The sequence below is a fragment of the Halichoerus grypus genome, chromosome 11 (assembly GCF_964656455.1).
Source record: "Halichoerus grypus chromosome 11, mHalGry1.hap1.1, whole genome shotgun sequence".
Classification (NCBI taxonomy): Eukaryota; Metazoa; Chordata; class Mammalia; order Carnivora; family Phocidae; genus Halichoerus; species Halichoerus grypus.
The window spans coordinates 75,155,077-75,299,255 of record NC_135722.1 but is presented as its reverse complement, the minus strand read 5'-3'; the positions used below and the strand labels follow the sequence as shown (position 1 = coordinate 75,299,255).

Below are 144,179 nucleotides of genomic sequence, written 5' to 3'. Positions count from 1 at the left end.
CGTATGTTTCAGAAATATTTTTAACGGCCAAAAGAGAAGTAAGTGAGATTTTTGTGGCTGACCCTCAGTTATAGCCAGAATAGGCAATTAATCACAACTTCTCAATCTTTAGAATTCAAGGTAATCAGGTAGTCTCTCCTGTCCCAAACTGGCTGTCCCTTCACGTTCTGTGGAGAGTCAGACTTAGGAGTTGATACATTAAGAAGTCCTTCGGTATTTGATTGCATCAGACTTCCAAGTAAATTCCCAACACCTGGGGAAGGCAGGCATCTGTTGATGAGGGCCACATAATACATCTTCATCAGAACGAAGCATTTCAAATTCCTGACCCATGCTTCAGACTTTCAAATTGTTATCTTGTACGGATCCACAGCTTTCGTCATTACTGGGTGAGATGAATCCCTGATAGAAACCTTATTTTGACTCTTGTCTGATTCTGCTGGTCAAGAATAGGGTAGAAATATGTATATGTGAAGAGTGATCATCTTTGTTTGCAGCTTCATAGACCAGATTAAAACGGAATTTGGGGTTGGGGCGTCTGGGTGGCTCGGTCGGTTAAACGTCAGATTCTTGGTTTCTGCTCTGGTCATGATCTCATGGGTCATGCGATGGAGGCCCGAGTGGGGCTCTGCACTTGGCAGAGTCTGCTCAAAGATTCTCTCCCTTTGTTCCTCTCCCAACTCATTTTCTCTCTCTCAAATAAATAAATAAATCTTTTTTAAAAATGGAATTTGGGGCAGATGATATATAGAATTAAAATCTTTAAAGTAGTTAAAATTAGGAGAAATGGACCATTCAGACATTTATTTTCTATTTGAGATACTTGGACTGCTTTGCTTCTGGAGCCCATCTCTTTGGAGGTGTATTGTATTTTTAGAAAGGAGATTTTGAACTTCAAAACACTTTTAAAAACTTTTTTGCTAGTCTAAGAAAGGATAAACAGTAAGTAGATATATTGCAGGCCAAATGTGGGTTAGAATGATAAAATATAAACATAATATCCATAGAAAGGGAAATTATATTGAAATTGTGGCTCATAGATATTTCTGATCCTTTCCATGGAATGAAGAAAAAGAATGTAAGTTATTATGGATTTCCATATTCTTTCTATCACTGGTATTCTTTGTTTCTACCAAAACAATGCTCTAGATTTTCAGACCCTATCTTGACTTGATTTGCACTTGGCAACAATAGACTTCATATCAAAGAAGAAATTACAAAAAGGAGATTTCAAATAGGTCTCTAGTATAAAAAAAGAAGAATTGCAATGTGATCCTGGTATATAAAAAACAAAATTTGTAACTATGTCCTATTAATAGGCATGGTTGTTTTTGTTGTTTTGAACAATTCCATTCTCTAAAGCTGCATCTCCCAAAACAAAGATTCTTCAAACACATATTTTTGTTTTAATGAAGGACATTTGGCTACCAATATCTCAAATAATGATTATAATGTGAAACTCAAAGATAGTGTTATAGAGTGGAAGGCTCAGTACCCCTGACTTGCAGGATGTGGCTTCCAGCCCAACACAAACTAATTTTGTGATATTTGGCATTTTACTTATTCTTTCTTGGTTTCAGTTTCTTCAACTGCATTTTGAGAGGACTGAGCCAGACAATCCCTAGGGCCTCTTCCAGCTCTGTCTTTATGTGAATTCACATGTATGAAATTAGTTTAAGTACATCGGAGAAAGATGTCACAACCTCTGTAATAATTTGTCCAAATTAAGTGGATTATATTTCTCAGAGCATTTCTTTTTAGGCTATGGCGATATGGTAAAGCATAACTTTCCCCCCCAGAAATCATCATGCTGAGGTCTGCTCACAGGAAATATATTGGTATTGGTATTGAAAGCATCTTGAGGCCAGATATGTGAAGAAGGAAAATATGATGGACAGAATGAAAGGAAATTATATAAGAGCACAGATCTGGGTAGTGACTCTGGAGAATTACTCAAGACTAAAAAGGCTGCACAGACAACATAAATCTGAAGAAGTCGGAAGTCAGGTCCAAACCAATCAGCCAATGCAGGAAGTGTAGAGGAAAAGCTGCTGGTCAGAGTAGACAGAGTCCAGAGTCTGAGATCAGAGAATGGTTATTAATAGCACTGAAAAACAGAAAACATAAAAGAGAGATCAGATTTTAGGGCTTATTTAGTTATAGTTTATTTCCTCTCTAGGCTGCTTATATTTATAGGTAGCTACGTCCTTATGGTTCTCATTGTAGTCAGAATAATGTAAAAAATATACTGATTAAGGTACTGCCTCAAGTAAGATACTGACAAAGATTTTGAAGACTTGCTTTCCATCAAAGAGCATCAGAAGAGTAAGCTGATTTAGAGATACTGGAAGTTGGGGTGCCTCGGTGGCTCAGTTGTTAGGCGTCTGCCTTCGGCTCAGGTCGTGATCCCAGGGTCCTGGGATTGAGCCCCGCATCGGGCTCCCAGCTCTGCGGGAAGCCTGCTTCTCCCTCTCCTGTTCCTCCGCTTGTGTTCCCTCTCTCTGTGTCAAATAAATAAATAAAATCTTAAAAAAAAGAAAGAAAGAAAGAAAGAAAGAAAGAAAGAAAGAAAGAAAGAAAGAAAGAAAGAAAGAAAGAAAGGAGAAAGCAATATGTCATTCTTAGACACTTATTTTGTTCTGGTCCTGTATGGAAGGAAAGCAAGCCACTCCCTACTGCCCTTCCACTCTCATACAAAGCTGAACCAGTTGAGCTAGCACCAGGGGACATGATCTGGGTCATGAAGGTCAGGTCACAATCCCTATCCTTGTGGAGGACTCCACACAGTAGTGGCAGATTCTTCACCTCTTTTACAGACCTCTTGGACTGTCCACCAGAGTGGACAGAAGGCCACCTTATATAAGGACTTTCTCTTACCATCTGCATCTGGCTCTGTTTGAAAATGCCCTGACCTATTCCTTACTCAAAAAGAAAGGCTTAAGAGAGCAGTTGTTACAAGAAGTCACGGCAGCATAGAAGGCACTGTGGACACAACTGAAGTTCCTTTTCTGGAAGAGAATGCTTCTTCTGTGCCGATTGACTACTTGGAGATTGGAGAGGGATGTTCTCATTTATATTTTAAATAAATCTTCTAGTTGCCCTAGGAAGAGTGTACTTCAGGGGGCAAGAACAGAAGCAGAGAAACTAGTTAGGGTGCTTTTTTAAGAATCCAAGTGAGGGACAGTAGTGACTTAGAATTCTAATGTTCGCCTACATCTGTTTTCCTGGCCTTCCACACACATGGAAGAATTATACTTCCTTGTCCCATTTGCAGTTGGCTGGTACCACGTGACTAGTTCTGGCCAATGGATTTGTGGGAGAAATGGTGTGTATTGCTTCCAGACTGGAGCTGTTGATTGCTGGCTGAGAACTTCCTGTGCTCTCTTAGCCTCTCTAACTGTGGCTGGTAACATTCTAGATTGCGTATCCTTTTCAGTGAGGGGCCTGGAGTGAGGAAGAAGTGAAGCAGATCTCCCTGCTGATATGCAATGGATGTGTGCCCAAGTGAGAAGGAGACATTTGTTGTTTAAAACCACAGAGATTTGGGGGTTATTTGTCACTGCAGCATAACGTAACATATCCTAACCATTATAGGTACCAACAGTAGAAATGGTGAAAAGTAATCAGATTCAGGAAACCGTCCAGAGTTTTGACTGATAGGACTTCCTGACAGAGTAGAGATAAGTGACAAAAGAAAGGAAAACTGAGGATGAGCACAGCACAACCGTGAGCCCATAGCTGGTATTGTGAATCAGTTAGAGCTCTCATTCCCACCGAGCTCAGCACAGTCTCACAATCCTTGTGAACACAGTGCCAAAGAAATGTACTAGAGTAAGAAGACAGGGATGGTATGGTTTGCCATAGCTGGAATTTTATGGTCTCTTGCACCTTCTAGTTCTAACAGTTTTTGACTCTATGAGGGACTTAGAGGCAGATGATTAGAAATTTTTTATCATTGGGTTGGGACAAAGCAAACGCAACATTCACTTCAACCTCCCCAAAGGTAAAACTGAGGACATTTATGTACTATCACCATCTATAAAGTAAGTCGAGAAATAACTGAAGCACTAGAAGAAATCTGTCTCGATAAATATTTTATGATAACCAGAAATCAGAAAGAAAGGGCTAACTATTCTTGCATAATAGCTGTTGGTAGATTTAGGTGCTCAACATACTTTACCCTAAAACCAGTATTTGATTGGATTCGATTTAAAAGGGAATTTCCAAAGTCCTTTGCTGAAAACTCTTGCTTTCAAACTGGACTGCAGCTCTGACACCAATCGTGTGACTTTGGACAAGTCACTCTAACCTCTCTGAGCTTTAATTTTGTCATTTAGAAACCGAGAGTAACCCTGAGGGTTATTTTGAGAATTAAATTAAATAATGTGTATCAAACTCTTTGTAAACTATACGGTATGAGTCTAATATGCAAAATTATTAATATTCTTAAAGAGTGGACTGCAGAGGGGTTTTCCTTCTTTTATTTCTGAGCCCACATATAATCGTGTTGAGGCTACAGAGGAAACATGAAAGATTTAAATCACCATAAATTCGAATCATGACACAATGGCATTCCCAATATATCACAGGCCCTCTGATCCCACATATCAACTCATGTGGGAGAAATTAAATCACTATTCACTGTGTGCATTATTAGAACTAATGAAATCAGTAGAGCATGCTCTCATTAATTCAAGTATTTGTTAAGCAGTTTATAGTAATAATCACATAGACTAATCTTAGCTGCATTCTCCCCACCCCCCAACAAGCCCTACTTCTAAGAGGCTGAGAGAAGAAATATATCTGAACCTGGTTCCCAAACTCACTCCAACACCAATTTCTCAATTCCCTAGATTTTAACAATGAACGACAGCTGAACAGCAAAGATCAAAGGTATTAAAGGAAGAAGAGGAGCCGACCAAACAGAATCTCTGAGTGGCTTTTCAGGCTAACCCAAGTACACCATAGCAACTGAGTCATAGGGTTTGATTAGACATGCTACAGCTCTGTTACAAGGCTGCAGTGAAAAATAGTACACACTAGTGTCGGTAACAATTTAGGAATGTGTTTAAATTCAATAATGGGTTTGATATGATTTTAAAGAGTTTCTCTAATTAGATTCTGGACAAATTTGGCCACATCTGACTTCCGTCTCTTTGGGATGGTCAAGAACTTAGTTAGATAAGATGTGTAATGTCTAAATCTCTAAGTCATTTGTTCTAGTTAACAGCTAATTGAGTCCCGGGTTTTTACATCAAATTTCCTCTTGGCATCTATCTCCAGGTTGACACAGCACAAAGCAATTAAAAAAGCAGAAAAATGATATAGCCAATACAGGAAAGTTAATGGATGGGGCACATCAGACTCTGGATCTGCTTCACTGAAAATCAACTGAGTTCCTGTTGGTAGTATGAATTCACATGATAGTTTCTGGTTCTCCATTATGACAATAATTTTAAGAAATAGTTATTGGGCACTTATAGTGTGCCAGACTCTTGTGTTAGGTACCAGGAATGTGACAATGGTTTAAACTTCCCTGCTCTTAAAGTGCTTAGAGTCTAATGAGAAAGATAGACATAAACACCAAATTGACACAAGGTAGTCAATGGTTAGAGATCTACAGGTGACACAGAACTTCCAGCACACTTTGGCTTCCTCAAAGAGATGTCACCTGAGCTGACTTTCCAAGACACATGAAAATTAGCCAGGTGAATAAGGCAGGGAAGAACATTTCAGACACAGGGAACAGCCTGATTGAAAGAAAAGTAGGAGCCGGCAGACTTAAAGGCAATGACAAGCTCAACTTGGGGTGTGTGGTGGGAGAATGGAGTGAACCTAGCAGACATCTTGATAAAAAAACAAAAACAAATTTCAGAGGAGAGTTATGGGCCAGGCATATAGAGTTGGGGATCATCAACTGATGGGGAGAAGAGGAGACCAGAAAAACATATGAAGGGAAAACATTGGAAAGTGAATTGGCAACTTGAGGAACACCCAAGCTTAAGGGGCAGGAAAAGGAGGAAGAATTCTCAAAGGGGCAGCAGAGAAATGATCGGAATGGCAGAAGAATGGTGGGAAAAGAAATCTACCATGTTGAAAGTATCAACTAGTCTCAGCCTAAAATAATACTCATGCCGTTAGCAACATAAAGAGCATTTACAGTATCTTAAAAAGCAGTTTCAATGGTGTGGGGTTTGGAAGAAAAGGAAGAGGAGTGAGTTTAGATTGTGTTTCTTGACTAAGAAGAGGAGCGAGATAAAGGAACGCTAGGTCAAAGAAGAATATAGTTTTAAGCTGGAGAAATTAGAGGGTATTACAAGATAAAGGTTAAGAATTACTAGAAAATAAGAGGTTGGATATGTAGAGAAGATAACAGATGGCAGAAGGAATGGGAACTCTTGTGGAAATGTGAAAGGGTGGGGAGCGTGGCCTTGAATAGGATGATGCTCTTGATAAGCATGACGCACTATAAGAAATGCTTCTTACCCAAGACCCAGTGCACACACAAAGACATACACACAATCATAGATGTGAAACAAAGTTTCAGAGACAATATTTGTCCTTACCATGTGTCACATACCCTGAAATTGTCTTTTCTTCTCTAGTTTACTTCATTAACAATTGCAGGTCATAATCCACCAAGTTGCCCATCATGCCCTACTAACTGATCAGGGCCTAATGTTTGAAAGGATACCAGAATGAAAGAAGTAGCTTTCAATCTCAAAAACGTGAAGCTCTAAATCTCTAAATCTTCCAAAGTTAGAAGAAAATAACCTTGGGAAGAAATGAGGATAAATACATAGTCATACAGAGGACGCTGAGGCCTTTCAGGCCTTAAGTCCTCACCTTTCTTCAAGTAGGAGCTGATGTCATCTGTTGAAGACGGGGAGAATGGAGTCAGAGCAGAGGGTTACCCCCTCCAGTGGTAGAGGGTTTGAGGAGAAGGGCGAAGATTTGGAAAAGTCGCAGAGGAGAATGAAAGGGAATGTTCTGCCAACAGAAGGGAAAGGCTGCCCAGCAGCACTGGGAGCCCGCAGCGTGAGCTTTGGTGGTTTTACCCATCAGCTTCTCCGCGCCACCGGACTTGCCTCATTTACTCCTCTTTCACAAGACAATCTAGTAAATTCTCAGCAAATTGTTACTGAATGAATGTTGGCTCAGAAATACTCAATTTAGCCAAGCTAGTTCACTGCCTGAGTTAAAAATGTCACACTGACCATTTCAATTCCTGTCTCGTGGGCAGAAACGATACAGGGCCCTTTCCTTAGATTCTCCTCCCCACCAGCACCCCCATTAAGGCTGTTCTCAGAAGCTTTTGCGTTCAGAGAATTGTTCAACTGTCAAGTTGACAGCACTAAACATGGCACTTGGCACCCTGTAGGTGCAAATTGTTTATTGATTGGCATCTAGTTTGCAATATATTGTGGGAGTATGCTATATCACCAGCCTCTGTGTTTCTACTGTTTGTCCAACAGAACAATACTTTGCGATGAAACTGTGACTGTTTGAAACAATCTGGCTCCGTTCATTCATTCAAATATTTATTGAGCACTGACTACGTGCCAGGCACTATTCTAGGCATGAGGATGGAGTGTGGAAAAAGAACGACATGGTCCCTGCACTCTCAAGGAGCTGGCCGTTCTCTTCTAGTCTCTTCTAGTGAGGAGAGGAGATGTGTTTTATTTTGCTTTGCATTGTGTGGTGTTGTTTTTGGCTGGGGTGGGGTCAGGATGGGGTGGACAACAAACATGCAGGAAGAGAGAGCAGCGTGTGCAAGCTTAAGGCTGGGTATAACGTGGAGCCTGGTGCTGGCATGTTCCCGGAACTGAGATAAAGCCAACGTGGCTACAACCCAGTGAAGGAGAGGACAGGCCCAGATTGCGGGCCTTGTAGGCACATCAAAGATATTCATCTCTCTTCTAAGAGCAAAGGGAAGCCATTTTAGACAGGGGAATGATGAACAGATTGCCATTCCTGGATGCACCTCAGAGTCTGAGCCCTTATCCAATTGTTTATCCCAGTGAGGCATCTCTCAGCTGGCAGATTAGTCCAAGATCTGGTTTCTGCTTCACTTCATTTTGCTTTTGCCCCAAATGCAAGTGTGGCTGAGCAGGTTCTGCATTTTGAGACACGTCCGTTCCACCCTCACGGTTCACTTTAGCTGTCTGGGGCCCCTTCTGCTTCTACCCACTCCAAATGGAGACAGTCTCCAGGGGGAATTTACATCACCAAGAGCCTGGCGTGTGCGGAGCAGATACCACAGAGCACTCGGGAAGAGTTTTAGAGGCCAGCTTAAATTTCCAGCATCACAACATAAGACGGGACGGATACATTTCCCTTTGTCAGAGTGGAGGGTTTTGCCTCCACTCCACTCCACAAGGCGGACTTCATTCCAGAGGGGAAATCTTGGCACCAACTCCATTGTGCCTTCTCAGTTTCCTTCTGGATTTCCTGTTGCCTGGGAGCCTCGGAATCCACGGGAGCGGCTCGCTTCCCTTCCCCGGGCTCCAGGGGTGCCTGCAGAGCTGAGCTGGGATGCAGGACCGACACCGAGAAAGTGTACCAGGCTGGGTGTGGCAAGGGAAATGTAAGCTCCTGTGTCCTGCACTGGGGGGGGGGGGGGGGGGGATTGGGTCTGGTAACTGCAAATCCTCAGGCTTAATGATTAATTAGAATGAGAACAGAGTCCTGCTCAAGGTGGCTGCCCAGGATTCTAGCCCTGCTTGGACTCAGGACGGCCTCACAGCCTTGCTCCTATGACCACAGACAAGGGACGGATGCACTGTGGGGATTTTATTTAAAATGTCTGCCCCTTGCCAGGGAGGCCATGAAGCTAGTCTGGAGCGACCACTTCCAACTGACTGTGGGGGGAGGAAGCTGTTGTCACCTTAGGAGAAAAAGCAGAAGCTGGTACTTCTGTATTTACCTCCACTCCATTTGTTAACTTTATTTATTTATTTTAGAGAAAAAGAAAGAGAGAGAGAGAGCCCAAGCAGGAGGGGCAGAGAGAGAGGGAGAGAGAGAATCCCAAGCAGACTCCCAGCTGAGCGCAGAGCCCGATGCAGGGCTTGACGCGGGACCCGATTCCTCGACCCTGAGATCATGACCTGAGCCAAAACCAAGAGCCAGACACTTAACTGACTGTACCACCCAGGCGCCCCTCTGCTGGCTGACTTTTGATCTCTGCCCCGATACATCCTGAGACTATCCCTAAATTCTAGGAAGTTTTGATTTTCTCTCAATTCTTTGTACCTATGAAACCAAATTTCCTTTAATCTTTTGAAAAAAGTTTTTTCTGTGATTGTATCACAATGCAATTAACTTAGCAAATGGACCTGGCTTTGAGCCCAAGCTCTGTTTTTATGACTCCGGCAATCTAAACCTCACAGAACTTTATTTTCTCAATTATAAAATGGTGGGGATAATAGAAGTCACCTCATTGGGTTGTTTTGAAGATTCAGTTAAGTGAAATAATGTAGGGTGTCTGGCAGTCTCAGTCGGTAGAGCACGTGACTCTTGATTTCAGGGTTGTAAGTTTGAGCCCCATGTTGGGTGTAGAGATTACTTAAAAAAATAAAATCTTAGGAAAGAAAAAGAAAAAAACCAGATAAAGCACTGTCTGGCACACATGTGTGCTTAATAAAGATTAACTGTTATTATTGCCCTCCACTAATCCAGGCAGGAAGGAATTATCTGGAGGTTGATCTTCTATAGAAATCTCAGACACTTTGGGTGTGTGGGTGGTTCAATCAGTTAAGTGTCTGGCTCTTGGTTTTGGCTAGGTCATGATCTCAGGGTCCAGGGATCAAGCCCTGCATCAGGCTCTGCACTCGGCAGGGAGTCTCCTTGAGGACTGTCTCTCCTCTCCCTCTGCCCTTCCTGCTGTGTGCTCTCTCTCTTTCTCAAATAAATAAATAAATCTTAAAAAAAAAAATCTCAGACACTTGAAAAAGATCCAAAGTTTGTACACTACAGCTCAGTTCTGTGTATTCTTTGGTGGTGCAGAACTGAGGCAGGATTTCCATCAGTTCTAACAGCCAAAATTAGGAGGTATGGATGGGGCCGAATGCCACCTGCTAGATCCTACTCTGTGTTATGCAGATGTTCATCAGGAGTGTGCACTCTTCCAAATAAATGGATTCATGTAATGGAAACACCAATATCCTTTATTTAGAGTCAAAGTGCAGGGACAGGCTAGTCCCAAGCCAAAAAACCCAGGGTTCCAAATTTCTAATCCTCCCAGACACTGCTGGTGGGTAGGTTTGCAAACAACACTCTAATCAATCCCATGCTTCATCCTTGTCTGTAGCTAATTCCACAGCCGAGTCCTCTCCTTCCTGTGGCTAAAAATCTTCTCACTGGGCCTTCTGGATGCTCATTTCCCACCCTCCATTGCGGTGACTCACAGCTTGTTTACTGAACCTTGGATGGGCTTCTGAGTTCTCTGCAAAGTGTTCCAGAAACATAATGCCTGTCCTTAAGTTCCCTTCAAGTCTATTTATTAGTAAAATTGTACTTCCCCTGTCCCCAAACATACCTGGCCTCCAGACCTTTGCTTGTGATGTTTCCCTCCCAGGAATACTATCTCCATTCCCTACTCTCCCCCCCAATGCCCATTCTCTCTCCTTGTCAAAATTCCCCCTATCGATTTAAGCTCAGTTCAAATACAACTCCTCCTGGCAGCATTTCTCTTATCCTCCCATATCCCTCTTCCTCCTCTGAATTCTCAGCTTGGAGTCCTTACTTTGTTCAGAGAACTACCTGCAATACCATTTTCTGTGGATACATTTCTCTCCCCTGATTCAGTACGATATACTCGGGAGAGAAACCTGTGCTGTCTTTGTGACTCTCACAACGTTTACAGAACTTAACAGTGGACACTAAAGGGTGAGTGAATTCATTCATTCCACAAATATTTATCAACTGCCCACTATGGGCCAGATACTGTTCTAGGTACAGGGGACAGAGAGGTGATTAGACAAAGTCCCTGTCCTTGTGGAGCTCACATTCTATATGAATAATTTCCAGATTTGTTTAAAAGGAAGGACACAGGATATGTACATATGTTTTCATCCATTGTTAGCACAAGACAAGAAAGTATTGCACCTCTTCATTATTCCGATACCAAATTCCCCATTAGCTAATACTTATTTTAAATGAGTGCCATTTATTATTTACTATTTGTTGGACACTCTGCTAAGTGTTTAACAGAAAACATTTCATTTTATCCTCACAACAATGCTAGGAAGTAGGGACTATTATTACATTTGAAGAAACCATGACTCACAAAGGCTAAGTAACCTACACGAGCACAAGAGCATCAGTTAATGAGAAAGCTGGAATTTGAACCCCACTCTACCTGTCTCCAAAAACATGCTATCTACCAACCACTCTGTTATACCACCATAAACTTTGGTGCAAGAGTCTCAGTACCAACAGAGTAAACCACGTAACCCAGAGTTTGCATTTGTTGGTCTTCAACCAGGTACAGTATCCCTGAAACCACACTTCATTGCCAAAACTTCGCACACCTCTTTTGATATACATTATCAACATTTTCTCCATGAATTTCAACAAGTTCCATTGCTACATTTAGAAAAACACGATTCCAGCAGTTCCATTCTCCTAAGGTCATGTTATTAGGAGAGCAGCCATCTTGGGGTTCACGATGTCACACGGAGAGACAACTTAACCTCCTGGCAAGATTGCCACACCCCTCATACCTAACAGTGCTAACTACTTACAATGTTTCCATTCTCCACACACTGAGTCAATGATTAACATGTAAATTACATTCTAAAAATTCTCACTACTTCAGCATAGTTGTCGCTACTGAGATTTGGTGTGATTTATTCAGTATCATCCCTTTGTTAACCAGATTGAAAGAGAATCAGTTGATCTCAGAGACAGATTCACACAGTCCTTAAAATAAGGCGCTGTAGAGTGAACCTCCTGAGAAAAAAGGCCGTCTTTCAAATGTATATCTCTACTGACTACTCCATGTCTAGAACCACTCCTTGTTCAACAATGTCTGTTGAATGAACTTAATAAATAAGTTGTTTACTTTGTTAAATCACTCTGAAGATAATTGAATATGAGATGGATAGTGTGCCCAAAAGAACATTGACCCTGCAGATTTAAAAAAAAAAAAAAAAGTTTGATTCCTTCCTACTTAAGACCTGTGTTGCATGGGGCATCTTGCCCATAAACAAACTGCTTTACATTTGCTTTATAATAGGAATGATGTTATTTGGTTTGACTCTGTGAAGGAAAACTAGGATAACCTGGCAGAGCACCCAACACAGTGTTGATACATGGTAGGTCCTCACTAATACTTCTTTCCTCCAAAAAGGAAAATCCACTTGTTGGGTTGTACTTTTTTGTAAAACATAGATCAAAAGAGTTAGATTATATCTGAGATGCATTGTTTTTACTCTTGCTTAAAAATTCTTGTCTTTTAGAGGCAGGGTTTGTCTATAATTTTTTTTAACATTTTATTTATTTATTTGAGAGAGAGCACGAGAGGAGGGAGGGTCAGAGGAAGAAGCAGAGCCCCCCACCCCGAGCGGGGAGCCTGATGACGTGGGGCTCGATCCCAGGACCCCGAGATCATGACCTGAGCCAAAGGCAGATACTTAACCGACTGAGCCACCCAGGTGCCCCAGGGGTTGTCTGTAATTGTTAAAAGCCATTGATGGGCCAGTGGTGAGTGCTTGCCAGGTAGTGGGCTGTGGTACATTATCTAGCACTATAGGTGATTATGCTGCTTGAAACATTTGCAGGACTCACAGTAGGACTGTGAGCAACTCAGTTTAGCCTTTTAGCTCTGCAAACTTCATAATGGAGGGTGTTTCAAGTAACCAGAAGTCCCAATCATCCCACATGGGTGAATGTTACTCTCACTTCCCAGAGCTTCCAGATCCAGTGATTTGATCTGCTATCTCCAGATATCTTGGGGGAATAAAGTAAGCAAGGTTTCAAGAAAACACTCAAGAATGCCTGAAACATAAGAATATAAAGTCCACTCATTTGACTTTTCAACCCATTTCCATGGGCCTTGCCATCAGGAGTAGCTTGAAAGGCTGTAGGTGAATCTCTGGGTGGAGTTGTCCGGTATGTAGCTGACTCTCAACAAATCTTACTTCCTCTCCTTACTCTCCCCCTATAAGAGATCCTCACAGACAACCACAGTATGTGGGCAAGCCCAACAGTTGGTCAAAGAAAGGGAAACAAGAGGGTACAGTGCAGTGGCTCCAGCAGCTGCCAAGCTATGTGGCTTTGAGCAACGTTTTCACTCATGTTATTGAGTGACAACCACTTGCAAGTTAATTATGTCTCTGTATCCAATTTTCAGTTCCATGAGATGGGGCTTGTTATCCTCATAGTTACAAATAAGGACAATGATTATCAGAAAGGTTAGAAAGTTCCCAAGATCGTACAACTTAGGAGTGTTAAAGCTTGATTAAAACCCAAGGTCTTTACAAATTATGGTTCTTCTCTCCATACCTCTGGATCTTTGGCTCTAAAAGTGGCATCTTTCAGATCTTGAGCTGGCTCTAAATATCTATGTGATTTATTACTTAATTCATTCAAAAAAAAAAATGAGGTTCTACTATGTCAGGTGTAGCTGAAAAATCAACATGAAATTTAAGATCTATGTTGACACACAGAAGCAATAACCATAAGGCAAGAGAGAAGCAGGAAGTCACCAAGGGGCTCTAGCAAAAGGGCTCAGGGACTTCCGTAGACGGAGGAATTGGTCTTGCTGAGCAGACCCAGAGAGACTTCCTGGTGGAGGAACAACAGGATCTAGACCTCAAATGTCTGTTCAGTGTTCAAAGCAAGAGACCCTTCTATTTCCCAGGGGCCGAAGCTCCCAAACTTTCTCAGTTCCTCCATTAAGGTTGAGAGAATTCCTCTGTGAATGGAGAGCTTAAGATTATTTTGGACAATTCAAAGGCAAGAGAACTCCCCACGTGCCCATAATAAAGTACATTTCCAAGTGCTTGCTTTCAAAGGCCATGACATTTAAGATTCGGTTCATCTAAATTCTTTCAATTCATCATCTGTGTCATTTCTTCTATAAATCACGCATACATAGATATCCAAATAATACCAAAGCTTACTGTCGAGATGCTCCTCTTGGTTTATGAAGAGAAGGGAGAGAGTTTAGATTCCAAACCTTTGAAAATAAACAGAACTCTACTTGGTTAGAAATCACACAACGACAATAGCAAACACGAGTACCACTCACCACATCCCAGGCATGGTTTTAAGTGCTTTCCATATATTATTCTCACTTAATACATGCAATCATCCTATGAGATAGATACTATTAATATTTACATTTTACAGATGAAGAAACTGAGACTCCACAAGGTTAAATAATTTGCCAAAGCTCACTCAGCTATCACATGTCAGAGCCTGGGTGTAAACTAGCAAAGCCTGGTTCTAGAGAATATGCTCAGCACCATTCTTCCACATGGTAGGCTTACCCAAATTGATTTACCTGGTTTAAAAGCAATAAAAGGAGAAAAAATAGCATGGTTCTAAATATTTGGGGAAAACCAGAAGTGTTGTTAACTTGCTTGTTTTACTGGAAACTTTTGGTTTGATATATACTCATAGTTTAGTGGTCTAAGTTTTGTAGGCTTAGATCTGAAAAATTATTGTTAAAATATTTGTACTGTTATTTTCCTAACTCTAAATGTAAATCAAGTTCATCATAGAAAAATTTTTTTACTACAGAATCAATAAAGAGGGAAACAAGTCACTTATGAGACAACCACTATTTACATTTTGAAGTATTTCTTGTCAATGATTTTTTCGTATGCATAGCTAGGTCTTTGCCTTCTTAATAGGCAGATTGAAGATCACGGTATACGCAGCCCAGTATCTCAATCTTTGTCCATGTTGTGCTTTGTGACTAAAATTTCTTCTGAAGTCTCATCTTTTTTTTTCAAAAAAGGTCGTATTTATTTATTTGACACACACACAGACTGAGAGATTGGGGGAGGCCGGTGTGGGAGACACTCCCAGGGAGATTGGAAACTTGGAGCCTACTAGCAAGTGGAGGGGAGGAGAGAGGAATCAGATGGGTGAGAAAGGGATTACTGGGCAAAAAGCATAGCATTGACTTAGATAAGGAGATTTGGAAGAAGAGGAGGAACAGATTTGACATTTAAAAATGAATTCTTATTTTTATTTTTATTTATTTTTTTATTAAAGATTTTTATTTATTTATTTTGACAGAGAGAGAGACAGTGAGAGAGGGAACACAAGCAGGGGGAGTGGGAGAGGGAGAAGCAGGCTTCCCGCCGAGCAGGGAGCCCGATGTGGGGCTGGGATCACGACCTGAGCCGAAGGCAGACACTTAACGACTGAGCCACCCAGGCACCCCTGAATTCTCTTTTTTTTTTTAAGATTTTATTTATTTATTTGACAGAGAGAGAGAGCACAGGCAGGTGGAGGGGCAGAGGCAGAGGGAGAAGCAGACTCCCTGCGGAACAGGAAGCCTGATTCAAGACTCAATCCCACCTGGGATCATGACCTGAGCCGAAGGCAGACGCTTAAGGGACTGAGCCACCCAGGCGCCCCCTAAAGTATCATCTTAAGAGCAGACAAATATTTCACCGAATGGATATTCTTTAATTTGTTTAATTAAACCTCTATTTTAGGCATTCAGGCTGTCTCCATTTCCCTTGTTAAAGTAAATGCTTCCATAAACATCTTTATACATTTAACAGTATGACTTTTTAGGCTCTGTTAGGATTGGATCCGATTTAATTAATAATTAGTCCCACCAATACTAAATCTCCACGATGCACCAGCTGCAGCTGAGGGGCTCCTGTCCTGTGATGTTACTGGGTCAACAGGGTGGAATATGGTTAAGAATCTTAACACATGTGGGCAACTGGTTCACTTGAAAGGTTGTTCCAGTAATTTCTCCTATGTAAGCTGCCTGAGACTGCATTTTGCTGAATCCTATATGGATGAAGGATCATATTTTCCAATTTGAAAGGTGAAAAATTCTATTTCATTGTCTCCTTTATACGTATTTTTTGACTTTTAGTGAGGTTATACCTCTTTTGTATATTTATTATTCATAAATGTTTAATTTTTAAACTCTTGTTCAGGCCTGTTCTAATTGAAGAAATTTCTTATCTCATATTTCTTTATAGCTTGAGAAAATGCAAAAATACTCCCGGAAAGCCTTAATGTTGCCTTTTAGTACCCATAAAAGTCAAGGTCAGGCTTTTAATACATCTAGCTCTCAGAAGTCTGGGTTATTGGAGAACCTCAAAATGAGCCCAACTGAGGGCTTGGGATGACCTGGACAGGGACATTAAACAAAATTGGGCAGAAGGTATAAAATCTGTTGGTCTCTCGGAAGCTAAACACATGCAGTATCAACAGTTGGTGTTCTTCTTTTTACAAAATATTTTTAAAATCCCAGGTTTGTCTCTAGGGCTAATTGCTGGTTAACATAACTGAATGTAAATTACCTTAGTAATGTTACTTAAGTAACATGGGTATCTCACTGAATCCCATATGCATAAAGTACTTCAAAGTACTTTAAAAAACATTTTTGTAACCTATTCTCAGAAATGACATCCCTTCCTCTCTGCCATATTCTATTAGTTAGAAGTGAGTCGCTGGGTCCAGCGCTCACTCAAGTGATCACAGGAGGACGTGACTACCAGGAGGTGGAGGTCGTTAGGGGCGGTCTCTGAGGCTGCCAATTACACTCTAGCCTTCACTGTCTTGTTCGCCACGTCACCCCTAGAACCTCAACTGGAACTGGCATACAGTAGGCGTTAAATAAATGTTGTTTATTTAATTAACTTATTAACCTGATAGCTTACAATGGACTGGGAAGGAGCAAAGTCTGGGAGTCAAACAGACGGGACTTAAATTCCTGTCTTTGCCACTCACTCGCTGTGTGACCTGAACATATGACCTCAATGTCCGTATCTGGAAAACCGCGATAATATCTACCCTGCAGAGTTGTTACAATTCACTTTAATCATGTACACATATAGGTATACATCAGACACATTCACTTTATATCATCTCTGTCTGTCTATTTTTCTGTCTAGCATCACAATCCAAAAGATGCTTCTCCCAGCCCGTGGGTATAACTAAGCCTCGCAGTGATGCCTTGCACTGAGACCCCGTTGCTGTAAGACCAGCCAGGAAAGGAGAGGAGTCTGTGCGTCACTTCCCAGGAGGCTTCGCTTCCTCCACACCCACCCAGGCCCTTGTTTGGCCAAACTTAGGCACGGAGAAGAAGGACAGGGGGCATACCAAAGCAGAGACACATCCCAAAGGAGGGGCGCACATCGCATGGAGCTCATTTCTAGTCACCATCCAGCCCCAGCTGCTGACTCTCATGGTGAGTCTGTGCCGACCCCTCGCACTCGTTCACTCTGTCCCCTTGTCATGCGGGGGCGGGGGCTGCCCTGCTCTACTTCCCAGGGCCGTCTGGGGTTTGGGAGCTGGCTGTGCCTGACCCCAAAAAAGGGCAGGACTCTATAGGAAGCCAATCACTGGCACAGGTTTCTGCCCACAGAACTAAACCGCTATGGCCGCAATCCGCTGAAATAAGAAAAGTTGATCAAATTGGGGCTAAACCTTTCCACTTCCTGCAGATGATTCAGAGTTTCACACTAATTAAACAAAAACGGCACACAAACACTTAGAGTAATAATAAATAAATCCATTATTTATCTGTCCCTTTACTGCACAAGGATTTTTTCAGTACTCGTGTGCGAAGCGCCACGAATGGAGCGGAGAAGATTCATAGAGAAGTGACATAGAGTGGCCCCCCCCTTAGTGGCAGGGGCTGCGCCCCGAGACCCCCCACCGTGGATGCCTGAAACCACGGAGACTAATGAAACCTACGTACACTGCGCTCTCTCCTGTCCACACAGAACCTGCGAGAAAGCTGACTTTATAAAGTAGGCACAGTACAAGAGTAACAGCAAACACTCATAATAAAATAGGACAACTGTAACAATGTACTGTAATAAAAGTTATGTGACTGTGGCCCGCCCGAAAGTAGCCTACTGTGCTATACTCTCCCTCCTTCTCGAGATGACGGGAGATGCTAGGACGCCTGCGTGAGGAGAGGAAGTGAGTGACGCCGGTATTGAGACAGAGCTTTAGGCTACTGCTGGTGGCCGGTCGGGAGGATCATCAGCTTCTAGGGGGCTGTGTGACCATGGATAACTGAGACTGTGGGAGAAACTGCAGATAAGCGGGGACCAGTGTAACATATTGGTGGGACACAATGGGGCTCTGAGGGAGCTCCTAATTCAGGTATTCACATAGCTTAAAAAATCCTTTGAAATGGGTCACAAAGAATAAAAGATTCCTTCCTTCAGTTCATACTCATCAAGCTCTTACTCCATGCTAAGGAAAGTGCTAGGTGGTGGAGAAAAAACGGTGAAAAAGCCACGTAGTCTTGTGGGAAATAAAACAGTAGCGGGAATCGATGGGTGTACCATTTTAGAAGAGGGAAGTTCAAGGCTTGGTTAGGAGACAGTAGTGTGGCTAGAATATATGAAGTGTGGGGATGAGGGGAACTTGCAGGGGGTGGGCAGAGGCCGGCCTGAAGCAGGGGGCTCGGTCCCGATGTGAAGAGCCTCACGCCAAGCTGAAAAGTTTCCACAGTATTCTGTGGGCAGCATCAGGCTGTAGAAGCAGGATGTAGGGGGTTGATGTTTTCAGATCTGTGTCTACAAAGATCCCTCAGGCACTCGTGTTATATATATATATAGGTTGTAGGGGAGCCCAGTTTTGCAAGTTTCCAGTCAAGAAGTAACTGGGTCCTGAACCTCAAGGGCAAGTACAGATGGAGAGCTGGGGAAGGATTCAAGAACTAGATGGGAGGAAGAAAAGCTATAAAATATCGGGAGAAAACTGCATCATCTCGAAGGATTTTTAGATTCTCTGGAGTCACCTGCTCTAGCCCTATTTCACAGATAAGAAAACCTTCTACCAGAGAGGTCAGGTCACCTGTCCAAGATCACATCACTGCCAACTTTACCTGCTCTGAAGAGACACCAGGGATTTTGGTAATTGCCATACACACTAGTTTCTCCGGGCCACTATAACAAAATATCACAAATTAGGCGGCTGCTTAAAACAACAGAAATGCCTTGCCTCACAGTCTTGGAGACTCACGTCTAACATCCAGGTGCCAGCAGGATGATGCTTCCTCTCAAACCTCTGGGGGAACCCTTCCTTGCCTCCTCCTAGCTGCTGGCAGTTTGCTGCCAATCTTTGGCGTTTCTTGGCTTGTGGATCGTCTTCACATGGCATTCTCCCAATCTGTGTCTGTCCTCACGCTGTCATCTTCTTAGAAGACTACCAGTTGTATTTGGTAAGCGACCCACACTACTCCAGTAGGAGCTCATCTTACTAATTACACCTGCAACCAATCTATTCTCAAAGAAGTTCACATTCTGAGGTACTTGGGGGTCCTTAGGTATTTAGGGTTCCATTCAATCTTTCTTTGTTTTCAGTGGGGATTGGGGTGGAGGGCAGGGGAGGACACAATTCAATTCAACCCATAACACCGTATCAAGTTGTTCTGACACGAAACAGCATTCTCTTGGAATAAATTGGTTTCCCTTGTCTAAATACAGGTAAAGATCTATTAGGACCTATACACCTATTTGTGGAGGTCTCGTCATTCAAAAACAGGCGGGTCTTGACTCTAGTCAAGGTAAATCCGCTCGGATTCAAAGTGACTGGATTAACGGAGGAAGCGGGAGGGGATCTCAGACTCCCTTTCGGGGTCTCCCCACTCAGCATCTGCATCCTGCTGTCCTAGTGCGGAGTGATCTCTCACAGGTCCCTGAGCCTGGTCACAAGCTATCAGTTTATCTGTCTGTAAAGTGGGAAGAAGGCAGCTCCTCAACTCCTTCTCCATGGTGCAAAGCCTTGGATGGACAGAGAATTTATGACATTTTATCTTCCATAGCAAATGCATTTTTCAGGAGAAAGACCCCGTGGAAAGAATAGAATGTTACCATCCTGTAGTCTTCTCGACTGCTGACTAATGAGGAACAAGCGTCCAAAATAGCAGATTTGGTCTCGCCCGGGAAATGCACTCCCCCCACTTCCTCCCGCCTCCTCTGGGCACCACAGCTGCTCTGACCTCTAACCTGCCCTGGGGCTTTCACATCCCCACAGACTCCCAGTCTGCCCAGTCTGCAGAAAGTCTTTCTCAACCCCTCTGGGCACCAGAAGCACGGCCCCTTGAAGGATGTTCAGATGAAGAAGGGGAAGGATGAGAACAGATGAGTCCAGATACTTCTGAGTTACATCTTTCTTGTAAAGAGTGCCAGGGCTTTACAGAAGAATTCGAAGGCCCACTGCATTCCTCCCAAGGCTCCCAGAAAAGTGAAACCTTCATGTGGAGCTTGGGGTCATTCAAACAGAGCCTGAACAAAATTTAATTTTGCCCTGGCAGTAAGGATTTGCTGAGCAAATTAATGCTAGAGTGTAAACAAGGCTTCTCAAGTCGGCCTAAGAGACTGTAAAGGACAACCTGCTTTCAAGGCTTGGAAGCAATCCTTTTACATGCTAATTACAAACCCTTCGGTGGTGGTGAAAGCAGGTCCCTCTGGGATTTCTATTTGCCAACAAGTTGTTTATTTCCAGTTTAAAGGGAGTGAAGGGTCTATGAATTATTGAGGGGCGACGCTGTGTTTTGCCCGTACCGGATGAGAGATTGCTTCTCTTCATCTTCACAGGCATCCTTGGAGCTAAGCATTGCCCCGGTCTGCACCTGGGGAACGGAGATCTGGCTCAAGGGGCAGAGCCGGTAGGTCGTGGGGCTGAGATTCAAACCCGGGGCGAGCCTGCACGCCCTCCTCCAGCACGTTATCAGCCTTCGAACGTATTAATTCTGCTTCCTCTTACAGTATATTCCCAAATTCAGTCCCCTCGGCATTTCAGAACGGCCTGTCTCTAGCGCAGATTAGCTAGCTCTTGTAAACTCTGTCTTCACTTCAGGAACAAGAAGAAGGGGGCATTGAGCCAAGAGGCAAGCTGTCAGAGACGGAGGTTGCAGGTCCGGGCTAATACATCCTGGTCTGTGGTGTTTCCTGAGCTCTACCAACCGCTCTGCAAGAAGACGCGATGGAAAATCACTCCCTCTTTGTTATATCTTTTTGTTCTTTGGGGAAGATGTTTTCAGCACTCGCTCGCAGGAGAGACCGACTGTCTGTGGCCCCCTGGTGCAGGCCAGATAGGCGAGGATCCCGCCTGGGGAAGGGTAATGGAGTGGATGCCAATGCCGGGTAGGGAGGTTTAACCCTTTGTGCCCTTTTCCAGTACGGCTGCCACTGTCTACTAAGGTCCGAAAACCCGGCAACATGTCAGAAGATTACAGCGTGGTTTTAGAACTACTACAGAGGTCTACCCTCCCCCAGCATGAAGCAATATCTACAAGTCACATCAGAACCTTCCCACTTAGACTTATTTTTAAAGCATTCACAAAACACATTTTAGTGAAATTGGAGAACTGGAGCCTTTGACCCAGAAATGAAACAGCTGTTGGCTTCCAGACTGCTCGTCACAAGAGAGAAGACTTGAAACACCAGAAGCAAGTTCAAACCCTTTAAGGTGCAGTATGGCTCTTTATGTAAGTGCCAAGAGCTGCACAGCAGCATATAATGCACAAAACAGGTTTCAGACGATCATAAGGCACAACGTATGAATCAAGCATTTAAAATATTTATTGATGCTGAAATTTTTGAGGCAAAAAAAAAAAAAAAAACCTGCCTCGATAGCACTCATTACCAATAGGACTGACTGTTTGGATGCAAATAATCTTAACTGCTTGCACACCCATTGGTACCCTTTCAGCTAAGGAGGCATTCAGCCTCAGCTTCAAGTGCAGAGGAAGTGCAAATAGCCTCTGCACTTCAGAGCTGAGTTTGCTTTGCTAGGAAACCGTTGAGCGAAATCCCAGCACGCTCTGATGCATTCTGCCTGCTGATTGGCTGCTCTCCTGGCCGCTGACATCATCCTGTTGCTGGGTGGAAAACTGCTACCCCGCCGTCCACCCTGACTTCAGATTCTGGTGAAGGGGACATTGTACTCAACAGCGAAATCAGATTGTAGCTCAAACGGAACGCTCTCCTTCCTGTGTGATCCTTTCCATCATCCTACCCCTCTTAAACGAGAGGGTGCCTGCCCGCCCCCCCCCCCGACCCCATAACGGAGCAAAAGCTTTTGTGTGGCACCTTCTCCTCCAAGCTACCCAAACCCAACCCCCTCTAGAATACCTGTCTTCTTTGAGTGTAGATGGTCGATGTTGTCTACATTTCCCAGATGAGGCTGGCTTTCCGATTAGTTTATGTTTGCCTGTATCAACAGAATTGAAGTATGTTCTTACTTGCTACTGCGAATTGTGAAGTAGTACTTCGGACTTTCTGTAATAAATGCCTTCCCGGCTCTCATTATTCTCCCGGTGTTGTGTGGGGCGTTGATAAAGGGGGGAAGGGATGGCAAAGGCCAACTGGGCTATGGCCCTTTGCAGTTTGCAGAGCGCTTTTTACGTTCGTCCTCATTGGTCCCTCACAACAATCCTATGAACTAAGTATATTGTTTCCTCCATTTTATAGATAAGGAAACAAGCCCCCCAATATTAAATTCTTTTCCAGCCACATAGTCAAAAATGACAAAGCTGTGACTCAAACCCAGGCTTTCCGACTCTCGGTTCTGAACTTTGCCCACTTGGACACTGCATCTTGCAGCCCAGGGAGACTTAAGTGACTTGCAAGGGTCAGTCCAAAGTGGCTAAACCAGTGCCAGGACGGACCCAGCAACCCTCGTTCTCTGTACAAGACCTTTTCTTCTAAACCTCTTGGGAGCTCTCAAGACACCATACTTCAGGTTTTCTTTAGGGATGTTCTTAGATACGCATTTATTTTAAAAATCCCTAGGCTTTCACAAGCTTTTACTTATTAAGTGAAGCTTTAAGGGAAAAAAATAGAAGGCTAATAATTCAGATGCACATTTGCATGCATTACATAAGGCTTCTATAAGGGGTAAGGTTCTCTAGTTGCAGGCTTATTTTAAGTTTTAATGGAATGACTTTGACAGAGCAGAAATAGCAGGCTTCCTACCAGCTCAGTGACTTAGGTGGCAGAGGCATTTCTGAGGTGGAAAATGGCGATCCTTCTCATCTCATCTCGGAGGAAACACTGGATTTCTCTTGTTGATTTCCGGCTGGGATGATTAACCACCATTTGCTTGGCTTTCATCTTGCCTGGCTGGGGCTTTGCTTTCATCTCATTCATTGCTCCAAACCCTTCCTCTCTTCAACTTTTTTTTTTTTTTTTTGAGATTTTATTTATCTGAGAGAGAGTGTGAGCAGGAGCGGGGGGGGGGGGGGGGGGGGAGGGGCAGAGGGGAAAGGAGAAGCAGATCCCCACTGAGCGCAGATCCTGACTCTGTGGGCTGGATCCAGGGGACCCTGAGATCATGACCTGAGCAGAAGTCAGATGCTTAACCGACTGGGCCACCCAGGCGCCCCCTCTCTTCAACTTTTAATACACATTTGAAATATGTCAGCCTCCCTAAGTTATTTTTACAGAAGCAGAGCAAGAAACCACGGAGTTACTCCTTGGAGCCCACTACATCTGGTTTGCTTAGGCAAAAACAATACTCCCTCAGCCATCCTTATTTTTAAAGGAGACAGACTCCTTCCACAAGGACTTGGGAGACTAAAATGTTGGAGGAGGGGATGAGGGGGTGAGGGGCGCAGATGACTCAGACGTGGAACCGTAGATGTTTATTTTCTTTCTCCATCTTCGTGAATGCAGCCCCGAGACATAGCACTGTGACTTATGCTTTACAATTTACATAGCTGATCTCAGGTACTTTGCGTGTTTCCATCATCCTCTCAATAGTTACCTTTTCCCTCTTTGGGGACATTGTGGGGCTGTGTGTCCCTCTAAATCCTCATGTTTCTTGACTCCTGTGACTTACGTATACATGGGTCACTCTCGATTTCAGCAAAATCTCTCTCTGAAACTGCTTCATTTTACACTGCTCAGATGTTCATGTTTTCACTGCCTGTGGAAGTACAAACTTACTGATGCTTGTCTTTCGGTGTTATTTTAAGGTAACAAATAATTTCTCATATTGAAAACTAGAATCTTGGTCTCATGAACTCTCCGGAGTGAACCTAGTCAGTCTCTGCATCCAATTCTCCCCACTCTGTTGAGCGAATGCACCACCCCTTTGCTCCTTCTGTCCCTTTGCAAGAAATGTTTGTCTTAAAAAAAAGCTACAGAGTTAGCTCTCAGTAAATGTTCAAGGAAAAAAAAAAAAAATCCTAAGGCCACATAGCTAGTTGGTGGTGGTTAAAACTAAAATTAGATCCCAACTGGGCGCCTGGGTGGCTCAGTCGGTTAAGCGACTGCCTTCGGCTCAGGTCATGATCCCAGGGTCCTGGGATCGAGTCCCACATCAGGCTCCCTGCTCTGCTTCTCCCTCTCCCACTCCCCCTGCTTGTGTTCCCTCTCTCGCTGTATCTCTCTCTGTCAAATAAATAAATAAAATCTTAAAAAAATAAAAATAAAATAAAATAAAATAAAATAAAATAAAATTAGATCCCAACCTCACTTAAACAAATATTTTTTGATGAAGAAATGCATTAATGTAGGTTAAGACATTTGTACAATATCCAGCCCATTCCAAAGCTCCAGGCATGAAAGCTCTCTCCTGGGATCCCAGGAGCTGGATCACCCCTTTCTCTTAATCCATCCAACTGCCCCTCCATGCTTTTTGATCTCCACTGGGAGATTCATTTTGCCTGGAAAGTGACAGATAAAATCAGGTCAATGAGCATCCATCATGTTCTGAACTAGATGATCTCAAAGGGCACTTCCAGCCTGGCCTCCTAGGTCTTCCGGCCCTTTGCAAAATTATGCGTACTAGGTTAAGAGCTCAGGCTCTGGAATCAGGCCTCATTCACACCTCAGCTCTGCAACACACCAGCAGACTGAGAGGAGGGACAGAAACCAATATAAACTTGCAGATAATTTAACCTCCCCCATCTGTTTCATTTTTTTAATAAATCAAGGGCAGTCATAGATGCACTTCTTATAGGTGAGGATTAAAGAGGATGAGGCCTGTGAAGTCCAGATCACAGAACCAGGATGTGGGGTGTGGAAGAATCCCCAGGATATGCTACTGTGTATTTTTGTCAAACGGACAAAAATTCAGATGCCATAAGGGAAAAAAAAAATCAAGGTAATGAGAAATGAGTGAAAGCAAATTTCAAGAATGAGTATCTGTGGCACTCATGGTTCCGTTAAAGAAAAAAAAAGTGAAATATGCAGGCATAGTATGAAAGACTATAGATATATCTAGATGATTAACTTCAAAAAGAAGGATTTTTGTTGCTGTCGTTGTTAATGAGCTTTGCCAAATAAAACTGTGGCTTTTATTACATTTGGTGAGCCTGTTAATTAGAGTCCTATTGGCAAAATCCAGCCCTTTTGATATCCTTGGTGGATGAAATTGGGGATCAGCGACGCATAGAAGGAGTTACATATCCCTTTTCTCCTGATTTTACTGCATCACTTTCAGAATCTCTAGGATAAACTACAGAGACTAAAAACTTTCACAAAATAGCAGAAAATGTTTCTGGAGAGCAAAGCATACGACGCGGTGGCACTGGCTCTGGGGAAGGGACAGGAGCCTTTGTTACTAACTCGGGCAGATCTGGGGAACGTCTGAAGGGCTCAACTTTGTATTTCAGTCCTGGAAATGTATCAAATAGACTGGCTGTTTTGTACAGTTTCTGCAAGTCCATAAAAAAGGACGCAGGCTACGTTCCCGAACAGATGCGTACTGCGTGTCCACCACACACAACACACTGCACTCAGTGGTGGGAAAATGAGTTTTACTCATCCCCATCCCCACTGACAGAAGTAAGACACAATGTCGCAAGCACTGTGATCCACGGGGGCCGTGGTTCCCATCGGCAGTGCACTTCTCTCTGGCTACCAGATAGGGAGACTCTTCCCAGGATAAAAATACCCTATGGCATACAACATGTATTGACTGATCAATCAATAATCACCCAGAAGGAAATCTCTAATACTGCCAGGCTAGGGGGTTGAAAGTCCCTCCGAGACCTGTCACCAATTTTAAAAGTAGGGTCTTAAATTAGCAAAAAGAAGACATGTTTATCCGATCTGCATATGGCATAAAGTTGGGAGAGAGCTAGCGAATTGACGACGAAAGCAAGATTCAGAAAGATCTAGCAGGCTGGGAGGATGGCCTGAAACCAAGAAAAATGTAAAAATTTGTATTAAAAAACCAAATATATAAAAACAGGAGGAGAGCGAGCTGGCTGGGAAGCAGCCCATGTGAGAAGACACAGGGAATGATTAACTGGAAGTTCTTGGTTTGACTACAAGCTTCTTTAACAAAACCAAATGTCATCATTAAACCGTAGTTTCCTTCAGGGCAAGGATCACATCTTAAATATTTTAACATCCCTCCTTTGCCTACCATAGGGCCAAATACAGAGTTTGAGCTCTACAGAACTTTCTTAAACGGGGTCAAAAGTGAAAAAGCTTAAAGCAATAGGGCTCTACTAATGAAGGAGTCGTGGTCAGAAGCACCAGGAAAGGTTGTCCACTCTCCTCTCCTGTAGGAGCCTTCCCGAGACTGCTTGGGCTTTCTCCTCCTGTCTCCTTAAGTTGATGACCAAAATCAGAATCCTCTGCATGACTTAGAGGGCTGACTAGATGCCTGCCTGACCTCCAGTCCCACTTGGCGGGACTCTGCTTGCTCACACAGCTCCAGCTCTTTCGGTGCCTCCAAGGCCCCTGAAGGAGTTGGGGACTCCACAGGGAAGACTCCTCCCTCCAACCCCACCTCACACACACCTGTTCTGCGTGCTTCTCCTGCCTCAGTCTGGCATGTTGCTTTAACTATTTCGGGGAACCCTCCCCTGAACCACCGCAGCCCAGACCTGAGCCCTCTATTGCACGCTCTCCTGCTTCCCGACGCTGTGTCCCCTTTCTAGCACTTACTGCAGTCCTCATTCAATGTCAGCCTCAGCCGTGGCACTGTTGTTTACCATCGGCCTCCCTGCCACAGCGTGAGCTCCGTGAGGGCAGGGGCATTGGCCGTCCTGCGTCTTCACCACTGTATCCTGAGTCCCCAGGCCAGCGTTTCTCAAACTTCGGTGCCCATGAATGACCTGGGGGACGCTGGTAAGCTGCAGATTCTGATTCAGTAGGTCTGGGGTGGTGCCTGACACCCTGCATTTGTCCCAGATGATGCTATTACTGGTCCTCTGATCGACTTCGAGGAGCCAAGTCCTGCAACTCATGTGTGCTCCCTGCCTTTAAACCACCCCCTTCTTTCTATCCCCCCCCCCAAGGCCTTCATGGGATCCCCTTGAATCTCTCACTCAGATGACCGGGTCCCCCAGCTGGTCTTCCTGCCTCTGTTTCCCAGAGGTTCAGCCCCTGGGCCACACACCTTCCAAGTGTCTTTCTTCAGTGTAAGACTAATCATGTTTCCCCCTTTCTTTTAAAAACTTTAGAGACTCCTTGTCACCTTGTAGGAAAAACAACAAACAAATGAAAACGAAGTTTCTCAGTCTGGCATTCAAGGCTTACCCCTGCCTACTTTTCTGGTCCTGCCTCTTCTGCGTCACCATCTTACACCCACACTCTTGCCCTCTCAAAGCCTTTGTGCATCCTTGAACTCACAAGGCTATTCCATTCCTCCCTACCTTTGCTTAGGCCGTTGACTTTCCTGGGAATACCCTCTCCAGCTCCATCTGCCTGATGGAGCTGACATCCACACTCTGCTACTGTACAAGAAGCATTTCTAGGATTCCTCCCTCATGGAGAATTGGCCGCTCCTTCATTGGGGTTCTGCTGCAGCAACTTATGCTCAACTAGCTTATTTACAGGGCAGCCTTCTCCTTCCTGCACTGAGTCCTCTGAGCACCAAACGGCGTCTCACTCATCCCTGTAACCTTCGCGCCTGGCCCATGGCTGGTACATAGGGCATGTGTAACATGAATGAGTGAGTGGTACCATGCTCTGCTCTCAATGCCATATTTTAAGGGGGGTTCTTGGACACAGTGGAGCCCTTCTAAGGAAGGATCATCAGCATTGGTCCAAAATCCCCATGAGAAACAGTTCAAAAAATGGTCTAAACATGAAGCCTGGAGAAAAAGATGTGTCTGCACATAGTAGGTACGCAATAAACATTTATGGAATGAATGAACAAATGAGTCATAAGAGCTCTCTTCGGTTGGAACTGTCAAGTAAAAGAGAGATTGCATGCATTCTGAATTATCTGTAGTTCCAGGAGCTCAAACATTATATCAAAGGCAGAGATCTCAGCCCGATAAAATGATAATTTTCCAACAAGACCAAGATGTACCACATTTCACTTTCTCTAGGAGCCACCTAAATGATCTCCTTCTTTTACAAATATAAAAACTAAGTGATACGACTTAAGTCTCTGGACCAGTGAGAGTTATTTTTGTGGCAAATGAAAGAAAAAAAATTAAGTTGTGGGTGATTTATTGCCTCGGATGGAGTCATTAGGTGCCCCTCTTTCTCCTCCCAGCCCCGGCCTTCCCCTGTGCTGACTTCAGTGTAAAGACCCTCCTCCCCCCACTCCCACTGTAGCTCCCAGCTCACTTCTCCCAGAGCAAAGGGAGGACATCCCCCCCCATTTCAGTGCTCCTCTAATGGAACCATCTGGAACTGTGGCCGAGCGAAGCCCATGGCCCCAGGAAAGTGGTTCTCTGGTGGAACAGAGGATCACATAGCAATGCTGGACCCAGTGCACCTGAGGGAGGGGGACAGGGACAGGGCTGAGAATGGAGGAGAGGGCAATTTCCCAGACTAAGACGGGCTAAGGGTTACCCAAAGGAAAAATAAGAGCAGGAGGATAAAAATCACAGTTAGCCACCACAGCCTAAATCCTTGCTCCTACAATAAAACGTGTAACTGCATTCAAGATTCCATTTTTTGCACATAATATAAATTCGGTTGACAACCACTGGTTATTAAAAACTCCCAAGCAGGGGCACCTGGGTGGCTCAGTTAGTTGAGCGACTGCCCTCGGCTCAGGTCATGGTCCCAGGGTCCTAGGATCGAGCCCCGCATCGGGCTCCCCCTGCTCTGTGGGGAGCCTGTTTCTCCCTCTCTCTCTGCTCTCACTGCTTGTGCATGCTCTCTCTCTCTCTCTCTCTCTGTCAAATAAATAAATAAAATCTTTAAAAAAAAAAAACCTTCCAAGCAATTCAACTTACATTTTACTAACCTGGTAAGAATTCACTAGACCAGTTGTGCATTGACCTTCTTTATTCATTTCTTCAAAAAAATTTTATTGTATTGAGGATGTAATGATGAGAAAAAACTGTCCTCATGAAGCTTACGATCTCACAGAGCAGGCAAATAAGTACAAAAACAATTGCAGAGCAGGTGCCAAGTAGTGTGAGGAAATAACCTATTTCCATATGACCGTATCAAGATATAAAAAGATAAAGCAAAATTTTAACCAAGCTTCTTCAGGACTAAATATCTGTTTTCTTTGTTAACTTGACCGGCTGCATCTCTGAGTGATGATACATATTGGCCAAAAAGTTATTTTTTGCTGAAGTAATCTCAATGTTTCCCTGGCCTACCAGGAGAAGAAATGCTATCCACCGGCTTGGAGCACTCAGTCTCAAAACCTAGCAAACACTCACGGACGTCCCATTGTGGACACTGAGGTCACCACCTTCAGAGCACAGAAAACAACAGATTACTTTAGATGAAATGAGCAGCTCTATCAGTGGCTGGGTCTGTAAAGAATAAAAAAGGAGAAAGTGAGGAGAAAAGCAATGTCTCGATTTCCACACCATTTAATTGCTTGTGTCATCCATACTTCCAACTCTGGTCCTGTTTCACTTATTTCTCTCAGGTGGATGTTTTGAACTTCTACCATGATCCCACAAGGGGTATGACCTCTCAGATGTCCCCTTTGTTGTGGACATTCTTTTCTCCATCTGTAGTGACATGGCATACTACTCGTCCTTCCGAATCTGTGCATGAGGAGGTTTGGGTGATACTCTTCTCTCGGGCGGAGAACACCGATGCTCTATTTTACTTGTCTCTCCAGCCTCGATCGTATATTTCAAGTTAGTTAGGTCCCGTGATGGCAGGGGTAGTTGGGTTACAAAGTTTACCAGGCTTCTGTTGTCTGCCTTTCACCTGATTTTTAAAATTTTTCCTGTTGCTTATTGAAATCTTAGCCGCTCTTAAGAAGCACACTGTACTTACACTGAGTCAGGGAACATCTAGAAAACTACTCTGGATTATGTCGTTATCCCTCTTACAGGAAGCCCAAATGTGCTGCACTCAGGTGACCTAAGAGGCAAGGGGTTCCATTGTAATTGCTGGCCCACAACGTGGGCCCAGCCGGGCTGACATTTTAATTTGTCTCTTTTGTGGCTTCCATTATCCTGGGGACCAAGGTATAAACGTGTCTGGAATCACAATTTGTGGAAAGTTAGTAAAATTTTGGAACAGTGCCAAGACCATTCAGTGCTTGGGATGGATTTCTTGGAGTCTCTCCAATTGTATGGGTTGTCCATTGTGCCATGTGGCCAGACTTGAGTCTAGAGTAGACAATTAAGATGAAATTATGTTTACTGCAGCCTAGTTGCACAATGGAAAAAAACTAAGGTGATCGGTCTGGAGAGGGTTGCTTCTGTGTTTTAGACTTTTGAAGGTTCCACAGAGGAATGCTGCTTGCGTGTGGTGAAGCTTGGGGGTGCTTAGAAAGCAATTACTATACAAATATAAAAGATGATTTAAAACGGAAATGATGGCTGAGGCTGGAAAGGCTCTGGGTTTTGGCAAATGTGCTGTCCACTGAGAACGAAGGTAGCTTGATGCGATAAACAAAAGCATGGCATTCTGGTTCGGCCTCGGTTGGTAACCCAGCTTCACCACTTTTTGGCTGGAAGACTCTGAAAAATTTCGCTGCTTCTCAGAAAAGCAACAGTATCGTGAAGTTAGGGTTAAATTAGGTAATAAATACAAAACGTTCAGCATAATGACTGATGCTACAAAGTGTTCTGCCAAGCCTTGTAAGTAGACAATTTAAAACGTTATATAAATCCAGTGGCTTTATAAGGCTTTTAGGGTCTCAAACCTCCCTGGGAACTTGATGAAAACTATGGGTCCTTGTCCCTCAGGGGGGAAATGCGCATATACAAAATTTTTGTGCACAGTTTTAGGGAATTCAAAGACACGAGGCTGTACAACCATAGACTTTAGGGGAAGATCCTTTGTTCTAGGGCTAGGTCCATTCCAAAGAGAGAGAGAAAGTCCTCAGTTTTATTTATTTTGTACAATTTTTGATCATTTATAATCATAGTTACATAGCTTTTTAGATGAGGAAGGGATTTTTTTTAAGATTTTATTTATTTCAGAGAGAGCGAGAGAACACAAGCAGGGGGAGCGGCAGGCAGAGGGAGAAGCAGGCTCCCTGCTGAGCAGGGCTCGAACCCAGCACCCTGAGATCATGACCTGAGCTGAAGGCAGATGCTTAACTGAGCCACCCAGGCACCCCTGAGGAAGGGATTTTAGCTAGTCTAAATCCCCTCCGTCTTTTTTGGAATAACAACATTAAAATCCTAAGAAAATATCTGGTGTTTCAGATAAACAGGGAACTCGATCAATTTCACATTTCTGTAATTTAAAAAATAAGTTCTTTTTATCACCTACCCTTCATTTTGAGGTATTCCTTAAGATGTCTCATATTTCCCCTCTGTTCCTAATCCTGTGCTCTGAGATACATTCCCCTCAGAAGCTCACGTCCATTCAAAGCCCCATGATGAATACAATGAGCATTTTCTCTGTGTATTTTATTTTTTGTTTTGTTTTTAAGATTTTATTTATTTATTTGACAGAGAGAGACAGTGAGAGAGGGAACACAAGCAGGGGGAGTGGGAGAGGGAGAAGCAGGCTTCCCGCTGAGCAGGGAGCCCGATGCGGGGCTCGATCCCAGGACCCTGGGATCATGACCTGAGCCGAAGGCAGCCGCTTAGTGACTGAGCCACCCAGGCGCCCCTTCTCTGTGTATTTTAATTAGCATATCAAAACCTACTCTGCTGTACCCATTTGATATTGTGCTATTTGCTGAACTATACTGCTAGAGTATAACTTCATCAGGTAGGGATTTGTATTCACAGAGTTATCGAGCACCTATAATGGGATAGGCTCCGTTCCTTCCTCCTAGGATACACGAATGAATAGAACCCAGACAGAGATGTGTGCCTCATACACCTTACAGTCTAACGATGAAAATGATCTTTTCTTTCGGACAAATGTGACCGGGGTTGAGATTGTATTCGTGGACAGGAACAGAGGTAACCCGCAAGTTTTCAACCAAGTGAACATCACCAAAGCCTCCACTGCCATTCCTCAAGGACACCTGCCTTCATTTGCTTAAACAAGAGTCGGCCACGTGGGCAGCACTAAACACAGACCAGCCGAAGTGTGTCTGGGCAAAATCCCATCCATAACTTCCCTCTGGCAGGAGCAAGAATCGGCCATGTTAGGGAGGTCATCCCTTGGTTTTCCACCGCAAAATGTTTTTAAGCACTTCTGCTTTGTTTCCGGGATACTTTGGGTGACTTTTGAGGAGAAGGTGAGCAAGAGAGCGACGGTCCTGGGGTTTAGCAGTTTGCTGTAGTTAGAGCGGAGCAGGGAATCTGGCTGACAATGTGGGGAAGCAGCAGATTAATTCAAGGGATAGGAGACTGGAGCGTGAAAAACTGGAAGGAGCTCGGATAAGTGACAGGGCCAAAGGCAAGAGACGTTAAAAGGCTTCAAAATCCTGTGCTCCCGTTCAGTCTGCGTCGCAGTGATGACACAAAGCCAGGGTCACTAACATGTCGCTGGGATCCACAGGCTCTGAGCAACTCGCCTGACCTCACTCGGAATAGGGGTAGGATGACGTTGCTGCAGCCCCGAGGACAAAGGACACAGACAACAGAGTTGAGGTGGTGCAGGCAGGTTGGGGCTAGAGGCTCCAGTCACCTCAGCCTCTTGTCCTGTCTGCGGGCTCCGTTCTGAAGCTCCTCTGGTTGGCCACGGTCACAGGAACTATGGCGCCGACACACCCACGTGGCTGCCTTCCCTGCTTTGCTTTTCCTACCTAGAAAACATCTTACCCATTTTTGTTACCCTCCACATCCGGAACTTTATCCTTGTCTGGTTAAGTATACTCCCTAGTTCTTGGGAAAAGGGGAGACACTCTTCTTGGTGTTATCAGGAGGATCCAACTCAGACTTCGCTTCAGCCCTTTCTTACCCGAGATGTCACCGCGCAATGGGCTAAGGCCTATAGTGGGAAAGCAAAACTTATGCTCATGACATCGAAGAAGGTGAAATCAACCTACATGAGCGGCATCATTTGCTTAAGAGAACAAAAGCATTTGCTTATGACTGGGTACGTCTTACGTGCACCCATAATTTGCAAGCCACAATATTTTTGGCAGATGACTTGCTTATCTCCTCTCCCAGTGAAGCTTTGACAGACAACAGTATAAATATCCGGCAGCCTGGGTCCTTGGTTTTGTAAACAACCAGGAAAGAAATAAGGCATTTTGCCTGATGACCAAGGCAGACTCACAAATAGGCTTCTATAAACAGAGGGCAATTGTAAAAGGCAAAGATGACAGAACCGATGGCTTGATCCATGCTTTATATACCTTGCCCATTACACCACCTGGAGGACCCTCTCAGCCCAGACCCATATTTTAAAAAAACAGATCTATTAATACAGTTGGGCTCTTGCTTGAGTCATACAGAATACATCAGGCATATTATCTTTCATAATTTTGTTCATGACACAAAAGGTAGTTGCCTCCCACAGACTGAAACTGGAGATCCTCAGCTGCGGGCTAGTAGGCAAAACGCTTCAAATATTTCAAGGCACTCTATCTCAGAATTCCAGCTCTTCAGTGGAAATCATATGAGCTGGCCAACTGCAGTTCTTCAGTTAAAACCTTAAATAATAATGATGACTGGCTATCTCTAGCTTAGAAAAAAGAATTTATTCAGCACGAGATACATAAAGGTATATATACACATATATGCATGTGTGCACACACTCACCTATAAACACGTTCAAGCCCAAGTTCCAAAGAAGATCATCTTTCTTCACCTAGAGAGAGGTTAGAATGAGGAATACATTGCTGTCATCTCATTTCTGCAAGTACTTAGGTTCTTCTTTAGCGGACGTTATCTCTGACAGGGAGTTCTCTATCTTGGAATGTGATTGGATAGGCTAATGGAAAACAAAAACGTTCTTTGCAAACACAAGTGCAATAAAGATGCTTAATGATAAACCTTGCATGTTATCAAGTACTCGAGGCCCTTTTAAATCAAAACAAGCAACGGTAAATGGTATCAGGGAACCCAGAACATTAAAAGTCAAGTAAATTTCAATTCCTCTTGGAAAACAGTATGATTGTTGTATGAAACGTTTTTAAAAATAATGATAGATAACATTTGTTCAGTGGTCAGAACCAGAGGATGCATTGTTCTATGCACTTTACATATATTTTTTCACTTACTCCTCAAAAAACCCTAAGGTTAAGTACTAAAAAATGAAATTTGAAGAATTTTTTTTAACAGTGACTAGATTACACAATATTGTGATAGAACAAAAAGTTTTCAGTTTCACCCTTACAGAGCTCTTAGACAATATATTCCAGGTCACAGCTAAAGTTATCCTTGTATAATAGGTGAATGTTTCCATGTCTTTCCATTCCTCAGCATTCTAGCTCCTGACAGACATGTGCATCTCTGGATGTTCATGCTTTCTCAGAGAAACAGAAAATGCAAAGCGACCGGTCTTGTCTATACAGAAATTAACAGGAGAGTTACCTCATCCACAGCAAGTCCAACACAACCAAAGCCTTCCAGTATTGCCCAGGGAGAAGCACTCTTTCCTTTCGCTCCCCATCCACAACATTTTCAAAGGTGGGGCAAAGCACACCCGCAAAGATGATCCTCGTTGATAAGATGAAGTACCTCCTTCATTTTCTAAGGGCTTAACTAGCCTCAGAACTATTTACCTAGGAGATAAAGGGTCAAGGGTTGCTGAGCTGCAAATGAGCCCAATATAAAGGAGAGAAAGAGAGAAGGGGGAGGAGAAAGGATAGAGAGAGAATGAGAAGGAGAGAAACTGATTTTAGGAAGGGAAAGCAGCAGACAAGACATCTGAGGTATAGGAATGAAAACCAAGAAAAGCCCAGATCTATTAAGGCTAGTGATGAAACAGCTCGGTCACTGAGGCACTTTTCCACATCTGTCAAGTTGAAGCAAATTAAAACACTTACATGTGGGGGACGCCTGGGTGGCTCAGTCGGTTAAGCGGCTGCCTTTGGTTCAGGTCATGCTCCTGGGGTGCTGGGATCCAGCCCCATGTCAGGCTCTCTGCTCAGCGGGGAGTCTGCTTCTCCCTCTTCCTCTGCCCCTCCCCCTGCTTGTGCTCTCACTCTCTCCCTCTCTCTCTCTCAAAATAAATAAAATCTTTAGAGAAAAAAAAACACACTTACATGTGTTTATATTTCCAAAACAAAATGACCTCCTAGTATATGCCTGGTCCCCTTAATGCCCCATAAAGACCACCACAGTGATATTTAACCTGCAAATTGACACAAAGTCACCTTCATTCACTTTATCTTTTTTCTTGACTACTTCGTTCTTGGAAACTTTTGAGGAAATTGAACTTTTTCTAAGGGCTTAACATAGCCTCAGAACTATTTACCTAGGAGATAAAGGGTCAAGGGTTGCTGAGCTGCAAATGAGTCCAATATAAAGGAGAGAAAGAGAGAAGGGGGTCTTTTGAACTTTGATTTCTGTTTCTTTTTACTTTTTAAGAACTCTTTTTGGTTCAGAAATCCTAGACCATCATTAAACTGGGCGAGCAGGCATTAAGTCTGAATGAAGGATAAAGAGTGGGAAGGGAGAACGCTTTTTGCCTCTCTTTATATAGACACATTAGAATCATTTGGGCATTAAACCCAGTTTGGGTAATAGATGACTGATCCCCACTATCCAACTAAGAATGCAAAAAGTTTCTAAAAAGTTTGAGGTTTATGCAGAGCAGACTTTCTTAATGAAATGTGGGCTGTAAGAATTTTTTATGTGCAAAAACTGAAATGGGGTTTTCTGGGCCAGTGAGTTCTAGTTCTTTCTTTGGGAATGTCTGACTTTCACATCCATTTACTAATGAGAACTAAAAGTAATATTTCATATTTGTAAGTGCTTGACATGAAAATGAAGGAAGACTGTTTCAGTCAGTCTTGTTTGGTTGAAAGAAACAGAGGTGCACTCAAGTTACTTCACAGAGTTGGCAGTGGGAGGAGATGAGATGGGGGAAGGGAATTGTTACAAGAATACCCAGCAGGGACTGGACCGGAAACCCACCAGGACTGGAGGCATCTCTAAGGACTCGTGTCTTACTGCCTTCACTTTCTTTCTGTGTGTTACTCCGGCTTCCTCAACCTTCACTCTCTATCTGTTCTGATCTTTAAAGTTTGAGCCTGCATATGGTTCACGATCCTCCCACAATCTGACTCGGCTGCCAACTGGCTGAGTGTCTTAGCTTCCCATTGCCAAGTCTCCGAGAGAGGCATCTGATTGGCCCCACTTATCGTTTTAAGCTAGTCTACACAGATGGCTGGCCGGGTGACAGAATGGCTGCCTTCAAATCAAGTGTCTACCCTTTGGTCCACTCATTTGAGACAAGGGACAAACACATAGCATGGAGCATGACTATTTAGAAGGAGGCCACCAGCAGAAAGATTTCCTTAGAGGAGGATTTGGATGGGACCGGTTGAGACAAAGATACCTAGTTGGCCAGCAGATTACGTGGAAACCAGTGTATTCATCTTCCTTCTGAGAGGAGCTCATCTCAACTAATCACGACGGACCTGGACTATGTGTGACCCGGCACATGAGAGTGACAGCACCACCTTCTTTCCTCTCCCCGTTCCCTCAGCTTTATCACCTTTATCACCACTCCATCTACCACTATCCCCACAACTGACCAAGTGCCTAGGAATCTTCAGACTTCTGTATCAAAACACTAGGAAATTCAACGTAGAGTACCAACAACAGTATTTTTCATATTCCAGGACCACTCAGTCGTTTTGTTTTAGAGTCACATGCCAGTAGGCAATAAAATATTAGAATAGGGATAATAGATACTACTCTGCCTACTCCAATGGCATTTATATTAATAGGAATCCAGTTAATACAGGTGCCCAAACTATATTTGGTGAGTGTTGGGAGATCTAAGTTAGCTGACTTCACCATTTGGTTAACCTAATACAGAGAATTAGTTCAAAGAATATTTACAATAGGGACGCCTGGGTAGTTCAGTCAGTTAAGCTTCTGCCTTCGGCTCGGGTCAGGATCCTGGGGTCCTGGGATCAAGTCCTGCAACGGGCTCCTGGCTCAGTGGGGAGACTGCTTCTCCCTCTGCTTGCTGCTCCCCCTGCTTGTGCTCTCTTTCTCTCTCTGACAAATAAATAAAATCTTTAAAAAGAGAGAATATTTACAATAATGACTGATTGTATAATGCCAAGGCAGGGTTGCAAAAGACTATAAACCCTGGCATCAAGCAAATATGGATTCAAATCACAGCTGTCTTATAATAACTGTGGGACTTTGGCAAAACTGCCAGCCCCCATAAATCATTTGTAAAGTAGATATAATAATAACCACTTCATAAGGGTTTTGTATATAGTTAGGCAAGATAATGTTTATAATATTATTTTAAAAAATAAATATTTGGACAAGATAATTTAGGCATAAGTTATTGCAAAATGACTGGCACAGAGTAAGCACTCAATATGTGGTAGTAATGGTTTCTATTACTATCACTATTTTGATTATAATATCATTACCATGGGTGTTATGGGGATTGCAGAATAGAGATGAGAGATATGAAGATTATCTTCAAACACTATACAGTCTTAAGAGAGATGATATAGACGTACATATTAGAAGTGGGGCATACATAGAATTTGCACATACACAAGAGGAACTCAGCACAATGGTGGACTAAGTGGGAAAATGTTGCATGTGAAATAATGTTTAGTGATAGTCTTTAATCCGGAAAAGGAGGTTCAAACTCTGGTGAATTTTTAATGGGGATCATGCCTCTTCGAAAAGAAAGGAGGGATTGCTCCCAGTGTAAAAGTTTATCTGTTGTAATGTAAAAAGTCAGGATGCCTAGGATAGGCATAACTGGAACATGAACTCGATGGAAAGCATCGAATTGCAAATGGAAAGGACCTACTGGATGGAATACATGGAAGTCACTGTCAGAAACTAGGAGACAGCCCACTGCTTGGGTGTACATTTCACTTCCCCGGGGAAGCCTAAACCAGGCTAGAGCTCCCTGCTGTGTATTCTCTTCCTGTGTTTTCCCTACTAAAATACTCACTACATAGTGGCATTACTTGTTTAAAGTCAATCTTCTGTGCTCGGTTGTAAGTTCTGTAAGACCCTGATTCACTATTCATCACTTTATTTGCACGACTAGCCAAGTTCCTGGTACATGGTAGGTACACCACAAACATATGGGGAGTGAATGAATGCATGAATGCAAGAATGAATCAAGTAATGAACATGGAATTCAGAGGTGATTTCATCATATACTGTTCTGCATTGTTCTCTAATATTTATAAGGGTTAGTCCTGACTTCCTGTTGACATTATAAATTGCATTGAGACACAGCAAGAATTCTGCATCATATGTCTCTACAACTACGAGACATCCAATTACAGGCATAAATCCTCAAAGGGCCTTTCCAAGCTCTTTACTAATAATTCCTTTTTTTTTTTTTTAAGATTTTTTATTCATTTGACAGAGAGAGACACAATGAGAGAGGGAACACAAGCAGGGGGAGTGGGAGAGGGAGACACAGGCTTCCCGCTGAGCAGGGAGCCCGATGTGGGGCTCGATCCCAGGACCCTGGGATCATGACCTGAGCTGAAGGCAGACGCTTAACGACTGAGCCACCCAGGCGCTCCTACTAATTCTTTTTACCCTCTACTCTCCATATTCCATCTTCTATTTTCTATACCAATGCAGAGATTATACCTCAGTCTCACTATTAGATTATAAAGAGGTCTTTTTGCTATTTTTATCACCAGGACTTACTACTTGGTAAAGGTCCCATAAATAAACGAGTGAATAAGGGAATATTTGGACAGCATATATTTCAAAGCATACTATCAAAACTTGCAGCCTTCTAGAACCTCACAAATTGCTGTTGTGATTCCAAGCTTACCGTTCATGTAGAAATATATCATCTCAAGCCAACATTTTATCTTTGAAATTGCTGTCTTTGTTGTTACCATTCACACAAATGTTGAAAGTTTTTTCTTGTTAACGAGGCAAATTTTACCTTTGCATGAAAATATTTTTTAAAGATTTATTTATTTATTTGAGAGAGAAAGAGAGTGTGTGTGTGCATGCGCGTGAGCACAAGGCGGGGAAGGGGCAGAGGGAAAGAGAGAGAGAGAATCTCCAGCAGACTCCGGCTGAGTGCAAAGCCCAATGTGGGGCTTGATCCCAGGACCCTGAGATCATGACCTGAGCCGAAACCAAGAGTTGGATGCTCAACCGACTGAGCCACCCAGGCGTCCCTGCATGAGAATATTTTTACAATTTTAGGATAACTTGAGAACTTTTGTTGGTAAAAATAACATGCTCACTTGCTCTCTAGTTAACAAACTCTAATACGTCCAATCATTTCATCCAATAAGCTTTTTTGAGCACCTCTTAAGTTCCAAGCACTTGAATTACTCAGATGCAAAAGACTCGTCCCTGAAGAAGGTCAAAGTCTTCATGTACCACAGTCACATTCAGAGGGTCTGAAAGTTGAAGTGTAGACTGTTCCTTTCCAAGGGCCCCTTCAGTCTCACTTCGGTCCTGCATGTTGACTCCTGCAAATCCTTCACAGTCCTGTATTGAAGACTTCTGAGTCTGCAAATTATAATTCTTCTGTACTCCCATTAATTAGATCCTGCTCCCAAACTTCCTTACTGTCATGTGGATTTTTTCTATTTTATCCATCCATTTTCCTTTTTAACGCCAAGACAGCATATTTCACAACAATCTTTCTTTAAAATATACAAAATATCTCTCTGTCTGAGTTTCCTCATCTCTAAAAGAAGGATATTGAGAATTTGGGACAATGAATTTGGAATACCAAGGAGACAAACAGGCTAACAAGGAGAAATAATCCCTGAGCGAACAAAGGGAAAACCAACACAACTCTGATAATTTTGAGAACAGAACTACTTTTACTTTCTCCCTGACTACTTGAAGAAATGCTCCTACTTCTCCTATATCCTGATTACACCAGATTCTCATGGAAATACTAAGACAAAACAGATCCACAGAATTTTAGAGCTTGAAAAGGTCTTTGCAATTCTCTACTCCAACATGGATTAGCCACAAATATAATGAAGTTTCAGCTTTAGGGTCCATCGCTAGCGTTGGCCCCTTCCAAGGCCCTGGGAGAGGTCCAAGCAATGTGTTCACATGGTCATATTTTTAATTAAATATCAAAAGTAAGCTATTTTAGGGGCGCCTGTGTGGCTCAGTCGGTTAAGCGTCTGCCTTCGGCTCAGGTCATGATCCCAGGGTCCTGGGATGAAGCCCCGCATAGGGCTCCCTGCCCAGCAGGAAGCCTGCTTCTCCCTTTCCCACTCTCCCTGCTTGTGTTCCCTCTCTCGCTGTGTCTCTCTCTGTCAAATAAATAAACAAAATCTTAAAAAAAAAAGTAAGCTATTTTAACCGTTATTGGTAAAGACCACAGTTCCTGCAGCCCAACAACATACCACCTTCAAACTCCCCCTTGTGCTGGAGGAACTGGGAAAGCTGTGGGTATTTTTGTTGCTCTGGCTAAGGAGCAGCTGAGACGGAGACGCTACTGGCCTGAGTTTACCGGGTTATATACACATATATGTGGATCACAGCCATTTCAGTATGTGGTTGTTCCTTTGAGTTGTTCCAGTGTGAGGATGAATTCTAAATAGTCCACTGTCCATTGGGCCAATTTACTGGCATCATGTCACAAAGATGGAGGGCTACAGGCTGTTTCACGATGCATATATGTCTTAGGGCACTCAGCCCTGGAAATGTATGGCAGGGAAAAGATAAAATTATCTTTCTATTCTCTCTGGAGAAGATAATATTGCAGGGGAACCAGGGTGGCTCAGTCGGTTAAGCGTCTGCCTTCGGCTCAGGTCATGATCCCGGAGTCCCAGGATCGAGCCCCGCATCGGGCTCCCTCCTCGGCCAGAAGCCCGCTTCTCCCTCCCCCACTCCTCCTGCTTGTGTTCCCTCTCTCGCTGTCTCTCTCTGTGTGTCAAATAAATAAATAAAATCTTTAAAAAAATAAAAGATAATATTGCAAAAATCATTGTCATATGAAGAAGGAATCAGCTCCCCAAATGTAGGAAAAACGTAATAAAGGGTTGTATCAGATAGTTAATTAATAAACATTTATTTGAATTTTGTGATGTTTATGGTATTTTCACCCTTTTAAAGTTTGTTGTGATTTTGTTACTGGTTTTAAGTATTCACTTTCATAACTAATTTTGAACCTATAATTTTATATTCTTTTCTTAAAAAGAATTATATAAGCTTTAGTCTCCCTAAAACCTGGATTTGGCCCTGGCCCTACTTAATCACCTGTCCACATTTAACAGGGGAGGCCCAACCATACCACATGGTTCATAGCCGTACTGAACTAAACCCTAGGTGTTCCGACTTTCTGTCCATTGCTATTTTAACCCACATTATCTTACTTTTGAGAAGTACCCCAATGATCAAAGATCTCCACTTAAAAAAAAAAAAAAAGGAGCAAATAAAAAAAATCCCCTGACCACAATATGTAATAATAGTAAACACTTATATAGCATTTCTTATATGTTAGGCATTGTTTGAAAATGTTTTACATATAGCTCATTTAATCCTCACAATAACTCTGTGACTAAGCTAATATTAATATCCTCATTTTCAGAACAAAAATTTGTCCATAGATTGGTCAAGTAAGTAGAGCAAGGTCACAGTGTGTTATGCAGAGAGCATAACATCCTCTGTATTGTGGAGCGAGCAGCAAACATTTTCTGTGGCACTTTATTGTTCTTACAAATGTTCTAGGCACTTTGTTGAACACTCTAGTGCATTATCTCATTCAATCTTTACGATCACCTTGTAAGATATGCAGCATTATGAGTCCATCTTAGAGACGAGAAACAGAAGTGTAGAGAAATTAAATGACTTGCCCAAGGTCACGTGTCTCATAAGGGGCAAAGTAAGTACTCAAATCCAAGCCCGACTCTAGGGCCACGGGTTTTAGTCTCTCCATGATCATGCCCATCAAAGAAAACACCCTCAGTGTCCTTCTACTATTGCCACACTCCCTGGGCTCCCATTCTCCTAAAGTTACAATTACAATGGGTATGTGGACAGAATTAGATTAAAGACTGGCGTTAGGGGCGCCTGGGTGGCTCAGTTGTTAAGCATCTGCCTTCGGCTCAGGTCATGATCCCAGGGTCCTGGAGCCGAGCCCCGCATTGGGCTTCCTGTTCAGCAGGAAGCCTGCTTCTCCCTCTTCCTCTGCCTCTCCCCCTGCTTGTGAACTCTCTCTCTCTCTCTCTGTCAAATAAATAAATAAAATCTTTAAAAAAAAAAAAAAAGACTGGGGTTAGCAGCATAAAGGACATGGTAACCCCCTTAGATATCCGTCCTCCACCTTGTGGGATGCACACATGCACACACACACACATATATACACACATATATACATATAATCCCATTGTACACACACATACATTTGGATCTTAGTGGAATATTTCTTCTTTGGAAAATGAGCTTTGGTAAGAATTTTCTTGGTGGAGATGAGGGTGTGTGTGTGGGGGGGGGTGGATGTGTGAGGGCATGTACCTATATATCATGATATTCCTTGCATCTGATCCCTGTCCTCAACTTTTGCTGTCCCTTAGAGAGGGCAAATTTATTTTTCATTCATATTCTGTGATAAAGTTAAGAATGGCAATCGGCAGATCAGTGATTGAGAAGCTGAAGAAAGTTTATAGAGGTCGCAAATCCCTACAAATGGCAAGAAGATAACATAAATATAATGGCAAAATGTAACCGCCAGGGAGTGACAGAGACCTGGGTAGAGAGTCCTCATCCAGACCCAATAGCAGGTGCTGGGCTCCAGCAAGAGGTCGCCATGCGGCAATAGGAGCTTGGTGTGACCGGATCTGACAATTTTTCAAGAGAAACGGGAAATCTAGATTTGGGGTGTAAAATCTCCTAACTTGTAAAAATTTTAAAGTAATTCCATTTTTTTTTTTTAAGAGCACTGTGCTGACTCACATTGTGCAGGCCAAACAAACGAAAACAAACCCCACATCTGTAGGCCTCTCCCTGGAAGTCTGCTTTGTATGGAGTTAAATGCAGGGAACTCTGAAATGGGAAATTACAAGAAACAACCTACAGAAATTTGGATCTTGGTGGAATATTTGTTCTTTGAAAAATGAGCTTTGGTAAGAATTTTCTTGGTGGGGGTGGGTGATTCAGGGTGTGGGATGGAAATGGGCACTAAAACCATAGCCCTTTTGGATCAGATCCTCTTAATTTCTCCTTCGGAGTGGTATTGGTCTTGGGCCTTGGGAAAAAAAAAAATAGCAGGAATCTAATTAACAGCTCAAAGGGAGCAATCAATTTACAATTGTGTGAAGTGCAAATTCCTTTGTGCACGAAACAAATTACAGTATTTGCAAATTTGTAAATAATGCAGCACTTTCTACTATCCAAATGCTTTGGGTGCCCCCGGGGAGAAGGAAAAAGAAGTCTGAGAAGGCAAAATGTTAGAAAATGACCTATTGTCTCAAGAAATGGAATTTAAAAAATAATTAATTTTTTTCAATTGAATCCTTATTTAGGAGCTATAAAGGGGCCCAGTTCTTAGATCAGTAGGAGAATATCTAAAGAAGTAAACAATTTCAAGTCCAAAAGTCACAGCATGTTATTAACAGGGTAACTTCTTTCAAAATTACTGAACAGTAAACGTTGCCCCCAACCTTCCCTACACCCTTAGTTTCTGGCAAGAACTTCCATTTTATAAAGGCAATAGCAAGGCCCAGGCATAATAATCATTATGTTCAATGTCAGAGAAGGAATCGGTGACAGATAAGGACATGAATCGAGCCAATCTGCTCCAAAGCAATGGTTTTGTGAACTGCTCAATTCACAAGTATTTATTGGGGCCCTTTTATAAGATGCTATCACTGTTATTCAAGATTCAAAAGACACCCTGGAAGAATGTATGGTGTATTTTGGTAAGTAAGGAGTGAAAACTCATTATTTTTTTCCCAAGATTTTTAAAGCACACTCAACTTCCTGTTGAGCTAGGAATAGAGAATACAAAGTAGGGGTGCCTGGGTGGCTCAGTCGGTTAAGCGTCTGTCTTCAGCTCAGGTCATGATCCTGGGGTCCTGGGATCAGCCCCGGCTGGTTCCCTGCTCTGCTGCTCCCCCCACCCTCAAATAAATAAATAAAATCTTAAAAAAAAAGAGAGAGAGAGAGAATACAAAGTAAATGTAACTTCATCCCCACCCTCAAGGTGTTCACAATCTAATGAGAAAACAGAATTTAAGCCAATCATTTCAATACTGAGATTGTGCTAAAGAAGAGATAAGAGGGGGACACCATAGACACTTGGACAAGTGCTTGACTCCACCAGGAGATCTTTCAACAGGAGATGACAATCACCAGGCGGAAGGGCGAGGAAAGCATTAGAAGTGGAGGTAAGTGGACTATTTATGGGCCTGAAGCAGGAGAATGACAGTGCAGATGTGTGCTTTCCAAATGATTCTCTCCCCTGTGTTCTCATTCACTGTGGGATGAGTGCAAATTGGTTAAACCTTTCCACAAAATATTTTAGCAAATTGTAACAAGAGCCTTAAAACATATTCACATCCTTTCAGTTTGAAATTCCATATCTAGGAATCAGAGGGGCTGCCAGAAATTTATGTATGAGGAAGCTTATCATAGCATTATTTATAACCATAAAGAACTGGAAACAGCCTCCATGTTCAGTAATGGGGTAATGGCTAAAGAAGTTATGGAACATCCAAGCCATATGATTTTAGACATTATGTGGGACAAAAAAAAAAAAAATCACATTTTAAGAGAATATTTCAAAACAAGCAAAAATTATTTCTGAAAACAATGTCAAACAGTTAATAAAGTATCATCCTAATTTTGTAATAAGAAAGTTAAAAAGTACTTCTCAATGTTGGTTGTATTTTCACCCATATCTTACTTTTCTGAAAGTCTTTCTTATTTTATACATACCCGACAACAAAAGGGAAGGAGTTTCTCCTTGTCCTGTGTGAAACCAAAAGAACTGCCTTTTGTTTTCTTCCCTCCTAAGAGTGTGAGCCAGGATTCACAAGTCACTCTCTTAAGTCACATTCTCTTTATGACATCCAGGCTGGTTAGAAAAGGAAGGGAGACTAGGTAAGGAATGGAAGAGAAAGGAAGAATCCAGAAGTTGAACACGGACATGAGCACAGAGAAGAAGGATGATGGGAGTGGGGGTTGTGAGGACCTGAAGAGAGGGTGGAGGTTGTGTGCTGAGAATGAGTTACTGGACTGAAGATTTTAGGGGTGAACATAGACACATATATAAGTGTTCAATATAAGAGATGTCACAATGCAGCACACTCTTAAATGTCAAATAAATGGCCCTCTGGATAATTAATGTTACAAAAGTCTGGAGGAGTTTGGTGGAGAGATCCATCCTTTGGTCACGTACACGTATCAGTGAATCAATGAAGCTGTTCCTCTAAAACCTCCCTTTCGCAATCTTTGTAAGAGTGGGTAATGGTGTAGATTACACTCTCTTGGCCATCCCTTCTAGGGAATTGAGCTCACTGAAGAGCTTAAAGAACTTCATTGTGAAAGGATTTTAACTACTAAGTAAGAGGAAAGGTTATACGAAGAATATGATAGAAAACAATTTGAATCTAAAATACTATTTGAGAACGTTCAATCTCTGCACAAAAATTCACTTCATCCTTCAATATCTCCTATCCTTTAAAATGTATTCACATAAAATCTGCTTTACAAGAACCAGCCAGGAATATAGACCAAGAAATTTACCACTAAATGGGGACACATATGTGTTTCAGTTCTTAGGAAAACTGTGCCTTGCTAACTTTCTCCCTGGATTTCTTGGTTCTCTGCATCGAAGAGCAGGTGGTGATTTCTCTCCTTACCTAATTTTCTTGCTTTTACAGTTTCTAACTGATTGTTAAGCACCTTCCCCACACCACTGCTATTCTAGGTTATATATGTCTACAACAGCAAGTGACCTTTAGCTATCACTAGTTAAATGGATCAACACGTTTACCCAACCACATAACTCAGACCCTTCAGGGGTTTTCCAGTCAATTTTAATCTATTTAAACCTGACACTGGCAGATTTCCACTTCCTTTGTTCCTTGTGTAGACTTGGTGTATATGTGTTGGTCTCTAAAAGGGACAGAGGAGGCAGCTGTTGAAAAATGAGATTGACAGTTTTAACCACACAATTTGGTCTAACAGCTTTGATATGCTAAACTTGCTAGCACCTCCAAGTGTACCTTTCTGATTTTGCATTACAACACCACACTGAATCCCTAAGGAAACCAGGGTTTTTTTGTTTGTTTGTGTGTGTGTGTGTGTATGCGTGTGTGTGTGTGTTTTAATTAAAAAGAAAAGAAAGAAATGCAAACCAGCGAAACCGTTCTTTTACATCATCTCCAGATTCATTCTGCGAACTGCAGGCCTGCACAAATCCCGGTCCACTAGAGACCTTTAAAAAAAGGAGAAGCTGAGAATACAGATCGTGTTCTAAAGAGCGAAAACAGGTGATGTCATAACGCACAGTCCTGTGTGGTCACAGCCAAGGCCGGGTGGGGAGCTGGGGCTCCAGTGAGCACGGAGCTCCGCGCCAGTGGGCGAAGCAAGTTGTCTCCGGGGCCAGGAGGACACCGGTGGGGACCCGGCACCAATCAGGTTCTCGCTCGGTGCCTGCCTTTGTTCTCACTGGGGACCAGGTTTCCGGGCGTCTCGCGTCGGGAACCCGCATTGGACCCGCACGCGCGTTGCTGGCCTCCTCGAGAGACCTGGCTCCCCCTTTCGCCGGTCCCCCCACACTCTGCCAGCCAGAGCTTTCCCCAGTTTCATGTGCCCTCTCTCGCTAGAGCGTGGACGCCAAAATCCTGACTCACCATTTTTAGCTTTGGAAGAGGCAAGTCCTGCCCAATAGTTTACAGACGATTTGTTCTCTGAACAGTCCTTCCCGAGCAAGGCTCTGTGTTCTCCATGTTTCTGATGAACAGTCTCAGAAAAGGATCGTTGGGTGAGAGGATAAACCTGTCTCTTTGGCCCTTTCGTGCTGGATAAATAAAGGAACTTTCATTGCGGAAAGGACTGCGAGAAGGTGCTTCAGATGGAGGAGGAAACCGCTAAACCAGAGGTTTTGTGTCTCCCCCCCCCCCCCCCCGCCAACTCGATTAAGGGTGTAAATATATCTCAAACGTCTACCCCCACCCCCCGCCCAAGCCTCAGGTAATTGGTCTTTTGCAAAACAAGGCTCAAGATAAATGATGCATAAAGTTCTTTGAGATCCCTGGTTGCCAAGTACTACGTGACTGCAGTCTTCTTTACAGCTAAGCTAAGATTCTGGCTGAGAGAAAGCCTAATCACTGCCCTGAGAGTGTGAACGTTTTAGCTACCGCCCCTCTCCCGTCCCCAACCTTTCTCAAGAAACCAGGAAATATTTAGCTCAGTTTTAGACCCTCTAGCGAGGCTCTAGCTCCCAGTTTTTTTATCTCACTCTCCTTACCATTTTTGCAGGGACCTAGAGAAGGGGGCGTGGCTTGTCTTCGGGGAGGGGCTGGGCTTCCAGGGATAATTTGCATACGACACACCCTCTTCCTCCTATTGGCGGAGCAGCACAAACTGTATTCCCTTCCACCCCACACTACCTAACTAACCCGCCATCTCTCTCCAGTTCCGAGCCTCGGAGATAAACTTAACTTGCCCGGAGATTCAAGGCGTCCTCGGCCTCTGTGATTGGCCTGCGCAGCTCCCAACCGGGCTCTGGCTGCTCATTGGCTGCGGGCTAGCGGCCCAGGGGCGTGGCCGGGGCTGTCCGAATGGCGGGAGGGGGCGGTACCGGAGCGTGGAGGTGGTGAAGGTGGTGGGGAGGCGGGGGCGGGGCCGCACTGAGGCGCTGCGGCGGCGGCGGAGGCGGCGGTAGCGGTGGCGGCTGCTCGTCCTAGCCTGGCGGGGGCGGGGGTCTGGAGGATGGGGGCGGGAGGAACAACGGGCCGGTGAGGAGCAGCCGCCGCCGTCTCCGCCGGCGCTTCGGCAGCCGCCGCGGTGGTCGCCTGGGGCAGCGCCGCTCGCTCTCCGGGCCATCGCCTCCCATCCCGACATCCCGCCCGGGGGAGGCTGAGGCTGAAGCGCGGCCGGCGGCAGGGGGACGGTCCGGCCCCGCAGCGGCGCGGGCGGCCGCAGTGATACCCGGCCCGGGCCCCGCCGTCCGTCTTCGCCCTCGGCGCCCGCAGCCAAGATGAACCGGGGCGGCAGCAGCCCGTCGGCCGCCGCCAACTACCTGCTCTGTACCAACTGCCGGAAAGTGCTGCGGAAGGTACGGGCTCGGCCTGGGGTCCAGCCCGAGAGGGGCGCTTCCTGCCGGCGGGGCTCGGGCTGCTCGGCCCCGGGGCGCACTGTTGGGGCGAGGCTCAAAGGGATCCCGGGGCACCTTCCCCACGCCGAGACCGAAGGAAGGGGGCGTGGGTTGAGGGTGGAGGTTTGCACTGCTGCTTTTTATCTCCGCCGGGACAGATGCTAGTCCCGAGGGGTTGGGGATTTTTTTTTTTTCCGATTTTCTTTTTGCTGCCAGTAGTCTGTTTTTCGGCTCACCTCCCTGCCTTACCACCTCCGGCCTGCTCCGCGGGCGGAAGGAGGGAGCGACCGGCTCGATCCTCCTCCCGGTCCTGTGGATGGAGGTCGGTGCGAAATCTGAACAGCCTGGTCTGGTCTTCAGGAACCTGGCTCCCTCTTTGCTGTGTGGCTAACTCTTGGCGGGGGTTGTTTTTGTTTATTCGGTCGCTTCTGCCTTCTTTGCGCGCTCTCCCTTAACACCCCTTTTTACATTCTTTTGACGGCAGTCTTGTGTCTATAGTTCAGTCTTGAAAGGAACTGGGAAAGCAGCTTGAACTTTATGCCCATGGGAAATGCTATTCGACCTTACAGTTCCTCTGGGGTTGGGGGAGGAGGAGACGGAGGTGGACGTGGGTTATTACTCCTCAGCACCCCCCCGCCCCGTGCAGGTCCAGAAAAATCAGACGTACAATCAGCTTATTGCTTCCCCGAGTGACTGATAGAAAGTTTACTCCAGAATTGTTTAGCTTACTTGGCTTAATCACTCCGTTAAGGGGTGGGGGAGGGGAATGAAAAGATGTCGCTTTAGACCGAGAAAAGCTTTTAATCAGACTTTAACAGCCTCCACTGGGTAATATTATAATCAGTTTCTTTTCCTTCAAACTGCATTTTTACATTTCATTAAGTGGAAACAGTAGTTGAGGTGCTTCTGTTTGGCCAGTACAAATGAATTAAAATTGCTGAGCTGTGCAAATGCATCGGGACTGGAAGACTTAAGATGAATACGGCTCCGTTTTTAGTCAATTTCTCTAAATACAGTGCAATTGGGATTGTTATTTATATATTAAAAATAGAAAGAAAGCATGTAAGTCAGCAAGCTCAAATATTTGCGCTCTTTGTCCAAAAACTGTTTTTCTTCCTCTGTGGGTCAGGCCAAGTGCCAATCAAAGTTGTTTTTCAAGCCTCTTTCCCCTGCAGTAGGGCTGCTGCTTTTTCCCCCCCACTATTTTATTTGAGAGCATGAAGAAAGAAAAGGGATTGCAGATTTGAAGTTAATCGAACAGTTAAATGTGCCTTAAATTGTGTTTAGTGGATATGTTTCTCTTGAAACAGATTTTTATTAAATGTGCATGTTGAGTATGTGCAGTTATTTTTTTCCATAAACTCTGGGATCAAATTACAGTTGATACTTGCTCAGCTCATTGTAGGGCAGCTTGTGAGAAATGTAATGGATCAGAAGTGCAGATCAGCTTAGTTGAATGTTAACTCTTTCACTTCAGGGTCAGATGTCATCGAACCTAGCTTTTAAAAAAATTATTATTATTATTTCCTGACTTCAAAAGTGGTAAGTTATGTCTTTAACATGAAAAAAATTGTTGCTTGAGACACATTTGATTAAACTCAAGCCTGGTTAAAATAACAGCTAGTTGTTTGTTGTTGTTGTTTTGTTGTTTTAATTGAATAAGGAACAAAAGAACTATATTGACTGACTTTTTTTTTTTTTTAATGGCTCTGGCCATTTGGTAGGCTAATAAGATGTTTGGAGGTGATACTAGGCTTCAAAATCTAGTTTTTCTTTTAAGAGAACCATGGCTATGGATCCATCACTGTTTGCTGGCATTCTTTATATCTTTCTCTTAGCTTTTAAGAAACTATTTCTATTTACCTAGAAAGAACATCTTCTTTTCTAGTCATTCTTAAAAGAAAGAGGTATATGGAAAATGGAAATTCACCATTTTCATATTTTGTAATTGCTATGTACCTCTGCCAATATTCCAGTTTTTAGTAACTCCAAGGTATTTAATATTGATTCATGCAGTAGCATGAAATAACTTTAGATGGAAATGGGCTTGTTTGAGCCAGTTATGACATGACTTGGCAACATTTGTAGCTTTTAAAGAGTGCTATTCTTAAGTGCTTTTAAAAGATATCAAGTGTTTAGCATTTTAAATTCTTCATCATTCTAAAAATAGCATGTAAGAGTGTATTTCTAATAAAGATGATTTTCTTTTTGATAGAAAGTATATAACTTTAAAATTCATCTGTAACTCTGAAAATGTGATTCTTTGAATTTATCTTGTGTTTTCCACTTAATAAAGTGTTCAGTAAGAACCAAGTGAGTCATAGCATTTTGAATTTTAGTTCAGTTCATAATGAAGAATGAAACGCATGCACACCCAGTGTGAATTACTCTTTGCTGTTACAGTCCTCATTAATGATGGGGAAGGAGTCACCTTTTATGTGGCATGAAGGCTTTTTCTTTAAGTAGCTTAATTTGTTGCAATGTGTTAAATTTGGGGCGGGGGGGGATCTTCAAAAGGAACTGGATTCACCTTCAAATGAAATAACTTGGTTTAACCCAATGTCTGAAAATTGAGTTATGTATTGTATGAGAGTCACATTCATTATTAGACGTGCCTTTACAATTTTGATTCAGTGTCTTTTAAAATAGAAGGACTTCTTAAAATATTGAATATACCTAATTTGGTATCCTAGGTTAGTAAAAAGAATATATTTCCCATACAGGGAAACAAATGAATGAACAAACAAAAACTATCTTCACATCTATAACTCCTAACTTGTTCCGTTATCAATGAAATAAATCAATAAAGTTTTTAATAAAAGAGGAAATGCTTCCACTTACTTTGGAAAAGTTAATGAGTTTTGAAGTAAAATGCATGTTACTTGAAGAAATTCCTGTGACAACTAGATAAATTTCAAAGTGGAGTACCAAACTGCATTAAGAAAGGTAGGTAACTATTAGTCCACTTATCTTCTGATGAATGAAAAGGGGCATATTGCAATATTCTTTGAGTATGGAGCAGCCAGTCCTACTGAAGTGAATAAAACTGCACTGTAAGTTAGAACATTTAACATTTAAAAATTCTTAATGTGTTTAGGTAGTTCTAGTAGTGATAGATCTTTGTTGGTATTTTATCTTTCCACTTTGTTTATATAATCACTTATTTTGGCAACTTTTTGGTGCGTTTTTAAGTGAAAAGACTGCAAAAATAAAATAGGAAATATTAAATTGAACCATATGAGCCTCACTTTTATAATTAAAGTTGTCAATTAATAGCAGTTTTATAAGGTTCAACCAATAGGATGTAATTGCGTTGACTGATTTCCATAGCTATACTCCTAATTAGGTTTCTTATATGTATTTTTTTGATTGTCAAAACCGGTTTTTTACTTACTTTATCTTAAGTGAACTAGGCAGAGATCAAGCAATGAATTTATGATAGCAAACAATTATACAAAGGTTTTCAAACTGCTTTTTAGGGAGCCCTAAGATGCTTCAGTGTTAAATGCATGAGTTGGATTACATTTTTAAGTACAATTAAAATTATTCTTAAGTTATAACAAAAACACAGCTACTTAAAATTTTTATCAAATTTTAACAGATTGTTTTAAAAGTTATCTTTTGTTACAGGATTATTCTTGTGCAGGCCGTGAATTAAAACTTGTTCTGCTACCTTCGTACATGTATTTGAACTTTTTTGTTAATATGATATTGATAAGAAAGATGGTCATTGATTATGAAGGCTTTGGCCTTCAAAAAAAAAATTCCACACGTATGTACTCATGTTATATTTCTACTGTTATATTATTATTTGTTAACAAACTTATTGTTAACAGTAATTGTTACTTTATAGCTAAAACACATTAAAATCATTGTTTTGTATTTTTATATGTTGCATAGTTCGGGTCCAACTAAAATTTCATTTGTAAAATGGATTCTGTTGCTTCTCCCACCTTCCCACGACCAAATAAGTAAACTGCCAAAACGTAACTGCTAATGTAGTGATGCTGGAAGCCACTAGATGTGCTCATGGTCTCTGATAGGCCTTTTAATTTGGTAGGTCTCGGGTAGGTCTTTTAATTTGAGGCAAATTAGTTAATTTCCTTGAAGCCTAGTTTTCTCTGTAAAATGTAGATAATTTCTGTTTGACTTAGAGGTTGCTGCATAGCTCGAGAGAGGTGATGTGTGTTAAAGTGCTTTGTAAACCATAAAGTATAACTTATAAATATGAGAAAAACATGAGCCTATTTATTTTCCCAGGTTACTGTAGTTCTTTGTGAGTTGTAGCAATATATTTCAGTACATACTGAGTAATTTGGTTAGTCTTCACTTTTCTTTCCTTTTTAGTTATTGTCTGTAAATGAGAGGTAAAGATACTATGCTTTGGTTAGAATGATCAACATACTGATTTTTGATTTGCATATTTCTATTTATACCTACTCCTCCCCCTCTTATGTAGTAATCCAGTGCATTGCTTTCATTTTTCCCAATAATTAAATAAAATGAAATTGCCTTTTCAACACTTCAGCAGATGAGGGAAATTAGTATTTAGTTTGAAAAGACTAAGATGACTATATTTAATAGAAGTTGGGGAAATCTAGGGCAAAGCAAAAAATTAATACTTCTGATTTAGGAGAAGAGTTATGGGAGTAAAAGTGTCTTAATCTTTTCTCCCCATCTCTGTCCCTTTCTTCCCTTTTGAAAGTATTGGGTTATAACTTAAGTTTGTCTAGACTTTCACAGTTTTTAGGGTGTTTTCACATTATCTCAGTTGATTCTCACAGAAAATTTAAGTGCCCTGACCTCTATCATACAACTAGTAAAAAGTCCATTTAATTCTTAGGACTGCCTCTATAATAAAACTGTATTCTTATGGTCCCCTGCAGTATTGAAGCTGCCAGGGAAAATATCCTCATTTCCAACTTCAGCAACTATGAACGGCTGTAGGTCCCCAAAGCTCTCCGTCTGACCATTCTTTCTCCTACTGGCAATGAATGTTGTCAGTGGTCCTTCAATTTACAGGATCGCTTGTCTCATTTTTGAGCAAGTGTTTATCAAAATCCTGCATGGGTAAAAGATCCATTAAAAGTGCAAACTGGGCAAATAGATTTTAATATAGTAGGGTACAGAAAGTTCAGTTTCCTGATAGGGTTTCAGATTCCACATTGTAAGGAACCATTAGGAAGCTCTGCTTGTGGAGTTTTGGTGTGCTATCAAAGAAGAATATTCACAATTAACTCTTTCATTTCCCAACTTATGTGTATGAGGCCAGATTTTCCTCACATACTTCAATCAAAACATTGCAACAGATTGAATACAGAATCAGATATGAAATTCAGCTGTCTTCTATTAAACAGACACTAAAGAGATTTGCAAAACGTAAATGTCACTCTGCTCACTTTTTTTGTTTTGGAAAATAAAGTTATTTTCATAAAAATATGTGCCTTATGTTAACATGTAATGGTTTATTATTTTAAGTGAATTAACATTTAACATTTTCTCAGTTTTAATTTCTAATACAGTAAATATTGACAGCTATAACCCATACAGAAACAAAAGCTCTTCGGGTTCCTCCGTAATTTTTAAGGGTGTGAAGGAGTTCCAAAACCAGAACATTTAAGAACTGTTGAGCCAGAGTTCATATAAATGTATGGTACATATAAATGTAATTCTCAGGAGTCTATGGGGAAAACAAAAGGCAAGCACCACTCAAAGAAAATGTAGATAAGGCCAACCCAGTCACCTCTATTCTGTATGAGGATCACTTGCAGGTGCTGCCTAGCACCTTTTCAGTGACATCCTAGAAGCTTCTCTGCTATCACATTAAGAGTTAGGCTAACTAGAAATGATCTTTACTTTTTGTGAGCATCCCCTTACCTGGTAGAAACCAAGGAGGGGAAAAACACATCTCTCTGGCTCCGAGGGAATATTCTCCTAAGTACTATGCAATGAAGAATGGTCAGATCCAAAGATTATGTCTATTGTGCTCCAATTGGTTGGTTCTTGGCTGAAAAGGAAAGGCTCTGAGTAGCCAGATTAGCCTTTTTTCTTGAAAGCGGAGACATGTGGGAGAAGCAACAGAAGAAGAAGAGACAAGAAAGAATCCGAGAGAAGTATCACTGTAGACTGCTGATAACAACCATTGTTAGAATAAAGAAAAAGAAAACCACCACTGTTGACGTGAGATAGGACAGCTCTGAATGTCCTATGAATGAAGGAGTCCCTAAATACTGCAGTCCTCAAAGACAGAGGGCATTTTCTATTTTGTGTGTAGGGGGTGCGGTTACTCTGTCCACACAAACTACGACAGACAACTACCTGAAGTTCAATGTGGTCTGTTTATTTGATTAGATCTGGTGAGACCTATAAATGACTACCAGTATCTAGACTATCCTAAGATACCACTGTGGTGGGGGGCAGGGATGGGGGAGGGGGTGGGTTTCACCATATACAGTAATTACATGGCAAAGCCAAAATGATTAGTGATGATTAGTGATGTGTCTACAACAGTTACCTTAAACGTATAAGTAGATGCAGTATAAACTATTCAAAAATCTATATCCTATACCATCTAAATCTACAGTTAACATGTAGAATTCCTATTTGTCTTTCAAAAGTTGTGATATCTCAAAAGTGTTTCCTAATCTTTAAACCATTTTCCTTCTCCCTATCTCAGGACTGCTGCTCTGCCCAAATATACTGCATTTATCACACTTAGCACATTAAATTATAATTAACAATTATTTGCATATATTTTTCCCCTACTAGGTTTCCTCTTATTTGGGATCTGGTTAATAGAAAGTTTATTTTTAGCAAAATTAGAATTCTGATTTAAAAATCTATTGCTCTTATAGATATTGGCAGTATACTTGTATTGGATACAATATAATCTGATAAAATGAAAACTTCTCTCATTTTCCAAAATAGGTCTGATATTTGTCTGATATGTCTGTTCTTTACAGTCATATTTTGTTCTTTATAAGGAACACTTTGAGAAGTTCAGTGACAGATGACTGCCATCTTTTTGGCCATGGGAATGTTTCAGTGAAATATGCTCCGTTTTGGAGGGAGTTCTGATAGGGAGCAAGAATGTCATTTCACTAAGAGGGTCAGGACACTGGCCTTAGCTAGCTATTGGTCCTCAGAAATGTAAAATGGCCATTGCTTTGATAGGACATATGCTCTACCTCCTGGAATGTGCTAGTGTTCTGTAAGGGATGGTAGTTTTGGAGTACTAAAGACATACCTTCAAACTTCCAAGATTCTCCATAGGCCCCCTCCTAAGGTTCTTTTCACATATTCTGGCTAAGCCTTTCTCTCTTCCACTTCCCCCAGGTCCTTTATTTTGGAAATCTCCCAAGCCAGCTGCGATCCCCTTGGCCAGCAGGCACTCCCTTGGTAACTGAACCAGAGAACTGTTCCTGGGCCCAGACTGCCCCTTAGTTATCCTTTACTTTTTTAGATCCACCCAGAAGTGAGTCACTTTTTGGTCCACGGGCCAGAATATTGACTGCCCCCTGAGGGACACATGAATATCATGGGATATTTAATGGTGGGTTGGAATAACCTTGCATTTTGTTGCTCAACGCTTCCACTAAGGAGTAACAGGCATTTTACCTTACATTTCATGAAGAATGTGTTGAACATATCATATATGAGTAAGTATGACCAAGTATAAAAATGGCTGATTTAAGGCCATATTATTTCTTGCACCAGAGATTTCTTAATAGTATAAAATATACATTTGAGTGAGACTTACTTTTTCTACTAATTAACAACTACTTGTAATGGAGGTATATGTTCTCATTTCTAGGTACATATTTTTACATCTCCTTCTATTGCAAAGGTGAAACTAGTTGCTGGAAGAAATGAAATCTCTCTTTCCAGTTATAGATATAGGCTGAATATTGAGAAGGCTGAAATTAACCTCATGGCTGGCTAAAGCTGGATTTTGTGGAAGATGATTGTAATTACCTGAGATCATAACTCTTGGTTTTGAAGTGCATTTTATAATACCAGTAACGATACTAGCTTCTTTTGAATACCACCTAATGTGCCAGACTGCTAAATATTTAAGCCCTGCATATGTATCACATTTAATCATCACAATGAAACTATAAAGAATTACTACATTTTATGGATGAAGAGATTAGGGCTCAGAGAGCTTTAGTTAGTTGTTTAAGGTCATAGTACCAATAGGTGGCAGACTCAGGATTTGAAACCAGGTCTAACTCCAAAGCCTGGCTCCTTATACAGATAGAAACACTGAATTTCCTTACATTCCATGTTTTCTTTATGGAACAACTTTTACAAAATATGAAATTAGTGAAACTTAATAGGACTTGATTACTCAAGAGATTAATAAGAGGAATTTCAAATTCAGATATTTTCTACTTTATTTTTGTATTAGAAATGCAAATTTCTTTAAAGATTAAATCAATTGAAAACCAAATTGAGGTTCTCATTGACAGTTTTGACCTATCTAGTTAGCTCTTTTATCTATGTCTGTTGTTATGTGATCATTCTTCTTAATCCCAGGATATATTTTTCCTAATTTTCCAGCAAACTTTGACCTATTTCTTTTGCCAATCAGTCATTTATTAGTTCAGTAACGTTGATTCATTCAATAGTGCTGACATATCTTGACAGAAGATTATGTCTAGAAACATTGAGTTTAAGTGTTTTGTTTCTTGAATAGGACCTCTAAGAAATGTCCTCAATTTTTAGTAATATTTTACAGTAAAAAAGATTTATGAAGATCTAACATGAATGCTCATTTCCACCATTCATTTTGGCTTTCTGTGGTAAGGCAAAAATGATGCTAAAAGGAAGCCCAGATCCTGGGATGGTGTCCAGCCCCTGGCCTCCCCCTACCTACATTTTGTCTGTGACATCTACAGGAGACTTACAGAGGGCTTACTGGTGTTACAAAGGGTTTATGTTGAGGAGAGGAGTTTGAGGATGTGGTTCTGCTATTTGTAAATTAGACCTCTTGAGAGTCTTTCCGTAGAAACACAGTAAGATATCTAGTTAAGTACTATTAATTAAGTACGGTTATATTCAATAGGCATTTACTGATTAGCTTGGAAACCTAACCAGTAGGTATAATAACATTGTCTCCAGGGGAAATTACATTCTGAAATCTAAGTAACTGCTTCACTGGAGGGCTCTCCTAACTTGCATACTTGACACTAAAAAGGGTAAATAATTTTGACAAAAAATATTTTGTAATATGTTCACTCTGAGACTATGTTTGGTTATTGTCTCTAATAGGAAAATTCCGTGACTGCAGTTCTATCCAGTATTCAAGTAAACAGTTGAAATGAAGAACGGGTTAAAAATTGGGTGATAGTGAGGTGTTGGGATAACCAAGGGTCCAGCATCATCAAGCTGGCTTATCCTTGTGTGCTTTGTACTTACTTACTGAGGCTCTGGCCCAGCACGGTGCATTTTAAGCTGGGTGGGATAGTTTTTACTTTCCATTTTGTCTTTAAGGTAATATAAATGAAAAAAAAAAAAAACAATTTTAATTCCTCAGAAAGTTTCCTTTTTATATGAAATTAGGGATTTAACTTGTGTATCTTAATTTTTTTGGTATAAATTAATAAAGGAAAACACACCCAGCAAATTTACTCCACCAAAAAGGGCTTAAAACAAAAATCACCTAAGCTAAAGGTACCTCAGCACTAAGCCCCAAGTAATATTCAAATTCTTTTATATAAACCTTTTTGTATAATATATTTGCTGAAATTAGTGAATTCTCAGGTGGGGTGCAGAATATCTATTTGTGTTGTAGTTTATTTTTTTAATAGAGTATGGCCTATCTAGATAATAATCTTGTAAGCTATTGTTTTATATCGGGTAGCTATTAAGATAACCACAAGGTCTAGGTTTTAATATTCTTTAGGCAAAGTGCATTGTTGAATACCCAAGACTAGCATGAATTCGTAAGTGTTCTTTTATGCAAGAGACCTACCTCGTATTTAGTGCCCTTAAAAATGGGGGGAAAATGCATGTTTACGCAAATAAGAATGTAGAAACAATTCTCTTTTTTGGTAAAAATATATACGTTGCCATTTTATGCTTATTCTATATCCCAATGTTACTACTCCTTCGTGGCCTTCATACTCTTAAACAGGCAAGAAATGTAGAGGCTGTTAACATTTATAAACTACTCACATACTGTATGAATATCTGTCATTCTTTTATATATTCTTTCAGCAAACCTCAAATGCTCCTACCTGTTGGGTACTCAAAACACAGGCAGTGAGGACATCAGGGTTCTTGGCCTAAGCTGGGTGGTGAGTTACAACCTACATCTGGATCTCATAAAGAGAACTTCAAGATTATGCCCCTCATTTGACAGATGGTATAGAATAGTGTTTGGCAAATTTTTTCTGCAAAGGACTAGATAGTGAATAATTTAGGTTTGCAAGCCTAAGTAGTTATCAGTGTGACAACCACTCAACTCTGTCCTTGGATGGCGAAACCAGCGGTAGACAACTCATATAGAATAAGCATAAAATGGCAGTGTATATATATATATATATTTTTTTTAAATATTTTATTTATTTATCTGACAGAGAGAGACACAGCAAGAGAGGGAACACAAGCAGGGGGAGTGGGAGAGGGAGAAGCAGGGTTCCTGCCGAGCAGGGAGCCTGATGCGGGGCTCGATCCCAGGACCCTGGGACCATGACCTGAGCTGAAGGCAGCCGCTTAACTGACTGAGCCACCCAGGTGCCCCGGCAGTGTATATATTTTTATCAGAAAAGAGAATTGTTTTTACATTCTTACTTCCCTAACCATATATTTTCCCTCATTTTTAAGGGCACTAAATACTAAGTAGGTCTCTTGCATAAAAGAACGCTTAGGAATGGATGTGGCTTTGTTCTGATAAAACTTGGTTCATGGACACTGTAGTTCTAATTGTATATTATTTTCACATGTCATGAATATGCTTTTGGATTTTTTTCAATTATTTAAAAATATAAAACCCAGGCAGTAAAAAAGGAGACAGCAGGCTGGATGTAGCCAGCAGTCTAGTTAGCTGACCTCCTGGTAGAGAGGACAGTGCAAGGAATTCGGCATCAGAGGCCGAGGTTAGTTGACCTTTCTGAATTATGCCTGCTCATTACTAATGTACAGATAATATAGTATAGTACCTACTTAAAAAAAAAAAATTCCTATATCATTCTAACTGTACTTTCATTGGTGTACAAAATTAATCCAAAGCTGACTATTGATAAACACCGCATTTGTAAAAACACCTAATTAGAATGACCTGTCTAGGGACATCTGGGTGGCTCAGTCGGTTAAGCGCCTGCCTTCAGCTCAGGTCATGATCCCAGGGTCCTGGGATCGAGCCCCACATCAGGCTCCTTGCTCAGCGGGGAGTCTGCTTCTCCCTCTGCCTGCCGTTCCCCCTGCTTGTGCTCTCTCTCTCTTTCTGTCTGACAAATAAATAAATAATCTAAAAATTAAAAAAAAAATAGACTGACCTATTTAGGACCTGGATAGATAACATAATTTGGATATATCCAAAGTAAAACTTTTAAAAACATGTTGATACTAAATATCCTTGAAAGCACATTTGACATTAAGCGCTTATGAACACAGAATGTTTTTTTACCTCTTTTGAAGTAACACCTCGTCATACCTTGTTTGATTTTTAATAGAAGAACCATTATATATTACGCAGCCTTACATTTTAATTACAGTTACATTTTGAGAGTTTTGCAAAACCTAACTTACGTGAATGGTTTGGATTGTTAGGCCATAGTGCAAAACTAGATACTTAAGCTTCTGAATGTATTCTGTGTGCTGGTCAGAGTCCCCATGTTAGGATTTCAGAGCTCTGTCATTTATATTGTCTTTGAGTTGTTGAGTGAGTGTGTGTGAGGGGAGGGTAATTCAGGGGAAACCAACCCCTCTGGTGAGCAGAAGCGATGGCTGTCAATAATTCAAAAATGGAAAATCATTAATTATTCAGGATACTTTTTAAGACGAAGAGCTTTAAACATTTCACACCAAGTATTGAGTCAGTGAATATAAGATGGCACCATTTACCAGGGTTGCACCTTTGTAAAAGTATCAGTATATGATGTCTTCCATGGTTGAGGTCTGATGATGTCCAGAGCAATGACACAGCCAGTACAAAGGGCAAGATTCAGACCCTATTCAGTCAATCAGAATTTGCACTGAAGTGAAGATTGACAAACAGCTATGCATTTTAATATTGTGTGCTTCATACTAGATCTCGTAGGGAGTTCTTTTGACCAACCCTTGTTATGGTTGCATATTGTTATGATTATATATGGGAGAATTAAATGTACATAACCCAAGTATTGATATGGATGATTATGCTTATCTTGTTCTCTTTTATATTATGAGGTAATCACTAATCAGATGCTCTTGGTTTTGTTTTGTTTTTTAAGTGTAATTGATATACATTATATTAGTTTCAGGTGTACAGCATAATGATTAGACATTTGTATACATTGCAAAACGATCACCACAATAAGTCTAGTCACCACCTGTCACCATACGAAGTTATGACATTTTTTTCCTTGTGATGAGCACGTTTAAGATTTACTTTCTTAGCAACTTTCAATTTTGCTATATCATTGACTGTAGTCACCATGCTGTAGATTACACCCCCACTACTTATTTATTTTATAGCTGGATATTTGTGCCTCTTGATCCCCTTCACCAATTTTGCCCACCCCTTGACCTTCTTCTCTGTATCTCCTCTCTCCACCAATCTATTCTCTGTATCTATGAGCTTGATTTTGTTTTTTGTGTTTATTTTTTTAGATTTCCACAGGTAACTGAAACCATACAGTATTTATCTTTCTCTGACTTATTTCACATAGTATAATACCCTCAAGGTCTATCCTTGTTGCAAATGACAATTTTTCAGTCCTTTTCATGGCTGAGTGGTATTCCATTGTGTATATATACCACATCTTTTTTGTCCATTCATCCATTGAGGGGCATTTAGGTTGTGTCCTTGTCTTAGCTATTGTAAATAATGCTGCAGTGAACATAGAGGTGCATATATCTTTTTAGATTAGTCTTGTTCTCTTATGATAAATATCCAGAATTAGAATTGCTGGATCATGTGATAGTTCTACTTTTAATTTTTTGAGGAGCCTCCATACTGTCCTCTCTAGTAGCTGTATCAATTTACATTCCCACCAGCAATATGCAAAAAGGAACCCTTTTCTTCACATCCTCACCGATACTTGTTATTTCTTGTCCTTTTGATGATAGCTATTCTGACAGGTGTGAGGTGATATCTCATTGCGGTTTTGATTTGCGTTTCCCTGATAATGAGTGATGTTGAGTATCTTTTCATGTGCCTATTGGCCATCTAGATGTCTTTGGAAAAAAGTCTATTTAGATCCTCTGTTCATTTTTAAAATTGGATTGTTTGGGGGTTTTTGTTATTGTAACAGTTCTTTATATGCTTTTGGTATTAACCCCTTCTCAGATAAATGATTTGCAAACATTTTCTCCCATTCAGTAGGTTGCCTTTTTATTTTGGTTTCCTTTGCTGTGCAGAAGCTTTTTAGTTTGATATAGTCCCACTTGTTTATTTTTGCTCTTGTTGCCTTTGCCTTTGGAGTCAGATTAAAAAGAAAAAAAAAAAAATACCACCAAGAATGATGCCAGGGAGCTTACCGCCATTGTTTTCTTCTAGGAGTTACATGGCTTCTGGTTTTACATCAAGTCTTTAATCCATTTTGAGTCAGTTTTTGTGTATGGGCTAGGATAGTGGTCCAATTTCATTCTTTTGTATGTGGCTGTCCAGTTTTCCCAGCACCAATTACTGAAGAGATTGTCCTTCCCCATTGTATGTTCTTGCCTCCTTTGTCATAAATTAATTGACCACATATGCTTGGGTTTATTTCTGGGCTCCCTATTCTGTTCCATTGATCTATATATCTGTTTTTATGCCAATACTATACTATTTTGATTACTATAGCTTTGTAATATATGAAATCAGGGAGTGTGATCTTTGCTCTTTTCCTCAAGATTGCTTTGGCTGTTCAGGATCTTTTGTGGTTCCACATAAATTTTAGGATTGATGCACTTGGTTTTTTTTGTTTTTTTGTTTTTTTTTAAGACTTTATTTATTTATTTGTCAGAGAGAGAGGAGAGAGAGAGCAAGCACAAGCAGGGGGAGCTGCAGGCAGAGGGAGAGGGAGAAGCAGGCTTCCCGCCAAGCAGGGAGCCCGATGCGGGGCTCCATCCCAGGACCCTGGGATCATGACCTGAGCCGAAGGCAGACGCTTAACTGACTGAGCCACCCAGGCGTCCCGATGCACTTGGTTTTAAAAAATCCTATGATGTAAAAGCAGCTAGTCATGGAAAATACTTTACTTTTAATTGATGGTAAGCTTTTAAAAGTAAGTACATCTATGCGTTTTTCTTTTGTTTCCTTTCCTAATGGTCTTTGTTAAAGCTATTGCAGAGAACATGTTTGTCACAATGGCAAATGGAAAGAATTGATAATTAATGAGTACCTTGATGATAACTCCATTTAACTTCAGATATTTATAGAAACAGTTGAATTTTTTTTTAAAACCTGAGTAAGAAACTCACTAGAATCCTACTGTCAATGTGCTACCAGGTGTTACATCTTTTGTTTTAGAATGCCACTAAAGTTTGAACCTGTCATGACTATGCATTTAACAGTTTTAGCTTTTAATAAACCACAGTGTTGCCATTTATGAAAGGTGCTTTGATGCCATGAGAACGAAGTAATTTGTCCACGGGTACTTCTAACTTGTCCATCACTTTGTCAGTGACAGGTATGCATTTCATGCCCATAAAATAGTAGAGGAGTATATTGTTATTATAAAAGGCTGTTTCCTTTTATTCTATCTTTATAGTCATTTTAATGCATTTTAGTGTTTATGGATAATTATTTGACAGAGCTGTAGAGCACTTGAAAACTAAAATGCAATATGCTGTCAGTTGTAGATCAATCAATTCAAGATAAAGGATTTCTAAAATGAAAGCGTATGTCAGTGGGAAAGCTAGATTGGACTCCCAGAAACTTGATACATACCTTTTCTGGCACATACGTAAATGCATAATTGGTTTACAGTTATTTCTAAGAAAAATTTACATTCAATTACTAAGTTTCTCTGCACAAGTTTATAGTAGATAGTTGCTTTTCAAGGCCAGTTGAATCCACCGGAGACACAGCCATTTTCTCTTGGTCAAGGATTTGTTTTCCTGAATGTCATTGTAACCCCAGCAGCTGCCTAACCACTGGATAGCAAGTTTTAGGAATTAACTTGGTTTTGATTGAATTAATATCCTTTCCAGATTGCTAGGATTGACTGTCCTCCCCCACCCCCACCCCTGAGATTAAAGTTATTGTTTTATTTTCCTTTGGGGAAAGATTGAAGTGATATATTAATGGAATAACAATTCTGTAAGTTAATAAGCTTGTTTAATCTAGGACAATGGTTCTTGAAGTGTGGTCCTGGAACCGGGAACATCAGCATCACCTGGGAGTTTGTTAGAAATGCACTATTTGGGGCCCTGACCCAGCTCTGCTGAATCAGAAATTTTGGAGGTGAGGCCTGCCCATCTGTATTTTAACAACCCCTCCAGGTGATCCTGATGCATTCTTAAGGATTGAGAACCACTGGTCTACAGTTATTAACCAAATACTTCTATAAATCAAAATTGTGTGTGTCCATTTCATTTCCAGTATGCATCATCAACTGTTGGAGAAATATGGTAAAAAAGGAAATTGTTTCAAATTAAGTCAATGAAATCCCTACTCTTTATAGATAGTAAAGGTAGTATCAGCTTTAGAATCAGAAAGATTTCTTTGCCTGTTTAAACAAATATATAGATTTGATACCATCTGGTACGACATGCTCTCACCTTAAGAAATGTAATGTCTTATTTTATTGTTGCTGGATTCTGAACTTTAGCTTAAGGGGAAAAAAGAGTTGGGTTTTAGAAGCTATTTTATGACTGAAATCGAATGAAAATATCTTTTGGAATTGCTTGTTTACATAAAAATAGTGTTTTAGCACCAACATTGATAGACTTTGATAGGTCTCACCATCTTAAATTATTTTTATTTCACAGAAGATTGATGTTTTAAGCTTTCATGGAAAAGATTATCTTGGACATTTTTATTTTCCTAAACAGAAGAAGAAGTGATAATATTTGTCCTAAAGACAGGTTTAGGATTGAAAGATTGTATGTTTTTGTTTGTTTGTTTTGTTTTGTTTCGAGTCTTTTAGACAAATTTAAACATACATGTCAATTATGGATATTCCTTTTTTCCTGTAAACTAGTAGCTTACTCTTCAGTTACAAATGGGATGTCAGAAAGCCAAATCAGGAAGTCTGAAAATTAACACAAAGGAAACTTAAGGAATGTCTGTTACATGTGGGCTTTCTATAAATCGAAAGGATAAAAAATTGCTCTTTGAAAGGAAAGATTGTTTCAGCTAGTTGCTCTTCCCTCTAGGATAGTAAATAGAAATAATTTTATTTTCTTATTTGGTTGCATATAATTTTGAGGTAATGGGATTTTTTTCTCTTATTGTCTCCAGCTTAGTGGTAAAATCTAACCTGTGTTGATCTTTCTCGGGAAAAATAACAAACTATTAAATTGCCCCCCACTCCTAAATTCCCATTTATGTGTTTGCTGCCCCAGAAGCATATGTAATTACTTAATTCTAACCCATGGAGAGTGATGCTTTTCTATTGACCACTTTTCTATCCTTCTGTGAGGAAAGGACTAATATAGTACCTTAAATAGAACTGTCTCCATGGCAATGGGCAGTCAGCTTTTGACTTTGAGACTCATAAAAAAGGAAATTTAGAAAGGCATTTTCATGGTCTAAAATAGCAGTGCAGCAAAAGTAAGGTATGAGAATATTTCCTGTCAGTTACTGCATGTCTGATGAAGCTAGCATAACATGTTTTTTTTACATAGCACTTTTCATCTGAGCATTTCAAAATGCTATACAACAATCCCTCCCTTAATTAACGAGTGATAATTATTATCTTCAGATTAATGGAAAACTTGAGCAGCTCCGATGTAAGTTTAGGATTAGGGCCCCTGCCTGAGGAAAAAGGGGTTGCCTAGCTCTAGTTGTAATTTTATTCTCATCAAGAATAAAAATACTAAATTATGGGTCATTCCTGATTATATTTAAATAGAATTCTCTGGGGAACACTGGAAGCAATGACAAGATTAAAAATAAAAGCAACACTTCATGCCTATTTTTTCCCCCTAACTGCTTCCTATAATTTTGAGTCTACGGATCACTTCTGTTTAAGAGACTCCGCTGGCAACCTGCCCGCCTTCCTTGTTCCTTCTTGCATCCACACCCACCAAAGAGGCAAAACTTTGGTTCTCACTGTTGGGCCACCTCTCCTTCCGTCAAGGTCTGTGAGAGTGCTGTTTAGTACCGGCTAAAGAATAAAACCAAGTTATCATTTGTAATCTTTTGTCTTGTCTATATTTATTTCCTTCTCAACTAAGCCTTATCCAGTAAGGGTTCATTTCCAGTTGAATCATCTCTTACCTTTAAAGTATCATCAGTAAATGCTTAATAGTCTGAGGTTACTCTTAATAAGGGAATCAAACAAATATGTGATATAAATACAGTGGTATACCGAACTACTGTTGGGATTAGATCTATGTATTGAAGTGAATAGTGAATGTATTGTCCGTAATAGGTTATTGGGTGGAAAAGCCTGGGTTTCTTTTTTAAAGGATATGACTTCATATCCATTTTCATTTTTAAAAAGGTAAAGAGACAGAAGGGTGGACTCCAGGGGCACCTGGGTGGCTTAGTCAGTTGGGCATCTGACTCTTGATTTCGGTTCAGGTCCTGATCTTGTGGTCCTGAGATCAGGTCTTGCATTGGGCTCCATGCTCAGCGGGGAGTCTGCTTGGGATTCTCTCCCTCTCTTTCTGTCCACCCCACTCCACTCATACCTGCTCTCTCTCTCTCTCTAAAATAAATTAATTAATTGAAAAAAAAAGGATGGACTCCAGAATTAGTAATATCAACACCCAGATGATGGGATTGCTGGAAATTATTTTTATCATTTACTTCCTGTTATTGTCTTTTGTTTGTTTCCACAATAAATGTGTATTTCATAAAAATTTTAAGAGCTATTACTGTTTTGAAATAAGTAGAACAAATAATTTCAGTGCAGAGAGCAAATCCAAATGAGATGGTAAATTAAAGGCGCATTGAGACAGAAACAAAAGCTCATAGATTTAATAGATATCCATAGTAGCTGTGGGTAAATTGCCAAGGGAATAATAATGTGTGTGTAGGTGGTTAATAAGGACTCAAATGTGTAGACATCGATGTATACAATCTGGAAATGAATGAAGGTATTGTAGCTATCTGGATAGCAGTTTCCTTTCTCTTATCATATACATCATTCCAGGATTTCTCTTTAGGAACCTGTTGTACTTACTAATATTTAAACAGAAATTTAGTTTTTTCTCTTTAATTTTGAATTCAAAAGATAGCTGCTGTTATATTACTCTTCTTTTATACTATATGATAGATAAGACTTCTTGTATAAATTCCAGGAATTTATCAAATATTTAATTTGAACATTATATATTAATCTAGAGGTGTTACTTATTAGGACCTAAGGGTAGGGAAAGATGGTTACTTTATGAAATAATTTATTTTGTTTTAAGATTTGTTTATTTATTTATTTATTTGAGAGAGAGAGCAAGAACAAGACAGCGTGCACCAGCAGGGGGAAGGCAGAGGGAGAGAGAATCTCATGCAGACTCCCCGCTGAGTAGGAGCCAGACTCGGGACTCCATCTCAGGACCCTGAGATCATGATGTGAACTGAAGTCGAGAGCCAGAGGCTTAACTGACTAAGCTACCCAGGTGCCCTGAAATAATTTAATTTACAGTTACTTAATTAATATTTACGTGCCAGCATTTTTGAAGAATAAAAGGGCATACAGAATGTGACCTAGGTTTTAGAGAGCTTACTATGTGGTTGGAGTGAAATATATTTTCTAAGTAACTATGAAAGGAGGTACAAATGGAAACATATTATTTTGGCTTTTTATAGATATTCATCGATTGTTACTTTAACAATTGTGAAAGCATGAATAAAATGTCGATCATCTAAATACAGTGTGTGGAAAAGACTAGTTAAATATTAAATACCTTTTTAATTTTCAAGGCAGAGTGATGTGGTCTTGGTGACTATGTATTTAATAATTTTTTCAGTCTAAATTTTAATTCTTGAAAATGATCATCTACTCAATAAAGACTACCCATAACCAGTTATTGTGTTAACGAGTGTTTCTCACTTAAGTGGCCATATTTTCCAATTCTGTTTTCCATTTTTAATTGTCTGGGACATTTGATGAGCAAAATTTTGAATTAAGGGACTACTGTGAACCCATTTTAATAGTTTCATAAATCCAGTCTACTCTATAAATCTTTCCTTTAACTTGTTAGATAACGTTAAAACATTTAGACTAGTTACATTGTGCTTTGTGAACTCAGTGTTGACCAATTCTAATAATCGCAGATATGTAGCTGATAATGTGACCCTGTTTTAAGAAGTTTGCAGGTATTCACTCATATAATTATTCTCACTACTTGTTTTAATAGCTTCCTATTTACCCCATTGGTGAGGGAGAGATCCCCAACTTTGGGTCATGGGGATGGCCAGACACACAATACCCAACACTGGACAGAGGAGATCAGCAGTTTGTTCTATATACTCACACCCCAGGGAAAGAAAACACTGCACACCACACAGGGCCACATGGAGGTTGCACTCAGGAGTGAACAACCAAGGGCTGTGGGTGGGAGGCTTTGTCATATCAAGAGGTTGAGAGATCCCTTGGTTCCTGTGGGAATCTGTGATTGGCTTGTTTGAATAATTCCATGGACTGGTGGGGAATTGAAACTTGCTACTCGGGGAAAAGCAGGAATTGTACCTGGTCCATGTGGTAAGGAGAGTTGTTTGGTCTGGGGACCTTATCCACGTGAACAGCGTGAGGATGGGAATTTGTAGCTAGGCTATTTAAGATCCTCCTTATTTTATCAGATGTCAAGGCAGCTCAAAATGTTCAGCCTTAATTTTAGGCTTTGTGCCATACTACCCTTCAAGGTAGGTGCTATAATTATCCCCGTTTCATGGATGAGGATATCAGGTACACAATGTAACTTGCTTAAAACTACGACCACCATACCCTCAATGATTTTCTTATATGTTTGCTTTCCCTCAACCTAGATAGAAATTGTCAGTAACCAAAAAGAACAGAAAAGTATATGGAAATGAACTGACTCAGTGTTTTTATTACTAATTGCCGAGTTTTCATCTAAGTGCCCTGATGATTTTATTTCCTTTCCTTTTATAAGTCTATAAACTCTAATATAGTGAGATATGTTTGCACTTCTTGCCTGAGAGTTATGAGACATAGTTCTTTTTTTTTTTTTTGATGTAGTGTTCCATGATTCATTGTGCATAATACCCAGTGCTCCATGCAGAACGTGCCCTCTTTGATACCCATCACCAGGCTAACCCATCCCCCCACCCCCCTCCCCTCTAGAACCCTCAGTTTGTTTCTCAGAGTCCATTGTCTCTCATGGTTCAAATGAGACATAGTTCTTAACCAAGAGAGGCGATAGTTTTGGTTTTCCTCTTCTAAGAGCCTTTGAAACAGAATAATAGATAATTTGGATTTTATTCCACCTAGTATAAAGGGAATGGTCTACTGGTCTTCATTTCTAAAGGCCAATGTTTCTGTGAGTAAGTTACATTTTTAATAAATATATAGGATGTCTTTTGGTTGATAGAAATTTTGCTGGTTTGCTTGATTACAACTTTAAAATTTGCAGACTTTATTTGTCACTACTGTTTAACAAACATACTTTATCTACACACCAGGAAGTAATTGATTATTATCTGAGGTATATATCCTATTTTTTTACTGTGATGATAACAGGGCATCTCAATTTTCTTGATAAAATTGCTTATCTTTTTCTGTGAATCTGGTTTTCAAATAATGCAAATCTAACTATAAATTGCATAAATTAACTGTTTTTGTTGTTGTTGTTGTTTTTTAAATAAGACCAGATCTTTGATATAAGGAAGACAAGTATTTATTTATAGGGTATTATTTATAATAAAATATGACATGATTGAAAGCAGATTTTCCATGTTTGAGTTTCCCTCCCTTCATCTTGCCAGTGAACTTTGTCAAGTTCACTTTTTTTCCCATGAAACAATATAACTTGTATGTATTCAAGAGTCTTGAGTCTGGTATAGTGGGATAATAATAATAAATGTCTTTAGTCTTCCTTTCTGTCTTAGTAAGAGCTGCATTTAGGTGATGCGGTGTTAGAATGCAACCTGCTGTCTGTTCCGGTGTAGCATTTAGGCAGATCTGTTCCAGTTGATGTGTAAGGGAATGATTTGATCATAATGGTGAATTCTGTATTTGCTTCACGCAATTTCATCTGTGAGAAACACGAGGTACGTTCAGAAAAGTGCACGCATCTGACCTGAGCTACCTAGGAATACCTCATACACATGTCCCTCAAACATCTGCCCTCTACCTCAGTGTGCCAGTGTTACGAGCTCCGCCTGTCCTCGTCCGGTGTGAAGCCTTCCATCCCATTTCACATCATCCTCTTTCCACTGCTTTGTAACTCAGAAGTGGCTGTGGGGGGTGGGGGATATAGTAATAATAAGTTAATTCATTTCTTGCTGAAGGTCTCAGGGAAACATAATCCAGAATGTAGGGAAATCAGTAAATCTTGTCAGAAATTCTATCTAAAATTTGAATATAAGGCTGCTTTTCATTTTGGGCCCACTATATTTCTGACCCAGTAGTAGGCTTTTTCTTCATACCTTATCTCGTTCAATCCTCGTAACAGTCTTTTGAAGTTGAGCTACCATCCCCACTTTATGAAAGAATAAATTGAGTCTTGAAGAGCTTCATTCTTTACCTGCTGCTTGGATGCTACGGTATTACGTTATAATGTATTACTTTTTTCTTTTTCTCTGGGGAAATGTGTATTTTTGAAACGTGTTTATCTTTTTGTAGTAAGAAAAACACAATCATCTTGTTTCTAAATTAGAAAAAGAACACGTTTTCTGGGGGAAAAAGTTTGTTAGCTTTTGTGGAGAAGGACACCATAGCCTTATAACGTTGCAGAATATTGCCATTCAAGACTTAGAAATCTGTATTTTGTGTTTTGCCACTCTAGAAATAAATGTTATTTCAGTGCTTATCAGTGAAATTAAATTATGGCCTCTGTTTCATAGAGCATGCTTATTTGAAACTTTCATTTGTTTCCCTAAGAAACCAAATAATAGCATTAACAAAATGCAAAAGAAATCATTGGGTATTTGAAATTCAGAAGTCTGTTTGGTGTGTTAAAAGTATTTACAAATATTTGCCAACTAAATTCTGCTTAAATAATCCCATATCTATTCAGACTTATTGACAATAACTTTATTTACACGATGAGTAAGAGTGACTTCACTAAGTTCACTTCTGTTCTTGATCATAATATAAAATCACCATTTGATTAGTCTTTGAATCACGTGGAGGAGAAGCATGGCACCCCGCCATTAGCCAGCACCAACCAGCCATTTGAGTGAGGCATCCTTTCCAAGTGGCCAGCCCATCCACTCTGATAGCTGTATACATGTTTGGCATACTGATGATCATATGACTCTTCTTTTAGAAGAGAAAAATGTATTTTTTTGAAGATTGCATTCTAGTGAAGAAATAGCTGTATTTGAAGACGTATTAAGATTATATGAACTCCCTAAAAAATAAATTATGGAAAATTAGGACTCACTAAAATATAGAGGCCTAGTAATCCTTAATGGTGAAGCTAAAATTCTACAATACATTTCTTAATAGAAATATCTGAAAACAGCAAGCCCATATGTCATTTTGTGAGGACATTTAAAAATCATTTACAAGAGATTATAAAGATTTTTAATTTTATAAAGCAACATGAATCCTTACAAGAAATTGATTTTTTTTATTTAAAATTTTCTTTAGAGTAGGTATGTCTTCTCAACTGGATCATTTATACAGAATATAGAGTGTAGAACATTGAAAAGGTTTTTGGTTTTTTTTGTTTTTTTTTTTAAGATTTTATTTATTTGACAGAGAGACACAGCGAGAGAAGGAACACAAGGCAGGGGGAGTGGAGAGGGAGAAGCAGGCTTCCCGCTGAGCAGAGAGCCCAATGCGGGGCTTGATCCCAGGACCCTGGGATCATGACCTGAGCCGAAGGCAGACGCTTAACAACTGAGCCACCCAGACGCCCCGAACATTGAAAAGGTTTTTAGATAAATTTAAAGTGAAAGTCATTCTGTTATAAAAATATGTAAATTATATAGTATATCTATAATATGGTTTATTTTCTAATTTTGGTTTCATAACATTTTTTTTTTAATTTTTTTATTGTTATGTTAATCCCCATACATTACATCATTAGTTTTAGATATAGTGTTCCATGATTCATTGTTTGTGCATAACACCCAGTGCTCCATGCAGAACGTGCCCTCCTCAATACCCATCACCAGGCTAACCCATCCTCCCAACCCCCTCCCCTCTAGAACCCTCAGTTTGTTTTTCAGAGTCCATCGTCTCTCATGGTTCTTCTCCCCCTCCGATTTCCCCCCCTTCATTCTTCCCCTCCTGCTACATTCTTCTTCTTCTTTTTTTCTTTCTTAACATATATTGCATTATTTGTTTCAGAGGTACAGATCTGAGATTCAACAGTCTTGCACAATTCACAGCGCTTACCAGAACACATACCCTCCCCAGTGTCCATCACCCAGTCACCCCATCCCTCCCACCCCACCCCCCACTCCAGCAACCCTCAGTTTGTTTCCTGAGATTAAGAATTCCTCCTATCAGTGAGGTCATATGATACATGTCTTTCTCTGTTTGACTTATTTCGCTCAGCATAATACCCTCCAGTTCCATCCACGTCGTTGCAAATGGCAAGATCTTATTCCTTTTGATGGCTGCATAATATTCCATTGTATATATATACCACCTCTTCTTTATCCATTCATCTGTTGATGGACATCTTGGCTCTTTCCACAGTTTGGCTATTGTGGACATTGCTGCTATAAACATCGGGGTGCACGTAGCCTTTTGGGTCCCTACTTTTGTATCTTTGGGGTAAATACCCAGTAGTGCAATTGCTGGATCCTATGGTAGCTCTATTTTCAACTTTTTGAGGAACCTCCATACTGTTTTCCAGAGTGGCTGCACCAGCTTGCATTCCCACCAACAGTGGAGGAGGGTTCCCCTTTCTCCGCATCCCCGCCAACATCTGTCATTTCCTGACTTGTTAATTTTAGCCATTCTGACTGGTGTGAGGTGGTATCTCATTGAGGTTTTGATTTGGATTTCCCTGATGCCGAGCGATATTGAACACATTTTCATGTGTCTGTTGGCCATTTGGATGTCTTCTTTGGAAAAATGTCTGTTCATGTCTTCTGCCCATTTCTTGATTGGATTCTTTGTTCTTTGGGTGTTGAGTTTGATGAGTTCTTTATAGATTTTGGATACTAGCCCTTTATCTGATATGTCATTTGCAAATATCTTCTCCCATTCTGTCAGTTGTCTTTTGGTTTTGTTGACTGTTTCCTTTGCTTTGCAAAAGCTTTTTATCTTGATGAAGTCCCAATAGTTCATTTTTGCCCTTGCTTCCCTTGCCTTTGGTGATGTTTCTAGGAAGAAGTTGCTGCGGCTGAGGTCGAAGAGGTTGCTGCCTGTGTTCTCCTTTAGGATTTTGATGGACTCCTGTCTCACATTGAGGTCTTTCAACCATTTGGAGTCTATTTTTGTGTGTGGTGTAAGGAAATGGTCCAGTTTCATTCTTCTGCATGTGGCTGTCCAATTTTCCCAACACCATTTGTTGAAGAGACTGTCTTTTTTCCATTGGACATTCTTTCCTGCTTTGTCAAAGATTAGTTGACCATATAGATGAGGGTCCATTTCTGGGCTCTCTATTCTGTTCCATTGATCTATGTGTCTGTTTTTGAGCCAGTACCATACTGTCTTGATGATGACAGCTTTGTAGTAGAGCTGGAAGTCTGGAATTGTGATGCCGCCAGCTTTGCTTTTCTTTTTCAACATTCCTCTGGCTATGCGGGGTCTTTTCTGGTTCCATACAAATTTTAGGATTATTTGTTCCATTTCTTTGAAGAAAGTGGATGGTATTTTGATGGGGATTGCATTGAATGTGTAGATTGCTCTAGGTAGCATTGACATCTTCACAATATTTGTTCTTCCAATCCATGAGCATGGAACGTTTTTCCATTTCTTTGTGTCTTCCTCAATTTCTTTCATGAGTATTTTATAGTTTTCTGAGTACAGATCCTTTGCCTCTTTGGTTAGATTTATTCCTAGGTATCTTATGGTTTTGGGTGCAATTGTAAATGGGATCGACTCCTTAATTTCTCTTTCTTCTGACTTGTTGTTGGTGTATAGGAATGCCACTGACTTCTGTGCATTGATTTTATATCCTGCCACTTTACTGAATTCCTGTATGAGTTCTAGCAGTTTTGGGGTGGAGTCTTTGGGATTTTCCACATAAAGTATCATATCATCTGCAAAGAGTGAGAGTTTGACTTCTTCTTTGCCAATTTGGATGCCTTTGATTTCTTTTTGTTGTCTGATTGCTGTGGCTAGGACTTCCAATACTATGTTGAATAGCAGTGGTGATAGTGGACATCCCTGCCGCGTTCCTGACCTTAGGGGGAAAGCTCTCAGTTTTTCCCCATTGAGAATGATATTCGCTGTAGGTTTTTCATAGATGGCTTTTATGATATTGAGGTATGTACCCTCTATCCCTATACTCTGAAGAGTTTTGATCAAGAAAGGATGCTGTACTTTGTCAAATGCTTTTTCTGCATCTATTGAGAGGATCATATGATTCTTGTTCTTTCTTTTGTTAATGTATTGTATCACGTTGATTGATTTGCGGATGTTGAACCAACCTTGCAGCCCAGGGATAAATCCCACTTGGTCGTGGTGAATAATCCTTTTAATGTACTGTTGGATCCTATTGGCTAGTATTTTGGTGAGAATTTTTGCATCCATGTTCATCAGGGATATTGGTCTGTAATTCTCCTTTTTGATGGGGTCTTTGTCTGGTTTTGGGATCACGGTAATGCTGGCCTCATAAAATGAGTTTGGAAGTTTTCCTTCCATTTCTATTTTTTGGAACAGTTTCAGAAGGATAGGTATTAATTCTTCTTGAAATGTTTGGTAGAATTCCCCTGGGAAGCCATCTGGCCCTGGGCTTTTGTGTTTTGGGAGATTTTTGATGACTGCTTCTATTTCCTTAGTGGTTATAGGTCTGTTCAGGTGTTCTATTTCTTCCTGGTTCAGTTTTGGTAGTTGATACATCTCTAGGAATGCATCCATTACTTCCAGGTTATCTAATTTGCTGGCATAGAGTTGCTCATAATATGTTCTTATAATTGTTTGTATTTCTTTGGTGTTGGTTGTGATTTCTCCTCTTTCATTCATGATTTTGTTGATTTGGGTCATTTCTCTTTTCTTTTTGATAAGTCTGGCCAGGGGCTTATCAATCTTGTTAATTCTTTCAAAGAACCAGCTCCTAGTTTCGTTGATCTGTTCTACTGTTCTTTTGGTTTCTATTTCATTGATTTCTGCTCTGATCTTTATTATTTCTCTTCTCCTGCTGGGTTTAGGCTTTATTTGCTGTTCTTTCTCCAGCTCCTTTAGGTGTAGGGTTAGGTTGTGTACTTGAGACCTTTCTTGTTTCTTGAGAAAGGCTTGTATTGCTATATACTTTCCTCTTAGGACTGCCTTTGCTGTATCCCAAAGATTTTGAACCATTGTGTTTTCATTTTCATTGGTTTCCATGAATTTTTTTAATTCTTCTTTAATTTCCTGGTTGACCCATTCATTCTTCAGTAGGATGCTCTTTAGCCTCCATGTATTTGAGTTCTTTCCGACTTTCCTCTTGTGATTGAGTTCTAGTTTCAAAGCATTGTGGTCTGAAAATAGGCAGGGGATGATCCCAATCTTCTGGTACTGGTTGAGACCTGATTTATGACCTAGGATGTGATCTATTCTGGAGAATGTTCCATGGGCACTAGAGAAGAATGTGTATTCCGTTGCTTTGGGATGGAATGTTCTGAATATGTCTGTGAAGTCCATTTGGTCCAGTGTGTCATTATATAATTGGCTGCTCCCATGTTAGGGGCATAGATATTTACAATTGTTAGATCTTCTTGTTGGATAGACCCTTTAAGTAGGATATAGTGTCCTTCCTCATCTCTTATTACAGTCTTTGGTTTAAAATCTAATTTGTCTGATATAAGGATTGCCACCCCAGCTTTCTTTTGGTGTCCATTAGCATGGTAAATGGTTTTCCACCCCCTCACTTTCAATCTGGGGGTGTCTTTGGGTCTAAAATGAGTCTCTTGCAGACAGCATATCGATGGGTCTTGTTTTTTAATCCAATCTGATAGCCTGTGTCTTTTGATTGGGGCATTTAGCCCATTTACATTCAGGGTAACTATTGAAAGATAGGAATTCAGTGCCATTGTATTGCCTGTAAAGTGACTGTTACTGTATATTGTTTGTGTTCCTTTCTGGTCTATGTTGCTTTTAGGCTCTCTCTTTGCTTAGAGGACCCCTTTCAATATTTGTTGTAGGGCTGGTTTCGTGTTTGCAAATTCCTTTAGTTTTTGTTTGTCCTGGAAGCTTTTTATCTCTCCTTCAATTTTCAATGACAGCCTAGCTGGATATAGTATTCTTGGCTGCATATTTTTCTCATTTAGTGCTCTGAATATGTCCTGCCAGTCCTTTCTGGCCTGCCAGGTCTCTGTGGATAAGTCTGTTGCCAATCTAATGTTTCTACCATTGTAGGTTACATATCTCTTCTCCCGAGCTGCTTTCAGGATTTTCTCTTTGTCTCTGAGACTCGTAAGTTTTACTATTAGATGTCGGGGTGTTGACCTATTTTTATTGATTTTGAGAGGGGTTCTCTGTGCTTCCTGGATTTTGTTGCCTGTTTCCTTCCCCAAATTAGGGAAGTTCTCTGCTATAATTTGCTCCATTATACCTTCTGCCCCTCTCTCTCTTTCTTCTTCTTCTGGGATCCCAATTATTCTAATGTTGTTTCGTCTTATGGTATCGTTTATCTCTCGAATTCTGCCCTTGTGATCCAGTAGTTGTTTATCTCTCTTTTTCTCAGCTTCTTTATTTTCCATCATTTGGTCTTCTATCTCACTGATTCTTTCTTCTGCCTCATTTATCCTAGCAGTTAGCGCCCCCATATTTGATTGCACCTCACTGATAGCCTTTTTGATTTCTACTTGGTTAGATTTTAGTTCTTTTACTTCTCCAGAAAGAGTTTCTCTAATAACTTCCATGTTTTTTTCAAGCCCAGCTAGTATCTTTAAAGTGATGATTCTGAACTCTAGATCTGACATCATACTAATGTCCGTGTTGAGTAGGTCCCTGGCAGTCGGTACTACCTCTTGTTCTTTTTGTTGAGGTGATTTTTTCTGTCTTGTCATTTTGTGCAGAGGAGAATAGATTAATGAGAGAACAAAATGCTAGCAGGGTAACAGGTCCCCATAAAATATACTCTAAACAAATCAGAAAAGACCTGAAGCAGTGGGAAAAGAAAGGGAAAGAGAGAAAAAAGAAAAGGAAAGAAAAAAAGAAAAAAGAAAAAGATAAAGATAAAAACAAACAAAAGCAGAACAAAACAAAACAAAACAAAAACAGAATGTGATCAAATATGATCAGGCTGGATTATAGATCAGTGCCACACACTAGATTTTGGGTGTATTTTGGTCTGTTAAAAGAAAGTCCCTCCCAAAATTTTAAAGAAAGAAAAACTTATATATGTACAAAAATAAGGGTTGATATGATGAAGGGATGGAATATGACTGTAAAGATGGAAATTATAAAAAATTTTAAAAAAGGATTTGATAAGTTGTTTGAAAAAAGAAAGAAGAGGATTAAAAAAAAAAAAGAAAGAAAAAAGGGAGAGAATGTGATCAGGCAGGGGAGTAGGAAAAAACCATACACTAGAGATTTAGAATATATTTTGATCTGTTAGAAGAAACTATCTCAAGATTTTAAAGAGAGAACAACTTATATATATATGCCAAAAATACGGGTAACTACTATGAAGGGATAGAATATGACTTTAAAAATGAAAAATAAAAAAATTTTTTTTTTAAAAAAAGGGATTGATAAGATGTTGGTTGAAAAAGGGAAAAAGAAAAATTCAAAAAATAAAGAAAAAAGGAAAAAGGAAAAAAAGACAGTTAAAAAAAATAATTAACTTTGAAAGACTAAAGAATCATGGTAAAAAAGCCATGAATTCTATGTGCAGTGTTCCCCTAGCGCTGGAGTTCTGCCGTTCTCATTGATCGGTAAACTTGGTCTTGGCTGGCTGTTCTTGCTGATCTTCTGGGGGAGGGGCCTGTTGCCGTGGTTCCCAAATGTCTTTGCCAGAGGCAAAATTGCCCCGCCCTTGCCGGTCCGGGCTAAGTAATCTGCTCGGGTTTGCTCTCCGGAGCTTTTGTTCCCTGCAAGCTTTCCGTACAGCTTTGGAGGCGGAGAGTGAAAATGGCGGCCTCCCAGTCTCCGCCCCGGAGGAGCCGAGAACTCGGCGTCCCGCTCCTCAGCGAGCCCCCAGAGAAAAGCAGTCAGTCACTCCCGTCTCCCAGGTCTCCAGCCACACTCCGCGCTCACCCGGCCTGTGACCGCGCCTTTCTATCTGGCACCCGACCCCGGGTGGAGTCTCCAAACCCAGCAGATCCCCGCGGTGCGCTCCCGCACCTCTCCTCCCGGGGGAAGAAGGTGAGTCTCCCCGGATCTGCCGCTTGTTGGGTCCCTGCTGGAGGAGCAGTGGCCCGACTGTGCCGCGGATCACGGTTTATAGCAACCCCGAGCTGAGAGCCCGCGCCTGGGCTCCGTCTCTGCAGCCGGCTTCCCTGCTCCGGTACCTGGGAGCTCTGCCGCACTCAGGCACCCCCGGTCTTTCTGTGACCCCGAGGGTCCTGAGACCACACTGTCCCGCGAGGGTTCCACCCCCCACTTCGCCACCAGAGTGACGTCCCTCAGCGGAGCCCACTTCTAAAAGTTCCGATTTTGTGCTCCGTGGCTCTATCACTTGCCAGAAGCGGCCGATGGAGGCCCCTCCCCCGCCGTCTATTCTCCCGAATATCGCCTCGGATTCACTTCTCTGCACGTCCTACCTTCCAGAAAGTGGTCGCTTTTCTGTTCAGAGAGTTGTTGCTATTCTTTTCTTCGATCTCCTGTTGAGTTTGTAGGTGTTCAGAATGGTTTGATCCCTATCCAGCTGAATTCCTGAGAGGAGACGAAATCCAGGTCTCCTACTCCTCCGCCATCTTGCTCCGCCCCCCCTCATAACATTTTACCAAAAATTCAAAATCTGAGTTTATCAGCTTATTAAGTAGAATGGTTATTTTAAAAATATTTGTTTTAAACTAGTAAAAGTAATGAGAAGGTAATTTTAAGGCATTTTGGTTATTTGTTTCTGAAAACTGTTTTTTAGAGTTGCTCACAGCATTCTGTATAACCAGAGAATGTGAACACATAAAGGCCCTTAGAGATCATCTCTTTCATTTTTCAAGTGAGGAAATTGATGCCCCAGAAACTGAGCAAGTTCTCTCAGTGCTTAAGAATGCAGGTTTTTGGGGACGCCTGGGTGGCTCAGTCAGTTAAGCCTCTGCCTTCGGCTCAGGTCATGATCCCAGGGTCCTGGGATCGAGTCCCACATCGGGCTCCTTGCTCAGCAAGGAGCCCGCTTCTCCCTCTGCCTGCCTCTGTCTCTCTCTCTCTCTGATAAATAAATAAAATCTTAAAAAAAAAAATGCAGGTTTTTGGTACGTTTTTCATTATATCACCTTGCCCGTAGCATTTAGTTACATATTGTTCTGTTTATTATTGTTTGAGGTACTTACATCTAATTTCACCAACAGTTTGTAAACTCCTTTAGGTAGCTTTTCTACTTTTTATAGTCTTAAAAGAGCTATTACATAAGCTGTTCAACAATGAAGAATTCAGGGGCGCCTGGGTGGCTCAGTCAGTTGAGCGTCTGCCTTCGGCTCAGGTCATGATCTCGGGGTCCTGGGATCCAGCCCCACGTCTGGCTCCCTGCTCATCAGGGAGCCTGCTTCTCCCTCTCTCTCTGCCCCTCTCTCCCACTCACTCTCTTTCTTTCTGTCAAATAAATAAATAATTCTTCAAAAAATGAAGAATCCACTCAGTGCATACGGTTGGTTGGTTGATTGGAATGGCTATTTTTAACTTAGAATACCCAGTACAATGCTCTGGTTCCCATTCAATGTCCTTTAAATGCTTAAAAATTAGTAAAGCTTACATCATATGACTGCTCATCTTTATTTTTTTCTAAGATTTTATTTATTTATTTAAGAGAGCACAAGCTGGGGGAGAGGGAGAGAAAAGCAGGCTCCCCACTGAGCAGGGAACCCGATGTGGGCCTTGATCCCAGGACCCTGAGATCATGACCTGAGCCAAAGGCAGACGCTGAACCAACTGAGCCACCCAGGCGCCCCTCTCATCTTTGAGTTGACTAAAAAACTAGGGATTTAGTATACTAACACTGAGGCCTGAAGAAGAGTCTAGTCTGTCCTTAGTTAAAATAAGTTAAATTAGTTACACAGAATGATAAAGAAGAGAAGGTATGTAAATAGCATCTATATAGAAGCTAATCTGGAAAATGGGAGGAGATATCAGGAGAATAACAAATTAAAGACAGTCTTTTTGATAATTAGAAGATAACTTTCATGGATTTTAATTGTAACATAATTAATAGCTCTTTCAACCAAAACTACACTCTGAAAATTTTGTTGCCCAAACAAATTCAAAACGTTTGGATGTGGGATGATTCTATTCAGTTGTAATTTTGTGTGTGTGTGTGTGTGTGTGTGTGTGTGTGTGTGTCTTAGGACTAACATGAGTCCAGGATGACAATAATTGTTTAAGGCAGGGGGTGCCTGGGTGGCTCAGTCGGTTGGGCGTCTGCCTTTGGCTCGGGCCATGATCCCGGGGTCCCCGGGGTCCTGGGATTGAACCCCCATAGAGCCCTGCACCTGGCTCCCTTCTCTGTGGGGAGTCTGCTTCTCCCTCTGCCTCTCCCCCTGCTTGTGCTCGCTCTCTCAGGTAAATGAATAAACTCTTTAAAATGTTTAAGGCGGTTATTGCCCCAAAACAGCTACTTGATATCATTAAATGTGTAATAGTCTTAATAATATATAGAGATGGTATGTGATCAGTCAACATTTGTTGAGCACCAGATTTGAATTTATTATCAAGTAAGATGGAATTACTCTTAGAATTAAGTTAGTGTAATAAAAGATAAAGCCATATAAAGGTATGATCAGTTGTCATTTAAGTGAGAACCCAGAAGAGGGTACAAACTCATTGTTGAATGACTCAATATAGAGAATGTAGGAACTGAATTGGGCCCGAGGCGATGAGTTAGCAACACTGTAATAAATATGAAGAAGGGATGTGGCATTCCATGTGGAGGTTCAAGGACAAAGGAACAGAGGTACAGAAATATGCAAAGGAGGGTTTGGGAGTCAGCAGATCAGGGTAGTTGAAGCAGTATTCATGTCAGTACCACTTGGAAAACAAACATTGGAAAGCTAGGTAAGGGCCAGAATATCAAAAACTTTACCCTCTTTCTACCGTCTTCCCTCGCTCCCGCCCCATAGCTGGGGCTAGAGTGGTGTATTATAATGGGATAGTGGTGGAAGTGGGACACATATTAGTCACTGAACAAGACTTTGTGAACAGGTGGTGGGAAGTTGCTATTAAATGCATAACAGGAAGTTTGGGTCTTTAAGTGCAGTTGGAAATAATCAAACACATTACTCTTGCCAGCAATCTCCTCTCCCTGAAACTCATATCCTTCTGTATACCGGCCTTATAAATTTATATCTCCCAATTATTAGAGTCAACCTAAATCCAAGCTGCCTCCTTCTCTTGATTTCTTTTATATCAGTTGGTACCACCATTCTTCATCCATCCAGGCATCTACTTCAGAGGCAACCTAGACTTCTCTCACTCCTACCCCCTCCTATCCAGTCAGCCCCTCCGTTCTGTTTGTTCTGTCTCCTAAGTAGCTCTCAACAGAATGCTTTTCCTTAATCCATACTGCTTAGTGAACCCAGGTCTCTCTCCTAGAAATTATAGGAGCCCTCTAACAGGTGTTATGTTCTCCAGCCTCCCCCCCACCAGTCCTTTTTCTCATTGATGTCAGAAATATTTTCTTAGGGGCGCCTGAATGGCTCAGTCGGTTAAGCGGCTGCCTTCCGCTCAGCTCATGATCTCAGGGTCTGGGATCGAGCCCCACATCGGGCTCCCTGCTCAGTGGGGAGTCTGCTTCTCCCTCTCACTCTCCCTCTGTGCTCTCTCTCTCTCTCTCTCAAATAAATAAAATTAAAAAAAAGAAAATTATCATAAAAAACATCAGGCTCTGGTCTGGCATTCATGATATGACCCTTGCCTGTGTCTCTAGGCTTATTCCTTGAGATTCAGGGATCCAGTAGAACAGCATATAGTTTTCTAAATGTATCATGCCTTTGCATTTTCTGTTCCTTTTACCTAGGATGTTGTACCCACATACACCCATCTGTTTTCTAGATGGCCTGACACATTTCCATTCCTTCCTAGAGATCTATCCCATCGGGAAGGCTTTTTTGATCCACCCCCTTGCAGGCAGAGTTAGGTATTTCTATTTTGGTCATCTCCATTATAGCTCCTAACGTCTATTGTAATTGTACATTCATATTTATTTACTTGATGTTTCCTTGAGGTCAGCACTTAACGCTTTATCTTCGTACTCCCAGTACTTAGCCCAAGACCTTCCAAATAACAACCTTTTAAAAAGAAAACATCTGGGGGGTGCCTGGGTGGCTCAGTTGGTTGAGTGTCTGCCTTTGGCTCAGGTCATGATCCCGGGGTCCTAGAATCAAGTCCCACATCGGGCTCCCTGCTCAGCGGGGAGTCTGCTTCTCCCTCAGCCGCTCTCCCAGCTTGTGCTCTCTCTCTCTCAAATAAATAAATAAAATTTAAAAAAAAGAAAATTATCATAAAAACATCAAGCTGTACAAAAGCAGAAAAAAATAGTACACCAAACCTCCGAGAGCCATCACCAAATTCAGTATTGCAAGATTTTGTCACTTTACTTCATCAATCCAGTGGTGTTATTGTTGCTGAAGTAATTTAAGTTAATTAAGTCTCAAAAGCCATTCTCTTTTACCCCTGCTACATTAGCATCTAAAATATATAAATGCATTCTTATATAACTACAGGGGGAATATCACACCTAACAAAATTGGCAATAATTGCTTGATATCATGTAATATTTCATCTTATTCAGTTTCCTCTCATTGTTCCATGTCTTTTTAGAGGTGACTTTTTCTTTTTTTTTTTTTTTTTTAAAGATTTTATTTATTTATTTGACAGAGAGAGAGACAGCGAGAGAGGGAACACAAACAGGGGGAGTGGGAGAGGGAGAAGCAGGCTTCCCGCGGAGCAGGGAGCCCGATGCGGGGCTCGATCCCAGGACCCTGAGATCATGACCTGAGCCGAAGGCAGTCGCTTAACCAACTGAGCCACCCAGGCGCCCCTAGAGGTGACTTTTTCTGACTTACGTCCACTGAAGCTGTGTTCTTGAAGTCTCTCTTCAGAGTAGTCTCTCCTCTTTTGTTGCTCCTGCTGTTTTTTTTCATGCCTGTAACCACTTGGGTCAGTTGTCCTATAGAATGTTTCATAATATGGATATTTTTCTCTGTTTTCTCATGTTGTCTTTTGTGCCTCTATTTCCTGTTAATTTGAAGTCTGGACTAGAAGCTTGATTAGATTCAGGTTCAGGTTATTTTTGGTACATAGACATTTTCCTCGTCCTTTTTTATGGCTGTATCAATGGGTTAGGTCCTCAAAAGTGAGGTTGCTGGGTCAAAGGATGAATGCATATGTAATTTTTCCAGACATTGTCAAATTCCTGTCCCTGAGAGTTGCTGGGTTCTTGCATTCCCACAATTTTTGCGAGTGTCTGTTCCCTTATAGTCTTGTCAATAAATAATATGTTGCCTAACTTGGTTATTTGCCAGTCTGATATACGAAATATAATGTTTGCGTTTCTCTTTTTATGAATAATTTCTTCTGTTAATGCCTGTTCTTTGTCCTTTTTTTAATTTGATTTTATTTTTTTTTCTCTTGATTTTTGGGAGCTCCTTAAACAATTAGAGAATTAACTATTGTCGGTGTTAAATTTCAAGTATTTGTCATCTGATTTTGCTAATGGTGTTTTTGTAGTGTGTGAAAGGGGTGTGTGTGTGTGTGTCTGTATGTGGTTGAATTACCAATTTTTTTTATTGTTTCCGGATATTGAGTTATAATTACGAATGTTCCATTGGTTTGTGAATCTGTTCATATGCCAACACAACTCTTAATTATAGAAATATATTTTACTATATGGTAGGGGTATTATAGTAACATATTTTACTATATGGTAGGGGTAGCACCCCTCCTAAATTGTGCTTTTTCTACAGGGTGTTCTTGATCGTTTGTATATACTTTATCGATTGAAAGTTTATTTCACAAATAAGAAAATGAACACTTCCATAGAAGTTCTATGACCTTGTAGTAATGAGAAAAACAAAACATCATAATTGTTCTAAGAGCTTCTTAATACTTTGTCTTAATATGAAGGTGAAATGTGGCAATCTTTTTGCAAATGACTGAAACCACTTATAAAGATACATAATTGAAAGAGAGAGCCCAGTGCATTGGAAACATGTATTTCAGTCAGTGTTTCCCAAAGTGTGGTCTGTGGACCTTCAGGCCTTGGCACGAATCAAAGCAGTGGCATCACACTGTACTGGTGACCACCGTTTTCCTCACCACCCTGTGTTCACAGTAAAAAGGTCAGTTTCACTCAAGAATATTCTTTTTTTTTTTATTAAAGATTTTATTTATTTAATTGACAGAGACAGCGAGAAAGGGAACAGAAGCAGGGGAAGCGGGAGAGGGAGAAGCAGGCTTCCTGCCGAGCAGGGAGCCCGATGCGGGGCTCGATCCCAGGACCCTGAGATCATGACATGAGCCGAAGGTAGACGCTTAACCTAATGAGCCACCCAGGCGCCACCCACTCAAGAATATTCTTGATGAGACAGTAGAGATTATGCATTTTATTAAATCTCGGCCGCTGAATACTTATCTTTTAAGTCTCTGTTTCAAAGTAGAGAATATGCACAAAGCTCTTCTGCACGCCGCGGTATGGTGGCTGTCTCCAGACAGAGCAGATGTGTGACTGAGTTGTGAGCCAAGCTCGTCATTTTATTGATCACCATTTGTACGGGAAAGAATGACTGATGGTTACTCAGACCGGGGTATCTGGCAGACATTTTCACAAAAACTAACCAAGTGAGCCTGCCATTTTAAGGAAAACAACTGACAGGACTTAATTGCCAATGATAAAATTTGAGCTTTCATGAGAAAAGAATTTTTGAAAACTGGTATCCTCTACCATGAGCTTGACCACTTCTCAGTACTTAGAGATGCCTCTGATGTGATGAGTGGTGGTATTTAACAAATTTTATTTTTAATATTATATTATATGTATCACTATTTTAAAAAACCTGCAAAGCTCAAGGAGCCAATACTTTCTAAATGACCAGTGGTTAACATTACAAAATCATATGTGGGTAAATGATCGATTTAATACAAGTACAAGATAAGCCAATGGATTTTAATGCATCAGAGTAAGAAGTTTATTGATAAGGCTTCAGATTCCACATTGCAACAAACTTATAAAAGCTACCATTTGTCCAGTTTAGTGGAGTACCAAAGAATGTGCAAAATTATGTGAAAAGGCTATTAAAATATACTTCCCTTTTCCAATTATATCTTTGTGAGGCCAGATTTTATTCATGTTGTGCAATCACTACAACAGATAGCAGCATTTTGAATTGCAGACGCAAATACAAGACTCCAGTTCTTTTTAATTAAGCCAGATATTTGCACAAATGTAAAATAATGCTCCTCTTCTCGGTGATTTTTTGCTATTGTCTATAGTTCCCAAAAAATTCATTTGTGTTAACATGTAATGGGTTTATTCTTTTTTTACTTTTCTTTTTTTTACAGATTTTATTTATTTATTTGAGAGAGAGAGTGAAAGAGAGAGAGAGCACGAGAGCAGGGTCAGGGGCAGAGGGAGAAGCAGGCTCCCCACTGAGCAGGGAGCCCAATGCCGGACTGGATGCTGGGACTCCAGGATCATGACCCGAGCCAAAGGCAGATGCTTAACCAACTGAGCCACCACCCACGTGTCCCTGTTTTTACTTTTAAATGAATAAGTACTTCAAAATGTTCTTTGGTTTCATTTCTCAAATGTAATTATGGATAGATAGTACTTACATAAAAGCTTTTGGGGTTGATAATTTTTGGTATGAAGAGGTCCTGATATCAAAAAAGTTTGTGAACCATCCATTTAAATGAGCATAACGGGTGCCTGCGTGGCTCCATCCGTTGAGTGTCTGACTCTTGGTTTCGGCTCAGGTCATGATCTCCCGGTTGGGGAGTCTGCTTGAGATTCGCCCTCTCCCTTTTCCCCTCCCCCCCAACTCACACATGTGCTCTCTGTCTCTCTCTAAACTAAATAAACAAATGAGCATAAATAAAAGAACAAAAAATAAATAAATAATAATAATACAAATAAATAATAATATAAATATAATATAAAAATATATATAATAAATAAATAATAAAAAATGAGCATAGCAACTCATGGTTTTAATTCTAATTACAATAGGTTTTAAATTTACCTGTGTATATTAAAGCACAATTTTGTATTTCTCTGTTTATAGACTTAGGGGTTGATACCATAGGACAGAAATGAAGTTAATGGGAATGAACCATCAGATTCTGATTATTTTATTATTCAGATCAGATTTTCTATTCCAGGCAAAAATTAAAATACAACTGTTCTTTTCAAAGCTAAACAAAAACTTCTGTTTTTCTTTTAAATTTCATTACAACTGAAGTTGAATATAATTCGATGTAAAAGCAAACATACTTTAATTTGCTCAGCTGTTGTGTTCCTGGGAGGCTGTGTGAAAGGTACTTTCTCAATTTAAATTAGAACATAAGTTTCTTGTTATTTTTGACTAAGTGTGTAAAGCAGTATTGGTTTTCAAGTGGCTAAAATGCTTACATTTTGTAAATCTCTAGAAATCAATTGTATTTAATGCTTTCCTCCTGATTCCTCTAAGCTAAGCAAGTGATTTGTATTTTGTTAATCATTGTGTTTTGAAAGATCTGGAAACTGTCCTGGCATCCTTTGTTCCATTAGAATAACCTAAAGGCCTTTTGATTTTGTTACAACCTAGGCTGTAGATGCTGAGTTTAGAAGTTTGATTTAAAACTATGTTTCCCTGGGGTGCCTGGGTGTCCCAGTCAGTTAAGCGTCTGACTCTTGGTTTCGGCTCAGGTCTTGATCTCAGGGCTCCGTGCTCAGACTCTCTCTCCTTCTTTTTTCCCTCTCCCTCTCTCAGACTTCAGACACTCCCTCTCCCTCTGCCCCTTTCCCTTGCGTGTTCTCTCTCTCTCTCAAATAAGTAAATCTTTAAAAAACAAAACTAGGTTTCCCTCATATACCAAGGGAACTACATTCACAGCATATTTTTTTGTTTCTTCAACACTAGTCCTATCGACCATGTACTATTATCAGAATATTATGTAACTGTAATGGTCTCTAATGGGAGTCTTAACTTTCTAAAACTCCCATTTTTAATTTCTTTTAATCTAATTAGGACCTAATTTTAATAGTAAAACGTTCTAAAATCAAGAAGAGTTTTTATTATTACACAATACAAAACTTTAAACATTGTAGAGAAGTAAAGCCCTTCTCTTAATACTTTTGTGGGACTTGGAGAGAGATCCTGTAATTGGTAGGAGAAAAGTATATTGTCTGTGGTAGTTATTATGGACTCGCATTATCTCAGATACAAAAAGTAATAGTTCTCTTCTCATTGTCTTGGGCTTGAGCCCAAAATTTTAATAGCATGTTCAGCTAGTGTATTTCTTAGTTCTGCATCTCTTAAAAAAAAGTGCTCAACACTGAAAAGCTTATATAGGAGCGTTTATTGTTCAAGATTAGTGTCACAGCATGTAATAATATTATTACTGACTTCTAGAAAATATTACAAATTATGGGAAATGTAAGGTATTATTTGTTTTATCAATATAAGAATATAAACAGGAAAAAGTGTCACAAAGGAAACCCAGGGGGCACAAGGAAGGTAATGGATTGATGTCCAGGACTATGTTTATTAGTTTAACTTACTGTTGTTTCTCAATAAGAATACAGAGAATGGCCTCAAGTCCACAGGATGCTCTTAACCTGTTGAAGGAAGAGAAAAATCTGTACCAGACTCCTGTCTCCTTAGTTCAGTTCAACAAATATACGAGTACCCTATAATTTTCATGTTGCTGTGCTGTAATACATAGATACTGTATCAGAAATTGATCCTGCTCTTTAAGGAGCTTATTTATTATTTGAAAGGAGTGATAAGATAATGATATATGTTAATAGTTATAAGAGAGAGAAACACAATTGTGAATCTTAAGAAGAGTAAGTTTAAATTCATAGCAGGTCTTGGGAATAGGTAGGAGTGTGAGGGGAGACCAAAGGAGATGATATTTGAGCTGGGTCTTAAAGGAGGAATGGGTAGAATTTCAATAGACATAAAAAAGGGAAAGCAGAGTCTCAGGAAGCACTGGTTCAAATATATCTAAATTCTGCAGAATATGGAAAAGACCTGTCATATTAGAACTACCAATTTTTAGGGGCACCTGGGTGGCTCAGTCGGCTAAGCGTCTGCCTTCGGCTCAGGTCATGATCTCAGGGTCCTGGGATGGAGCCCCATGTCGGGATCCCTGCTCAGCCGGCGGGGGGGCGGTCTGCTTCTCCCTCTTCCTCTGCCCCTCCCCACCCCCCAGCTCTCTTGCTCTCCCTCTGTCAAATAAATAAATAAAATATTTAAAAAAAAAAAACTACCGACTTTTTAATTATAGGTGAAACTAACGTGATAGATTTATGCTACTTTGTGACATTGCATGGAAAGTGGAAAAGGATGTGTGTTCTTTGCTGCTTGCCTCTGGATGGCCTTGGACATGAACATGATTTTATTTTATTATTTTTTTAAAAGATTTTATTTATTTATTTGACAGAGACACAACAAGGAGGGAACACAAGCAGGGGGAGTGGGGGAGGAAGAAGCAGGCTTCCCGCTGAGCAGGGAGCCCCGTGTGGGGCTCGATCCCAGGAACCTGGGACCATGACCTGAGCCGAAGGCAGACGCTTAACGACTGAGCCACCCAGGCGCCCCGTGAGCATGATTTTAGATTTACTTCCAGTTTAAAGGATTAGTTAGTAGTATGATGCTACTCATGTAGTTTAAAGACTATCCCAGCTCCATATTTTATTTTATTTTATTTTACTTTATTTTATTTTATTTTGAGAGAGAAAGAGAGAGAATCCTAAGTAGGCTCCACACCCAGCACGGAGCCTGACATGGGGCTCGATCTCACAACCCTGAGATCATGACCTGAGCAGAAATCAAGAATCGGATGCTTAACCGGCTGAGCCACCCAGGCATCCCTCCCATATTTGTTTTCAATATTTCTAGCTTTATAAGTCGGCGTCAGTCTGTGGTCGTACGGGGTGCTGGTGGTCCTTTTGTTTTTACAAGTTTGCAATTTCATAGTCTGTATAAAAATAGAAAAACTTGCCTGCACTTTGCATGGAGTTCACCATGTGTTCTAATGAATAAAATTTAAGAGATTTTTGTTACTAGCCAAGGGAAAGCTCATTTAAATTCAGCTACACTGCAGTGCAAATTTAACTCATTAGCTACCCTTTGCTATCTAGATATACGTGTTTAATTATTTTACTGATGGGATGAGGCCCATTCATCTCTGTGTACTTGACTGCATCTACTACAGCAATATTATTACTGATTTCTGCTAGATAATAGTCCTACTCAGTAGGTGAGTTTGTCTATCTTTAGGCCCACTGTTGGTAAAACAAATTTACCAAATGGTCCCTACCAAATGGCACACCAAGGTTTTTTGTTTTTTTAGTGAGGGTTGCTTAATCATGATGTCTCATTTCTTGGAACTCATTTTTTGAAAAATGAAATAGAAAAAAAATACTGTTATTCAAATGATCATTACATAAAACTTTCAAAAATGGACCAGATGTTTGCCTCACACTGTAGAATGTATTAAGTTGGAATACTCAAAGATGAACAAGGCACTATCCAGGCCCACCTGGAGCTAACAGCTTAGCAGGGGAATGAGAAGGTAAAGAAATCACTAAAATACACTGGATGGGGGCGCCTGGGTGGCTCAGTCACTGGTTAAGCATCTGCCTTTGGCTCAGGTCATGCTCTCAGGGTCAATCTCCATGTTGGGCCCCCTGCTCAGCAGGGAGTCTGCTTCTCCCTCTCCCTCTGCTCCTCCCCACCCCTAAATAAATAAATAAAATCTTTACAAAAAGTACACTGGTTAAGTGCATTGCTTTTGGTGGAAGTGTTTTGAGATTTCAAGTTAAAATTTTAGCCAGTATGTGTTGGTAAAGAATCACTGAAATTTACAGTTAACAAGGTCTTTGCCTTGTTCTTCAAGTGACTCTACCCAGGGTTGGAGCTATTAGTGACAGAGGGACTTGATAGGCTTCGTTTTTCTAAGTCTGTTAAAAGGAGTCCACTCCTGGTCTCAGGCCCTGAAAATGAGGCAGGATCTCCCACCTCTGAAGGGGAATTTTGAGTGCTCTTTGGACTATCAATGCATTTCTGCCACTCGCTGTGATGCCTGGTTGGGGTCCTGATACCCAGCGGTTCTTTGCACACCCTAGCTCCAAGTAATAGGAGAGACTTGGGTGGGATTCGAAAGATTCCCAATCTTGGTGCTATTGCCATTTTCTGCTACCAGATCTTTTCTCACAAAATGACCTGAGATCTCAGTTATTATAATATCATGCAGGTCAATACGTATTTTAATCTAGTGTAGGAGAAGTCACAACTTCGTTAAATTGTCTTTTAGGCCATTTGGGTGGTGGGAACATAATGTATATTCCAGATCATTACAGAAATTTAAATTTGAGTTTACTGTAAAATTGACCAGTCTGTTACCATTAATCTTCAAGCCTGTTCTTTCCTCATTTAGGTAGTGATAGTTTTTGATCTTTGTGTTCCTTTCCATTTGCCCTTTTTCCTCTGAAATATGTAATGTCATCCATTTCTCTAAACCCAGTCATTATCCCTGAAAGTGTCTGCCAAGGAACAAAAAGATGTCATCAGCATTATCTCATAGCATAGAGCCCCCTACCCATCTCTGCCCTTCCTGCAGTGGTTTGTGCCAAAGTGAAACACCTGTAAAGAATAGAAGGCGACTCAGCAACTGAAATGTACTATTTGTGTTGATCATTGCAGTTGACTTTCTTATTATAGTCACACTTAAAAATTTTGTTTGGGGCACTTGTTTGGTGTGGAAGATGTTTTGTCGCTGTTGTGTTACAAAAACAAATGTTGAAGGTATTAAATTGCCTTCTCGAGATTTATTTATTTATTTCTTATTTTGTTTTAAGTAGGCTCCACACCCAACATGGGGCTTGAACTCATGACCCTGAGATTAAGAGTCACATGGTCTACCAACTGAGCCAGCCGGGCGCCCCCTCAGGCTATCTTTAAAAAGCTATGGGATCAGGGGTGCCTGGGTGGCTCAGTCATGAAGCATCTGCCTTTGGCTCAGGTCATGATCCCAGGGTCCTGGGATCGAGCCCCGCATCGGGCTCCCTGCTCCACAAGAAGCCTGCTTCTCCCTCTCCCACTCCCCCTGCTTGTGTTCCCTCTCTCGCTGTGTCTCTCTTTGTCAAATAAATAAAATCTTTAAAAATAATAATAAAATAAAAGCTATGGGATCAGTGTGCGCTTGGAGTCAAATTTATGTTTTGCCGTAATTTTTATATGTTGAAGATTTTAAAAACCTCTACGTGTCTCTGGGTAAAGTTAATTATACATATTACTCGATATTTCTCTCCTAAAGAGAGAAATTCACAAGTAGTTTTTACATTTTAATAAATAGAATGTGCGTGTGTTTTGCTTTCCCATGATAAATGGGTGAGATACATGAAAATGAAATTTAATAATTTGGAAGTATTTAGGAGCAGGAGGTGCAGCACTTTAATTCTCCAGGGTAGTCAGCTTTTTAGGGCCAAGTAATTTGTTGATTACCCCTAAAAACTCATAATTTTAAGAACTCCTGACTTCCAAGTATCTGAATTTTCTATTGGGATTAATTTATATAAAGTTATCTGGTAAATTGCTTAGCTGTTACAGGTCAAAAGAAGAAGCAGTTTTCTAAATATAATCTTCATCCTTTCAGTGTTTTGTTTTCTAGCAGATAATGACTTAATAGGCATAATCTCCATTGATGAATTTCAAGCATAACTTCTTTCAGCAATAATAACATATCTGAAAAAAGAAACTTTCCTCATGGTAGCATTCTTGACCTTACAACCCTTGTAAAACTTAAAACACATAACTGAGAGTCTCGGTTCCTATTTTATAGCTAGTTTTCTTGATTGAAATTACGGAATTTTGTGGAAAAAATTTAAACAAATACTGTGACTGCTGTCTAAGACCTTTGAAAACAAAGCCCAGTTAAATTTACTATTGTTTAAAGTTTCTTCAAATTTTCTATGTCCTTTTATTTTTTAACACTAAAGTCAACATTTTAGAGACTGTTCTATTTACATAGTGATTTGAACATTGTCATCAAATTAAGTCTGAAGAATGGTGTCTTCCAACTTTACTGCCATTATAGTTGCTGGTTTCCCAGTTTTAGTAGGCAAATCAATTTTTATTTTATTTCTATAGTTACTTTTTTAAAAAAGATTTATTTATTTATTTGAGAGAGAGAAAGCGTGAGTGGTGGAGGGAGGGGCAGAGGGAAGGGAGAGAGAGAATCTCAAGCTGACTCCCTGCTGAGCGTGGAGCCCAATGTGGGGCTCGATCCCAGGACCCTGAGATCATGACCTGAGCCAAAATCAAGAGTTGGCTGCTTAACCGACTGAGCCACCAAGGTGCCCCTAAAGTTACATGTTTATTACACTTTTGTTCATTCCTGAAATTTTAACCATTTTATATCTTTGCATCATCCCAATTGCTAAAATCAGGACTAAGCGGTGCTACGGAGCAATACTGTACCGTAGACGCTTTGGCGATGATTAGAAAAATCCTCGATTTCCATTGTGCAGCATGACACTCACTAGCCACTTGTGACTGTTGTACACCCTCAAATGTGACAAATGCAATTTGGGCAGTACATTTTTAACTTTATTTAAGGTTAACTTAAATTGAAATAACCACATGTGACTATTGTAATGGACAATGCAGCTAAAAAAACTCAAGGGCTAGCTTTGGGAATTTAGATTTTCTTCCATTTTTTAAAAATTTTTTGTTTTTCTAAGTAATCTGTGCACCCAGCTTGGGGCTCTATCTCACAACCCTGGGATCAAGAATCACATGCTCCACCAACTGAGCCAGCCGGGCGCCCTGGGATTTTAGATTTTCATAGAAACAAAACAAGACCATTGTACAAGAATCGCTAGTATGATCAAAGCCATTTGTTTCTGCAGAATAAGATATCAGTTTATACTTAAAAAGAGGAAAATATGGCAGTATTACTCCTCAAAATTAATTAGAAAAATAAAACTAAGACCTCATTTTGTATTATTCTTTGCATTTTTTATGTGTTATCTTCCCCCACAAGAGGGAAAGCTAAGACATTGAATTGACATTAATTTCAGTTGTGAGAGGAAACTATTTCTCAACTCTTATGGCTGAGGAGGGTCTGTGGAGAGGATGGGAAAAGGCAGTTACAGGATTTGGCAGTTGTTTGAATGCACGCTCCTAGGATGAAGAGACAAAGATAACTCTCCATTGGAGCCAAGGCTACTGGTGCGTGCGGTGATTTTACGACTCAGACAGGAAAGTCAGAAGGGACAGTGAGTTTGATTTGGAAGATTTTTTTTTTAAGATTTCATTTATTTATTTGAGAGAGAGTACAAGCGGGGGGAGGGGCAGAGGGAGAGGGAGAAGCAGGAACACCCCCCCCCCCCGCCCCGCCCAGGCCGTTGAGCAGGGAGCCCCATGTGGGGCTCGATCCCAGGACCCTGAGATCATGACCGGAGCCAAAATCAGATGCCCCAGAAGATTGGTTTTAAACATGTTGATTTTAAGGTGCAGGTATTACAAGCAGATGACGTCGCAGGCAGCTCAGAATGGTCCACAGCCAGCCTGCAGGGCCAAGAAGAGCTAGCTCTGAGCTAGTAACAAGATTCAGGAATCAGTTGCCTGGCTTGCTCATTTTCAGTTCACATGCGCTTCCCCCCACCCCACCCCCACCCCCCTGCAACAGGGCCTATCACACAACTCAGTAAATTTGGCTTTATGGAAAGAAGATGTAAGCCCTGGAAGAGAATGCTCACTTGAGCGAATGAATATTAATGAAAGAAATGCAGGGGATGTTCAGTTAAAGTGTACAAGTGGTCAAAGACTCAGTAGGATGGGTGGTCCAGTGTTACAGAGGCAACCAAGGGTGGAGTTGCCCGGCAGACAGAAAATAGTTCGAGGAGGCAGGAAGGCTGGTGATTATGTAAGGAGCATCTCAGCTGGGATCTGAAGAGTATGCTTACATAAAAAGCACAAAGTAGTGGTTGCCAAGGGCTGGGGGGTGAGGGAAATGTGGAGTTGTTGTTCAATGGGTATAAGGTTTCAGTTATGCAAGATAAAAAAGTCCTAGACATCTGTTGTACAACACTGTACTTATAGTGAGCAATTCTGTACTGTACTCTTGATTTGTTAAGACAGTAGGTCTCATGTTATGTGCTTTTTACCATAATTTTTTAAAAGGGAGAAAAAGGTTTTCTTTTCCTGGAGACTGTCATAAGAACAGAAATTGAGACAGGGATTCTTAGAACTGGCTGATTTTGTGTTTGTTTGTTTTTCCTGAATTGCCCTTATCTGGATTTACTCTTAATTTGGTTGAGAGCATTTCTGCAATTACATTAAAATGCTTGGTTATGGGATTGAGTAGGTGTGATCATCAAACTGATAACTCTGCAGAGAAATCATTTATCATTTCAAAAAGGCATTAAAATGCGAAAGATGTGATTTAAAAAAAAATTAAATGAAGAGTCTAGAGCAGTGCTATTTGCTAGAACCTTCTGCATTGGCGCAGGGGAATGTCTGCACTGTCCCTCACAGTAGCAATGGGCGCATGTGGTGGTTGAGCACATGAAATGGGACTAGCATGGTTGAGGAACTGTACTTTTAGCTTTATTTAATTTTAATTAATTTAAATGTCACCACATGTGACTGATGGCTACCGTACAAGGCAACAGAGGTCTAGAGACTTCAGAAAAGTTAATCAGGGTGTGAATGAGGTAGCAACTCAGTCCTGGGCATTTTGAATTTGAAATAAAAGCTGAGGAAATGTGTTACAGGGTATGACAGGAGACCGGAACTTCAGCTTAGGGTTTGAAAATGAATCTTTGGGATATGGTGCCATCCTCTTTCTTTTGGGTTTGACCTTATCAACTTTAAAAAAGTACAGAGACAGAAAGTAGGTGGTGGGGGGCGGGGAGAATTAGAAAAAGGAGTTCACAGTAGAATTTATGAGCTGCCTTGATCATTTTTGAAATTTTGTTTTTCACCTTCTTGTAAATACACAAAGCAGCTAACTGAGACAATAGTAAAATCCTCACCAGAAAAGGTGCTCCTTACACAGAAGCAGGAACTAGGCTGATCATTTCAGTAGTGGTGCCATTTTAAAAACATAACTGAAGGGGCGCCTGGGTGGCTCAGATGGTTAAGCGTCTGCCTTCGGCTCAGGTCATGATCACAGGGTCCTGGGATCAAGTCCCTCATGGGGCTCCCTGCTAGGCGGGGAGCCTGCTTCTCCCTCTGCCTCTGCCTGCCTCTCTCTCTCTCTCTCTGACTTTCATGAATAAATAAATAAAACATTAAAAAAAATAAAAACATAACTGAAGAAGGATACATGATGGCAAAACTTAAAAATGATGTTAGTTTTCAGGGATGCCAGGGTGGCTCCATTGGTTAAGCGTGTGACTCTTGGTTTCAGCTCAGGTCATGATCTCAGGGTTGTGAGATCGAGCCCCGCCTCGGGCTCCACGCTCAGTGCAGGGTTCGCTTGTCCCTCTCTCTCTGCCCCTCCACACACTCGTGCTCTCTCTCTCTAAAATAAATAAAAATCTTTTTAAAAAATGATGTTAGTTTTCCCTTCCCTTCAGTGTTTGAGCAGCTCTCTTAGGTCAGGCCACATCATTTCTCCCTGGGACTATTGCAGTAACTGCCCAACTGGGGTGTTTCTGTTGGTTTCTGTTAGTCCCAGGCCCAGGGGCTACATCACCCCCAGAATTGTATTATTAAAAAACTGTATTATTTAAAATATTGTAGTATTGTTATTAATTGTATTACACATCTCTATGTAAGAAACTTTACCTCAGATATGTATATCATGAAAAGTTTCAATCACATTTTTGGATGCTGTTTTTCACATTTGAAGTGAATGAGTTAAGTGGGCATTTTCTCAGCTGATGAAAATAAAATTGGTGTAACATTTTTGTTAGCACCTTTGCAGTTTGCAACAAGAACTTTAAAGATATGTATGACCTAAAACCCAGGAAATCCACATCTGGGGTTCTTCCTAAAGAACCTATCCTGAATACCACGGTCTGCCCTCAAATCACTTTTTACAAAGATACTCACCATAGCATTATTTTATAATAATGAAAACTGGACATAACTTTAATGTTCAACAAAAGGGGAATGACTGAGCAAGTGGTAACTGTTACAATGTCTTCCCACATCACCTTGTGTATGTATCTGCCCTGGGATATGTCATATGCAGGGTGGTTGGTTGTATGCATTTCTGCCAGGCTAATCCTTATTTGTGTCTGGCACATTGTAGATGCTCAATGAATGTTTGCTGACTAAATGAGCAAATGAATGTTGACACAAATGAAATTGAGTTTCGGTTGCTTCTTATCAATTGGTTAAAATGAAGAGATGTTACATTCTTTGCAGTGCAACAGCCTGCAGTTCCATTTGTAATGAAGACGTATTTCAGATTTAAACATCCGTTCCAGAAAAATATTTTTGTAAGCAGAATAACAAGTTCAAGCATGTAAAGGTAAATTCAGTTGATAAATGTATCAAAGAGTGATTTTTGTAAACAAATCATATTTGTAATAAATCATTCTTTGTCTCCCGAAGTCCCTTCGTATGCTTTTAGTTTCTCTCTCCCTATCTTTTCTCTGAATTTTATGTATTTTATATAAACAAAAACCTCCACTTACCTTCCCATTGGCATTTTTTCTCCTCAAACCTGTGGTAGGTCCTCACAATCAGTTTCTCTTAACTGCTTTATTCATTTGAAATGATTCATCATCAAGGAAATTGCTTTTCACATATGACTGCATTAGGCTATATGATATAGAGAGTATTTGAAATGTTGTTTCCTATAACTCACAGAGACTAGTAGAGGGAAGAAATCTGTTATTTTCTTTTAAATTATTTTTCTGGGTAAAACAAGATGGTGGTTGATGTAGACAGGAAATGCCAATATTAGAAATTCTAAATTACTCCTTTTTACATGGAGTCTTCTAGTATATTTGACCAGCAGGTTAAGATATATTTGTCATCACTTTATAAATACAACCTAAATGCCTGGTCCTTTCTGAAACCTGAGCAGGTTTAGATTATCATTATTCACTGTATTTATTCCGATAGAATTCTGAAAATTGATGGAGATTGTGTGCCATGCTCACGAGGGCGGGGACCCCCCCTGTTTTGCTTGCTCTGTATCTTCTGAGTCTATCACAGTATCTGATCAGGTTCTCAAAAAAATCATTGAATGCCTGGCTGCCTACTTTTGTCCGTTTGTTTTGTAACTGCTGCTCACTGAAGTAAGGGATTGGAATAACTGTTTTGTGTTTGGTAGGCTCTTTGATTTTAAGGAACAAAAAAGACTCCGGTTACCTTATGGAGAGAGAAAGAGGGAAGGATGGAAGGGAGGAAAAGACACAGGAGAGCCCATGATTAGACTGGACTTCTTCTAGGGACTCCATAGAAACGCTAGTGCTTTTCCCCTTAGAAGCAGATAGACATTGGGGAGGGTATGTGCTATGGTGAGCACTGTGAATTGTGCAAGACTGTTGAATCACAGATCTGTACCTCTGAAACAAATAATACATTATATGTTTTAAAAAAAAAGAAGAAGAAGAAGAAGATAGCAGGAAGGGAAGAATGAAGGGGGGGAAATCGGAGGGGGAGACGAACCATGAGAGACTATGGACTCTGAAAAACAAACTGAGGGTTCTAGAGGGGAGGGGGGTGGGAGGATGGATTAGTCTGGTGATGGGTATTAAAGAGGGCACGTTCTGCATGGAGCACTGGGTGTTATACGCAAACAATGAATCGTGGAACACTACATCAAAACTAATGATGTATGTATGGTGATTAACATAACATAATAATAAAAATATATATATATTTAAAAAAAAGAAGCAGATATCTGTTGTTGCCTATTCTAATGCTTCTTTATTGTGTTCTCTGCCTCTGCTTCTGAGTGCTATGTTGTTGCTCTTTGTCAGAGTGCATTACTTGCATATACTTCTAGTAACTCTAGAATCTTAACTGGTCCAACAAATTACCCTCAGTTGTGTTTGGGCATAACTTTTGCATCAAGGTACCCGTAGGCTGCAGATCAATTTCTATGTTGATTGGTCTAGTCAGCTATGGCTGGGAGACAAAGTCACATGAAATAGATACTGCCAACGTTCGATAAGGAACCATTTAGAGTCACTTCCTCGGTTTAGAAGTTTCCTGAGGAGGGCTTGGTGGCACCTAAACCTTAGTACACTCTTTTCCAGTAGACTTCTGTTCTCATGTTATGTTCTTCAGTTTCCCACGCAGTCTTTATAATCTCTGTAAACCATGGCCTAGTCCCTATTGTGTTTTTATTGAAGTATAATTGACAAACATTACATTAGTTTCAGGTGCACCACATAATGATTCGACATTTGTATACATTGCAAAATGATCACCACCGTAAGCCTAGTTACCGTCTGTCACCCTACACAGTTACACATTTTTTGGTCTTGTGATGAGAACTTTTAAGATTTACTTTCTTAGCAACTTTCAAATTTGCTATACAATATTATTGACCATGCTGTACATCACATCCCTGTGACTTAACTTATTTTATAACTGGAAGTTAGTACCTTTTTATCCCCTTCACCAATTTGCCCATCTCTCCACCCTTCTCCGCTCTGGCAACCACCAATCTATTTTCTCTCTCTAGGAGTTTGGTTTGGTTTTGTGCGTTCATTTGTTTTATCACTTGGATTCCACATGTAAGTGAAATCATACAGTATTTACGTCACTTAGCATAATACCCTCAAGGTCTGTCTGTGTTGTCGCAAATGGAAAGATTTCTTTCTCTTTTATGGCTGAGGAGTAATCAATCCATTGTATATATACAGTATACCACGTCTTCTTTATCCATTCATCCATTCGTGAATAGGTTATTTCCATATCTTGATTATTACAAATAATGCTGCAATAAACATAGAGGTGTATATATTTTTTCTAATTAGTATTTTCATTTTCTTGAGATAAATATCCAGAAGGAGAATGGTTGGATCATATGGTAGTTCTATTTTTAATTTTTTGAGGACCCTCCATCCTGTCTTCCACCAGTTTGCATTCTCTCTGACGCACGAGGGTTCCTTGTTCTCCACATCCTTGTCAACACTTGTTGTTTCTTGTGTTTTTGAGTTTAGCCATTCTGACAGGTGTGAGGTGATATCTCATTGTGGTTTTGATTTGCATTTCCCTGATGATGAGTGGTGATGAGCATCTTGTCATGTGTCTGTTGGGCATCTGAATGTCTTCTCTGGAAAAATGTCTATTCAGATCCTCTGCCCATTTTTTAAATTGAATTTTTTTTTGCTTTTGAATTTTATGAGTTCTTTATGTATTTTGGATATTAACCCCTTATCAGGTATATGATTTGCAAATATCTTCTCCCATTCAGTAGGTTGCCTTATTATTTTGTTGATGGTTTCCTTCACTGTGCAGAAGCTTTTTAGTTTGACGTAGCCCCACTTGTTTATTTTTGCTTTTGTTGCCTTTGCCTTTGCCTTTGGAGTCAGATCCAAAAAAAATATCGCTGAGAGTGATGTCAAGGAGCTTACCGCTTATGTTTTCTTTTAGGAGTTATATGGTTTCTGGTCTTACATCCAAGTCTTTAATCCATTTTGAGTCAATTTTTGTGTATGGTGTAAGCATAGTCCCTGTTTTTATGTTACGGTTTTAGAGGGCTTCTTTTTGAGAACTTTAGAATATTACTTTTAATATAGAACATTAAGTGGCCATTTCTCCTCTCTCTCCTCCTGGCCAAGGAGGACTTCAGAGCCTTAAGAGCCTCCCTCTGATTATTCCCACTTTTCAACATGCCTGCAGAGAAGGAAGTTTTTACCTGATTGGAATGTTTGCGGCTTTATAGATATCACACTTAAATGGGGTTACCAAGATATTTTTTAATTAAAAAATTTAACAAAAAATTTAAAAACTTCAAAAAAATCTAACACTCAAACATACCATTGGCAATCTCCCAGTTCATATTAAATAGAGTAGCAAGTGGAACAATATGCATTGCTGTATTCTCCATTTCTTACATTAAGTTAACCTCTACTTCTCCAAGTTTTACATTTTTCTTACTTAAAGCTTCAAAACTTTATATTAGATATGTTTATTCCTATTTTATTCCGGAAAAAACCCACAGGTCAGGTCATTGCTTTGGGGAGTTGCATGGAATCCTCTGAACTCAGCCTTTCCTGGAGCTTTCCGGTTGAGGTCTAACAGTGCACTAGTATACTATTAGATATGATTTTATTATAGAGATTGACAGTTTCAGTCATGTCAACTATGGGCTAAAAATCTCTGAGGATGTAGAAGATGATTGAGGGAAATGAAATTTTGGAAGCCTACTGTGTATCCAGAACTGGAGTAGGCACTTGCCCCATTATCTTTTCTTTTTTTAGTTTTTATTTTAATTCCAGTTAGTTAACATACAGTGTTATATTAGTTTCAGGCCTACAATATAGTGATTCAACAATTCTGTACATCACATGGTGCTCATCACAAGTGCCCTCCTTCATCCCCATCCCCTATTTCACCCATCCCTCCACCCACCTCCCCTCTGGTAACCATCAGTTTGTTCTCTACAGTTAAGAGTCTGTTTCTTGATTCGTCTCTCTCTCTCTCTCATCTTTTTCCCTTTGCTTGTTTGTTTTGTTTCTTAAATTTCACATATGAGTGAAATCATATGGTGTTTGTCTTCCTCTGATTGACTTATTTAGCTTAGCATTATACTCTCTAACTCCATCCATGTTGTTGCAAATGGCAAAATTTCATTCTTTTTTATGGCGGAGTAATATCCCATTGTGTATGTATACACCACATCTTCTTTATCCGTTTATCAATCGATGGACACTTGGGCAACTTCCATATCTTGGCTATAGTAAATAATGGTGCTGTAAACATAGGGGTGCATGTATCCCTTTGAATTAATGTTCTTGTATTCTTTGGGTAAATGCCTAGTTGTGTGATTGCTGGATCATAAGGTAGTTCTATTTTTAACTTTTTGAGGAACTTGCCCCATTATCTTATTCACACATTAGCCGTATGGATTTTCTGTGATCTGAGACCTGTCCCTTATTTTGATTTTACATAATTCTATTTATGCTGTTTGTTTTAGTACCTCAGCAATAAATTTGCACCAATTTAACTTTTCCTAGAACATCATCATTAACACATAAAACTTTTCTTTTGAAAACAGGATAAAAGAATCAGAGTATCTCAACCCTTGACAAGAGGACCAAGTGCCTTTATTCCAGAGAAGGAAGTAAGTTTATCTGTCTTAAAATACATTAAGTGTGATACAAAAAAATAACTGAATTGTTATCAAAGAATATCTCCATTTTTAATATGGAAGTAAGCCTGTGTTTTGCTTTTGTTCCTTATTTATATGTCAGAGAACCACAGAGATATTTCCTTTTGAACTTCACTTAGAAGTTTGTGTATTTAGTAATCTACCTTCTTATTTTAGAGTTAGTTATACTGCAAGGTTAGAAAAAAGTAAATTTTACCATATTTGATTTCAAATATAACTTCTCTGAACAAAGCTGCTAACAGTAATAAAATTTTTTTTAAAATAAAGTTTAGTATTAACCCAAAGGTTTTTAAACCTTTAAAAACCAAGGTTTTAGGTTTTTAAATGGCCTCATGGTGATCATAGGTTTCATAAATGTTAAGAAAATATATTTTGAAATGAAAAAATGAGTTTCCCAGCTAAACCTATTAAGCAAAACGTGCCATTACATCATTAGTTGTTACTCTTTTGTTTACTTGTTTGTTTTGGTTCTAAGTCTCTTGGACAGAATGTCAATAGAATCTGTATAGTCTATACCTTTGGTGAGGGTGGCAAGGCAAGATGTTAACTGCAAGAAAGAGGTCATAAAATGTAATGCAAAAGAAATGATAATCAATAGAAGATTTGGGCCCCTTTTGTGGGTATACATCTTTATGAAAGATCACAGCAGATGTGCAGGACTTCCTAGATTCCTAGATGCCTCTCAGATAGACATTTGGGCTAAGAAAAGTTTAAGAACCACTAAACTGAGGAGTTTTTCTCTGCTGGAAGGAGTTTTTCCCTTTTGAATACGATTGTATATCCTGATTCACCATTTACTGCAAAGACATTTATCTTAAAGCACCAGCATTATTCCTCTGTTGTTCCGAGAGTAGTCGACAAAGGTATACAAAGCAACTGCTATGTGCCAGGCATTGTCTTAAAAGAAAGGGTGAATAGAATTCGAAGAATATGTTCCAGGTCCCTGCCAGAGTCAGTAGTCCTTCATCTTCATTTCGCTTTTTGAGTGACCTGACCATCTGAACGGAAAGGTTGAAGGAATGTTAACAGTAACGGCTCTAGCTGATCTAGGTGGTGGCCAGTCATTAGAGAAATGGTTGTGTTTGTGCCCATTTTCCCCGGCAGTGTAGGGACCACTCTTGGCCGAGTGATTACCTCATATACATAATGACTTCCTGAAGCACAGTCTTTTTCACAGTATATATTTGAAGGTAAGCTGGTTTGCAGAAACCACTACTGTTTTCAGGACGTCTTGCATCTGTTAACGTCTTTGGCGCCAGTCCGTTAAACAAAAGAAACGGCTCTGGAGAAAACAAAACAAGACCAACAAATATTCTGTGTTTAATTACATGTGGTTGATCCGGATCTTACTGTTTTTAACATCACTTGGTCCCTGTAGTTGACAAAATGGGGGGAAATGGGCAAATGAAACTGTACTTGGCTTTATAACTAGCTGAACTGAAATTGCTTTTTTACGCCATTGTAATTAACATTTCCTCACAGTTCACACTTTCCAAACATCCTATTTCCTTTGGGATTACATTTTCCTCGGTCGGTAGTGCCTTTGTGTAATTTTTGCTTATTTTTCAGAAGAGACTGTGAAGGCAGCCTTAAAGAGTAAACAGAGTTTCTAATAGCAGTATGGATCTTTGGGAAGACCATTAGTCTGGACTTTAGAAAATCTAGATTCTAGACCAGGCTCTGTGGTTAACTAGATGCATGAGCTCGAATTTAATTTTGAATCTGAAATAAGAAATGTATTCTTAAGTCTAGAATTCTAATTCGAAAATATCAATAAATAATGAACTGAGCTTAGAAATATTCATCTCATGTCCATTAATTCCCACAGAGCTGGGTCCTTCTACAAGGTGCTAATAAAGCTCTTAACACCTTCAGAGCCAATTCTTGGTGTGATGCCCAAGCTGTCATTGTGTATAAAGCTATGGATAAGAATCTGTTTTTGAGAAAGCTATTTTGATTCCCTGGGATGGAGGATGTCCATTTTAATAACTAACGTTGGTTTTAGTAATTAATACAATAGGCTGAAAATAGGAATGACAGTATTCGAGTGTCCTTATTAATTTTTCAATTAACACGTTCCTACAAATTATCGTATTTTCCTTTGTCCCTAAGAAGACTTTCAGAAAGCTTTTCATTTTATGTTGAACAAAAACAAAGCGAAAGATCGGACTGAAAATACTTAAGATAATGTGAGTATCTTCATAGGCTGTTGAGATAAAATTGTAAGTCTGGAAATCAAATGCCACCGCTTTGCCGCTGCACAAATCGGCGTAGTAATGACCAGGCAAGTGGGCCCTGAAAATTGTGCCTTATGTGCCTGGCACAGCAGATGGAAGCTGCTTCCCTCCGGTTTCAGAGCTGTGTGTTTGACGATCTGACATTTGTTGTTTAATAAATTGTGGTCCCAGAGCCAAGAATGAGCGGCGCCTTCTTTTTTATTTCCGTTTCTGGTATGAGCAACGGCACAATTTCAGGGTCTGCTCATATCAAAAGAACATTTGTTTGCTTCAAGAGTGCATCATGTATGGAAGCAAAAGAACCACTGCTCCTCAGTAATCATTGTGTGTTTCTCCATTGCAAGGTTGTCCAAGCAAACACGGTGGATGAGCGTACTAACTTTCTCGTGGAAGAATACTCTACATCCGGTCGGCTGGACAACATCACGCAGGTCATGAGTTTGCACGCTCAGTACCTGGAGTCTTTCCTGCGGAGCCAGTTCTATATGCTGCGCATGGACGGCCCCCTTCCTCTACCACACAGGCACTACATCGCAATAATGGTGCGCCCGCTGGCCGGCTGCCTCGGTTCCCCGACCTCGCCCTCACCCACTCCTCCTCCCCGCTCCGAGTGTGTGTGTGTGTGTGTGTGTGTGTGTGTGTGTGTGTGTGTCGAGCCAAGGATAATTTTCTAGAAATAAGACTTGAAGAAGCCCGTGGCCTTTCGGATACCCCGTGTCTTGGATACATTTTGAGTACTTTACACATCTTAAAGGACTCACTGTTTCTCCTTGAATTTTCAGTTTATTCTCTTACGGTTAATGACGCTTGTAGGGTCCAAAGGAATATCCCTAACATCCCACAAGTTTTATTTTGGCTCTTGATGCCTTGTCTTTATTGCTTATATAAAACAGGTTGGTTGTGACATCTGATTTAGTCATTTTCTACATGAAGAATATCACTAATTTGGCCAGATGAGAGGAAAGTTATCCATCAGTACCAGTGGAGAAAAATTCTTAAATGAATCATAACCCCGCTCAGTATAGTATTTGATGCAAACTGGGTGAACTAGTTAATGTTTTGGTGGGGGTGGGGAGAGAATTATAAATCGGGATGAGAAAGGTGGAAGGGAACAGTGTCACAGTTGGACTGTTACTGGAGAAACAGACGAAGGACCTGCTCCAAGTGCCCTGTGTTGGGACAGTTTAGAACAGCTGGGCTTGCAGAGCTAGCCCGCAGTGAGCAGGTTCGTTTTTCCTAAGTTTAATTTGATTTTCTTGTTTATGCTCTCACCGAAGTTTTAAACAACAACAAGGAAAGGGCAGCGCTCTGTGTTTTCTCGACTGACGAACACGATCAAGACTGTAATTCCAGCTCACAGTTTTGATGACAGTGAGGCCCAAGGCAGCCTTAGAATGATCACAAACTGAGAGATAAGCAAGATACGGAAAAGAATGAGTAAACAATACTGTTTTCCTGAGAAGCAGTCCCAGGGAAAGGAGCGGTGAAAAGTCTGTTTTGCATGGATTTCCCAAACTGTCAGTGTCAAGGCTGGTTTTGACTGCACAGGAAGGAAGGGGTCAGCGAGCTTCAGTCTCATCTCAGTAGGGTGATGCGCCCAGATAAGACTGAAATCACAGTTATCTTAGAGGGGGTAAGAGGAGCACCCAAATTAGCATGCGTTCTGAATGGGTAGAAGTTAGTGAGATTTTATTGCGTTTTAAATAGAACATAGTTTATATCATTTACCATCATGAAATGGACATGTATGTTCTTGACATAACCAGAAAGTGGATTCTAGGTTAATCCATACCCACTTCTGGCTGAGGGGGTAATTGCCTACAGGTGACAGTTATTTGCTTATACAAATATCAGCTACATGTATTGATTCAAGAATCTATGGCATATTGTATGATAGAAGTTGGAGGAGGAGCAGGAATCTGGAAGAAAAGAAGTATTGGTTATTGAAATTATTAAACTCCAAATAAATTATTATTGGTTTAGAACTAGTAGGATCCGACCTCTACCACGATTGTTGTCTCAACTGACTCTTCTTGTGTTTTAGGCTGCAGCTAGACATCAATGTTCCTACCTAATAAACATGCATGTGGATGAATTTTTAAAGACAGGAGGTATTGCTGAGTGGTTGAATGGTTTGGAATATGTACCGCAAAGACTGAAAAATCTTAATGAAATAAACAAGCTGCTAGCACACCGACCCTGGCTGATCACGAAAGAGCACATTCAGGTACTGAGTGCTGTTTGGAAATGACAAAGAAGTTCACTCATGATTCTAGCCAAGAGTTCATTTTTCTTTTCTTTCTTTCTTTTTTCTTTTTCTTCCTTTCCTTTTTCTTTTTTTTTTGCTTAAGACTTAATTTTAACTACTTGCATATTAGAAACTTAAAACATAGGCTATCAGTATATAGAAGAGATAAATGTAGAAAGTCTGTGGGTTTAATTTAGGTACAAATGAATATTCCTCTTTAGGTAATCAGTAATGAGCTACCCGGGTGCTTTAGTGAATGGCTATGAGAAAAGTTGATTTCTATTTTCAAGCAGGAGGCAGACAAAGAAAATAAACTGCACAATGGGCTACCTGGGTTCTCATGCCCATGACCTTGAGTAAATTAACTTCTGTGGGTCTCAGTAGTTACCCCCTCTATAAAATGAGGGGCCTACATTAAATGAGTTTCAAGCTCTTTTCTAGTTCTAACACTTAATAATTTTAAGATTTGCAAATTACAGTTTTGCAAATAAAAAGCCATGTGCCAACTGGTGTGAACACTTGAATGCCTCTGGAAGCTAGAGCTCAGATGAGAAACAGAGTTTCGATTGACTAGAACACTTGCAGGTGGAAAGGAGCTTCCATCAAAGGCACACAGGGTGAAGCCATGGTACCGTATCCTTGGCTCTGTGCCTGGCACTTGGTCATTATTCAGTACATAGCAGCTGTCATCTAAATCATTATCAGAGAAGCCTTAGGTATTTAAATTCCCTGCTTCTAATGCGTAGACATGTCCTTGGTTTTGTTGATCCTCTCCATTAGACTACATTTTTGTTAGTTATTTGCCCAGTAAAACCAAACTGAGCTTTTGTCAGTCTCTATACTCTTAGAAATTGAGTATCTGTCTGGGAATATATGAAACATAATACTGCCCTGAGGTTTATGTTCTGACTTGAATGTTACTTAGATAGAAGAATTGATCATTATTTTTATGTCATATGTTAATTACTCCATGCCATATACTTTGGTGCATCTAAAAAGGTAGATCCTGCCCTTGAACATGCTTGGAATCTAGGGGAAGAAAGGAGGAGAGGTAATGACAATAAACACAGCACAGTGATGTATGAAGATATGAATAGAAAGAATGGGATCAGGAAGTTGCATGAAAGAGGTAACATTTGAGATAGGTCTTGAAGAGTAAGTGGGAATTTTCAAGAAGAGGAGGGTACTCCAGACAAATAATAGAGTGTGAAACAGGTTGGAAAAGTAGCTAACAGCTTCAGGTTACTGACAGTAGGGAAGGTTATGTGAGGTGGGGGTAGGAGATGGGAGGAATGGGGAGCATATCATTATGACACAATGAATACTGTATTAAAGAATTTGTTTTATCCTCAGAAAGCTATGTTCTTCAGATTTATGTTACATTACTTCAGGGGATGCAGAAGGCAATCATTCAAAATGTTAGAAAATTATGTGTGTGTGTGTGTGTGTGTGCGCGCGCACGCACATGTATTTTTACCTTAATAAATTTCTTTATTTGTATATTTTACAATATTAGTATTACAGTACATGTGTATGACCTATCTATATAAAATGTATTTTATAAGTATTTATTAATTTATAAATAAATGTACATACTATCAAGGGTTGGAGCCCCCAACTGTTATTGTCAGAAGTATATGTGATCATGGGGCACCTGGGTGGCTCAATCAGTTAAGTGTCCGACTCTTGATTTTTTTCTCAGGTCATGATCTCAGGGTCCTGGGATCAAGCCCCGCGTCGGGCTACACATTTAGCACAGAGTCTGCTTGGGATTCTCTCTCTCCCTCTGTCTCTCCCCCTGCTCGTGACCCCCCAAAATAAAATAAATAAAATCTTAAAAAAAGAAAGAAGTAGTATATGTGATCAAAAGATTTCAGAGATCACTATAATAAAGAATTAAGAATCATCAAAGGTTTTTGAGCTGGGTTGTAATATGAATGTGTGTGGTGATGCAGAAGATAAATCACAAATTATACAGTCTAGAAACAGGGGAGCCAGTCATAAAGCAATTGCAGTAGTCCATTTGAGAGGTGATTTTTTTTTTTAAAAAAGCGAGAGGAGAGATCAGACTGTGTGCATGCATTCTGCATGGGAAGAGGCAGGACTTGGTGACTAGTAGAATGTGAGGATGGAAGAGAGGGTAGGGACAGGACAGTAAGTAAGGTTTCTACCTTCCTGACTGGCAAAAGGCAATGCCATGAGCAGGACAGCATACACTGGCCTGAAAACAGATGACCGTGTCATCTAGATAGTGATGTTCAATTACTGAAGGAAATACAGGTCTGTAACTCAAGATAAAGGATAGATTAGAAATAAAATCAGGGGGCGCCTGGGTGGCTCAGTCATTAAGCGTCTGCCTTCAGCTCAGGTCATGATCCCAGGGTCCTGGGATCGAGCCCCACATTGGGCTCCCTGCTCAGCAGGAAGCCTGCTTCTCCCTCTCCCACTCCCCCTGCTTGTGTTCCCTCTCTCGCTGTGTCTCTCTCTGCCAAATAAATAAATAAAATCTTAAAAAAAAAAGAAATAAAATCAGATAGATATTGACAGTAAGCAGAGGTCAAGTTGGAGGAATGAATGCTCCATCCAGGGAGATATTGCACAAGGAAAGAAGATCATGGGTCGAATAGAGCAAGCCAGCATTTTGGAGGCAAGCAGAAAAAGGGGGCTATGAGGAAGATGGGAAAACGTGCATCTCAGGGGAGAAAGGATGCAAAAAAAATTAGTTGAATTGCTGAAGTCAAGGGAGGTTAATTTCAAGAAGGGAGGAAGTAAGGAAAACATAAATCCTACAGAGATCAAATAAGGGTAAGTACTAAAAAGAAATAGTTAGATTTGGCCTTTTGGAGGTCATATGTGACCTTAGCGAAAGTTGCTTTCAGGAGCTTGCTTAAAAAAGAAAACAAATTACAATGAATTTAAAAAAAAAAAAAACAAATGAATGTGAGATGAGAAATTTGAGATGATGAGTGCTGCATGTCTATCCTTTCAGGTTTAATACTCTTGGAAAGACTAACAAAGGCATTGTAAATTCTACCCATTGTTTTGGAAGGCTCTTTGGCAGTATTATCGAAAGTATTTAAAATATGATTGCCCTAAAAATGCTATTAGGAATTATTCAGAGCTATAGCCTGAAGATGCTATTTATAATAGCAAATAAACAAAAAAAACCCAACAAACCTTAGAAGCAATTTGAATATCTAACAGTAAAGGAACGGAGAAGTAGCTCTGTACATCCATTGCTATGCAGTATACAGCCCATGCTCAATAGAAGACGATGGAGCCTCATGAGAAATGAACATGTCAAAATGTCAGGTTTGAAAGGCAGAGAAAATTAGATGTATTACTCTGATTATATAATTATGCTTATAAAAATAAAATATGTGAAAGTTATATGAGGGTGGTAGAATATGATTAATTTTTCCTTTCCTTTTTCCTGAGTTTTTGGTAATATATTAAATTGCCTGTGTGTGTGTGTGTGTGTGTGTGTGTGTGTGTGTATGGTTAATGGAGAGGAAAGCAAAAGAGGTGTCTGGTGGGGGTTTGGCTGTGATGTGAGCAGAATTAAAAGCGTGGATTTGTGGGGAGCAGCAGGACATGCATGCACGTGTACACCAAGCAAGGTAGAACACTGATGGGAAAGACTCTCTGATGGACTGACAGATGGGATTGGCTCTTGGAGAAAGTGAGGATGGAGACATCACTGTTTTCAATGGCTTCACTTGTGGTTCCATCCTTCAGCTGGAGGATCAAGTGAAATAGCATATGAAAAAGTGCTTTGAAACTTTTGAAGTTCTTATTCAAAGGCAAGGTAGTATTCTAGAATTCCTACCATCTGCTATCGGCTCTTTCTCTATCAGGAAAGGCACCTAAAAGTTGACTTACTGACTTGGATTTTTATGTGACTTTGAAGGTAAAGTCTTTACCTAAAAACTTTAAATGGCTTTGCCAGATAATCTTTAAAGTCCCTTCTAGCTTCAGTGTTCTTTGAGTCTCTGAAATATCTTATTAAAACAACATAATATGTAAAAGCGCTTTGGAAGCAGAAGATCCATGGTACATATAAGGGATTTAGAAGGATCTACAACATAATTATATTGTTAGGTTTGCCGGTTGAATGTAATATTGTTTGACCAAAGCCATATCTTTATTATATGAAACATTTTTAAAAGGGAGTTTTAAGTTTGATTGCTATAAATAGACCTAAAAATTTGGTGGATTTTCCATGCTTTCTAAAATTGCTTTGTAGCATTCTGTGATTTTCATTCTTACTCTGATTCACTTTCTCATTTCAGAAACTTGTCAAAACTGGAGAAAATAATTGGTCTCTGCCCGAACTGGTACATGCTGTGGTCCTGCTGGCACATTATCATGCTTTGGCAAGCTTTGTTTTTGGTAGTGGCATCAATCCAGAGAGAGATCCAGAAATCTCCAATGGGTTCAGGCTAATATCAGTCAACAATTTCTGTGTGTGTGATCTCGCTAACGATAACAACATAGAGAATGCATCCCTTACAGGCAACAACTTCGGGGTTAGTGTTCTGAACTTTGTTTTTCTTTACTATTTTGCTTGAAAAATATCTAGAAAGAATTTGTCTGACTAAACAGGACATTGTATACTTGAAATATTTCTGCACAACTTTTCCTACTGTAAAAACTTAACTTATACATGAAGTTCTGAATTGTCTTAAAGAGGCTTTTAAAGCAAATAGATAAGGGCACCTGGGTGGCTTAGTCGGTTAAGCATCTGCCTTCAGCTCAGGTCATGACCCCAGGGTCCTGGGATGGAGCCCCGTGTCGGGCTCCCTACTCAGCAGGGAGTCTGCTTCTCCCTCTGCCCCTGCTCATGCTCTCTCTCTGTCTTTTTCAAATAAATAAGTAAATAAAATCTTTGAAAAAAAAAAATAAAGCAAATAGATATTATTACAAATCATAAAGCTGCCTCATTTTAAAAAATAAACTAATTTAATATACACTAAATGCTAGAATTCTAGATTAAATATATCTATACTTCTAAATTTTCTAGATTTATAACTGCTGCAAAAACTTCGTACTCCTGAAAACATTTGAATCTGTCATTTGATTTTCTTTGGGGTTAATGGAAAACCCACTTAGGAACTTAAGAACTGTGCCCATGCCACTGTACATAATAAGGTGGCATTGAGAGACAGGGACATTTACTAGAATAATTCTTAATATTACTAACACCCAACATTATCTTACCTGGCTCCAGATTGTCGATTCTCTAAGTGAGCTAGAGGCCTTAATGGACAGAATGAAGAGGCTTCGAGAAGAAAGAGAAGATGAAGACGCATCTCAGGAAGAAATGACCACTCGTTTTGAGAAGGAGAAGAAAGAAAGTCTTTTCGTGGTCTCTGGAGACACTTTTCATTCATTTCCTCATTCAGGTGAGCTCCCCCACAACCCACCCCATACTGTCTTTGCCTTTGAGTTGTTGCATCCCTGATAAGACCACATTCCGTATTTTCCACACAGATCTGTAAAAGCGACTCTACTATCTATTCCTTTTATTTCCTCCTCCTCCAGCTTCCCCTGATGCCATTGCCCCCCCCCCCCTTCTGTTGTTGCATCTCTGAATACACTCCAGGTCCAGTTGAGAGGGACTTCCCGCCTTGTACATCTGGGATAAAATGAGATTCGAAGCCAGAGCAGTTGCCTACAAAGTTAGATAGAGCTACCTAATTCGTTCTACTTTTGTGATGTTTTAAAGCGATCAGTGAAATCCTGTTTCAATAGATTAAAAAAAAAAAAACATCTCTGCCTTTTTTGTGTGTGGGGAGTATGTGGGAGGATTGTTCTCGAACTGCTACTTTTCCAGATTAGTTCTAAAATTACATTGTACTTGCATTTGCATTTCTTTGGAGACATCTTCGGAATTTTATAAAAATGCATTATTTAGGTCATTTTCTTATATTGAATTTGGAGGAATTCATTCTGTATTAAAAGCTAGACATCTTTGCTCTGGTCTTAAAAATACACTCCCTCCCCCCACCCCAGTACTCGAAGAGACTTTGAATTAGACAACTTTTTAGTTATGACTAAAAAAGATATTGAACACCACATAGTAAATGTTATTAAAATAGCCTTGGGGCGCCTGGGTGGTGCAGTCGGTTGAGTGTCCGACTTTTGGTTTTGGCTCAGGTCATGATCTCAGGGTCATGAGATTGAGCCCCAAGTCGGGCTCTGAGCTCAATGGGGAGTCTGCTTGAGATTCTCTCTCTCCCTCTCCCTGTGCCCCTCCCTCCACTCTCTTTCTCTCTCTCTCTAAAACAAATAAAATAAATCTTTAAAAAAAAAAAATAGCATTGACTCAGTAGAAAGTTGAAACCCTCCAAAGTCACCAGTCTACGTAACAGAGTCCCATTGGTTTAAGAAATGTCTCGTCTTAAGGCCAGTCAATCTCATAAATTCCGAGGGTAACTGATTGGGCCATAATTTGTTTGTTAATGTTAAACATAGCATTGACCAGTAGTTCTCAGAAGTTTTGCCAAGAAGAACAAAAACCCCTTTTATCATCTCCCCTGTGGTCTTTTTTATGAAAGATTTTATCCACCACATTGACTATATTAAGTTCTAGTTTCTTGGAGCTTCTAAGCAGCAGGAAATCCCAAATAAAGAAACTTGGTGTTTTAGTTATTGGCTTAATATCCATTCTACAAACATTTATTGAGTACCCTCTATAGTCTCAGCACTGTAGTAGGTACTAAGGTTTTCAAGCTAAATAAGACATGATTCCTGCCCTCTGTTGGGAGCTCCCCTTGCTGGAGGGAGAGAAAGAATTTCAGTACATAGCAGAGTGTGAGCAGTATATGAACCTAGAAGAGGGCCCTGAATCCAGTCTTGGTGGGGGGAAGAGTGTGCACAAAAGGGGTCCTCGAGGAAGACTTCCTCCAGCCATTGGGCTCTAAGTCTTCAAGACTCAAGTGCAGGGGAGTCAGGCAGTGGCTGGAGGACAGGGGAGTTGGTGGTAAACAATCAGCGGAGCCAAGGCACCCTGCTACGGAAACAGGATGCTGGGCACAGGAACAAGTGGGCATAAATCATGAGGCAGGTAATGTCATCACATAAGCTGGTTAGGTAAACAGAGGCCTTATCATGATGACCTTTCTAGCCTTAAGGAGCATGCAGCCTGCCATATTTTGGACATTTTGAGCTAAGAGGTCTGTTAAACCTCCAGTCTGGAGATGTCTAGTACACTGCTTCTTAAACTTTGATTGCCTGTGAGTCACTGGGGAATCTTGCCAAAATGCGGATTCTGATTCAGTCATCTGGTCTAGGACCTGAGAGGCCACGTGGCTATCATTCCTCCAAGTGATGGCAGGGCCGCCAGTCTGCAAACCACCCTGCAGTAGTGAGGGCCTTGGCAGATGGTCTGAAGGTCAGGAGAGGCTTTTAAACTCCAGATGAAATTTTGGAAATTATTGCCATATGATTGGGAGTTAAAACAGGAAGGGTTGTTTATAAAGACCATCCAGAGGGAACACATGGGACAAAGGAAAATCATAAGCCTAGGGTGAACCTTCAAGATAAACCAAGATTGTAAAATGTAAACATTACTAACCTATTAAGGTTAGTAATATCTATTTGCTTTCAGACATTCATTTTTAAGAACTTCTCGAACATCACTAGAGCTTGAAGGATATAAATGTTTTATTTCTCTTAGTCGTTTTTTAATGTTGAAAATAGATTTTGTGGTTTTTTTTTTAATCAAAGCTCTTCTGAGAGCTTCTTTTGTTTTGTTTTGTTTTTTTTTTTATTAAGTAGACTCCACGCCCAGCGTGGAGCCCAACTTGGGGCTTGAACTCACGACCCCAAGATCAAGACCTGAGCTGAGATCAAGAGTCGGACACTTAACTGACTGAGCCACCCAGGCGCCCCTTGAAAATATATTTTGGATCCCAGCCTCTACTTTCTTGGATCCTTGAGCAGGGACTCCTGCCTTATACAGTAGTGAATTTTGACTAACAAGTCTTAGATCCTCACCAAAAATTATGTTCTAATTTTGACAGAAGAGGCTGTATCATTTGTAAATCAGTCAAGGAAATAAATCATTTCATTGTTTACTCTTAACCATTCCCAGTACTACATTTGCTGGTCACACAAAGATAACAAAAAAACGACTTGGTAGAGTGGCTAACTGAGTCCTTCTTATAATCTTACCATGTTTTAAAATGGAAATAGAAATGTATTTTTTTCTGTAGTGAATTTTTTGGTTTGACCCGTGTGATAAAGCATTCCAGATTCCATGTGGAGACTCTAAGAATAGCTTTTCAAACCTTTTGAAGAAAATAAACGTTTAAAATGTTCTACAGAGGTAGTATTCTATAGCTTGGTAACAGAGTTAACCAACTCTTATTCTTTTTGTTTTTCAAGTTAGAAAGCTGTTCCATTACTCTAGTAGAGTGTTTTCTATATTATGTTTGGGGCAGAGAAAGCAGCCAGTGTGCAAACTACTATTTCCTTTGAGTCCAGACTTTGAAATATTTGTTTAGATAGAATTAAAACTGGAGTTTTAGATTTGTTGGTCAGAGTACTGGTTTTAACTTCTTAAAATAAATTTGAAAAAAAAAGTATTTGTAGTTTAAGAGACCTTTGTACATTTCTTTCTGTGGACAAAATGGTCTAGAAAACAGGTCTTGATTGACTCCTAATTTTAAAATGAATAAATGAATATTATCCGTAGGATAAATTCTATCTTGTTTGATTCCAGTTACTCATTATTGTTTATTTTAAAATGTTTCCAAGTCATATGACAACTAGAAAATGTTTGTGGACAAATCAAAAACTAACATCAACATCAAATGAATCAGCTGTGTAATAGTCAACTTCAGAATCAGTATTTGCCCAGTGAAACCAACTGCTTGTGCAGTGTGGGTGGAGAGATCACATCAGGGCAGAAACTGTTGTGCAGACGTTAGTTCTCACTCACTGTTCTTGGTTTGATTTTACTTCGCAGCCCACAAAACTCCTAGTTTTCCTAGCAGCCTCAGCGATCGCTAACTATGTTTTCAATTTTTTTGCTTCATTTATATTGATGAGTATGTGATGGACTGAATTAAGGAAGGCATAACCTCGTTGATAAACATGGAGAGACAAAGCATTGAAAATGCTGATTTCAAAGTGTTTCCATTTACCCAAACACAGTCCTGCAGCCTGATGAGACAACGCAGTGGTCATGGGTTGGGCTAGCGATAAGCCCAAGATTTCGATTTAAAAAACTGAAAGTCACTTACAAGCTTCAGATCAAATTAAGTAGTTCAGTGTTTACAAGTTTTCCACACCATCCTAAACTAATTCACATTGTAGTTCTTACTGACAATACTGACAGTGCTATTAGTAGCTTACAGTTTACTAATTTCTTAAGAAGGTATTTATTTTGCATTAATCAAACAAAAAATAGATATTAAGCACATAGCATAGTACCTGGTATATATTAAGTACTCAACAGGGACACCTGGGTGGCTCAGTCAGTTAAGCGTCTGCCTTTGGATCAGGTCATGATCCCGGGGTCCTGGGATGGAGCCCCGCATCGGGCTCTTTGCTCCGCGGGGAGTCTGTTTCTCCCTCTCCTGCATGCCGCTCCCCCTGCTTGTGCTCTCTCTCTCTGACAAAAAAAAAAAAAAAAAGTACTCAACAAATGTCAGTCTCTTCGCATTATGGGTAGTAAAGAAGTTAGGTAAGAATTTTAATATTTCCAAAGTTGGGTAGCCTGGATACTTGATCTTTCCTGCCATTATCGAGCACCCTGTTAGGCCATGGCAGTGACCTAAGGAAAGGTTAAAACCCTGTGAGGAAAGAATAATTATTGCTAGGATTTTCATGAAATAGCAAAGATTAAAGATAATGAAGACACTACTAATTTACTACATCTTTTGGATGAATTACTATGATTGTACCTGTTCTTTTAAGCCTCTCAAGACTGTCCAGTTAAGAATTATAGTTTTTATGCCACCAAATTGTTTAAGTGGGGCACCTGGGTGGCTCAGTGGGTTAAGCATCTGCCTTCGGCTCAGGTCATGATCTCAGGGTCCTGGGATCGAGCTCCAAGTCGGGCTTCCCTGCTCAGCGAGGTGTCTGCTTCTCTCTCTCCCTATGACCCTCACCCCCACTCATGCTCTCTTTCTCTCTCTCTCAAATAAATAAATAAAATGTTAAAAATTGTTTTAAAAACTAATAGTTGTTTATTAATTATTAAGTATTGCATTTATTTGATATTGATTAAAATACTTAATAAGAAAATATTGGGGTGCCTGGGTGGCTCAGTCGTTCAGCGTCTGCCTTCGGCTCAGGTCATGATCCCAGGGTCCTGGGATCGAGCCCCACATCGGGCTCCCTGTTCATTGGGGAACCTTCTTCTCCCTCTGTCCCTTCCCCTGCTTGTGTTCCCTCTCTCGCTGTGTCTCTCTCTGTCAAATAAATAAAATCTTAAAAAAAAAAAAAGAAAATATTGTTCTTTGCATGGAAGGAGCTTTTTTTTTTATTATTTTGGAAACAATATGTTCATTTTCTAGAGTAGGAGGTAGTAAATAATGGTTGTTCATTCCCTTTCAGTGGTTGAAATGAGAAAAAGGTAATTATAAAGACAGACTGCCCTAAAAAAAAAAGTGAGTTAGAATTTTCTTTAAATGACATTAACATGCATTGGGCATTTAAAATTTTTCAGTGGTAAATTTTTAATATTAGCAAGTATGCAGAAGTCAGCTGTCTTAAAAGATGGTTGTAGTCTTCCTATCTTCCTGAATGCCACTTTTATAATATTCTGATCACAATCTCATTAACACGTTGTTTTACTTCATACGTTGTATGCCTTTTTATTTCCATGTGCATAGAAAAGCGCACATAGGTTAGGCATAAAACTCAATGAATTTTCTCAAACTGACCCTTCCTGTTTAGCGCCCAAGTCAACTCAGAATAATGGTGGTACCCAGAAGGCCACTTTCTTCCCTGTCCCAATTCCCTTCCCAGGCCTTCTCCCTAAATGCCTCTTTGTGAGCTAAAAATGGATGAGATTGCACTAATTTTCAGCATGAACACATTCAGATGAAGCACCGTTGAATTTTAACGAAATCTATCTTAACATTAAATTCCACTCAAGTGGTCTTTCACCTTCATCTCGTCTCTTTCCCCACATCCCACTTCATCACGCAAGAGTTCAAAAAATGTTTAAGCTCTATACTCAAAGCCCTGTGCTATATTCCCCTTCTGAATAAGTAAAGCTAGTGTATTGATTCTTTGCTGCTACTGCTTAGATATTTCAGTGTAGTCATGTTTTTGCCCAGACAAGTACAGTTAAATGTTAAGTTTGCCAGTATTTGGTAAGGAAATTGAATTGAAATTGAATTCAAAACTTAAGCCAGGAAGTCAGTATTGTCACTTCAGAAATCCATGGAAAAGCTAAAAAGTGGGGGGAAATGGAGCAGTTTCATTGTTCTGTGCACAGTTTCCTTTATTCTAGATTGTTCATTATTGTCCTTAGATTTTGAAGATGACATGATTATAACATCTGATGTCTCCCGATATATTGAAGACCCTGGTTTTGGGTATGAGGACTTTGCCAGACGAGGAGAAGAACATTTGCCAACATTCCGAGCTCAGGTATATAAGATGCCTTTAATTCATAGAAACTAGAGAAGAAATACTGTCATTTTAACTGTGAAATGTTGAGATGTAAATACATTGACTTCTAAAGAAATTAATGGTCATTTTGATAGAGTCTGTAGATCTTTTTATGTAACCTAGTTTTTGGCCTAGTCTAATTTGATCTTCCAGTAGATGAATTATTATTTCAATGTTTCTCCCCTCTAAGAAGGCAAAAGGAAATGGTCTTATTCAGTTACTTGCATTATTACATGGTAATTGTACAGTGTTCATACCATTTTTTTTTTTTTTTTGAGAGGAGCAGGGAGGAAATCAAGTGATAAAGTTACATTTATAATAAAATAGCATTTTGTAATAAGATCATATACCAGTAGTTATGGGCTTAAGGGCTACCCCACCAACCCCTAGAACACAGAGCCACAGTAGCGATGTGGCTCCTAAAGAGAGTGGAAGTTTGAATGAAGACAGACTCCTTTGCGCTTGTTTCACTGATCTTCTAACTGTCACTGAGTAGGTTTGGTCACTGAGTAGGTTTGGTCACATAGGAATATTCTCAGATTTTCTGGGGTTCTTCCAGATAAGGGTGTAGTGAGCATAGTACCCAACCACAGGAGGTGGCCAGAGTTCATCACCAACATGTCAAACCATTGACCCCACTGAGGAAACTACATGGCACTTTGATCCATGAACCGATGTGAAGGGTTCTTAGTAAAGCTATCAACTTAGAATTATATTTGAAATATCTTCACTTACTTGCTTCAGTAGTTATATTTACTACAAACATGGAATTTAAATGGAGACTGCCCATTTTGTAACTGGATACAATTTCTTCTTTTAGGACTACACCTGGGAAAATCATGGGTTCTCCCTGGTGAACAGACTTTATTCTGACATTGGACATCTTCTTGATGAGAAGTTCCGCATGGTCTACAATCTCACCTATAACACTATGGCCACCCATGAGGATGTTGACACAACCACGCTGCGCAGAGCTTTATTTAACTATGTTCACTGTATGTTTGGAATCAGGTATGTTCATTGTCAAGACAGTTTTAAATGTTTCTAAATGAAAATTCTGGCACGAGTCTTGCTCCTGTCCTGTTTAGTGCTATATAGTACTGAGAAGAAAGTATTACATGTGGACTTCTGATTTTGAAAAATGACTTCCATTATATAGAAAAACATTTTTCCTTGTTTAACTGTTGGGAATCTTAGCATGCACCTATAAATACAGTAATGAGAATTTACTAAGGAAGGGGAAAAAGATCAGTAATCATTGGGGGATGCAATAGAATCAGACTCAATTTAAGAATCCTTCCTGGAAGAATTAGGCAGTTAAAAAACGTTTATTGTGCCCCTTTAGCTCACTGTGATAAATGACTGTTTGTTTGTTTATTTTTAAAGGAATGGTAATTAGGGTATAAATAAAACTAGGATAGATTGTGTCCTCATAAAGCTCACATAAGAACACTAAAATGAAACTATCAGTCAATATAAATTAATGGCCTCTAAATTTAGAAAATTGGCATTGAGAGGACAGTGAGTAAATGAGTGAATGAGATTGAATGGTCTAATCAGGAAAGCTTTTTTGGGAGAATGTGCCTTTTTGAGCTGGGTTTTGAAGGCGTTTATGGAGATAAATTTGCAGAAAGAAAAAATTCCCAGTTATGAATACGTTCAATTTGACTCTACTATATCCTTTCTAATGTAGCATCAGAAAGCCTTTATGGAATGGAATTGGAATTCAATTTGCTAAGCAAAGTATTTTCTATAATTTTAATGTAAAAAAATTTTCCTGAAACATCAACTAATAGTCCAGCATTCTACGTAGAAGACACTGTTATGATGGTAAATAGTTAACTATGCTATTTGCTCATTTACCATTCCAGACAATAAGTTAACACAGAATCATCACATTTTAAGACACGTATGCCGTAACTACCTAACTTAAGAAAAATAAATACTAGTAATTTAATTCAATTGTGATAAATTATGTTCAAGACAATACATGACAAATGTTATGGTGTCTATCTGTTGGATGCTACCAAATAAAGCTCATATAAGATCTTTGAATAAGGAGCTCCAGTGGCGCAATCGGTTAGCGCACGGTACTTATAAGATCTTTGAATACTTAACTAAGCATATATTTGGGTTAAAAATTAACTGAAAATATAGAAGAGAAATCCCACGATCTCCCACTACTGCATTTACCCTGCTGTTTGTCTCTGTACCCATTGACTCTGCTCTCTCTTTTCTCTTGTGATGGATGAACTGTTATAGCCCCCTGGGCACAAACTCCCATTTCCTCTCATTTAAAGATCCCTATTCTAGGTAAAGAAAATGTGGTAGATAGATAGATAATATATTGTATATATGTATATGTACATATTATATATATGCGTATGTATGTATGTGTATATACACACACAATGGCATATTACTCAGCCACAAAGAAGAATGAGATCTTGCTATTTGTGACAACATGGACAAACCTAGAGGGTATAATGCTAAGTGAAATAAGCCAGAGAAAGACAAGAACGGTATAACTTCACCTGTGGGTGGAATCTAAAAAGCAAAACCAAGAAACAAACAGACTGATACGGAGAACAAACTCGTGGCTGTCGGGGGAGGGGAAGGAGAGAGCAAAATAGGTGAAGGAGATCAAGAGGTAAAAGTTCCAGTTATAAAACAGGTAAGTCATGGTGATACAATGTTTCAGCCCAGGGACTCTAGTCAGTAAGACTGTAGTAACTTTGTACGGTGACAGATGGTAACTACATTTGTGGGGAGCATTTTGTGAAGGATATTAATGTTGACTCACTGTGTCCTGCACCTATAACTAATATCATATTGTATGCCAACTATAATTAAAAATAAAAGTTCCTCCTTCCGGGGGCACCTGGGTGGCTCAGTCAGTTAAGCGTCCAACTCTCGATCTCAGCTCTGGTCTCCACCTCAGGGTCGTGAGTTCAAGCCCCTACTTAAAAAAAAAAAAATTCTTCCTTTGTCTCTCCTGCAAAATCAACTTTACCCTCTTCAGGGGATCTTTCCCATCAGTATACACACAATGCTGTGACTTCTCTCATCTTTAGAAAAAAATCCTCTCTTCATCCTTCTTTTCCTTCTGGCCGTTGCCTCGTCCTCCCGCTCCCACGCACAGCCCATCTCTTTGACGAAGTGTTGTCTGTTGGCTGTCACCGTTTTATCCCCCATTCCCTCTTGGACGCACTACGGCACCACACCAACAAAAGCACTCTTGGCAAGGTTACCTGTGACCCCCGCGCAGCTGCTTCCGGGGCTCAGGGCTCAGTTCCTGTCGCATTTGATACGTCAGCAGCCTGGGACACAGTGGATCGCTCCCTCTGCCCCCCACCCCACCCCCACCTATGACTCGCGCCGCAGGGCTCTCTGCTGGTGCCTTCTCCTCAGATGGCAGCCTCGCCCCCTCCCTAAAACCACAGCTTCTCTTCTCACAGCCTCGTTTCCCTTTCCCTCCACGGCAGTGAACACCCCCAACATATCACATGCTTGTCTATTTTTTTCCTTCCTTCTCCAGAAGGGTTGAAATTCCCTGAGACCAGGGATTTTTGTTTACTCTGTTCATACGTGTATCACCGCTGCCTGGAACGCTACACGAAAAGGACACGGCACCTAATAGGCACTCAGTAAATATTTGTGACAACAATTGTTAATGAGTTTTTGGTATTGAATTGCTAGACAATCAACGTCTCTTGATACCAACTTAGAAATCAGAAATTCTGATTTTGTCATTTGTCTTTGGCTCGTAGGTATGATGACTATGATTACGGAGAAGTTAATCAATTACTTGAACGAAGCCTGAAGGTTTACATTAAGACGGTGACCTGCTATCCGGAGAGAACCACCAAGCGCATGTATGATAGTTACTGGCGTCAGTTCAAGCACTCAGAAAAGGTGTGTTTCATGACTCGACGTTATAGACACCTTAGGCACGTGTTCAGTGTAGTTAGTAATGATCAGGAAAAATTACACAGGAAAATATTGATAAGTTAGTGCCATTAAAGAAAAGGAAGTGGCGTCATCCGGCCCTCTTTTAAAAACGTGTTTAAATTCCAGTTTATTGAATATTAACTAAATTTTGGTTATATGTTTTGGCCAGTGTGGTGTGTACTGTACACGTGTAGCATCTGCCTTTGAACGGCTGGATCTGGATATTGATATTTTTAAAGTACCTTTAGGAAAATGTCTACCATTCTCATGATTAATAAAAATCAAACCTAAGGAGATGTGTTGGGGGTGATTGTGCCAGGCCCAGAAGGTATCTCCGTTGAGAGATTAACTCTGGCCATTAGAGTTAACTTATTAGAACAATAGTTTTTCATTCCAATTTGCTAATTTAGTATTTTGACGATATAATGCATGACCTTTGAGCCAAATGTATGCACCATTATCTAAGAATATTTCTTTGGATGAAATATATAGGAATCGTTATTTAAGACCTAGTAAATGTTAAGGATCTTTACCAACATTGTAGTGTAAAAACTGGCCTTAAAGCCTAGGTCTTTTCGACCTGTAAGTCCAAGAATCTTCATTTACACCACAGTTTCCAAGCTTTTGAGAGTAAGAAAATCTCTTTAGGATCTTAGTATTCACTAATTAATTCTATGAGCTTGGCAGAGAATGTTATGGCGTCCAAACCTAACCTATTTTTGGAAGTCTTAGAGCCAATCACACATCAGATAAATACCCATTTTACTGCCAGCATCTCTTCTCGATGGATCTTTATGCCCTGTTTACATGTTTGCATTAGATTTTCTTCCTTTACTAGGTTGTATCTAGAAATTCTCTTTACTCATCAAGAGAATATGTCTAACAGTATATCTAATCTGTAGAGGTTATCAAAATAAATATAATATCAAAAACATTTCTCTGTAGTAAGTTTCGAAAATATGTGGGTATTAATTTTAACCTATCAGCTGAGGTGTATCTCCCCTAGAACTTAGCGGCTTGTTCACAGTTGTATCTGAAATCCTCCAGGGAAGCTATGCCTATCTAACAAGGACCAGACATTAATTACAAACTGCTTTCGGCTTCAGGTTTTCACCTTAGTATCTTTCAAGTACACAGTAAGAAATGTTTTTAAAAGCTTTCCAAGGAGTGAACATAGGCTCTAATGAATGTAGAGCTGGTTTTTAGCCCTATAAGATTTGACAACTGGAAGAAAGTATCACTTGCAGGAAAGTTGTCATTTATAAAAATATTTTTAAAAAGTTATTGCATAGGGGTGCCTGGGTGGCTCAGTCGTTAAGCGTCTGCCTTCCACTCAGGTCATGATCCCAGGGTCCTGGGATCGAGCCCCACATCGAGCTCTCTGTTACGCAGGAAGCCTGCTTCTCCCTCTTACACTCCCCCTGCTTGTGTTCCCTCTCTCGCTGTCGCTCTCTCTGTGTCAAATAAATAAAATCTTTAAAGAAAAAAAAGTTATTGCATAATCCAGAAGATTGATTGGCTTTACCTAACATATATTCTGACATAATGATTGGTATTTTCCAGGCTTTTAGAGGTCATTTTTACTGCTCACAAGACCCATTTCTTTTTTACAGACAGTTTTGTCAATGAGTGTTATGTCATTTACACGCATAGATACGCCTGTACATGTGATAAACCTTTGTGAATGTCTGATATGTTAAAAAAAAAAGTAAGTTTTTTCCAACTGTTTATACTGGTCACTAAGGAGATAACATTTTCATTTCTAGGTTCACGTAAATCTACTTTTAATGGAAGCACGGATGCAAGCTGAACTACTTTATGCGCTTCGTGCCATAACTCGGCATTTGACCTGAAGCATCATCACCCAGCGAAAATGTCCTATGTGTGTAAAGACCTTTTCACACAAGATATACATCAGAAGCTGTTTGTGATGTAGCATCAAAAATTATTCAATTCTCTAGTGTCAAAGTTTAGCCGTTCTTTTTGGCGGCTGTAATGTGCAATGATGTGTTTTATTTTTCTTGATGCTTAACATTACTAACAATTGCAAAAATAATACTGAGGAGCACTACTTTGCATTGTTTTAAAGTTGGATTTTTTGGATACTGATCATAAATCATGAACCTGGTTTATTAATGCTTAACTTCAGCGCTTTTGGGTTTGTATGTATGTGTATTCTTTTCTTTTCTTTCCTTTTTTTTTTTTAAATAAGGAAAAGCGCTTACAATCTGCTCAAGCAATTGTTTTTCAGATATTGGAAATACAGCACAGAATGACCTCCTCTGGCCATTCTAAACTTTTAATGTTGTGTCCTAAATCTGGTGGAGGAAAAGCATGCGCTGTTGAACTAAGCTGCTCACAGGACACATATCTGTGTCCCCAGGAGATTATTTGTCAGGCACTGTTTGTGTTTTTTTTTTGTTTGTTTTTGTTTTTGTTTTGTTTTTTTTTTTACTGCTATTGGCGATAACGTGAAATGTGATACAGCCATTGTCCATAATTTAATGTGAAATTAATCATGATGAATTCTATAGCATGCTACTGAAATGCCAAATTCAGCTGTTTTCTTTCTCTTCTGAAACAGAAGTTTCCGTTTTCCTTATCAGATGTATATATGAAAAGTGAAATTATGCACAATCCTTTCTATCACTGACAGCCATCCTCAGTCACCGGAATAATCAGTGCTCACAGGGCTGCTCACAGTTCGTTCAGTCGGCACGTACAAGCCTGTACCCACATGATTGACCAAAAAGTTTCTTTGCACATTTTTCTTTTCTCATAGTGTTTTCTATATTGCAGTAAGCAGAGGAAGGTTAATATACTTGTATTTTTTCCTGGTAGGCCTTTAGAACTTCTTTCCCGTGATTTTTCTTCTAATAGGTTGAACAGTTGAATATTCAAAGGTAAAAATTGTGTTTCTATGCATTAATGTGATTGAACAGCAACAACAACAAAAAAAGTGCAATATGTTGGGAAAAAATACTCCACTGAACTTTCCCCCCATTATGTCATTGCAGAAGTGTCCTTTTGAACAGAGCCATAAAGAAATTTTGTTCCGATTTCTTTATCGCACAAGGCTTTTGCCTTACTGGGGTTGAACGATATTCTTTTCCTAATGCCAAAGCACCCCCTTCCCCAGAAAAAAAAAAAAGTCTCTTTGGACAACTGGTTTTAAAAAGATATCAAGTCTTAGGGGAGGAATAAGCATCCAAAAAGTCACATTTTTGCATTGGTTTATGTTGCTTGATTAGACTATCTTCACAGAGCACAACATTATGTGTTTATAGCTTTAATTTGTATTGTGTTAATGAACCAGTGAAGTGCCTAAAGAGATGCTTACAGCTATCCAGTAGGACACGAACTGCCCTGCTTAAACACTTTTTGGTTAATTAAGGGTGACTTGAATTTTAAACATGCTAATTTTTTAAAAACTGCTCCATTTGTTCATACTAAATAATATCGTCAAAATTCTCCATTAGAGTTCCCACAAAGATTTCATCTTAGACTTACTTCCTTACTTGTCATATAGGAGTTTTCTCTCATGAAAGAAACGTGGACACGTGTTTTGTTAGATCATTTTGCCCTTCCATTCATCATCCTTTTCTGGTACAACATGTTAGGTTGCTTCCTTTTAGATTTTGTTCCAGATAAGAAAACAGAAAGATGACTGTAAGCCTACTAATATGAGGTAGTTCTGCATTTTTAGATCCCAGGATCTCATTTGAAATCTTCCACGTGAGGAAAAAATTACTAATATTTTTTAAGACAGGGTGGTTTATTTAAAGATACTATTCAGAGAATTCATGCCAGATCTCTTCTGTTTAATTGCATATACCATATGCTGATTTTACTCGACATCACATTATACAGATATGTATTAACTGCAAGGAAAGTAGGAAAATGACAAGACATGGACGATAGCATAAATGTTCATTTGACTTCCCTAACCTTAGAACTTTCAAGTTGAGGATATCTTTTATTCCTGACATCTGGGTTTGGTTTTTTTGTTTTGTTTTCTTTTCTTTTCCTACAATCCTTTCAGTTAATAGCCCTATATTGTTGTGCATGTGACCTGTGTTACAGGATTAAAAATGATCTTTATAAATGGAAAAGGAGGAGAAATTCTCACAGAACACCATATGAGCTTTAGACCAAAAGGGGAAACAAGGTGTAAGTAACTAAAATGGCCACTTAGTTTTTGTCTTTTATTTTTTTACCCCAGAAATGTAAGTAGTTGGAGTTTGGGTTTTGGAAATATTAGTGCCTTTACTAGATCTCTTTTCTAGCAAAGTTTCTTTTTAGCTCAGCATTGATCTATCTCATCAGTAATCAGGAACATAAGTCGACTTGGACCTATAAACAAAGACAAAACAATGTATTTATGAACCTCAGTGAACCAGCCTAGAAAAATCGACTTCCGGAGGTGCTAGAGCACCTTCTGAGCTGCAGCATGCGCAGCCTTCCAGGGTGTGAATACCATTTTATGGCAAGTTTGCTGGGAACATTCTCTGACGCAAACTTGAAATTCTGATGTGGTTTTCCAGGGTGGTATTTTTTCAGAGTATTGAATTTACTATGTAGTAATTTATAGTATAGCTTTTTATATTAAAATGTGATATTTTTAAAAGAGATATCTGGTTCAATTGGTGTAATGACGTGATTACACGATATGCTAACCTACACCTTGGGGCTCACATTGTGCCAAACTTTAAATGTGCAAGTGTACTTGGAAAAAAAAAAAAGCACATGCGAATGTGAATTCTCTGACTTCATCGCTTATCATGTTAAAATTAGTCTAACAACCCACTGATGTATATGCTTGATTGATGTCTATTTACTTCCCAGCTTCGGTTGTAATTCATAATTTCTCAGATCACCGTAGGAAATACCTGAATACTCTCCCATCGGAAGGTGACTCTGTTCTGTAAGCCAATCGCTTGACTGTGGGAGTGGCCCAGCAGCCGCCCCACTTGATCCTTCAGATTAGGCCCCCTCAGGTGGACTTGTGATAACCAGCGGAAAAGAGGCTTTCTGAGATGAGACCGCTCATTACCTTCTTTACCTTTTTGAACCACGTATGTTGTCTCAGTCTCAGGAAGACTCTTCGTCCCATCCGGGGTACTTTTACCATAAAAGATGGCTAATGTGGAATCCGGGCCATGGCCTTGGCCTTTGATTATGGCTTTAAACCCAGATAATGGCAGAGCGATGCAGGGCTGTTTTAGAACAGAAAACTCAGTGGAAGCTTTATATTAAGACCATATTTGAACCAGAGCCCCTATTTTAATTGTGTTATAAAGTCTCCCAAAGTTCTTAAATTCTTCTAAAGACTAAATAACATTATTCCAGAGCAGTTTTTTTCCTTTTCCACCTTATAGAGTTTTTTAATCCAAAATCTTAGATTTTTAGGCCACAGCAAAATAAAATGATTGGCAAAAAAATTAAAAATCTATACTTAAAAATAGTTCACCACTTTAGTGCAGAGTGCATGCATATACGACCGTAAGATTCTTTTAAACTCTTAAAGACAGTTCATCAGGGAAAAAAAAAAAAATTTCAGTGCATGTGATATAAATGATTTGCACTGTGATAGTAAAATGAGGTTTTTGTTTTGTTTGTGTTGTGTTTTGAAGACAGTTCGAAATCATTCCTCTGAAAGGCAAGATCTTAAACTCTTGTCTTTATCTAATAGACTTTTTCTTCTTTTCTGCAAATAGGCGGTCTTACATGGAGTAAAAAGTATGCAACAGTAATGCTATATGAACAGTATCTGAAATTTTCTTGGTGGTATAATTCCACAGCACCCTGAGAGACATGTGGCCCCTTGGTTCAGATCGAGTGTGAAGTTACTTAATTTGTATCATCAGAATGCACTCTGGGTGGCCGTCCTCTTCATCTGTGTTTCCCTACTGTATCCCTCTGGAGACTGAGAATCAAATTATGGAGTCTTTCCTTAGAACAGTACTGTACCATGAATGTATTCCTCTCAGTCACCGGAACTTAAATGCCCCGGTGTGTGGAGCTGATTTCCATGCTAAATTTGGCTTAGTGAGCAGTGTCCACTCAGGTGAGACCTAGAACAAAAACAGCTGGGGTGAAATGGATCCTAGAGGCAGAGGCAGAGAGAGCCCTGTGAGGAAGGAAAAGGTTTCCCAAGGACACGTGGAACATTACTCTGAGCGTGGCCGTCCTCAGCATCGCACACCTAGTGTCAAGGAACCTTCCCCTGTGGGAGTTCTGACCTACATTCAGTCCACCCTTTCCTGCCTGCTTTCTTTCCCCCAAGTGCCTCAACCTTCTACGTGCTTGCTGTCCTCAGCCTTCTACACGCTTGCATCTTTCAGCCCGTGTTGGTCTGCAGGTCTTTTCACCATCCAAACATCACCAGCCACCTGCTGATAGTCACCAGCATTTACTTTTCTGAGTTACTTTTTCTCCACTCATTAAGAATATGACTTTGTCCCAGCTCCCCTAAATCCCTCAACCATCCAGCTACATTTTGGCTAACCTTTGCCCTGGGCACCCTACCAGATATTATGCAGCACCGAGTGGAATCAAATCCTGTCCATCCCATACTCTTCTACCCTTTCCCGGCTGCCAAAATATCTTGCTGTCCTCTACCTCATCCCCAAAGAGCCTATAAATTCAGAGTATCCAACCTTTTCATGGATTCACTCTCTGTTGTTCAGTAATGCTACTTCCATATTTTAATAAATCGTAGAAGATTTTTGCCTTCTATCAAAGTAGAAGTCTTTATATTTATACATGATACGGAAATGGAACTATTTCTATCATGCAGAACTTAGCATTTAGCAGGATTTTAATGTGATTGAGTTACCATCCTAACCTGGATCTCTATTAGGGAATAAATAGTGGTGTCAGTCCAAGTAATTTGAATGTAAATTTAAAATTCTCTAGCAATTCAGATTGATCCGTAACCCTTCAGTGGAACAGGAAATTTCTGGCATATAAATGGGTGGTGTTTCAGATACTTGTTTGATTGTTGTTGCTTGGGGCTTGAAACACAGTTCTAATAGAAAGACATATGATAAAAGGTGTTTAGGTGGTCCCAATGGGTCACACAAGCCCATTTGATATATAACATAGATAAAATACCACAAAATTGGTACATAAGAGTTTGGACAAGCTTTCCCAGGTCAGACTAAGCTTCTCACCGCCTTTCTTACCCTGCTCTCATGGGGGGTCGGGGGGGAAGTACTATTTGATGAAAAAGGAATGCATTGACTTTGTAGTCTGTCTTCCCCTGCCTGCATTTCAGGTATACCCAGACTTTCCCATTAAGGAACAAGTGCACAGAGGAGGAAGAAGCAAGTTCTTCCTCTCCAGCCAGTGAGCGCTCTGTGTCGTTCATGGATGGAAACTCTGTCAGGTTTCTAACGTGGGGCGTGTTGCTCTCCCGATGGTTGTCTGACCTGAGGATGACCCACCCTGCTTAGAAGTAGAGATTATTACAATCTGTGGTGGTATTTGAACGCTTTGCATTCTGTTCATGAGCAACCCAGCCTGACAGCAGCGTCTAGGAAAATGCCTTTAGCAGCCCAGGAGTGAATTGATGCCTCGTTAAGAAATGAGACAATAGTAGATGCTGAAGGAATGGTTTTTACTAAATCATATGTCATGAAGTGTTCATTCTAGCTTTAAGTTAATTATGACTGCACCGCCATGAAGTAGAGAATTGAAAAAGGAAAAATGGGGGCAAGGGAAGGAATATCTGATTTTTTTCCCAATGCTTGTGGAAATCTTCGAGATAATGAAACACACCCTATAAAATAGCCTTTAGAACAAACACACCATTCTACTTATAGCCGATAGGACAACATCAAACATTAGTAAGTCTAAGTATGATAAATAGAATTTTTGGTATATAAATTTTGCTAAAACAGTCTATTTTTCTTGTACCCCTCGGTTGAACCTCTTAAAAATGAATGTATAATTTCCACAGAAAGATTATCAAAGGGGGATAGAACCTCTGGTCTTTAATGCTCAAGTATTGCCCATGACTTCTGATTAGCTGAGTGTGTGCATTATGACACTCAGCAAATGAAAGTGGCTATACATCTCTTTCTTAAATTAATTCATCTTTACAAATTTCCACCGACTTCCAAATCTCATAAGGAAGGATCAAAAGGAAGGATAAAGGAAACCTATCAGTTGGGTAGGAAAATGTTTCCTTTGTGATGTTGAGAGACTGTTTTCTCCTTTCTGAATTTCATGAGTTATCTAGAAGGAAAGGCAAGAGTTCAGTGGTGCCCTTGTTCATCAAGGAAAGCGAGTCAAACTCTCTTATCTAGTGCACATTTTCTTTGCATCCATAGATGTTCTCTGGAAAGAAAATACGATTTTTCCCTTCCTCTTTCTCTTCACATCTACTCTTTTCAGCTCAAAATAAGATAGACACAGGAAGCAAACCAAGCCAGTCTGGCATCTTCTCCATGCCCAATAGAATAGTCCCATCACGTGCACAGTCTGAGCGAGGTGAGAAAGTACCCCGTCAGGTCAACTTGGAACATGGCCTTGCTCCTCGGATTAGCTCCTTCAAACCTGAAAATAACTTTCCTGGTCATGGAAGAACTGGATGTATCCTTTAGCTTATGAAATAGGATTTGAACTTGAAATCTCTTTAAAAAAAAAAAAAAAAAAAATCCTGATTTTGCAGGGCAGCTACATGATGAATGTATATATTAAGACTTTGTAGCTGAATTGCACATGAAATCAGATTGCCAACTTCTTGACTTTCAATTTTAGACATCATTTTATCCTTCAGTTGTGAGCGATATATGTAGCATGCTGTGAAATGTCTATTATAGTTCTTTAATTCATCAGTATTAATACAGATTTATCTTTTGCGTTCCTTGGTACTTTTTATTCAATGTAATCAGAAGCTGTGATGTTTTGCCTTTGTAGTCCTGTGCTTTGTTACTGTAATTTTTTTTTTTACGAAGCACGTGACTTTGGACTAATGTGAGGCAGATGACATGATCTTTAAGACTGCTATATATATCAGTCTTACTATATAAGATTTTTCAATTAGAATAAGCTTTTATCAAATAGATCATTGATGCAATTTAGGTTTCACACAGTTTTCAGCGTCAAACGGCGGTCCTATATTTATAGTTTCAATTCTGAAAATAGCAGACTTGATAAACAGCCACTTTAAACTCATTCTGGCAAACCAGACCCTGCTCTAGATGTAGTAGTCTAAGGTAGTTTAACCATATAAGCCTTTTCAACTATTATGCCCTCCACGGGAGTCAGCAGTTAAGGAGATTATAGAACCCATGAAAGCTTTTTGTATGTATAAGTAGGTTTTATTTTTCTTATGTTGCTGATTTTACAATTCTGACTAAAGCTGACCTGAATGGATCAGTTTATGTGTAATATTCTAGTGCTTTAATGGCTTTTTTTTTTTTTTTTGGAGGGATGGGTAATATTATTTGAACAGATGCAGAAGGAACTGTTAGTGGGTCAAGACAAACACATTTGAAATAAAGGAACTGTGTATTAAACATGTTAACAACAATTCATAACTGCACTTTTTATGACATTTTGAAAATCTATTTATAGGTACAGAACAATGGGTTTTGTTAAACTGTATCACATTTATACTTGCAGAAATTTATTTCATTGTTATTAGTAGGAATTTTATTGGTTCAATAAAATTGGCAAAACTGAACCCTGACTGTTTTCTTTTACATATATTTATATTTACATTGGCGAAGCATTCTTGCCTAGGTTCATTTCTGCTCGATGATTGAGACGTGCTTTCAGAAAGACATCAGAACTATGTCTTTTTTTTCCCTTTATTCCCAACCCACAGTTTTTTGGTTACATTTCTTATAATCACTTGATATTGCATTAATGGAATATTGCAATAGCATAAGTGGTGCAAAATATATAATTATTGCTACCTTTTAAAATGTCCATTGTGATCGCAGCAAGAGGCACATTAATTTCACTATTGTCTCTTGTTAGCCAAACCGGGAATTAGGATGGGAAAGGGGCATTGAACCTGGGGTCAGAGCCTGGCTTCAAAAACTTTTTCTTCACATTCTAATACTAGCTTTGTGACCTTAGAAGTGATTTAATCTCTGGGAACCTTGATTTCCACACCACAATCTGAGGGGAAGAATACCTTCTGGACTCGGTTGAGAATGAGGTGAAATGTAATCACGTATTTGAAATATACGGTGGCAGGTTTCAAAGGCTAAATGAGAAAGCCTGATGACAGTGTTGTTGCTAATTGAAATAAAGAGGTGGGAAGGACAACAGACGGGGAAGGAGAGGTTATACACGTGTAATGGGTAGTGATGATAAGGTCTCAAGTAGATATGGAAGACAGGCCTTTGGAAAGCTACAGAGCATGTGTAAAGCCTTTCATGCAAGGTTTTCCAAGGCAAGTCCTAATTTTGATTTATGCTGATTACATAAAAATTCGTGTCAAAGGCGAGAGGTCTCCCTTTGTGCCGCGTGTCCAGCCGTCCACGGACAATCTGCAGAAACCAGCTCCTTGCCGATGAGAGTCTGTCTCTTTCAATAATATGCAACGTCTGGGGGAGAAGAAGGGGATATATCCGGCCAACGCAGCAGCCCAGCCCTTCCTCAGGACCTCCCCCAATTCAGAATCCCCCTTTTTGACACTGGCTCCCTGGGAATTTATTAACAACTCTGAACCATTTTTAAAAGTGAAATAAAAGTCCAGGTTTATGTGTGAGCTTGGTCCTTTCACATACATGATCTTATTTACTCCTCAGGATAACTTGGGAAAGAATTGTTACCTCCATCTTACAGGTGAGGAAGTTGAGTCTCAGAAAGATTTGCCCAGTGAGGGTTTGAACTCGTCTTTCTAATACCACTTCCTACACTGAACTTCCCTACCTTAATTCAGCCTAAGTTTCTTGCGTGATAGTGTAAATACTATCAACATGACATTTTACTTAGAAAGTTAAAGGATAGTCTATGCTCCAAACAAGAGGTTAGATAACTTTCCTCTCCGGCTAACTTGCAACTTTAATTTTAAAAAATCGGGGTTTTTTTTTCCTCCAGTCGTGTAGGGGCACTTCAATTTAAAAGATGGTCCCCTCGGGGAAGGTTCCCAGACCAATGATATCAAATCAGTACCTGTAAATTTAACGGCTAAGAATTTCTCCCAAGAGAACAACAAGCCTGATCTAAAGAAGACTCAGGAAAGCTTAAAACTATATTACATTTCTGTTTTTAGCACCATTCCACTATATGGTGGAAGTTACCAATTCAAAGTCATAGGTGCTCTGGGTATTTACCCCAAAGATAGAAATGTAGTGATCCGAAGGGGTACGTGCACCCCAATGTTTATAGCAGCAATGTCCACAATAGCCAAACTATGGAAAGAAGCTAGTTGTCCAACAAATGAATGGATAAAGAAGATGTGATATATATATATATATATATATATATATATACGATGGAATATTATGCAGCCATCAAAAGGAATGAACTCTTGCCATTTGCAACGACGTGGATGGTACTGGAGGGTATTATGCTGAGCGAAATAAGTCAATCAGAGAAAGACAAGTATATGATCTCACTGATATGAGGAATTTGAGACACAAGACAGAGGATCATAGGGGAAGGGAGGGAAAAATGAAACAAGACGAAACCAGAGAAGGAGACAAACCATAAGAGACTCTTAATGTCAGGAAACAAACAGGGTTGCTGGAGTGGAGGGGGGTGGGAGGGATGGGGTGGCCGCGTGATGGACATTGGGGAGAGTAGGTGCTATGCTGAGCACTGTGAATTGTGTAAGACTGATGAATCACAGACCTATACCCCTGAAACAAATAATACATTATATGTTAATAAAAAAAAATTTTTTTTTAAAAAGTCATAGTTGCTAATGCACATCACGTCACGTTCTCACTTTGGGTTGAGAACAGAGTCAGTGGCAGAGAACGTCTCTTCTCCTTAATCTCACATCCTTGACATGTTTCAAAACACAGGTGAGCCGAACCTTTCCATAGAACTCTTTCGAAGGCAGCTGAGGCAAGACTTCATACTCCGTCTGGCACGAGCCTGCTCCTAAAACGACCGTTAACAAATCCTTCATCTTGGTATCAAGGTGAAATTTAGGAAAATGAACCTGGTTCCAGAACTGTCCACCACCCGTTGGCTCTCCTTCACTTGCCCAGAGGCATTAGTGCACGCCCCTTCGACACCATTGCACAATCATGGTAACTTGCTAACTCCCCCCGCCCCGCTGCTGTGGCCAGCTCCACGGAGGCCTTGGCCAGGTTCGGTGGGGGAGCATCTCTTGTGGCCCTGGACTGCTGACTTCTGGATTCTGGCCCCCGGGGCTGCTCTGAGTGCTTGTGGGAGGGTGCCAGAGGGAACTGCCTTTGCACAAGGCATGTGAAATGCTGGGAGTTAACAGTTAACCCCTGGCCAGTGACTAATGACAGGATGGATGCTTCCTTCTTTCGGTCTGGAGACTTCCACAACCTTTGGAATATGACTCGGAGGGCCCGGAGAATCAAGGACTGGTCCAACTCTATCGCCTTTCCCCCTTTCTCTTCTCCCTCCCCTGTCCTCCACTTTCTCCGGTCTCCTAAACTGTGGTTTCTGGCTTTGCTTCCAGGACACCCCAGGCCAAGATAGGGCAGTACAAGATAGGACTTTAGAAAACACATCCCAGAATAAATTCAAATCTCAACGCCAAGCATTGCTAGCTGTCTGGCCTTGAACAAGTTACCTAATCCTGTGGTTTCTTGGGTTCCTCATCTGTAAAATGTAGATAACAGTATGAAGGAGGGCATAGCCCCTGTCCTTAAGAAAGGGGAAGTGTGGGTAGGAAGAGGCTAGCATAGGGACATCAGCCAACAGAGGAAAGAATAAGGGAATAGTTTGTGTAGCAGGGGGTCGTAAAACCAGCCATCAATTATCAAGACCCTTCTAAATGTTAGGAACTTTAAATACATTATTTTTATTAGAGTGACCCCACAAATGGGTGTTTCCCCCATTCAAAGAGTTAAAAAAAAAAAAAAAAAACAGGTCTGGGGCGCCTGGGTGGCTCAGTCGTTAAGCGTCTGCCTTCGGCTCAGGTCATGATCCCAGGGTCCTGGGATCGAGCCCCACATCGGGCTCCCTGCTCGGCGGGAAGCCTGCTTCTCCCTCTCCCACTCCCCCTGCTTGTGTTCCCTCTCTCGCTGTGTCTCTCTCTGTCAAATAAATAAATAAAATCTTTAAAAAAAAAAAAAAAAAACAGGTCAAACAAAATTAAGTAACTTGTCTAAGGTCAAAGAGATGGATGGTAGAACAGTTCCCAGGTCTGTTTCACTTCAGTTGCTACTCTGTTTCTTCTAAGACTTGGATTCACAGAGATTGAAGAACAGCACACTCAGGCAGAGACAACAGAGGGAGCAAAAACCCAGAGGGCAATATTCAGGCCAGGTGTGTAGGGTTTTGCATTAGAAGATGAATTTGGCAGGTGTCATTTGCTCAGACTGTGCAGGGCCGTCAAGGTTAGACTAAAACACTTGTATTTATTCATCGGAAAAGGAGACGAAAGCCATTTTCACTAGGTCTCGAGCACAGGAATGGATGTGTCCCACTTTGGAACCACAACATCTCCTTGACAACCAGAGCCTGACTAGAATCTCAGGGCCTCATGGAGACGGGATGTGCAAAGCAAGTACAATGCTGTCTTTGGGAGGTTTTCTGCCTATCTTGATGAATTTCCTGAATACTTTTTCACATCCCCTCTGACGATGTATGCCAGCCTCTCATGGGTAAAGTCTAAGATCCTGGGAGCACACTGTGGACACGCAAGGCCTTCCGTTCCCACGCAAGACCCTTCCGATGCCCAGGACCAATCTGAGAGCTGTTAGAATCTCGTACCTTCTAGCTAGGCGTTACCCAAACGGGCAAAGTTTAAGTAATGGACGGGGTAGATTGTTTGCAAAAGTGCAACACTTAATGTCCTTCTAGCAGCCACAACCTTTGGAATATGACTCGACAACTTCTCTCATCAAGGGGTAGAGTCTATTTCTCTTGAATCTGGGTTCATCTGGTGACTTGACTTCACCAACAATGTGGCAGCAGTGACATTGTACGAGTTGCAGACCCAGGTTCCAAGAAACCTTGCATGCTTCTGCTCTCTCTCGGAATCCTGCCATGTCTGGGGCCAGCTGCCGGAGGATGAGACACGGCAGCAAGCGGAGTTGTTCCAGATGCTCTGGCCGTGGCGTTGGGTGGAGAAACCCACCCAAGATCAGTAAAGTCATTAGCCTACGTACCACTGACTGCCGACTCGCCAAGCCCAGTCCAGATCAGCAGAATCTCCCGGGCAACCCAGACACATGAGCAAAACTCATTCTTTTTTTTAAGATTTTTTTTTTTTATGAGAGACAGAGTGCATGCATGTGCACAAGAAGGGGGAGGGACAGACGGAGGGGGAGAAGCTGACTCTCCGCTGATGGTGGAGCCTCACACGGGGCTCAATCCCAGGACCCCAAGGTCATGACCCGAACCAAAGTCAGATGCTTAACAGACCGAGCCACTCAGACACCTCAAAACTCATTATTTCTGGTTGTGCACTATTGAGGTGGTCAATACTGCATCCCATATAGAATCTGGATTGGGAAATTTCTTTCTCCTATCTCAGTTTATTAAGGATAGCCTTGGGGAATAGTCTTAGGGATTTTCATTTATATCTCTAGAGTTAATGTAGTTAGTAACTTAAAAATCAGCCCCTCTGCTCATCCCTGTTCTCAGAATGTTCATCTTCCTGGGGTTAAAATATATCACATTCCTATTAAGCTTGTTCTTGGGTCTTCAACCTCAATATTTTGGACCCTAAGCTTGTTCTTGGGTCTTCAACCTCAATATTTGGACCTCAATATTTTGGGCCCAATATTTTGGACCTTAACTGGACTGGTGAGTTCAGGGCAGAAATACCCAAACTTTGAAGTATAAGAATCACTGAGGAGCTTGTTAAAAATCCAGATTCATGGAACCACCCCTAGCAATTCTGATTTAGTGAGTTTGGGCCAAACACCAGGAACCTCCATTTTTAAAAAGCATCCATATAACTGGCGGCCACATGGTTGGACCTTGAAGGAAAATGGCTGGGTCATAAGAAGAACTTTCCAGTTCTGAATGTACCAAAACTACAAGACAGGTGCATACCACAGGATAATATTTGAAGTCTGCGAAAAGAAAAAAAAAAAAGCAAATCAAACCACAGACGGACAAGTGGATACAGAAAGTAATCACGAGGGCGCCTGGGTGGCTCAGTTGGTTAAGCGACTGCCTTCGGCTCAGGTCATGATCCTGGAGTCCCTGGATCGAGTCCTGCATCAGGCTCCCTGCTCGGCAGGGAGTCTGCTTCTCCCTCTGACCCTCCCCCCTCTCATGTGCTCTCTCTCATTCTCTCTCTCTCAAATAAATAAAATTTAAAAAAAAAAAAAAAGAAAGAAAGTAATCACGAGATCATGACTGGGGATAGGTACAAGGGAAAGGAGTATTTTTCTCCTGGTTTTTCAGTGAAGGTTCCTGCTATACTTTTATTTCTTCCTCAGGTGAAGTGTAGGTCAAATTAATTGTTCTTGAACATGATGCCCCCAGAATCCCTGGGGACTTTAAAAATACTAATAATCTGAGAACCAATCACCCACCCTGAGATTCTGATGGAATTAGTCTGAGTTACACCCCGGACATTTGGTCGTTTTTTTTGTTTTGTTTTGTTTTGTTTTTTAAGATTTTATTTATTTATTTGTCAGAGGGAAAGAGCACAAGCAGGGGGAACGGCAGGCAGAGGGAGAAACAGGCTCCCTGCTGAGCAAGGAGCCCAACGTGGGGCTCGATCCCAGGACACTGGGATCATGACCTGAGCCAAAGGCAGACACTTAACCCATTGAACCACCCAGGCGCCCCAGGATATTTGGTCTTGAAATCTCTCCTGGTGATTCCAATGTCCAGCACATTTTGAGAACCAGTGGGCAGAATTAAAAACACATTCCACTGAATGGATATCTTCCTAACAGTAGAAAAAAATTGCAGCCCTGATTATTGCACTGACCCATCGACAATGTGGAGAAGACAGATTAGCAGAAATGAAAAGGAACTCCCTGCTGTTTCTAAGACCACATCCTTAGGTGGAATCTCAGCAGTGCTAAGAAGGTGAACATGGAAACACACACCCATTTCCCAGGACCCCAAGGAAAAGAAGGCAAGTGCCCACTCTTGCTTGTGAGCAGAATGCTTTTGCAGATTGAAGTCATTCTAGATTTCTCTACATGTTTATAACCATATTTCTATGTATCTAAATTTCTATGTATCTGTATGTGCACTTACAAGTATGGTCCACAAGCTACATGGTGTCTTCTGTCATTGCTCTTCCCCTATAACTTTGTGGTAAGAAGGAAATATAGCCATGAAAATAAGACATGGGGGAAATCTTTAAAAATTAAATGGACTATGCTAGATTGCAGTCTAAATTGTGGTTCTCAGACCTTCTCTCTGAGCATCAAAATCTATAGGGAAGGATCTTTAAAATAAATATTCCCGGAAACACCCAGACTTACTGGATTAGATTGGAAAGTAAGGGCTCATATGATTTCCCTATTGATAAGCTACACACACACACTTTTTTTGTACGCACTCAGCACCATACTTCAAAAGTCTCCTTTGGAGAACGCTGTACGTTTTGGGAGCAAGTGCCCTTGGACAACATTATCCATAGTTACGTGGCCTTAGATCCACCTTGACTGTCTATACCCTCTCTGTGTTCAGTATATGACTGGGACACCAGATGGCGTCCGGGGGCTGACTGGGAGCTTGGGAGGGAGAGGTTGAGGGCTTCAGAACACCCTGCCCCCTGACTTCAGGCCCCAGGTGTGGTGGTGATGGAGGCAAGTGAACTGGTACAGCCCCTTCTGCTTCCTGGGCTCTTCTGGGCTCTCTAGCTGCTCAGAGCTGTATCCACCCGACTTTTCCAAAAGCAACATGCCCCTTTTCGTCTCATAATAGTAGATTCTAACCAACTCCTTCCACTGAGCACCTTCTATTTAAACAGGATTCTGTAGCTAGAACTCTTTCTACTCAGTTCTGCCTGCGGCCCCCAGAAGGATTCAGGAGAAGGTAAAGCGCCCCCAGATTCCAATGTGAAATGATGCCCCATGTATTGAGGACTGGCAACAGAGGTAACCCCAATCCTCTTTGTGACCCTTCCTCCAGCCCCACTCCTGGCTATGGAAGAGACGAGAGAGGGGAGGCAGGAGGAGAAGATTTCTTTAGAAAGAACTGGGTTTGAGTCCCCGCTCCACTCTAAGGAATTTATACATGTCGTGTGGAGTTTAGGGAAACTTACAGACTGCTCTACAACTCCAATCTAAAGGAAAGCACACAGCTAAACTGTGGCCCAAGCATCCCTCATTGGCGGGCCAGTCGAGAAGGGAGGCCAAGGGGCAAACACAAGTGCTCCTCCAGTGCCTGGCATGGCCAGGAGGTCTGATCTCCTTGCAGGCCAAGAGAAGACCGTGAGGGGTAACCAGGCTGGGACATCTTGAAGGGACATGGTCTAAGAGGGGGCCCTGCCAGAGTGAGGTGCCCCACCCCACGCACAAAGGCCAGACTGGGGTGTCCACGAGAGACCGCCCCCCGAATACATCTTCTGAGTCCACCTCCCATGGTCTGGGCTGTTGGCTTTTATTGTAAGAGCCACAAAAGCTACAGCAGAGTTTTAAATTGTGTGTGTGGAGGAGGGAGGAATGATAGTGCCATGATCAGATTTGCATTTCAAGAACATTCTGGCGGGAGCATGGAGAATGGAGGGGACCAGAATAGAAGTGTGAAGGCTGGTGAAGGAGGCAGGCAGGGACGTGAGAGGAGCAGGGAGCACGGACTGGGGCGGATGCAGCAGAGATGGGGAAGAGATGGATTCGGGGACATGTGAGGAGTAGCAGGGATCAGACGGGGGAGGGGAGGCAGGGGTAGACAATAAAGAGGAGTCAGGATGACTCCCAGCTTCCTGCCTGACCCAAACAGCTGCCCGATGGAGCCACTTACTCAGAGAACACCGGGAAGGGGCAAAGTTGTAGGGAAGAGACCATGTGTCTTTGCCTTGGTCACAGGGAATTCGGGGTGCCTTTAAGACATACAAAGACATCAAGTAGGGGACCTGAAACTTTGTACCGAGGTGGGATGAGGATGACCTGAGAGCCAGCCTCCAGGACTCAGTAGTGAAGGCCAGGAGGTGGAGAAGGCACTTAGCCAGGAAAGGGGGTAACAAAGCAACACCCAGAGATGCAGGCCAAAAGGCCACGCTCTCTGCATGTGCTCAGGGCCGGCTACATGACAAGGGATGAGGAGACACGCGCCCTGCCCACGTGGAGTTTCCAGTCTGCAAAATGCCTGAACTACAAATTGGAGGAAGTGTTGTAAGGGGAAAGGCAGGGAATAAGGGTGAATCGGCGGTGGGGGGGGGGGGCAGGGAAGGGTTGTTGGAGGAGGCGACATGTCGGCAGATCAACTCCTCAGCACTGGGATGCTAAGGAGAGGCAGCTGATCCAATGCCAATTGGGTCCACGTTGATTTCTTCAACTTCTGGGTTGAAGATACCAGGGCCCAATGAACGGGGAAGTGCTTGGAGAGGGGGCTCCCTGGTGCCCACTGTCTGCTTCCCCACAGGAGCCCGTTTTTCCCTCCCCAGCAACTTGCCGGGAGGTGCTGAGGACCCACGGGGACCTAAGGACTAAGTGTCTTTGACCAGTGAATGTCTCCCAAAAGAAGGGGAGAGGACGAGCAGAATTGATCCAGGACCCAAATGCCCAGCCGGTGGTGAACGAGTGGAGGAGAGGGTACCGCAGACCCCAGACCAATGAGAAGATGTCTGGGCTCTTGGTCACAGCCTGGGGACAGGGACAGCCCGGCCTGCACTGACCCCCAAGGCAGTCAAGCCCTTGTTCCAAGCGAAGTGGCCCGGAGGGTGTCAGGTACCACTCAGCCCTGCCAGGCTATCTGCAAAGAAATGCCGACTGGGGTTGTCATGGTGATTTTTGTGGGGAGGGCACCAGGGAGTCAGATGACCTTGGGGATACAGCCCAGGAGATCCCCCACCCAGGCTGCTGAAATACACCCCAGACTCAAGGTACACTCTTTCACCAAAGGTCCCCGTCAGACTGCTTTACTGTATTCCTTTAATCTAATTCTTTGCCCTGTTAACGGTATGGCATTGTTCATATACCATCCCATTTAACGAGGCAAATGGGAAGCACTGTTTTAGGGCAGAAGCCTGAAACACTATGAGAAAGCACCAAGTCTCGGGGAAGAGAGTACTTAGGCTCTGGACTCAGACCCAGATTCAAAGTCCAGCTCCACCACCTGCTGGCTCCGGCCCAATGGTTCAGTGCCCTTGGGCAAACGACACAAGGCCCACCTTCCTTCTTGTCTTACAGAACGGGACAATAGAACTTACTTCCCAGGGATGTTTTGGGAATTCAGTGACATAATGCCTGGAAAGGATTTGATATTAATAGTAATAATAATGATGCTAATATTGATTGAACACTTCCAGTACCCCAGCTACGGTCAACGTGGCTGACATGAATGAATGACCTATGACATGGCACTCAAGGCCTTTCTAGTCTGGCCCCCCTGTGCCCTTACTCCCTCTGCAAGCCAGATACCAGTCCTTCACTCCAGCCACACTGGCCCCTGCTCCTTCTTACCAGCCCCCGCCTTCTCTCCAGTCTCCGAGGCACTCTCCAACTGGGTTCCCTCCCACTACCTTGGTCTACCCAACTCCTACTCACCTTTCAGGTGCAAATCAAATATCCCCGGCTCTTTGAAGCCTCCCCCTGCTGCAGGCCGGCACCCTCCTCTGCACTCCCACACACTTCCTCCACACCTGAATGAGAGCGGTAAACACGCGCTGAAGTGCATTAACTTTTTAAACTCATCAAATCACCACGAGAACCCTATAGTGTAGGTTTTGTAACTAACTCTGTTTTAGGATCTAAAATAGAGGCACAGAGAAGTTAAGTAACTTGCCCAAAGCCACACAGCCCATAAGCAGCGAGCCAGTGCCCAAACCCCCGGGGCATTCTGACTGCAGAGCTGGTGTCATAAGCACCACACTGGGTTCAGATGCCTAAGCCCCTATCCTCCTCCGGGTGAGGCGGGGAGAGCCTGGGTGGAGGGGTGTTTCATTCTGTGTCCCCACCCCTCACCCCCTCCACCTCCCTCCCGGTACCTGGCAAACAAGCACATGCAACCTCCTTCCCCCGAGATACTAAATAGATTATTACAGGAAAAACCACTAATCCAGGAAAATTCGCCCATGTGTCCTGGTCTTTTCTTTCTGTCCCTGATTTCTGATTGGGAAATTCTGCTCTGAGTCCTGTCCAAGGGGCCAAGTACAGTCTCTTTGAAGTTGATATATAATAAAGAACTCCTTCTAGTTCATCCAATTTTTTTAAAGCCATTTCCCCCCCCTTGGAGAAGTCTAGAGCCTAACTCTAAAACAGAGACATAGTATTGGTCATGACACCTTTTCCCATTGGAAGGAAATGATTCTGTTTTTAAAGAAAAGAGTAACAGCGGAACTCAAAAGGAGCTCCAGGAGGCAGCTGTCCAGTCAGAGGAAGCCTGTGGGGAGGCGGGGGGCTCAGTGAAGGTGAGCAGTCCCCCCGGAGTGGAGCCCAGCCCCGTGCTCACACCTCTCAGCCCCAATGGAGCTGGGAGCTGGGGAGGCTAGCAATCCCGAGAGGGGCAGGATACTGGAAAAATCTTTGGAGTTAGCAAGACGGAAATGTTGCCCGGCTGGTGCCTGCCCCTTCTTTGGCCCCCCAGTTTGGTGTCTAATTGGGTTATTTCCAGGATTCTTGCCTTTCCCATCAGAAGTGGATCAGGTCTGGGGCCAACTGGTCCTTTGCCCCGAGTCATCCGTGTTCCTCGCCCTCCCCCTCCACACACACACACACACACACACACACACACACACACACACACAGAGAGAGAGAAACAAAAGGTACAGCTTTGCCAAGATTCCATGGCATTCCTTTCAAAACTCCAAGTCTGGCTCAGTTCACCATGCACAAGAGGAGGCCTTTGAAGGTGCTCTGGCTAATTTTCTAATAAAGCAAAACCACCCGGCAGGACGGAGGCCAAAACAGAACAGACATCTTTCAAATCCAGGTCCTAATCAGCTCTGTAAAAAACGGATTTTGAAGCCAAAGCTCAAACTCATGCTGAAGCCTCAGATTTGAAAACTGTTTGCGACTAGAATTGGGAAGGCGGCCTGGGAGGTGGTAAGGAAATGTGGGGGTGGGGGAAGCACTGGGGGACAGTGGGGCTCCCGGCCCGCAGGGACTGAGTTCATGAGTTCGCACGCTCCTGGCCCCATTGGGAAGTCTATGCTGAGCGCGTCTTTATACTAAAAGTCAGGGTGGAATTTGAAGGTGTCTGACACAGGGTGCCACCCTATGAGTGATTCATCACCTTGCCAAGGATAGGGGGCCAGAAATAAGACAAGGTCTGTATATAAAGGACTTGGCACATGGTAGGGACCTCTCAAAGTCACTCGCTGTCTGCTCTTTGGGGCTGCCGGAGAGGAAGTGATGTGAGCACGAGAGGTGTCCGTGGGCAGAGGGGAGCGCTTTGACCATGGAGAGAGAAAGATCGCTGTGGGCCCGAGGGGCCAGTGGGACTCGCCAGGGGTGAGGTGGGCCGTGGTGAGGAGCGCGAGCTAACGGACGAGAAGGGGGATGGGAGAGGAGAGCAGCATGCTCAGACCAAGGGGTTCTGCTGAGCCGGGGTTCCAGATGGGAAGCCGAACTCTGACAGCTATGGATATGTGTGCGTATTTGTTTGCTCTTTGCTTTAACAGGGATTTATTATATATTTTCAACATCTGAATTTGAATGTCTGGGGTCAGGAAACATCTCGCTCTTCAGTTTTTGATTCAGCTCCAGGCCCCCTTCCTCCTGTTGATCACCCAGTTCATGCATTTGTGTTACCTGCCCAGGCAGGTAGGGACTTGAGC

At 40.9% G+C, this 144,179-nt stretch overlaps 1 protein-coding gene and 1 long non-coding RNA gene across 4 annotated transcripts; one reads left to right on the top strand and one right to left on the bottom strand.

The window, feature by feature from the left end:
• Positions 1-29,363: 29,363 nt before the first annotated feature.
• Positions 29,364-48,299, bottom strand: LOC118524692 (uncharacterized). Of its 3 annotated transcripts, none has more exons than XR_004911773.2 (4): positions 48,018-48,299; positions 47,401-47,567; positions 34,190-34,238; positions 29,364-33,413 (listed from the first exon to the last, which is right to left on the bottom strand). It is a non-coding gene; the product is annotated as an uncharacterized LOC118524692 (long non-coding RNA). The 3 variants fall into 3 exon arrangements; XR_013442532.1 differs by lacking the exon at positions 48,018-48,299 and having other exon boundaries at positions 29,364-29,863; positions 33,245-33,413; positions 47,401-47,650; XR_013442531.1 differs by lacking the exon at positions 48,018-48,299 and having other exon boundaries at positions 47,401-47,650.
• A 186-nt stretch (positions 48,300-48,485) lies between these two features.
• SESN3 (sestrin 3) lies at positions 48,486-131,837 on the top strand. Its single transcript, XM_036074968.2, has 10 exons — positions 48,486-48,827; positions 101,960-102,025; positions 104,655-104,852; positions 106,355-106,537; positions 110,851-111,087; positions 111,789-111,963; positions 118,053-118,171; positions 119,013-119,203; positions 121,963-122,107; positions 123,910-131,837. Exons 1-10 carry the CDS (start codon positions 48,750-48,752, stop codon positions 123,994-123,996), a joined length of 1,479 nt encoding a protein of 492 aa, XP_035930861.1. The 5' UTR covers positions 48,486-48,749; the 3' UTR covers positions 123,997-131,837.
• Positions 131,838-144,179: the final 12,342 nt, after the last annotated feature.

What these genes read in the sequence shown, in the direction of transcription:
- SESN3 (XM_036074968.2), top strand. Translation starts at nt 48,750, where the DNA reads ATGAACCGGGGCGGCAGCAGCCCGTCGGCCGCCGCCAACTACCTGCTC. An exon ending in TCACGAAAGAGCACATTCAG is followed by an intron (nt 106,538 to 110,850) that starts GTACTGAGTGCT and finishes TTCTCATTTCAG; the next exon opens with AAACTTGTCAAAACTGGAGA. An exon ending in TCATTCATTTCCTCATTCAG is followed by an intron (nt 111,964 to 118,052) that starts GTGAGCTCCCCC and finishes TATTGTCCTTAG; the next exon opens with ATTTTGAAGATGACATGATT.